Source organism: Dermacentor silvarum, chromosome 1, assembly GCF_013339745.2.
Source record: "Dermacentor silvarum isolate Dsil-2018 chromosome 1, BIME_Dsil_1.4, whole genome shotgun sequence".
NCBI classification, from domain to species: domain Eukaryota; kingdom Metazoa; phylum Arthropoda; class Arachnida; order Ixodida; family Ixodidae; genus Dermacentor; species Dermacentor silvarum.
In genome coordinates, this window is record NC_051154.1 from 53,313,886 (window position 1) to 53,439,718 (window position 125,833).

Sequence of the window (125,833 nt, forward strand, 5' to 3'; positions counted from 1 at the left end):
TCTTTTTTTCCGCCTCAGAGCCATGTTGAAAGTCCTCTGCGCAGCCGCAGTCGCCGGCGGCGGCGGCGGCGCGCGCCCGGCCTGAAAGCTTCAACGTGGACTTTCTAGGTGCGCCACCGTCGACTTGGCTTTCGCAAGCAAAAAGTAAAGAAAAATCAAGCGCTTTAGGAGAGGAGGCGGCGGAGGAAAGAGTAGATGGCGGTACGTTTTTTATATAGGGACTTTACCTGTAACCGCTGTCGTAACACGCGACCGCGCAGCCTGTAAAGATGGCGGCAGCTGCCATGCCGAGATAATGGCGCGAGCGGAGAAGCCGGAGGGCAGTGCGCGTGCATAATGGTGACTAGACGACCGGGCATGGTCCTTGTTTGGGCTATGCAAATAAAGTGACTGCTGATTTCCAAGTATTGTAAGTTTTATTGAAATCAAAAGCAACAACTGCACCATCAACAGCAGAAATCTTTTTAGCTATGCTAACAAATATTTCATACTGCCGCTTTAACTTTGGTGTTGTCATGCACAAATCTCATGACAACACTTTACCCATCAATATGTCAATGCCCTAAAAATGTTCAAAATGCCTCCCTTCCACAGCAACGCAAAGCATAAACCGCTCTCGCGTCGAGTCTATAACTCTGCGCAGTACAATTGAAATTTGGAGTCGGATATCTCGGAGCACGAACACGCTAGAATAATTCTTCCGGCTGATACTGTGTAGAAACACGGCTGCCTCTAAGTTTTCAGTACAAACATACCCACTTACTGCAGTCGACAAAAAATAATTGTTCAATTTTAGTTAATTGGGCTGCGCACAGAGATAATTATCATCTCACTTTGTGCCCCCCTGGCCACATAACTTATTTGCACAGGTGGTATTCGCGTGCCTACCAGTGCCTAATTTTAAGAAAACCATAAAGCTTAGTTTTGAACAACCTGTATTATCAGGCACAGCCGCCAAGCACATGGCTGTATTGGGTAACGTCCTTTTCCTATAAGCTCGGATAAACCGATACCTGGCTTAACTATAGGGCTTCTTCCTCTTTCTGGAGTTTTACGTGCAAAAAACAGTTCTGATTATGAGGCACGCCGCAGTGGAAGACTTCGGATTAACTTTGACCACCTGGGGTTCTTTAACGTGCACTACAACGCAAGCACACGGGCGTTTTTGCATTTCGCCTACATCGAAATGCGGCCGCCGCGGCCGGGATGCGATCGCGCGATCTCGTGCTCAGCAGCGCAACGCCTGAACTGACTGAGCCACCACGGCGGGCTACAGGTGTTGCTCTAGTCGTATAAAACGTGGATTTATCGTGAGCGGAAACGGTGAATTTCGGTAAATGATAAAGGCTATCATCATCATCATCATTGACAAAAGCTGACCCCCCCCTCAGAAAAAACCTGGATCCGCCCCTGGTGCCACTATTGTATCAAGTACGTTGTTATGAAGCATATCAAGATTTAATCCTACGAGAGGACACAGATGCTGCGTCTGTAAATACCAGTACTAAACAATACCCACGGCCGGAAAAGCCTGGCTCTCTGAGCGATGCAATATGCTCTAGTATGTTGTGTGTGTGGATGGGATGAAAGGTATCGCATTCTTCAATTTTATGGGTTTTTTTTCTTTTTTTCTTCCCTGTTGCGGTGGCTCAGTCAGCTAAGGCGTTGCGCTGCCGAGCACGAGATCGCGGGATCGAATCCCGGCCGCGGCGGCCGCATTTCGATGGAGGCGAAATGCAAAAACGCTTGTGTGCTTGCGGTGTAGTGTACGTTAAAGAACCTTAGGTGGTCAAAATTAATCCGGGTCCTTCCACTACGGCGTGCCTCATAATCAGAACTGGTTTTGGCACATAAAACCCCAGAAAGAAGAATTTTATGTTTGATCATGCACAGGTGATGACAAAAAGTTTTCAAAAACAATTTGAAAAATATTCAGGTTTGGAATAGTGACTATTTGATGACAAGGACAATATTCGATTGATTATTTGAGTTTCATTAATGGTCTAGATGAAATTAGTAGTGGTGAGTGAAATTTCAAATATTCACAAACCCCTACTGATTTCATCTAGACCGTTGTGTCATCACAGATGACAGCAGCTGTGAGGTCCATTTACACTACTGCAAGATCATGTGATAATCATCTAGGATGCAGCATCAACATTTCAGCAGCCACATAATAGTAGACCTTCATCTCCATGTTTAGGCAAAGAACAGCAGTTTTTACCATAGGAACATAAGGAAATGGTTACTTTGCTCACATACATGGAGATGCTGCTTTTGGCATCTAACCATTGTATTTATTCCTTTCAGCGTCACTGACGTACCGGTACATTTCCACGTTTCTGTCCCGCCATGTTCTCATTGTCAGATAGCAATGCGAGGACCACACCAAAAGAGCATTTGCCATTATCCGTGTTTTTTTTTTTTTTTTTTAAATTTCTGAACAACTAAAAGTACCGTTGTGTTCTTTATACAATATCCACGGAAAAAAACAGACTGAAAAGGTTAAACAATTTTTTTTTCATAACATACTGGTCAGCAATAGGAACAGACTTGGAAAAGCAGTTATGTACCTAAGCTGTCTCTGAGTCTCAGGAGGATACATCACTTTGCTAACCAGCAAAATTCAATGTTAGTGCTTTAGAACACAAGACAGTAATTTTATTCTGATTTTGAAATTACAAATGTTTATCAACGTTACTCAACAAAACTGTCTTAATTTAACATCACATTTGCTTCGAACAAGCAAGTGCATTTTTGCACCTAGTTCTAAGCTATCTGCAAATGGTCAGAGAATTCTGTACACTGTTTCACGTTCAACAAAAAAAGCTTGTACAAAATGTGCAGCTAAATTTCAGGCACACAATATGCTGGATGTCGTACAACTTGTACACAGCTCTTATTAAAATTTGAGCAAATGGTTGCTGTAAAACTGAACATCCAAAACTAAACAAGATATACATATACAAAAAAAACATTATGCCACAGTACATCTCAGTGGAGCTAATACAGTCAGTCAAAAATGTTTTTTACCAGGCAAACAGGCAAAAAGGATTTAACGTTCGCAGAGGTGTCACTTTATAGGTAACCATAAAAGCACTTATTGGTAACCATAGAAGCATCAATCTAGCATACCATACATCTAAAATGCACACTGTAACTGTACACACCATGCCATACAACATTTCTTGTACTGAAGCAAACAATAAGGAAGCCTACAATGGCCAGGTGACTTTTCTTCCCTTCTTCTTTATGCCAAATCTATCAATTAATGACAGCTAAAAAAGAAATTGCAGTAAACTAGTGAATGGCAAACCTGTTGAAACAAGAAAAGAGCTTTAAAATAGAGAGCTGCAGTGAACAAATGCAGTACAAGATACACGTTGCTGACCCTTCAGCACAACCGAGAGTGTTAATATATAAATTCATTTGCTAAAATTTTTTCCAGCTGCATTACAACAAACAAATTTCAAATCTGCAGGCACTGAGTATAGAATAACCTGTCAGTTTCACACAGTGGCAGTATTTTCCATGCTCTGGAAAATAACTAGGTATAAAAGGTGCAAAAGTGCAATTACAAATACAAAGTGACAGTGAGAGCAGCTGCGCATGCTACAAGAATCATCGATTATAACACCAAAGTTTACAATGTTTGAAGTAACAGTTGCTATGCATAGTCTAAGCCCCTTAAATTAAAACTCTGTCAGTACGTGTACACCATTTTCCCAGTCTGAAGCATTACAATCGGAATGTATTCTGCAATTGCTATTAATTATATGAAATGATTAAGTTATATTAACTAATTTGACCACAACACTACAATGGCATAATGTCAATTACTAAAAAAAATAAAATGAAAAAATACATGTTAATCTAATGCTTTGAAATTTCATACAAAGACTGCTCTGTTTTTGAGGATTATAATTTGTGCATTTGCAAAATAACATTTGACACATTCATTTCTATAACCAAACCATCAATACAAGCAAGTAGGCTTTATAAATGCAACAATGAGTGTCACCAAGAACAACATTTAAGGCACTTATAAGAAATTTCAAATTGTGTGAAGCTATTCCTGACAACTGCAAACTTGTCCACATGATACTTTTCACAATTGATTGTTATTGTTCCATCACTGTGACATCATGTTAGAGTAAGTATCACATATCTCGTTTAAGGCACTAATAAGAAATTTCAAACCATTGGGACTACAGCTTATAACTGAGACTGAAAACTTACCCACATCATATTTTCCACAATTCCTGCTCTTGACTCTCATTACCAGTGAATGCCAAATCAAAAGATACTAAGTAAATCAATGACTAGCTTATAAACTAATATCAACATACATACACTAAACAAGTAACAACCTCAGCAACATTAAAAAGTGCCTGCGTACATTCCTAGTGGAAAGCATTCAGAACAACTTTAACAAAGCACTTCAACATTTTTCATATTATCAAGCGTAATACTTAAAAAATCAGTGTGATCATTTCCAGGTACAGAGATGTATTAAATGCAGCAACATAAAGAGCTCTTATAGACAACTAGATAATCTCAAATGCAATAACCTTGCACTATTGAACTTAAAAATACTCGACTACAATATCATTAGAACTATTGGCGAGGATATGCAACAAAGCCTGGTAAAAATCACCAAATCATAGCCATTCATACAACGGCCAAAGATACCAGAAAATAAACTGTCTGTACCTATTATAGTATAGCCGCCAATTAAACATATGTTTGTAACAGCAACGTGGAGGCAAATTAGCAACAGGTAAAGCAACATAACTTTCATATATACACAGAAAAAGAACAGAACTGCTAGAAAACAGTTTACACATGTAAATATAGCTGCTGCCTAACATATAAAACGAATATATCTTCATAAAACCAGTGGCAAGAAAGGGGTGCACTGTCGCTCAGCAGATAAGGTGGAACATGGTGCCTCTAGGTTTGAATCAGTTTCTCTGTACGTATCTGAAAATAGCATGCCTGAAAAGAAAGACATGTAGCACATTAGTGAATGAACGTGTACAAAGCAAACAACGTAATAAGAAATTAATAGTTGATGCAATGTACATTCAAGCATAACAAGTTTCTTTACATTCTAACTTATCCAGTTCTTTAACTTATTCCTTAACACTAAAATGTGTCAATTTTTTATGCTTTTATGTTCTACATTTTTTCTTTTCAAGACGTATTTATTAGTGAACGGATTTCCGTGATATATTATATTGTATCCTTATTATTGGTGTTTTGAATGGAAGCTGAGATAATTGCTCAGAGAGTTTTGAGAATTATTATGTGAAACTACAAAGAAGCATGAATGAAAGTAATAATTTGGTCTTTTTAGTATAAGTACTGAGAGTAAAAAAAAAAAAAAAAAACATACACAAAATATGATCCTTTCTCTTAGTTCCCAAGTTAGAACATGCAAGAAAAAAGATATTACGCAGATTTGGTGGCATGAACATTACCCATAACCCGTTGTGGTGGCTTAGCAGATATGGTATTGTGCTGCTAAGCACAAGGTAGCACAAGGTCGCAGGATCAAATTCAGGCCATGGCGGCCGCATTTCGATGTGGGTGAAATGCAAAAATGCCCGTGCCTCGTGCAATGGAGGAAAGTTAAAGATGCCCTGGTGGTCAAAATTAATCTGGAGTCCTCCACTACGGGCATCCCTCATCATGAAATCGTGGTTTTGGCACGTAAAACCCCGGCATTCAATTCAACATTACCCATATTCAGTGGCATAGCCAGATATTTATTTCGGGAGGGGTTCTCCACCAGCCATTGCTGGCTCATATTCAGGTGTCAGCCACAGTTAGTCTAACCACACGTACACACTAGGCTACACATCTGCGACAGTCAGCGCGCATCTGACTGTGGAAGAAGCGACTTGTACTATTTTTAGACAAAAGTTTCTGACAGCCAAACCACTTCACACATTACAGTTTTTCTCTCCTCTCTCGGGATCAGTGCCAATTTTCAGATGCGTATTACCAGGGGAGACGCATGAGTGCTACCCAGACCTGTACAAGTAAGATATCAGTGTACGTGCGAGGTAGGTGGATGGAGGTGAGGGCCTGTGAACAAAAATGGGGAGCCCTACAAATTTCTGGAATCTCGGTGTATTCACAATTGCCCATGGCCACAATGGCCTATCCTGCATGCTAGCTGACATGCACTCATGCTGTGCACTGCACGTCAATATCTCTCGAGTAAATTGCGCCAACAGGCACTATTGTAAATACTGTAGATATACCAAATAGTCCCTCGTTTCTTTTTCCGGCTCTATGGCTTTTCCTTTTTCCTTTTTGTTGCAGCCTTCTTGCTGGCTCTTCATGTATTCATCTCCCGAGTAAATTACATTAACAGGCGCCATTGTAAATACTGTGGATATACCAAATAGTCCCTCTTTTCTTTTTCCGGTTCTACGGGTTTTTGTACCCTTTTTCCTTTTTGCTGCAGCCCTCTTGCTGGCTGTTCATGTGTCAGCCATCACCGTACCAGAATTCTCTTCCATTATTCCTTCCAACAACCACAAATAATAGTCGCTTTTTGCACAATCAGACGCGAGTTAATGCAAACATGTAGTATGTCACACCTTTCACCCATCTGTTCTTGTCGTGATGGTGAAGACGTTTCGTGTTTTGGTGAAGGGGGATCACCTCTATGGCTTATTACCTATGACTACTCTCCGCCAATTCGGGACCGCCACTGACCTCCGACTCGCTTTCACATTCAACCTTCCCTATTGTTCATGTCTTCCTAATGTCTCTCCTGACAGCCTGCCTCCTGAAAATTTCTGTCCTGTGGAGAGAAAAAGGGAGGGGTTGATCCCCCCAAGCCCATCCTCTGCCACTGCTCATAGCTATGCTCATGTTACACGGGAAAGCTGTGGTTTCGCAAATGTGAAAACAGCTAAGTGCCTATAGAGCAGGGAGCATTTCTGTTTACTCATCTAATGTAAGCAGCAAGCATCTTGTTCCTTTTTTCGCGCACTCTTTAGGTTCTCGAAGCAATATGTTTCAGTTTGGGGAGCACGCACAAACCTCCCCTTACTTGATTATTGAGTTCGATCAGCCCTTCTGTGCAAGCAAGCTGGTCTAGAAGTGTGCCTTGAACTGGTGCTGAAGCCTTCACATGCTTTGTACAGTACTTGTACAGCACTGTAGAGTAATGTACAGTACTGCACAGCATTGTATAGTAATCAATAAGGGAATTTGTACGGGCGGTGTTCAAAATGTAAGTGATTACATTGCCAAAAAATGTTAATTTTTGGTTTTTACGAACCAAAATCCCAATTTGATTATGAGGCATGCCGTAGTGGGGGACTCTGGATTCATTTTAACCATTTGGGTTCTTTGACATACACCCAATGCACGGAACACGGGTGTTACATGAGTGTCACCGTGCCGGGAATATCAGGTACAGTAGCACAAAAGTTGCTGAATGTGCGTGCTATATCTTTAGGATTTGTAAGTAAGCAGTCCTTTTGCTTAATTATCGTTATTGTACTCCTAGTAGGATTATTGTTGAGAAACGTATTTATAGTATTTGCTATTGTTTTTGAAAATTGCTTCGAGTTCTAATTATTTGATTTTCATAGTAAGTTTGCTTTTTTAAGCAGAAATGTCAGTAAATTGCAGCACGTTTTGTACCAAAGTTTAAGAGACTAGTTAAACAGCCAATTTTTACATTTACGATACAGGTTTTCTTTCTCACACATGCTCTTCAACAATCCTGGCGTAACAATCCTGACACTTTATCTGCCTGTACTGGCATAAATTTCGAAGTAATCTTATTTTCCTAAACAGACAAGGTAATAAGGCTCTGTTAACATGCATAATTGTTGGAAATTTGTGTCATTTAGACCACAACATTCGGTTGGAAATTATCAATTTGCAAAGTCACAAGGCCATCTGAAGCTGGAAGGATGACGTTGAGAAAAATCCATGTACCAACCATCACTCCCATGCTGGCTGAACCGCCATGCTTGCAGCTCCCGTATAGACACTATCAGCGCCACAGTTCCCTCTAGTAATTTTTACAGGAAACTCGATGGTCCGCTGTCTTGAAGCTCTGAACCACCAAATGCCAACCTTGCCACTAAGAGGGACACCATAGCTCTTTGCCCTCAGCTCCCCAACACCCTCACTCCTGTTCACATTCATCTCCGCCGCTTTTTGGAAAACCAAACAACACAACTCTCGAAATGAAGCTGCACTGACAAGGTGTACTTCAAATCCTCTGCTGACCCCTGCTCCCAGATGTAACCTAAATTGTGGGGAGTTGGCTGTCTGCATAATTATTTGTTCTTGTTTACTTTTTCTTAGTATTTATAGTTATGTCCCTCTGTTTTTCACTTACATACTCCCATTTTCTTTATAACCTAGCTTTTATTGTAACTTTACTCTTCCCTGTTTATTCTATTACCGTGTATCTTTCGCACAGTCGTGGGAAAGTTCGAGTGTCCACTGGAAAGTGACAGTAATCGACGTACATGGCCCTTCTTTTCCTGCCCCTTTCTACTCTTCTAAATACAATAAATTACATGTTCTTGTTGAGAGTGTGCCTGTTACAGCTCTCATCAATACTGGAGCTTAAGTATGAGTAATGCACTCGGACTTCCAAAGCAACCCACAAAAAGTTCTGAAACCTGCTGAATTACTTGCCATATGAGTAGCCAACAGAAACACAACAACCATGATGAGTATGCGTAATGTCTGCATGTGTAACCATCAACTGTTGCTTAGCATCAGTTCTCTTCACAGTCCTCGCCCAGTGTACTCATGAAGTCACTCTTGGCTTTCTCAACAGTTCAATCTGTACTTGTTTACTGTTCAACCAATGTTATTCACCTCGAGCTTCTCCAGTGGCCTCCCGACAATTTCACAGACCAGTACCGCCTCCGTAGCGCAAAAGTTCAGCAGTTGCACAACAATCGAGGGCTGTCCGATAAGTACTTAGCCTTCAAAAGAAAAACGAAAATTTTGGAATGGTGTCGATTTATTTCTCAACATAGTCCCCTTTTGGGGGACTATGTTGCGGGGATAACTTCTTCATTCGACTCAAATTTTTGTCTGGCGAGTGACTTTTTCAAGTTGGGAAACAAGAAGAAATCACTCGGGGGCCAAATCTGGAGAATACACTGGATGGGGCACCACTTCGTAGCCCAGTTCGACCAACTTGGCCGTGGCGACGGCGCAGATGTGAGCTGGCGCGTTGTCATGGTGGAGAGCACCTTTTTCTTCACCAAATGTAGCCGTTTTTTTCGCAATTCGGCGTCGAATCGGCCCAGTAATTCGGCGTAGTAGGGTCCTGTCACCGTTTTGCCCTTCTCAAGGTAGTCGACGAAGATAACACCTTGAGAATCCCAGAAAATGGTGGCCATCACCTCTCCGGCCGATGCGACAGTCTTCGCCTTCTTCGGAGCAGGTTCTCAGGGTGCAGTCCACTGTTTCGACTGTTTTTTGGTCTCTGGTGTGTACCAGTGAATCCATGTTTCGTCGACGGTCACAAAACGACGCAGGAACTCCTTCGGATTACGCTTAAACAGCTTCAAACACTGCTCTGAAGTGGTCCCACGGACGCGCTTGTTGTCTGGAGTGAGCAAACGCAGCACCCATCGCGCCGACAGCTTTCTCATGCCCAAAATTTCATGCAGGATATCACCCACGCGGTCTTTTGAGATGCTTACTGTCTCAGCTATCTCGTGCACCTTCAGTCGGCGGTCTGCCAATACGAGGTCGTGGATTTTTGCCACGTTATCGGCCGTGGTAGCCGTTTGCGGGGCCCCTGGGCGAGGCTCATCAAAAACCGACATGCGACCACTTTTAAACTCGTTGAACCAATTTTTGACGGTTGCCATCGAAGGAGAAGACTCACCGTAGACGGCATACAGTTGCTCTTTGATTTCGCTGCGCGATTTCCCTTCCAAAAACAAGAATCGAATCACCGACCGATATTGCTCTTTTTCCATTTTTTTAACGGACACCCGAAAAATCACTTGCTTCCTCTTCCTCAAGCGGCCAAAAACAAAACCGCGAGCCCGATTCGACTGGAACTTTGCATGTGTCCCTCTAAGAGAGCGTACTCAACGTCAGTATATGTCTCATGCGATAGTGTCGCGCTCTCGCGGTAAGGCTAAGTACTTATCGGACCGCCCTCGTATATACAAGCCAAGTGGAAAAGTGGAAGCAAAAGACTATCACATTGGAATAGAAGGAAACTATTGTAAAGGTTGTCGCATGAGGTACTAAGAACATTTTACTGTTGTTTTATTAAATTTCATTACATACGTGGCCGTCTAGTACTTGAGCGCACTGCAAAGCAGTCTTTTTCTTTGCATATTTAAAGTTGTGCACCCCACAGGACATATATTGCTGTAAATGGATGTAATGAAGTAATGGATATAACAAACCAATTTCGGCTCCCCCTTCAACTTTGTCATAACGAGGTGTGAGTGCAATGGTTTGTTTAAAAAAAAAAAACACTCAGTTTTACACATTTAAGTCGACATCACCTAGATAAAAAGCATTTCACATAGCACAATATAGAAATAAGATCATCATAAGTAACATATGTTGCATACCTTGACAGTGGTGAACATTATGCCAAGCTCGCCGTTCTGAAAGTGGCGCTCCATGAGATCATCCACGAAATGAATTTCTGAACCAAGATTGCGAATTCGCGCTCGAACTACAACATACTGGAATACTGGAAACAGGTCATCCATGTTCCAAAGAAAGTCACCTAGGCCCTTTTGAACTTCCTGTTAAAAAGAAACAGAAAATTTTTTCTAAAAATCACTAAGCAGTATTAAATTCTATGCAGGAAGTAAATAAAAGGGGAAATTTTCTCAATGATAAAAAAAAAATACTATAAGAACTCCAATCTCGGAATACATTTTGAGGCTGTGAAGAGTATTGGAACATTATGCTTGTCAGTGTTTTTATCCCATTTCACTAGACGTGTTGTCACTAGGGTTGTTACCATTTGATAATACATACTATTACACACAAGTGTCACGTGCCAGTTGCATGTTCACTAACTATAGTGGAATCTCGATGATACGATCACGGCTAATACGAATTTCCGGATGATAGGAATTTTTCTGCGGTCCCGGCCGAGCCCCATTACTTTGCAACGTGCTAGAGAATGGTTGTTACGAATTAATTTTCGACCCGCGTCGGTTGATACGAATAAACGCCGCCCCACCGACGGCCGCGAAAGAGAACAGCGCGCAGTCACGCGCTTTCTCCTTTTCTCTTTTGGTGCAGAGGCGCGGACGCGGCGCCGGACAGCGCGGAGGCCGCGACTGGGTGCGAAGAGTTTGCCGCGGTGGCACTTTTCTTGCTTTTGCGCTTTTCCCCACGCAGGCGTGGGGAAGTGCGGTCTATCGCTTCAACGAAAACTGAGTGGCTGAGCGGCGTAAGCACAGCGCATACAAAGGTCAGAGCCACGTGGAGATCGCTTTCAAGATACGATGCGCGCGACAACCCCGACAGCCGGCACAGGCGCAAAGTACAAGAACGCATTTGTTGGAAGAGTAGAAGCCCCCCCCCCCCCCTCCCCCCTTCCCTCCCTCCTGCGCTGCCTTCCCGCTTTGCTCCTTTCGCGTGGGAGATTGCGTCGCCAGTTACCCTTGCGCCCGGTTGCAAGATACGCATTTGGTGCCCCATAGCACAGCGTCGCCCCCCCCCCCTCCCTCCCTCCCTCCCTCCCTCCCTCCCTCCCTCCCTCCCTCCCATACCCCGCCGGCCTTTCGCGCGACGGAAGCAGGGCCGGGCTCGACTGGCGCGCCCGGCTGTGACGGAAGTCGCGTTTGCTCTCCGCTGTGCGTTCGCTCTCCGTGCGTGAAGGCAAAAAAAGGCGGGCTTTCACTCGCACATACGGCGCGCAGCGACGATTTTATCGCCCTTGGACTCATGCTCCATGTCTCATGCTCCTCCTCTGCATCGCCCTCGTTGATCTCCTCTCCCATTGGTGGGCGCACCTCGTTGAGAAGCGTGCTCGCTACCGCCCTTGTCGGCGAGATTTTCCAGTGGAAGCCGCATTATAACCGGTATTTCGTCTCACGCGGCTGCACTGTAAGCGGTATGTGTATACATGGAGTTCTATGGGAGGGTAAACGGGAGTCGGAAAAGGCCGCGTTGTAGCCAGTTCTCCTCTATAAACAGTTACGTTATAAGTAATCTATACTGTAAATGCTTTTTATGTGCATGTGCCTGAGTGAGTTTACCTCCGACTCTTTAATTTAGCTAGTTTTAATTGTGTTTCGATGATACGAATTTCGGCTAATACGAATATTTTTCGTGACCCCGTGCGATTCGTATCATCGAGATTCCACTGTAATTCACACGACACAAGTGCAGGCGGAATCTGGCTGGGATAATAATGATAGAGTGCTAACAATGATGGAGCCATGTGTTGGTTGCCATGTAACCTATTGTAAATTTGTTCAACATAATTTTTTGCATGAAAGAACTTTGGATCAAGCTAAACTATTTTTAAAACTAAATAAACTATGACAACCAACAATACCATACAAGAAAAAAATAAGGCGGTATAACTTGTGCAACCTAGCATAATCACAACCCGAATTTCAGCAAAACAAAGTTTGAGACGTGGTGCCTGGCAAAAGTGTTTTTCCAGCAAAGAGGCATTCTCCAGTTCTTTTAAAACTTTTATTTTTTTGCAGCCCCAGTGAACCCACCTTGCTGCCTCCACACATGGTCCAAACAACAGCTGCCATGTTGGTGCTGGCAGTGCTGAATATGTGATCACTTACAATTAAACTTACAATTAACACTGTTGCATTAGAACTTCTGAACTTAGATTTAACAATTGATTATAGGCATACTCAGTAGCGCACCAACGGGGGGGGGGATTCGGGGGTTGTAACCTCCCCTGAGGCCGACTTAACCCCCCCTTTTGTTTAACCGCTTTTCTTTCCTTACGCATTTGAGTGCTGCAACTAAGATGTAAGACGTGCAATCGTCTGCACACTCGCAAAAAGCGCATTTTTTTGACAATTTCCCGTGAAGAAATCGAAATTAGTGCTGTTTAGATGCTATTGGCAAACTGTCAACCCCCCCCTGGCAGAGATCCTGGGTGCGCTACTGGGTATACTGGCTCTCCTTATATGCTCTGCCTGCATAATGCTTTAAGTTTCAAGCAGGAATGTTAGGCTGTCTACAACAATTCTAAAATTTATTCTAACGCAAAGAATAGCGCAGGGATAGGACAACGAAAAGAATGAATGAAAAATTTTCACTACTCGAATGACTATTTTATGTTATGTTATGGCAATACTGTATACCTACAACTGAAATTTCTCCAGCATGTTTGCCCATCATACATTTTGTTACTATTTTATTCCTATCATACATTGTTCCCAGCAATTTTCTTAAGGCTATGGCTGACCTTGTGCGCATAACTTTTCTTGAAGCTCTCAGTCCTTAGGCATTTTGCTGGAAGAGCTGGAATGCACCTTTTTATTTCCTGTGTCAAACAAGCTGGGCATGTTATGTAGGAAAGTGAGTCGGACCAAGCCAAGAAGCGACGTTTGCAGCATGAGGCACATTTCACAACTCGTCGGCTGTGCAGTTGGTGTTGTGGACGACATCCCGCTGTTCTGCAGCCACAACTAAGTAGGACAAACAGACCGATGCCTCAACAATTGTCTTGGGTAACATGCACAGATTCTCAACACGACAAAGGGGAGCAACCTAGCCACTACAGCTTCATGCAGTTTTACACCAAATTTTGAGCCCAGTGTAGAATTCTTCGGCGATACAAAAACCAAAGGATGTGTGAAATTTTTGACGCGTAAGAAGGCCCCACATACATTATAGAACACCATTGCTTAAAGGGATACAGACACAAAAGTTGGCGGGTGGTTTTTTGCGTCGGAACAAAAGTTGAACAGTTGAAAATGACGAACACAACAAGCTGCTTTGAAAAAAGGAACTGAGAAACCTTTTTTTTTTTTTTTTGCGATTTTCTGTTGCACCTTGCCTCCAAGTGGCCGCTGGCAGAAGCTGAAATTTGACGTCATAACACCCACCTGCGGCCAAGGTCGGCCACAGCTGTCGCAGTGTTTCCAGAGGTTCGGTCCCTTGCAGCGTTTGTTTAACCCCTTTCGGCGATCTTCGCATGTGGTCCGTCTGAAACACTATCCCCGTCGGCGCTCCACCCAGGTGGTGCATCTTACATGACGCTTCCCGCGGTCGTCGCTCTGTATTGACGCGTTCGTCGTGGCGGAAGGAAATGCCCAGACATTGCTGTTATAACAGCATCGTCGGTCGTGACACGCCGTCGCACACGTTTCCCAGAGACAAGAAGGTACGTAAACTTTGGATACCCGCCTATTAGAGAGCTTTAGCTTGTCCGGTAATCGGGTAAACGCGGGCGTTGCGGCGTCCTTGTGGAACCGTAAATGTGAGTCTCCTGTATGGTGCAGCCACCTGGTGGCGCAGAGTTCAAACAGACAAAAACAGCTAATATTGCCGTAACCAAGTGTATTCTACTTCGCTGCTGGTGTAAATCTTCGGCAGCAACACGCTTACGCCTCTGCCGAAAATTTACACCAGGAAATGACCAATAATTCTTGCATAAATGTCTGGTGTAGAGCGAAATCTTCGTGCTACGGTTCACGAAAACCTGACCGGTACTTCCACGGCCGCCTGCTCTTCTTCGTCGCTTGACGCGGAAGGCTCGTAACCGTAAGCGGTAATATTTCTTGCCAAGTTGGAATGGTCTTTGTCTTTAGACGTGTACTCATCGCTAGTAGATGCACCAGAACTCGAATCCATGCTCGCGATGGCAGCGTCGGCGTGCTTCGAATGACTGCGGCCGGCCGGCTGGCTATCCGACGAGGGTGTCGTGACGTCACGCCTTCCAACTCCCGCGGGTCGGGCGGCGAGGCGCGCGCTCACAAAAACGCCAAAAATAAAGCCATCGGCTCAAAAATGAGCTAAGTGACTACTTCTTTACAGTGTAAATCACACACTGAAGATTGATTTTCAGCATTTTCGTAAAATTTTCAGATATTGTGTCCGTATCCCTTTAATCTGCTTGGCAAGGAGTTGCAGCATTTACATAGTTTGGTCGTCTGACCAGATGACAAAACTGTGCACTCTGACTACCATTTTACTTTGTTACATTGCCTCTCAGTGTCATACTTAACCGAATTTGATTGTAGGTGCATCTTTACCCAATACATATGTTTGTCTTTTCAAATAAAGGTAGTTTTTAGTTTGTGCTCGTGTTGTCCAGTCCAATATTTCCTGTATTTTTGGGCTGTCCCCAAGTATTCTGGTAGATATGTGTCAACAAGCTCAGTTTACAACCCTTCTGTTTTTGTACTGATTATGAAAAAAAAAATATTTATTTATCAAATCTGTGGACACATTGTCAATGCAATGTTTGTAGAGCATATTTAAAATCATCACTTTCAGTTCTTTGCGAAGCTTTGCTGTTTGCGTAGCTCTTTTTTTAAGCTTAAAATAAAGCCGCTGTGGTGTATAAGCCGCGGGTTGCAGCAGCTTTTGTAATGTTTATTTTTTTTTAACATGGAAAAAAAGAATTATATACAGTCGAACGCCTCTAAAGCAAATTGAACTGTACAACAATAGATTGATTATGCCCAGGTGGAATTCCCATCTTTCATATGTATTCTGAACACCTCTACAACAGAGACCACTGCAAACGAATTTTCCTGTACAATGAAGGAATTTATGCGTCCCCAATGGTTCATTCATAGCTTTACAACAAATGCCATGTAATGGTGCCATCACTGCCCTCCGAAGGTGTTACCATGGTGCGCTCTGCGCTAGGTATAGCACTAACAACAGTGCTAGCGACACACTCAACAAGCGTGCCTATATCAGAAGTAGTCCTGCAGCATTGCTCCAGGAATCACTGAAGTACAGTGCAGACCACTTATAACGTAACCGCTTTTGGCGTGGAACCGGTTATAGCGTGGGTTTTTTTGACCACCGATATATCTTACATAGAACTCAATGTCTAGGCGGACCGTTTATTGCGTAGGCGCGCGAAGCAGAATACCGGTTATAGCGCGGTTCTTTTAAGCGTGCGACCATAAAATCGGTGCACGGAGCACGGCCTTTTCTAGGAGGCGTTGAGCACAGCCCGCACGGCCACACGGTTGCTGGGCGCGCACACGCGGAGGAGTGGGAGCGTGGGCGCGCGCTTGGAAACCAGCGGCGAAAAGCGAAACAAAACGTCGCAGTTTCCCCCAAAAGAAGCATCAATTGCGATAGAAAATTTACTAGTAGAGTATGCGGAGTAAGGATAGTAGTTTTATCGCCTGCATAAACTTGGACACATCCGCTTACTGACTGAATTAACAAACGTGGTGTCCGCGCACACAAGCAAACTTGAATAGATCGCACTTGATGACCGCAGACAAGCACTGTAAAAACGTTGGCGTGAGCAAACGCGGCAGGAGCAGCGACCGAAGGTTCGTCTGCTCTACCGCTTCAACAGAAACTGAGCGGCGAAAGTACAGTGCATACAAAGTTCAGAGCCGCAAGGAGATCGCTTTCAAGATTTGGTGCGCGCGAGCCGTGCAAAGTACAAGTACGCAGTGGCTTGCCGAGTAAAAGCCGCGCCCGCTCTCTCCCGCGCTGCCTTCGTGCTTTCCTCCTTTCGTGTGGAAGATTGAGTCGCCAATTCCCCTTGCGCCGGTCGCAAGGTACGCATTGAGTGCCGCAGCTAAACGTCACCTCCCCTCCCTCCCTGCCTCGAATCCCCCCACGGCCTTCCGCACGATGAGAGTCGTCGCGTTTGCTCTCCGTCGTAAGTTCACTCTCCGTGAAAGCATGCGTCCCTCGCGCGCTTTTACTCGCACATACAGCATACGGCAACAGCAGCATACAGCATTTTTTTTGTTTTTTTTTCCAGGAATGGAAGCATGGGCGCGCGCGTGGGGACCAGCGGCAAAAAGCGAAACAAAAAGGAGGAGAAGGGCGGGAGATTTTGGAGGAAGGAGGGCCTGTGTTTTCATCACTATAGCAGCGTCCAATCAGGGTGCATGGAGTGCGGGGTAGATCGGTAGCACACTCCATTTTTTTCTTTTTCGATTTTTTTCTCAGCAGTGGGAGCGTGAGCGTGCACGTGGAGACCAGTCTCCAGACGAAAATAATAGCGTTATTCTGCTGATGCCGCACTTGTCAGGAGAAGTTGGTTTCTGTGCTGTGTTGCGATTGTGTTGCATGTGTGTGCGGGTAGAATATGTAATAAATTGTGTTTGAAAGGTGGGTTGCCCATTTGGCATAAGTAAAAGCCGAAAAAAAGCATGCTTTGGTTATAACGCGGTACCGCTTATAGCGCGAATTTTTACAACTCCCGCGACTTACGTTATAAGTGGTCTACACTGTAGTACGCTGCATGTTGTAACGCCTCAGCGAGTGCAAGTGCTAATGAATACGTCGCAGCTGATGACCACGCTAAAAACCACGTGATGATGTAATCTTATATGACGACCGACGATGTCTTCAAGGACATCTAAGGTGGAAGGGATGCATATGCCAACAAAAGCAACGGTGATGAAGATCCTGTAAACGAACCAAAAATTCTGATGGCAAGGGAGGTGACAGCCGCATTGGACGATCTGCAGCTTTATTTTGCATAGCTCCTGTGTTTTGCAGCGGAGTACGTTATGAACCTCAGTATCATAAGGTTGGTTGCAGTTGCACATTCTCTCAGATTCATGTTAAATAAAGGTTGATCTCTTCTACAAAACCATAATCTAATCCAGGAAATGCATGTTGTCACTTGCCTTGTTGATTTCTTCGAATGTCTGTCGAATTGCCTGAAGCTTGTCAAATGCCGTAAATGCAGTGCTGAAATAATAACAGGAAAGATGTAGGCACACAAGTTCAACTCTTCCTATCATCATTCACTGAAAACATAGAAATCATGAGCTGCTGTACATAGCATAAGAATTCTCTCATGGGTGCAATCACTTGAGCTTGTATTATAGCTAGTACCATCACCTCTGCATGCATGTGCTACGAAAAATTAAATTTACATTCACAAAAAAGCATCACACAAATAGGCCTTTCTTGGAATTATTCTTCCTCACAAGAGCAACAAACAAAGCAAAACTAGGCATTCCTGAACATTCAATCTATTTATTAGTGCCAGTGGCTGTCAATAGAATTTTCTCTTGAGCATAAAACAGTTGCCACTGAAAGTTCATGTTTCTTGTTTAACATAGGCATCCTGAAACAGATACTTAGTTCTGATCATTTCCGTTAGTGGTGGTGTGAAAAGCACCAAATTGCAGAAGTCCAGTCTTCACACTGATTCTATCTTGTTTTCACCGCTTAAACTTCCTTCCTTCAGTTTGTGTTGTGGGGAGCACATGCCACCACCTTCTCCCGCGGGCGCTCGCCGTCGCTTGCGCACGTAGCGCACTCGGCGGGAGCCGGGCGGACATCTCCCTCTGCGCGCGCAGCGCGTGCAGCGGGAGCCAGGCAGACACGGCAGAGATGCACTTTGCCCTCTCCCTGGTTCTCGCTCGCCTCTCGCGACGAGAGTGCCCGCGCGGGAAGAGGGAAAGTATCCGAGGGGCGAGGAGGACATTCCCCTCGCGAAAAGGTAAAAGGTATAAAAGAGCGCGACCGAGAGACCCCCGGGGCTCTCTGACCTCGCTACATCTACCTGCCCAAACGGATATACCCGCTGCAACCCGTGAGTGACCTCGTTTGCGTGACTACCACACGCGACGAGGCAAGCCTATTTTATTACTTATTATACAGAGCGGACTTCCCTCTGAAAGTGTGTTTTATTGCCCACAGCAATAAACGTTGTTGAGTTGACTCGCTTGTTGCCTTATTCACCCGAACCCTATGTAGCTGCGATTATATGCGCTACTGGGTTGGGGAAGATCCCCACAGTGTTGAGGGCCTGAGTCCTTGATATAAAATATGCCAAGATAGTGTTTCTATATTACACAGTTTGAGTTCCCTCTCTTTCTTTTCAACAGGAGGCACAGTGACAAAGGAAAATAACAACAACATTATTCATTTTGAGCCCCTGTTTAAGGTTTCAGATAAGAAAACAGTGCATGTAACTAGTTCTTCTAGATCTTGTTCTAGTTCTTATTGTGCTGATCCTGACTGGTCAAGCCATTAGCGGGACTGAGTAAATATACAGCAAGAGTTTGTATAAAAACTGCACATTTCAGAAAAAGTACGCCTGGTAAAATAGCCAAGCTCAGCTGACTAGAACATCAGGCTATTAAGTGGAGGAAGCGGAAAAGAGGCAGAAGTAAATATTAGGAGGTCGCCCGCTGCCATCGCTCTCCTTCAGAGCTGCCCTTGAGTACAGGCTTTGCAGCACCAAATGCCGATATTTTAATTATGCCCCAAAAGCTTTCCAGCCAGAGGGTAGTATTAAAGCTTAGAATACATTAGGGCTAATCAACTAATATTTTAAATAACTGGATGAATGACAACACAATAAGCAATGAGAAAATTTAAACAGATTATTAAGCATCTGGTAATTTAGCTGATTTTTCTTCGATTTCTAAGGAAGCTAGGGAGACTTCATAATTTATTCCTGACTGCAAGTCCTTCATTCAATTCCCATTCCCCACACATGACAAAAGCCAGGGCTGGTGGTCATAACATATCCTAAATAAATACGAACATTATGAAAAAAAATTCACTTGCCTGATCTGCTGCAGGGCTTCAATGGCATTTGTGAAGCATTCATCTTTGATGCTTGACACACGCTGAAGCTGGATATAAGAGAAAATAACTATTAAGTTCTGCATCACACTGCACCGCATGGATACAATGCAGTCTTTCAAGGAATTCAGATACTTACATTTCTTTCCACTGTGAAAATGTTGTCCCGAAACTTCAAGCACGTGAACTTTCTATAAGGACAAAGACAGGACAAAATATCAGTGCACTAGTGTTAACTAGCAATTCAGACCTATGATTAAAGCAAACGAACAATAACAGAATACCAAATCAGTTTAATGCATCATTATGGTACAGTGACATATCACATGCTTTGTGAAGCTGACTTCACAATACAGCAGATTCCTTTATTATAAATTATATTTTCTGAATTCCCTGATCTGTAGAGAATGGAGTCTTCGAACTAGCATCAAATCATTTGGACTAAAGACCGTTTTCAGAAGGCAAGATCCTTGAACCATGGCTGTGAGTATCACTGCTGCAGAAAGCCAACAAGGGCTTTGCTGCTGAGCTCCAGTACTACAGTCAACAGGTCTCTGTGATGTGTTGACTTCCCTGTCTTTCTTTGCTTCTTTCTCCATCTCTCTCCCTCTCTCTCTCATGAAATGAGTATATTTCCAAGTCGCCTCTTGTTCATATTAAGGCGAGTTTAAAGAGGCACTGTCTAGGTACACATGATTGTTGGTAAAGCCAGTTTATATTTCTTACAAACTTCTACAAAGCTGTGCAGCAGCTTAACAACACAATTGCTAGAATTTAGAACAGTGAACAGACTAACATCCTGAGAGCAAATCATTGGACAACTGTCACAACCTCTCTTACACAGCTTTCACTATTATAATGAGCCTGAGTGCAGCTCCTAAAGTGCTACACTTTGTCACTTGCTTCATCACTACAGTAAGCAGCACATAAACATCATCACTCGTACATCAGCGCAGACACTACACTGGCCTAGCCCATATCAGTCTTCACATTTGCAGAAGAGCTACAGCGAGCTTCCTGCCAGTGGTGCTAGACAATTTCAACAAGTACATGGCACTGTTATGCACTAATAACAACTAGTGGAGTGTGCAGGATTTCCGGCTTTACAGCAGATAATATTATCCCAGAGAGGAAAGTACAGATGTTTTAACTTATTCTTGAATATGCGCCATGTAATAATTTTATTCTATTGAGAGGAGCATTTCAAAAAAGGGATCTGTGCAATGACTTTATTTTTCATTTCTCAAAAATATAAAGACAGAATGTACCGCAAAGAATTAATTGCCCTGTGTGAGTTTTTTGCCTGGATGACAGCCCAATGCTGCCTTTGCCATGGCCCTCTAATAAGATTGGCCAGTGGTGCTTTCTGTTTTTGTTTTACTGGATCACTGTACGTATAAACAGCTTTACTCTTTGTCACATATGCCAAATCGGGCATTAGGAAGACTGTAAGCTACCTATTACTTTCTGCCTATTTTTCAAGCCTTCCTTCAGCATGCACATTATCCTGCAAGTATTCAAGCTGGTGGAAAGTTGCTGCTTGCTTTTTCTGTACTAGTAAAGCTTACAAGTTTAAGGCACAAAAGTGAGGCTGTTGTGAGAGGAATAAAGCACCGAGAATGAAGACTTTTGTTTAGATTTGCTGTGTGCACCTGAGCTACACTTGAGCAGAGCAACTGTTTCAGAAATAGGCATCACAAGCATTAAAGGGACCCTGAAACGATTTTGACGTTTGTGCATAAACATGCTCAGTCGGTAGGGTAGGTCCTTCTGATCATTAAGAGACAGCTTTAGGCGCTCTGCATAAAGCGTGTAATTTATTAAAACGTTTTAAAATTTGCATCGCTACCAATTGCAGTGGCGCCACTGCCACGTTTTCAGCCACCCCTTCCAACGCTAAATAGTATGGGCGAGTGATGTCACTCGGGGGAGTGATCTGATTGACTACCCATGTTAATACATCGGAAATGATTTAATATGCCACTGCATTAGGCTTGCCTGTAACAACATATGTATGCATAGTAATTTGTGTACCCTTAAATATAAGCACACAAATACAATAAATCCAGACGTCTCTTCCAATAAATGGCCCACTTCAGCCTGCGAATGTGGATCGTCTGCTGCAGCTCTCGCAATGGCAGCTGATGGGATATGCAGAGGGGTTCTCACATGAAAATAGGAGAAGCAATGTCTTCCTTGGCAGCAGGAACATGAATGGTACCAGCGTGGTACCACGAGCGTATCTTACGCGAGTAATATATAGACACTCGTAAACGTACATATATGTTTTGATGCTATCAGGTGATTATCAAACCGAACACCGAAATCCATCATCGAAACAATACCGGAATAATCCATCTCTTTTCGCTTCATGTAGCATTAAAAAAAAGAAGAAAAAGAGAGAGCCAGTGAACATTGTGCATAGTGCCGCTGCATCTCAATCTGCCATGCACACTTTGGCTTTACATTTCGCTCCATTATAGCCCAGGCTTAACGATAAAAACTGCGTAGGAAAAAGATACAGGAACACAGGCAATTAAAATCAACCGGAAGTAGACAACACTTGCATCACTGCTTAAAAGAGGCAGGGTGTAGCGATCGCCATACAGTGTAAAAGTTCAGGGGGAACGCCACAGCTTGAGGGAAGCGTACCTGTGTTATTATAGTGCACCGACATGAAATTCTTGTGTGAACGCATTCGTTGAGAGATACCCTCTGTGTCCTGGCATGCAACAAAAACCGTTTCAGGGAGAATTTGAGGAGACCCTGTGAAATGATTTTGATGGTTGTGTACAAGCAAACTCCTTTGATGTCCGTGTGAACATTAGGGGGAAATATATGTGCCCTATGTAAACCTAGCTAATTTAAAAATAGCTTTCACAGTCTGCCTACCGAAATGACGCCTCTCCACAGATTTTATCCTGCTCCTGCCCTTTCTAAACTAATGCTAATGTTGCATTTTCAGCTGAGAATATGGAGCATTCGCTACAGATACTGTCTGAATTTGTGCATTTGTGCAAGTGTACACTTGGCCACAAAATAGTCCAAGGCGCGCGAGTGCGTGGCGAAACGGCCTTCCTCGCCTTCTGGCTGCTCACCCCTGGTTTCGAGACCGACGCATGCGCGTCCCTCCGTGACTGCAAGCGTGCCTGTTTCCATGCTTCCTCCTTGTGCGGCGGCGATATCGGAGTGTAGCCGTGAGGCGCCCCTCTTGCGATTGGCGCTATCGCGGCTTCGACGGGCAAAAACTATATGAACCATGAGCTGGCGTGTGCCGCTGCCGCTGCTTTTTGTTGAGTCATGAACGCGGCATGCATATCGCCCATTCCCGAACGCAACGTCATGTTTTTTCTGCGCTGGGCCTTTTCGTGGCCAATGTTCGCTCTTTATTTCTTTTTACGAATGGGGCGTTCTCCCAAAGAAGAGCCTGGCAGAAAAGGGGCGCTATAGAAAGAGACAGGCAAGATGAAAATAAACTTATTTTCGTTATGTCAGCTAAGTTTTGCCCGTCGAAGCGGCCACAGTGGCCAATCGCGAGAGGGGCACCTCGCGGCTACACTCAGATGTCGCCTGCACGCAAGGAGGAAGCTTGGAAACACGCACACTTGCAGTCACGGAGGGACACACATGCGCGCAACCGTCGGTCTTGACACCAGGGGTAAGCTGGGGGTGAGCAGCCAGAAGGAGAGGAGGGCTGTTTCGCCATGCGCTCGTGCGCCACACAATATTTTGTGGTCGAGTGTACATGGCAGGAAGGGAAGTAAACTGTTTATTCAAAAAAGCTTGGCCCTGTAGAAGACCTGTAGGGCTGCATGGAGGAAGAAGAGAGGTGAGACAGAATGTGACAACCGCCAAATTTTAAGCCCTGCAATGCAAATCATGGTTGTTTTTGTTCCACGTTTGCTTACCATAGGGCTTGACAATGTTTCAGTGGCAGTGAAAGTGCCAAGATCAGAGTATTTAATATTTTTATTTTGGTCCAGAAATAAGTTTCCACGCTAATAACAGTCTCCAACACGAACAATTTTTGGCAGCAGATGTGACGCAGAAGGCACGTGACCCATATATTTTATGGTGTTCGTTCCGATTGATTGGGCATGAAGACCATATTGTACACGTAAATGCTGTTCATGTAGTCACAGCCTTATGAACAAAGAAGTCTTGAACACTTTTTAGGGCTACAAAGAGGTCTTAGCTGTGTAAAAAAAAAATTAAAGAACGGTTACAATTGGCGCTAGGTGCGCGCTGTCTAACGGTTTGCACACAGCATGCCCTTCACCTTGTACCACGTGGGGCTCGCTGAGGATTCAGGGGCTACCCACGGTGTGTCATTGTATGGGAAGATCCATAGTCTCTCACTTGATTGTAGGATATTGCGTTAAAATTCCACCATAATGAGATTTTAGCCTGCCTGTAAACATACTATGGCATACTGAATACTGCTATGCTGAAGACACTGACATGCACAGCAGCACTAGTGGTGCCATCTTGTGACAATGATGCCACCTAGAGTGCAGGAAACTGATTTCAATGGCCGAATGTTGTCTATCTGCTGGTGTAAGAACATCAGCAGCAACAATAGTGGATACTAAGTATTGTTCTTTTTTTCCCTTTCTGCAAGAACAATGATACCACATAAATATTTCTCAGGCGTTTTGGTAAAATAAAGTATCACAAGATGTCGCCACCATCACTCTGCTAAAGAGCGGTTAGAGTAGTGTAGTGCACGTGACGATTGCAAGCATAGTAACCCCGTCTGTCAAAAAAACATTGCTGCAGGTTGTCATGGGAAGGCCACAATGGGAAGACATTTTTGACTACAGCTGAATGTAAACTGCGTCTTGACTGGAAACAGCATAAGTCCTCGCTGGGTAAAAGAAATGTGAAAGAGTATGCCTCTTTTTTTCGTTAGCTTTTATTTTGAATTTATACTGTTTGATTGCGTCAATTTTAGCAATTATTTTCGCATTTGCCCCGGGACCATGCAAACAAGCAATGCAATGTGGTGCAACACTTGGCTATAAACGTAACATAACATAACACACAGGGGACTTCTTTGCATGAACTTGTGCCGACATTCTTTAGGAAATAATTATGTGCAGTGATACGTAAGTGATACCTCCTGGCGCATGCCTGGTCCTTATATGTACCTGCCATACTACGACTTGCCATGGTGCTTTTATTTTCATGAACACTGGTGAACCAGAACTTGTCTCTTTGCACTACAGGTGTGTGCAGCAAGTGCACATTGTATAAGATGTGAGCGCTGAACTTCCCTGTGAGGCCAGCATTGCCACAGTAATGAAAAAAGCTATATCAGAAAAATACATGGGAAAACACTCAGTTCCAACTAACCAGAACTAGGCAACACTTGAGTCACCAGATGATGTAGTGCCCAAGAAGGCAGTACACAGACACAGCAACCTGGAATACAAGTTCAAGGCAAACGCCAGGGCTTGACGGGAGACTAATTTTTTACCACGTGTAGCTCTTTTATACGTAGTGTGCAGTAACGAAATTTCAGTGAGAATTCTTTGTGGCATGAGAAATATATGACAAAGGTTGCTTCAGGGATCCTTTAACTTCATGGCCCACCAAGCAGGCAGTCACCTTTGTAGTGTACTCTAATTACACAATGTTACTTTTACATTCAGGGCCTTAGCACTACTTTGAACACCGGCTTCTGCAACTGATACGACCAAAGGCACATACTCATCCACTCCAAGGAAGGTCATCAAGGCCAAGTCAGACTGCTTGTTCCATTTCAGCAGGCGTTCCCAGTAATGCCGATCTTCTTGTTCATTGTTGAGAGCATACAGCGTTGAAAGTGATGGGTACAGTCGAGGCAGAAGGACTGGCTGAATGAGTGTGTTGGGTGTGATGCACTCTCTGGAAAGTACAATAAACACAAGTTTGTGAGCCCAATTTCAAGTGCTTTATGTACCTAGAACATGTAAATTTTACATGTAAACTATCAAGTGCCATTTACAAAACCAAGAAAGTGAAGAAGTTAAGTTACTTTTATACTATTACAGTATAGACCACTTATAACGTAATCGCTTATAGTGCAGGACCAGATATAGTGCGGTCTTTTCAGACTCCCGTTAATTTTCCCATAGCACTCCATGTATACACGTATCGCTTATAGTGCAGTTGCAGGAAATGAAATACCAGTTACAGTGCGGCTGCCTGGGAGTACGGAAGTCAGCGGAGATGGCGAACGCTCCTCTCAAACGGGCGCCCCAAGGAGTGCTCGAGGAAGAAAGAGAGACCAAGTGGAGGAGAAGGGCATGTGGTGCGAACGAACAGCCAGTGAGGCTGAAACCGGAATCTTGAGTGCGAGTCGTGAAATATCACGGCGCGCATAGCGAGCGAGGGCCACGAAACTGCCAACACCGGCCAACACTCGCTTCATGATAACAGCAGTAAGTGATAATGGCAGTAAGCGGGCGGCGCCAACATGGCACGGCGAAGGGCGCACGCGGAGACCGTGGAATGTGAAGGAGGAAGGCGGCAGGGAAGCGGATTTCGCCTCGGCAACTCCGCCGCTTCGATGGCTCCCCTCGCCCTCCCTCGTAGCTCCCTCACTTTCGAGTGTCACCGTGCGCGCCCGCTGCCGTGCAGGCGTCGCCGCTCCAGCCGGCCCGGTGCCAGCTCCCCGAAGTTTCGTTTTCTGCCGTTATCGGGAAGCGGGCATTTGCCAGCGTGGGCAGTTTCGTTGGCCGGCCTGGGACAGCGCCGCTGCTTCCCTTTGAGCCGTAGCCGCAGCCTGCAAGGTCAACACGTGACTAGAAAGTAGAGGAAGCATAAAGGGGAAACAAGGGTTCACTGCCATTTTCTACGCGTGGCTACGGTAGCGTAGCTGAGACGTCGGAATGTACACGCATCTTCCGGCGCAACACAGAATCGGCGACCTTGCCAGTTGAGCGAGGGTGAAATTTCCGTTCGTTCTTTTTTTTTGTTTTCTTTTGTTCGCGCGCGACATTGAGGGCTCTCTCCTAAGCTTTTACCCTATGGCAGTGCCGGAGCAATGCTGGTCGGAGGCGCAGCCGCGTGATTTGGTTCGAATTAACGAGATTCGACTGTAAATTGAATGCAAACGTTCTAGCCGTATTGAGAAATGGCATTCCTCGACTGTCACATACGCGTGGTGGCTCGGTGCACATGTTCTGCATATGTGCGGGCCTTGAAAATTGCTGCTTTGGTTATAGTGTGGTACCGCTTATAGTGCGGATATTCGCGACTCCGGCGACTTACGTTATAAGCGGTCTACACTGTACTTTTATAACAATAACATTTCTCAAGCTTGCCAAAAGGCTATTTTCACTACAGTATGGCTGGCTTTTGTTCAAGTGAAATCAATTGGGTTTTCTCTTATTTTAAGGGGCAGAAGAATTCCAACAACCAACCATCAGACATCTACATATAACTGGGCTACTTGAGTTGCTGTATTTAAGTGACTATTTGGCCGTAATTTCGCATTTTACAAAGACAGCTGAGCATGGGTGTATCAACCTTCAAAGGGATTATAAAATGGCTTAATATATCAATAATTAAGAACACAGAATACACAGATGCGGCATTGAGTTGAAACCCCACACTTATCTAGTAATCCTGTATGTTCTCAGAAGACCAAGCCTTTCAAAATAGGTCATCCAGGGCTACAAACCACACAGTTTTTTTTAGCCACAGAAATGTCGCGGTGTATGTTTAGCCACTGCGTTATCACAGCATATCATTAACATTGCAAGGTGTGGTGGCAGCATGTTGTGAGTCCAAGTGAGGGTATCAGTACCAAAAGGTTGCACTGCATGTACAGCCTTCTTTACGTGCACAGTTTGGTGCAGCACACATACAGTGGAGCAAGCAGTCCTGCATGTGGTTTTACATCATGTGCACTCGCATGCAGTGGCATAAATATGAATGCTGGCCTACTAAGCATACTAGGGGAGTGGAATGCCTGTGCTACCATTGCCACAAAGCACAATATTAAACACATGATGTAACACGCAAGTTAACCCACCCAGCACCATCAGAGAAATCGTCTGGGCATTCCAAGTCCGTTAAGGAGGTCAGAACCAGGGGCTTATCTGCTTGAGGCAGGTCAGGGAAAAGAATTCTGCAATTTGAACAGAGACCATCACAGAATGAAGTAGGATTATGACTCACACAAGAAAAAAGTATGTGGTGCACCAATAAAAGCAATAATTTCAGTAAAAGCAAATACATTCAGTTACCTGACTAACTCGTACAGCCTTTGGCAGAATGACCTGACCTCTTCCACAGCATGTACGAGAAGCCGAGGATGGACACCAATGCCACAGTATGTCAGTCTGCCCACAAGGATAACAAAAGAAACTTGCATCACCAAGAAACAAATTCAAATGAGAAGATAAATAGTGTAGTGTAATCATAACTAAATAATGCAAGCAAGACAATGTAAAAAAAAAAAAAAAACACGGAAGATAACAGAGTGCACCCTCACCTGAACACACCCACCAAACCATCTAAAAGATAGCCCAAAGGATGATGGACACAGTCAAATGCACTGGTAAGGTAGTCCTTGATTTCAACATAACGCTCCACTGTCAATGACCCATACTTTTTGCTGGTCTGAGGAATGCGCTCAAGGTAGTCTAGGTTTTCTTCGCAGCAGGATTTTGCTCTGTAATTTAAATAGCAATGCCATTTTTTTTCACATTTTAGGAGCTCAGTAGAATATTCAGTGTCATCACGAAACAATTTTTCACATATGGCACTGGTGAAATAATGCATTACTCTAATCAAAATGCCTCTTAATACTCACAAATTATAAATTCATGAATTAGACACTTTTTTTCTTAGTTGCGATAATAGACTGCTTACAATAATTCAATGACTCATTTTAATGCCCCACAGTAATGTAGGGGCTACAAGAGACACTATGAACAAGGGCTCATAATTAATTTTTACAGCATTGAATTCCTTAATGTTCACTTAAATTAACTATAGGACGATTTTTACATTCCACCCCCATCAGAATGTGGCTGCTGCAGGCAGGAATCCAGCCCACAACATCATATCTACCAGCAGAACACAAAAGCAGCTGAGCTACCAGGGATAGCATAGTAATTGAAGCTCGTGTTTTTTTTTTTTTTTTTAATTTTGTCCCCGACATTTTTAATCAATGACACTGTATCAAATATACCTCTATCCCATTTCATTATTTTGGTTCAGAAACAGCTGTAGATAGCATTACTTATTAAGAAAATTTATTAGGCAGATATCACGCTCTAAAAGAAACTCTAAAGAACGCTCCCAAAAATCCCCAAAAATCAAATAAAAAAACGAGAGTAAAAGATTTCATGACTGCACTAGGCTATTTCATGAGTACTGATTTGCAACAGTTTTATACCAGCCTATCACACAGCATCAAATGTGAGCCTTTTAAAAAATTCTGTGATGAAAATATAGACTCCATGCAAATCGCATTAGTCTATTAGCTTAGCCATACTATTTGGTGGCCAGGTGCAGCTGGACACACACACACACACACAGAGCCGACTTCCATTAACTTGAGCTTGATGGGACCGACAAAAATGGTCGGATAATCTGGTGGAGCGAGTTACATAAGACATAAAAAAAAACACTTCAACACACCTCTGCTTCATTTGGCAGCGTTTACCCTATTCTAACATGCCACAAAATCCACAAAATCTAACGTGCACCAAGCACTCAATTCTTATGGGTTCAAATTAGAAAACTAATGTAGAAAGGCCATTAAAGCTCATCATGATATTAGAGCTCCTAAGCAAAATAGAAATCTAACGCATACTTGATATGTTAACCAGTAAAATGTATGATGCCCCCGACCTTGGTAATCAGAAAAAAAAATGATACCAACAAAGTTTACCTTCACAAATGCAAATTTACTCAGACTAAATGTCCATCATCGTCATTCTCAGACACTTTATCTCTGGCTATGGACCACAACATGTCGTCCTCCATACAATGAATCTCCAACAAGCGCAAACAGAACAGTGGCCCAAGCCTAGGCTAATCACTTCGCTAGTTCATCCTACAAAATATGCAATTCTAGGGAATGCCGAAAACATGTGAAGCGACTTTGTTGCCACTAGCTCGGCATGTAAACTAACTTATCTTTTGAATGAGCTTTTGTAATCAAAGAAAGACTGAAAGTGGCACATTATCACTCACATCCTGCGCGAGAGCTTGTTCTGTTCCCATCTTATGATAACAATGGTGATAACACTGGCTCTAACAGTAGGCATGGACGAGTTTTTGTTTTTGAAACTGATAGCACCACACAGGCAGCTTTCAAACCAACTTTTTTTAAGGGGCATGTAAGAATCAGGGAAGTACAATAATAATTTGCTGTGAGCTGCCATCTTCACTTGAAAATCTTCCTATGGCAGGCTGAAAATAGGCGTTTCTGGTGGGACACAACATGTCTTTGATGCATTCACTGTCCCACAGTGCCACCAAGACAGACATTGCAGCCACTTGGGTCACCATTTGGGTCAGTGCATTCATGCCAACAAGTCAAGCTTGATTGGCATGAAAAACACGAAAAACATGAAAAACTCCTGAAACAGCTTTCTGTTGCTCATCAAGTACCACATAAATGTGTTTTTCCGAGAGTGAAAGAAGCCCATGAATACAGGTAAAGTGCGGCAGTTTTGCGTGTATTAGCGGGCTTCTTTCTAGCTCGGAAAAACACTTTTATGTAACATGTATTGAGCAATAGAAGCTGTATCGGGAGTTTTTTATGCTGCTCTACAATTTTCTCATTGTCACTTTTCATCTAATTATAATGTTTGAGAAGTTGATTAAGACTAATTATGTAATAAAGCAGAATGCAAAAAATAATCTGAGTATCTCCAAGCGACGGCAAACAACATTACCTTGGTTTTGTCCAGCTATGTGGTATTTGCTCATTTTTAAATCTTGGTGCATGATAGTTGGGACATCTATATACAGGGTGTTTCAGCAAACATTTTCAAAAAATTTTTTAAATTGCCTGTAGCACAATTCTAGTCCATGAGCTGTTCTACTCGAAGAGGCAGACATTACCTCACAAGAAATTGAAATGCATGGTGTACTAAGTAATGAAAATTCACTAATGCAGTTATTAACTGATAACCTTATGGCCCATATTGCAATTTACAAATTCTAGCCGTGGAGTTCGCAAGGCGATCGGATCCACTTGGAACGAATTCTCAGGATGACACCACTTTCGAGATATTAATTCCCGAACTTTGTGGAGAAATTCATTGGAGTTCCAGTTACTTTCTTAACAAAACGTCATTTTATGGAATGAAGCACAAAAGTAACTAGAATGCCAATGCATTTTTCCGCAAAGTTCGGGAATTATCCCGAAACTGGCGTCATCTTGAGAATTCGAAGTGGATCCGCCTTGCGAACTCTACGGCTAGAATTTGTAAATTGCAATATGTGCCATAAGGTAATTAGTTAAAAATTTAAATAGTACATTCTTGTTAATTAGTCGATAATACATTTCAATTTTTCGTGGAAGTAATGTCTGATTCTTCAAATAGACCAGCTCATGGACTAGAATCATGCTATCTGCCACAGGCAATTAAACAAAAATTTTTGAAAGTGTTTGCTGAAACACCCTGTATATATCTCTATCTATATAAAGGGTGTCTGTATACATTTATAATGGCCGCCTCTTCGGGTTCTATATTGTGCTATCTTGCTATCTTGGCATGCCAAAGGCAATTTAAAAAAATTTTTTTGAAAGTGTTCGCTGAAACAGCTGGTATATATATATGAACGAGAAAAAAGGAAGCCGAGGGGCCCGATGCTTTTTAGTCATATCATAATATAATTGCTTGTTGGCTTCTTATGACATCGCAGACAATATGTATGACACAGTGTAAACTGCTGGCAGTAAGCTGCCAATGTTGCATGTGGGATTTGAACTTCATTTTGATGGTGTATGACTGGCACCAGAATGTGAATCTGGTGAAGATGAAGCACACCACGACTATCAAAAAAATTTCAAGTAGATGCTACTGCACCGAAGATCAAGCAAAAGTCTATTAATATGCTTTCTGTGTTCCTGGCACCATAAAAGGCAATGAACTTATGCCTTACATTTAAATTTATTGCCTTTTTTTTTACCTGTGTGATTATTCAAACATTTTTACAGTCCCCTAACTGTGCCTGAAAAATCAGTTGGCTGCTGCACTCAGAACTTGTTATCCTTGTAAAACCATACTAAGGGAAGACACCAGTGCTATGAAATAACTGCTCATCATAGCTCTGTAATTTTAGTTGGGTTAGGTTCAGTTAGGTTCTTTAAAGGAACACTAAAGGCAAGTATTAAGTCAAGATAAAGTGATAGATTAGTGCTGGAGAATCTCTAAGGCATCAATATTATTGCGAGCCTTAGTAATCGAGAAATTGACATAAATGCAGGACACTATTAGACACTCCTCCGAGACATTAAAGTACTTGATCAATGACGAAGGCACTCATTTAAATTCTGTCACTAGTACTCAACCATTCGTTATAAAAACATAATTCTATAGCATTATAGCACAAAAGAAAACACTACTTGTATAGTTCTATTTCATTTTTAGAAAAAAGAACTACTTGACATTACCTTTGACAACGATGCACGCAGTTGAAAGTTTCATTTTCGCACGACTCTGCGCCGATCACGCTTTCACGTTTCCTTAGTTTCGTTATCGCATAGCGCTATGCTGGTTTTGCGCGAAACTCACACAAACTGCAAGTAGCACAGAATTCCACTTCCATGTAATGTTGGAAGATGCCCGAACAGTCCATGCCACTTGACCAAAAGCAGCTGCAGCGGCGAATCCACCGCTCTGTTTTGGCTTGGTTTCTCCATGGACATGCATTTGCGTTTTGTGCACAAAACCGTACCGCCATCTGTCGTGCGTCGTTCTACTCACCGACGGCAGCAAAGGGCGGTGATGGCATGTGCTACATTACCACTCCCCAGTTGGGTGGCGGGGGAATTTAATTACGATAAAGGTATTCGGACCCTTTAGATGCAATTTTCTTGTAAACCAAGTCTTTTCATGGCGTGAAACAAGCATTGTGAGGTTTCTGGAATGGCACTTAAACAGTTTACATTGACTCAGTATTTGCTTTTAGTGTCCCTTTAACCACCGAGGATTCTCTAACCCTTAATGAACAATTGTTGTCTACAGGCAACATACAATAATTTTTTTTCTTGCCAAGTTTTGGTAATGAGTATGAAATTTCTGCCTAAATGTCTTCGACCAACACCGAGTGACAGGTAGCATGTATCATTTGTTGGTTTAAAGCAGGAACACAGGACGATAAAGTTTGGCATGCCACTCTCTTTCTTTTGAAAGCACAGTCGGGGGGACAGACCGATGTAAGATCTCCGGCGGCAGTGGTATCACACATGTGATGTAAAGCAAATGAAATGTACACTTATAGGTCACATAAGCTGAGAGCTGCCTGTACACATTCCAAACGAAGCCACAGGTGCCTAGGGGTGAAGACCACTGTCAAGTTTTTTGACTGGTGTTTCCCCCCTACTGCTAAAAAAGTTTCAGCAAAGTCTTCTTTTTAGTTGATTATGCTTATTTTCCATGTTTTTTCCACATTTAGATAAGAAATATGTTTTTTTTTTTCAGGTATTTATACGTCTCATCCTTAAAGGGTTATAGTGCACCCAATGCATAGTACACAGGTGTTCTTGCACTCCACCTCCATCGGAGTGCAGCTGCTGCCACAGAAGGGAGCGCACCTGTGACCTCGAGTTCAGCAGCACAATGTCAAAGCTGCAGAGTTACCACGCAAGTTCATCCATGATTGATGTACCAGAAATAAAGGAAATAGATTTCCCACTTTTTGTTTTCACACCTTGTCACATCTCGGGCCGGTTCACATACTCTGTTATTAGCATACGAGTACAAAATTGAGTGAAAGGCTGCACACAGTTTTGCAGCACAAAAGCATGCTACGAGTTCAAAAACATACAAACAAAAAAGAGAAAAAGTTACGCAACCACAGACAGACGTTAAATAAATGTTCTCATACTGCTTTTTCATGTGGCCCTGCCTTTTTCTGTTGCTGATGGCAATAGCAATCGCGTCCCATGCGTGTTTATTGTCTTGAGTGTCGGAGACCCCCTGAATTCCAAGCATGTCTCGGCAATGGTCAAAGATGTCCCTCCATTTGTCGGACGCTGGTACACTCATTGATGGAGATCCACTGCTAATTAAAAGAAAAGAAAAAAATGCTTTGTCTTTCATTTTTTTTTGTCCACACAGCCTATGCTGCTAATGCAAACAACAATAAAGCAGTACACTCCTGAGGTTTGAGGCAGAATTTGATACTTTTGTTGCCTCACACAGGCAGCTGCAATTAAACTGCAGTAAGAACTCAATAAGCACTGCATTAAAGGAACACTAAAGGGAAAAATTATTTCAGCTGTATTAGTAAGCTATCCTACTACAATTCCAAAAATTCACTCATGCCATGAGAGGAGGCTTGGTAAGTCAGCAAAGGCGCAATAATGAAAGATGGTCGGCGATGCCACCATGAAGTTCCCGCACCAGCTGGCCATATTGTCATGGATTTTGACGGCATCTGATCGAGCCTAGTTAACGTTTTATCAGTAAAGATGGACTACATTGAATTCTAAAGGAGCTAAAGACAGAAAATTTTGCAAATTTCAAGTGCTTTTACTGAGCAGCAATGGCCCACATATAAAAAATATACATTGAAATATGTTACATCACACCAACAAACCAGTGCTGGTGTTTTGGCACAAAATTAAAAATATAGAACTTTGACCTTCATTTTCTCTTCTTATAATCAACCTCCTTCGGTGAAATTAATGAAAGTAGAGTTTTGAAAGAAGATTTGATCAGTATAAACTGATTTATAGATTATCCTTGGTATCCCTTCCAGACATATTAACTTCACTTTACTAATGTCAAGTTTCTGATTGTGTGCATCGTGGTCCTAGAAGTGACACACAAGCATCTGTCCTTATTAGCATTTTTAGCACTTACAATAGCATGCATAGTTACTCCAAGGTCAATTCAGCTACTTACTGTGCTGAGGTAAAAGAAATGAGACTGATATAAAGATGATGGTAGTACACATATACAATCACACTCATACAAAAAAATAATAAAATAAAAAAAGGCAGCCCAACATTCATGCGATCCAAAGCATGGCCAAAATGCTCACTTGTCCCGATGAATGAGCGAATCAACATCAGAAGTGCTTTGCTCATCAGCAACTGCCTTTTGATATATGCCTGATATCTTGATGCCTTCACTCCACACGCCACAAAAGCTGCCTTGGATAGTGTCCCCATTTGACAAACTCAGGACACCCTGAACAAAGTGAAATAGGAAACAAAACACATGATGCAGTCTTGGAAACTACAACACTTTTTGTAAGCTCACAAAATATCATAAAGGAACCTACTCTGCCATTTAATGAGCCACCAGCACCAAGTTCTCCTTTGAAGACAGTGTTGTCCTGAAACATCATAGTGCCGTAACCCTGCAAATAATAAAAGTGATGCATGATACCGTACAGTAAGGTCTCGCCAAAAAAGGCCCTTAAATTAACAAAATTAACAGCATTGTAAAGCATTTAAAACATGAAGACACAGTGTGCAATGAACTCTTCCATATCACTTCATCATTTCATTTTCTTTGCTTTCTTGGAATACACAAGTAAAAAAAGTATTTCCCAATCAATTTTGCATTCGTCTTAAATAGACCTTTTTGTTATTTGTGCTCACATAATTTCATCAGGTATTCATGTGCAGATGTAAACAAAAGTTGAGGTATACGGTTGGCATGGTGAATGCATCACTGTGCCAGCCATCAGCTCTGCATCTTGTAAAGGCTCCACTGGGTGAACTTCATTCTTTGTGGACAAAGGAATGCTCAGAAACAAGTAAACAGTAAAAGGTCTGAACTTCTGTGAGCTGTAAATAAAAGCCTAACCTTTATAGCCTACCATCCCCTCATCCACATAATTTAATTTGTATAGAAACTTGTTCGCTATCACCTACTTGCAAAGATAACTCCCATGTTAGCGGGAGAAAAAGAAAACCTTTTGCACATGTTTATTAATCTATTCTGCACTCAACAAAAGTTACTGTAACCTCTGTATTTATTGTATTTGCATTGGAGGTCTTGAAAGAGCTGTATGTTAGCAAACGGAGTCCTGCTATAACCATTTAAAGGGTTCTGGGTAAGACATTATATACAGAGTGTCCCAGCTAAATGTAGCCAATGTTTTAAAAACGACGGAGTGTGCTAGGAGGCTCAAACCAACTCAGTGGTGTTGAGGATCGCGTGTCCTAGTCTGCAGTATTTTTTTAGTTTTGCAAAGTCCATTAATTGGTATAAACTAATTGTCTAACTTTTTAAATATTGGCTTAACCAAGGAAGTGCCAATACGAAAGTTGTAGATCACATTTAAATATGACCGACTGAAGTGTTTGCAACTAAGTACCATTGATGGAGCTTCTTGTAATTGCCTTTAAAGAAAACGTGCAAAATACAAAAACAAGTGCGTGATAGCGCCACTATTTCAGCGCCCCCAAATGACCGACCAGTAAAGGACATTGTTTGCATGCTTTTTTCGAGACTCACTCGCGTGCCGTCGCAATTGGGCGCACAGAGCGAGTGGCGATGATGAAGGTGTGTCGCGCATCGAGGTGACGTGGCATAAACATATAATTCGCTCCACTTGTGGAATGAAGCCCGAACACGCAAGGCAAGAAAAAAAATATAAATAAATAAAACAAAATAAATAAATAAAGAAGTTTGGGCTTGAGTAAATGCTGAGGGCAGAACTCTTTAATCAGGAGGAAAATGCAACTGTCATGTTCTTCTATTCATTCGCGATCCTACCTTACTAGCGAGAGTTGCTGGCAGCCACCGGAAACACCAAGCCCATCCTGGAACTGTTGCACAGATATGCGGATTTAGTTTCTTGATTGGTCGTCTGGGAGCGCTGAAATAATGGTGCTATGCCGCGCTTGTTTTTGTATTTTGCGGGCTTTCTTTAAAGGCAATTACATGAAGCTCCATCAATGGTACTTAGTTGCAAACACTTCAGTCGGCCATCTTTAAATAGGATCTACAACTTTTGTATTGGCACTTTCTTGGTTAAGCCAATATTTAAAAAGTTAGGCAATCAGTTTATACTAATTAATTGACTTTGCAAAACAAAACAAAAAAATACCATGGACTAGGACACGCGATCGTCAACACCACTGAGTTGGTTTGAGCCTCCTAGCAAACTCTGTCATTTTTAAAACATTGGATAGCTTTAGCTGGGACACCCTGTATATGTAAGAAACAAGAACAATTGATTGATTTATTATAGTAGACTTCATTGTCCAATGCCATGACAGATGTGAACTAAAAATTTTGCAACAAAAAGACATATCAAGCATTGTTTGCATCACCTTACAGCAGCTGCATTTATGATCACAAGGAGGTGCTTTTAACATCCTTTGAGATTAGCAAACTTGTAATATGCTGTAAATCTTGCGAGGATTTCAGCTCGCACTGTGGCCTTGTAGTAGTTACACTTCATGGACAGAAGTGGGTGGTTTATTCAGCATAATTTGGATAGTTATGTACACAGAATTATAACCAGAGAAGTTGAACTACATAATTATTTTTGATATATCTGCTAAAATGTGATTCAGAGTATTCTGTAAATGTCAGTCAAGAGAAGTTTTGTAGAAAACTAATAAGTTAAACAATTACTAACGTATGTAAATATCACAATAAAAATGACAAATTAATGTAAAATATCCAGTTAGAAGTGTGACATTCTTGACATAAAAATTTCACTCTTTCCCCCTCTCTACTAGTACGTGTAAATTGTACACATATATGCAGTTTTAAATGCAATAGTGGTTATTCATACCACTGGATGAGTCTAGCCTGCGGAGTGAACTCAAAAGAATAAATGAGAATTCTGTCCACTACAAAAGGCTGGTGTAAAGATTACTGTTGCAGGAGCCAGGTTTGAACTGCAGAACCCCAGCTTCCAAGTAGCACGTTTAGATGACTAAGGCACATGGTCCTAGACAAAGGAACAAAAGCCTAAGGGGCCTATGTGGAAAGAACAGCACATCCAAAAGCATGCGAGACACATGGCACACCTCATCCCTATGCCATCAAACGCACACCTTGCCAGATATAAATGAATCTATTAGTAAAAAACTGCACCAGGGATTGTAAAATTCATCCTGGATGCAGTTTTCACACAAGCACGCATGCGTGCTTGCGTGAGTCCCATCCCCATACACATTATAAGCAGAGGTTACTTACACTGAGATTGTTGTTCACAAAGTTGCCCTCATAATAGATGTCATCGAGGGTAACCATGATTCCGTTGCCATGGCGACAATCATCCTGCCACATACCCATGTATTTCTCGCCTGCATAAAGTCATCTCAGTATAGCAGAATGATAAAGACCTTTTCCAAAGCAGTGGTTTCAATTGCAACCACTGCTTCCACACACTTGGTCAAAAATTATGCGTTTAACTGGTGGCTCTTACTTAATCCAAACATTTCGCACACAGCTGCTCTATGTTCACAATAGCATCCTTCCTTGCTCACTCACACTCACCACAATGAATACCTAGTCTCTGCAGGCCTTTGGGGAGGCAGACACACACACACATGTAAGAGCCTTACATCACAGAGACACTTTCTACCCTTAATGTCATAGCACCCTAAGGCTATAAATAACTATCTGTGAACATACACCCAAAATTTTCCGATTGAATTAAATATTAAGATAGTTAGGAAAAAAAAAAGAAGATACAAACGTCATAGTGAATATTTTTTTTTGTTTAGTGCTCTATTAAAAAATAGAGGAAAATAAAGGTGCAGGAAGAAAGAAGTTGAAATCCTATGTGCGTTCTTCAATGTAAATAATGCTGCTTGCAAATTCACTCAAAAGAACACCTCACACATGCGTAACACTTTTTCACACTTCTGTTACCAACTATAGTGATAGGCTTTGTCTACTACACACCACACAATAAAAGTGCATAAGCTTAAAGTGTATAAGCTTAGACCAAATATATGATTATATTGACTGTACCGTCAAAGTTATTATAAATAAACAGCACTGCAAAACAAGAGAGTGATTGCACACTAATGCAATACTGAAAATGACAGCTTACATTGTAACCACAACACCACACATCAAATCATCAACTTAATAGCACAAACAAGTTGAGCTCCATCAACAAAACAAAAGAAAAACTTCACATAAATCATGGTAATAAATAGGCATCCTTAAAATGAAGCAGCCTTGGTTAGGTCAGTGCAAGTTATCCTTGACAAACACTGCAGCAGATTCTTGTTCAATTACCACTCCCCATGTTCAGGAACAATTTCTCCAGCAGCAGGTAATAATATTCCACACATAATGGAGATTTCAGGAAAAGTGAAGTGCATCTAACAAGTTTGGTTTAACAGTGCACAGCTGAAGCAGTCAGTAGACGGCCGTCACATCCATGACATGCTCTAATAAGTATAATAACATCATTAATATAGCCATAACTGAATATTCATTAAACAAACCAAATATCAAATTCCAGAATTTAATTTTTTGATAATTAAAAGCATTAAATTTTTTATTGAAATTTTGAATATTTGCACATCCATACATAAAACACAATTTGAAGACAAAAATAGAAACTGCGACACCCTGGAATCCAAACTTAGCTTGTACCTGCATCGAAACCAGCAGGCAATGGCATAACAGAGATTTGCAGTGCAAATATTCCCGCTTTGCATGTCATAAACCACAAAGTGACAGCAGCGTTACATACATTCTAATGGGGAATATGCTGACGTAATCCCTACTTCAGTCAAGAACTTTTCTTACATCCCCCTACATATATTAACCCTTTGCAGTCATGCAGCCATTTTGCAGTTGTTCCAGTCAGGAACTATTGTTCATGTTTTGAATGAGACAGAGAAAGAGCACTAGTGTGAACAAGTGCGTGGTGATCTATTTCAGAAAACTTTAATTTATGAAGATTTCGTACAGGGGTACAGCCTCCAGCCAGCATCATGTTGGTGATAACCATAGAAACCATTTTACATAGGGTCTTTCATCATCACTTTCTTTTTTAAGTGCGCTCATGCAAGGACATTAGAGGCAGAATGTTTTCCTTCTTGGCACTAAAATCATCTTCAACTTCACTGACCCGCTGCAGTAGCCTAATGACTATAGCAATGTGCTGCTCACCTCGAGGTCGTGAGTTTGATCTAAGCTGTGGCAGCCGTATTTTGATGGAAGCGAAATGCAAAAGTGCACATGTACGCAGATTTAGGTGTATGTTGAAGAACACCAGGTGGTCAAAGTTCCCTTTAATTAAATTGTCTCCAACCAGGCAGATATCTGCCAAATGTTTGCCTTTAATCCACTACTGCATGCCTCATAATTAGATCGTGGTTTGGCATGCCAAACCCGAGAATGAATTTTTTTTTAGATTTATTAAACTAATCTAAGTTTTTTCTGTAAAACGTATGCACAGAAAATTTTGCCATCCACACATGGTGTTCCGTGCCACGAAAAGCGCATACAAATTCCTTCGAGGCCGCTAAAAAGCAACACCCTCACATGCAGACACAGTTTATGCAATTTATGATAAAGCTTACAACAGATGCCACAAAAAACAAACAAAAGGCAGTGCACACAAGCATGCGCATGTGTCAGGCACTAGCTACCTAACATCCAACTGGAAATTATATTTTCCCGTGTATATGGTAGCGGTAGGGCAAGAAGGGGGGGGGGGGGGGGGAGTCGACACAGGACTGCCCAAAGGTGGTTAATAGACTGCACTCTCCCAACATAAAGATGACAGGTGTAAGAGCAGCACAGCAGCTCTTACACCTTTTTATTTTCCAAGAAAATAAGAAGAAGGTGAGTATTTCTCAAGCAACCATAAGCTACTTCGAAAGGACTAATCAATGGAAAAATCTCAAATTACCATTTGTAGACAGCTGAGGAAAAGGATGGGTTCTATAAGAGAATACAGTATAGACCACTTATAACGTAACCGTTTATAGTGCAGAGCTGGCTACAACGCGGCTTTTTCCAACTCCCATTTACCCTCCCATAGAACTCCATGTATATGCATGCCGCTTACAGTGCAGTCGCGCGAGACGAAATACCGGTTATAATGCGGCTTCCACGGGAAAATCTGGCTGACAAGGGCGGAAGCGAGCACGCTTCTCAACAAGGTGCGTGCTGCTGGCTGGCGTATGCATTATTCAATGCAATCAAACTGTCATTAATTTGGACTTAATTGGCTGCACATCGGTTAATTCGGACTACTTTCGGAGCTCGGAGCGCCACAAATGTGCGACTAAAAGAGCAAGAACAGCGCTAGCGTCCAGCCGAAACGAAGCAGCGGAGTCCGCATCGCCACAGCCATCAGTTGAAATCGTACGTGAATAACAGCAACGCCGGAATGCTTCGAGCCTATTTGTGTTTTTAAAGCCTGTATTCTTGCGTTTACCGCCGCGCACAACACCACGTGGGCCGCGGGCTTTCGTAACTGCGTAGTCGTCATCCACGATCGTGTCGATAGCGGCCGCGGTTTTCTCCGCAGCGCTTGCGGCGAACAGTAGTTTCGTTTTTACTCGGTACGCACGTCGGCCGCCTGCCTAAAAAACTGCGTAGTCGCCATCAATGATCGCATAGATAGCGACCGCGGTTTCGATGGCCAGTTGCAGCGACCTGGATGACTCGGTGCGTGCGTCGGGCACGTGCCTTCAGCACCACAAAGTCGCCGTTCATAATCGCGTCGATAGCGGTCACAGTTTTTTCCACAGTGGTTGTGGCAAACAGTTGTTTCGTTTTGACTCGGTGCAAAGCTGTCGAGCTTGAAGAGCACCGGCTACATCGCGATTATATTTTCGCCAGCTCACTGGAGAAAACGTAATTGCGATGTGCGCGCGATAGTACAAAGGGTGTCTACATGCTTGGTCTACATGTTTTGCATATGTACAGGGCTTGAAAATCGTTGTTTTGGTTATAGTGCGGTACCGCTTATAGTGCAGATATTTGCGACTCCGGCGACTTACGTTATAAGCGGTCTACACTGTACTACTGTATTCAGTGCCTTTGTGGTGCAAAGGAGCCACATTTGTTGTCTTCACTGCACGGCAACTCCAAACTTCCAGCTGCTTTATTTTTATTTTTTTAAATAAAAAAATCTGGAACAGCATTCATAGCTCCTTGGAATTTCATGCAATTAATGGTTTGAGTGCTAATACCCCGATGTGATGGCACCAAAGCCAATACCACAAATGGTAAATTACAATGTTGGCAGCACAGCCAGAGAGTAAGCAAAAGTTTCTGTTTGGATTTTCATCCTCTCAATGTGATAACATGCAACCTTTGGCCATGATTACAACTAAGTGGTCTACACGCTGCGCTCATTAAAAAAATCCTAATCACATAATGACCATTTAAAGGAACACATACATACCTTCCTTTTCATTGTCAAGTACTCCATAACCATGGCGCTTGTTCTGCAGCCACTGGCCAATGTATATGCTCGAAGAAGACAGAAACCTGCCTTCCTTGAGGATGCCATGACCATCTCTCAAACCATCTTTGAAGAATCCCTCATAGAGGTTACCATTGGGGTACCTGAAAAAAAAAAAAAAGGCAATGGTTCACAGTGGTACATTCTCCCACTTTCTTCCCTTTTTCCTTCTTTACTATGATTATGCATGAATGTATAATACAATTCCCCCATGTAAAACATTAGGCACGCTGATTCTTCTGTTTCCCTTAGCTCCTGTGACTGTTGGCTCCCACTGTAGTTATTTGAGCTAATGAATCATATATCTATATATTATTTAAAGAATTACCAAAAACAATTGTTTCTGGCTACTAAACATGTCTACAAAGAACAATTACAGCATATTATCTTGATACTTGTATCAGAATAGCTTTAAGCTTAATTTCCAATTCAATCCAAAAATTTGTACAATGTAGTCCCTGTGGTTTCCATTCAAGTGATGGAAGATGAAAGGTGAGATGAAGGTCTTTTATAACAGAGCAATACAGCGGAAGCACTCAAGGCACACCAAAAAACAAGAAACAGACAAACCTGGCACTCCCGAGCCCATGAAGCTTTCCATTCTTCCAGGTGCCCCGAAATACTGTGTCACCTCCACTTCCAGGAACAATGTATTCACCTTCACCATGCTGCAAGTTATTCTTGAACCGGCCCGTGTACTTTCGACCATCAGGCCATGTAAGTTTTCCACTAAAAGTCAAGCCCACATAACATACCAGATAAGAAAAGTGGGAGCCTTACTTATCTAATATAACACAACAAGAGGTCAATCCGACACAATCCATATACCCTATACAAGAGCAATCAATCAACTTTGAGGGCCAACAAAAAATAAATTATGTACCAACAAAAAAACCTCTAATCCTTTCTATTATGATTGAGGACAATGATTAAGCTATTTATGCCAGAACTGTCTTGATGCATTCCCAGCTGTTGTGTTTTCAACTGGTTATGTTGCACTTGTGTTATACCAGCATAAATACCAAAGAAGCTTTGCGTCTTGCTTAAGATCCCCATCCCAATCTCATACTTATTTTTCGGGGTCCCATAAAAAACTTAAAAGGTGTTCTACTGTGATTGTAATGAAACTACAACGCCACTAAAAGCACTAAAATATTCAGAAGAAAAGCCTTAACATTAAAATCCTAACACAAGGAAATGAAGTCAAGAACAGCTTTAACGAGATACTGTTCTTGTAGAACTCTCTCTGCATTTTTTCAGTGGAGAATATATAGGTACTTGTAGCACAGAAAATACAAGCTAAACTTATTTTATTGGATTCCACACCAACATAATGTCCCCAATGACATCGCTGTGATCTCTTGCATTTCACAGTACTTCCACATATTTGGGCCTCTAAAGTACACAAAAGTTTCGACGTTCACTTTAGTGGTGGTGGTGGTGAAAACATTTACAGTAAAACCTCGATAATTCGAACTCGGTTAATTCGAAATTTCGGTTAATTCGAAGAATTTGAGCGGTCCCGTCATTCTCAATGCAAATTCTACCGGATAATTTGAATGGCCCGCGCGGCTCTATTCGGATAATTCGAAGTTTCCGGCTAGTAGCAACGTGCGGCGGTTAGGTTAGGGCGCTCCGTACAGTCGCCAACCGATTTTCCGAGCTCATGGGGACTGAAAAATAGTCCGGAAAACTCGTTCGGCCGAAAAAAAAAAAAGTCATTAGTGCGGCTTTAAAAAAAAAAAATCTTTAATAATGCCCTGCCTCATACTACGCTTGGAGAGGATCGACTTGCTTGGATTTGCGCAGCAATGACGTCGTCTCCGTGTACAGTCAACACGAACACCACCGCGTTGGCGATCTCCGCCAACGGAGTTGGCCATGGAGATCCAAGAAACGAGCTTCGCACCGCATAGCTCTCGCGAAGGTACAGGAGGTAGCGCCGATCACTGAGACATGGGTCTCCGAGACACCTGCTCGGTGTACACGCCACGTTCAAAATAGCAACCGAAACTTGAGAGAAAAAAAAAAAAAAAAAAAAAAAAAAAGAAAACTCACTGAAATAACACGCGTGGTGTCAGCGCGCACGAGCGAGCGCGGCCGCCGCAGCCCACAGCGAGCGAAGGTTCGTGCGGTCTATCGCTGCGAGCGGCGAGAGCACAGCCCATACGAAAGGTCAGAGCCGTCTGGAGATCGCTTTCAAGATACGCTGCGCGCGAGAAACCGCTCCGGCGCTAAGTACCCGGTTGAGTAGAAATCGCCCCCCCTCCCCTATGGCCTTTCGCACGAGGGAGGAAGTCGCCTCCGCCGTGCGTTCGCTCTCCATGAAAGCGCGCGTCCCCCGCGCGCTGTCACTCGCACATACGGCGCGCGCGCGGCGATGATTTTATCGCCCTTGGACTTTGTATGGATCCTCAGGGCGGCGACGCCGACGGCGAAAATCCGCTTGAAGTGTCCATATAATTGCTGTCGCAAAAAAAAAAAAAAAAAAAAAAAATCCCACAATAAATGGTTACAACGATGGCATGGCCTCCGAGACTGGAGGATTGCGCGAGCTCTCTATTGATAGCGCGCGTTCTAATCTTGGAGGCTATACAGCGAGTCACAGGAATTCTAGCCAGCGAAAAATCCAACATGGCGGCCTCCAAGATTGGGTAGCGCGGCTAGGAAAGAGCGATTTAGTCCGCAAAATCGAACTTTGGAGTCTCAATTCGTCCGAAAAATTAGGTGCGAAAATGCATGAACTCAATGGGAACCCTGATGGTGAATTTTTGAAGTCCGGAATATCCAGCAAGTCCAAACTTTTGAAGTCAAGCACCACCACGCCCGCTTTCGCGGCAGTTATCGATTCCGTGAACATCGTCCGCAACTTTGTTGAGTGCAGTGCGGGTGATATTTGTATGCTACGTTTTTTGAGCCAGCTGGAGAGCATGGCACTAGGGGCGGCGAACCAGCGCGCCAAGTAATCCCGCATCGGTGATTACTTTGAGTAATTTTTCTCGGACATGGAAAATAAAGGTGATTTCTTTTTGCGGCAAGTTCTTGCTTGTTTTCTTTTTTTTTATTCATTTCGGTTAATTCGAAAATCCGCTTAATTCGAAGAATTTTCGCGGTCCGGCGACCTTCGAATTATCGAGGTTTTACTGTATTAGGCTATGGAGGGACAGGAGGTATGCTTGGACCAGCCCATAAGGGACTTTACAGATACTAGGTGGAGGTCCCTAGTTGGGGACCCCAGTGGCGGTAGCCGCCGCCCAGGCGCGCCCGACTAGGGCTTGTTGAGCCTGCAAGTTGTGGCAGCCGAGCAGGGTCGCCTCCCTGTCCTCCCGGGCTGGGTGATCACAAAGGCCCCTTTTAACTGTCAAAAGCAGCACATTTTTATTGATCATCATCATCAGCCTATATTTATGTCCACTGCACGACAAAGGCCTCTCCCTGCGATCTCCAATTACCCCTGTCTTGCACTAGCTGATTAAAATTTGCGCCTACAAATTTCCTAACTTCATCACCCCACCTAGTTTTTTCGCATCCTCGACTGCGCTTCGCTTTTCTTGGTCCACCGGTTATCCATCCTTCACATTACATAGCCTGCCCAGCTCCATTTTTTCCTCTTAATGTCAACCAGAATATTGGCTATCCCCGTTTGCTCTCTGATCCACACCGCTCTCTTCCCGTCTCTTAACGTTAGGCCTAACATTTTTCGTTCCATCGCTTTTTGCGGTCCTTAACTTGTTCTCGGGATGCTTTGTTAACCTCCAAGTTTCTGCCCCATATCTTAGCACCGGTAGAATGCAATGATTGTACACTTTTCTTTTCAACGACAGTGGTAAGCTCCCAGTCAGGATTTGGTGATGCCTACCGTATGCACACCAACCCAATTTTATTCTTCGGTAAATTTCCTTATCATGATCAGGGTCCCCTGTGAGTAATTGACCTAGATAAACGTAGTCCTTTACAGACTCTAAGGCTGACTGGCGATTCTGAATTCTTGTTCCCTTGCCAGGCTATTGAACATTATCTTTGTCTTCTGCATATTAATCTTAAACCCCACTCTTACCCTTTCTTGGTTAAGGGGGGACGTGGCTTTGAAAATCAACTTCCTGATTTCTTCATGGATTTTGATGAAAATTGGCACAAATGTTTAGAATGTCTCCCTGATACTTCCATGAAAGTTTCAGAGTGATACCTTGAGAACATTTTATTGAGCAGAATTTTTCTCTCTTGAACTTTCTGGAGAGCCTGGGGAGCTTAAAAAACATGATGGAAGGCTCGTTGAGTATTGACTGCATAGCTCAATGCGTGCTGAAGGTCGTGACAGTCTTACTTTTTTTTCAAGTTACCTTCGCACCAAGCACACTTTCAGGGTGAACGAATAGCCACGCCATAAATTTATACAAAGTGAACATAAAAATGCGAGACTGTCTCGACCTGCACAGTAGTCCAAGAAACGTGACAAAAAAAACAGAATCGAAATAGGCTAAACGGTAACGAAGAAATCAGCTCCAGAAACTGAGCAGAAAGGCGAAAAAACAGTTTTGAGAAAACGGCTCTCAAAGTTGCACCTTCTCTTCAGTTCTCTAAAATGCACCAAAGTTGTAATCTTTGATGTTTTTTGTTATGTGGGGCTTCTTGGACATGTGGCCTCTGGTCTGCTGAGCCTTCGTTCTGCCTTTTTCATGTTTGTATGGCATTCTTTACTGCTGCTCTACAAGGAGCATGGTGCCTGGGTTTCAAACCAAGTGAGGTGCAGAAGTATGTGGGCATAAATATACAGTAGTTCTAGCGTTGTATCTGCAGACTGCCTCATTGATAGCAGCCTCTAGTGCAGTCAGTGAGGCATTGTTTTCTTTTGGTAGAATCGACCATGCTACTGAATGAAGGCTCTCAGCAGCCTTCTGAATCATCTTCCATTGACAATGGCTGTGGATGTTAGGAGAGCCACTGATAGAGAGGCAGCAATGCAGCTGCTAGGTGCTTTCCAGTCTGTACTTTTGTATCATGCCTCACTTCTGCAGCCAGGTGTCTGTGCCAGCCCAAGTGGCCTAGTGAACAGAGCTCATGATGGGGTTCTCTTTATAAAGGGGCGGGATGATAGGTATTGTTCTCTTTATGAAGGGGTGGTATATGATAGGTATTGTTACACGAGATATCGTGGCATTACGATAATAGAGTCGGCGCGCGATGTGCTAAGTCGCAGGTCCGAGGTGCCGATGTGCGAAATGCCTGGTCGCGGGTCCGCGGAATAGACGCTCGACGAGCTCAGTCGCGCAGTCCGAGGTGCCGATGCGCGAAATGCCTGGTCGCGGGTCCGAACGCTCGGTAAGCTCAATCGCGCAGTCCGAGGTGCCGACGCGCGAAATGTCTAGACGCGGGTCCGAGGAATAGACGCTCGAGGTGTCGACACTCCATGAGCGATGTGCCGACACGCGAAATGCCTAGCCGCGGGCTTGAGGAGTTGACGCTCGAGGTGCCGACGCGCGAAGTGCGTAGCCGCGGGTCCGAGGAGTCGACCTTTGTTGAGCGATGTGCCGACGCGCGAAATGCGTAGCCGCGGGCTTGAGGAGTCGACGCTCGATTTGCTTAGTCGCGCAGTCGGAGGCGCCAACGCACGAAATGCTTAGGCAAGGATCCGAGAAGTCCGCGCGCGATGTGCTTCATCGCCGAGTCGGAGACGCCTACGCGCGAAAGGCCTAGCCGCGTGTCCGAGCATTCCGTGCCCGAAGCTCGGTCGCGAAGTTCGCGTCACCGATGCTCGGAATGCTTAGCCGCGAGTCTGAGACGTCCACAAAAGCGGGATCGGCCACGCTACTGCGATGTCCGCGTAGCGCCCGCTTTAACACTCGTCGAGATTACGGAAACTGTCCGGCGCTCGCGAGGAGACCGCAACAAGCGGAGCAGACGACGCCATCACGGAGCGAGCACCGGACCAATGGCGAACCGCGCTGGGGTCACGTGGCGGGCGCGGCCAATCGGTGGCTCCGGCACGACCTTCAATCATTTACTTTTTGTGTGCGTGTTTTGGCGCTGAGCCGTGCTCCCTCAAGGGCTGCAGAAGATAGCGTCAACCTTTCCCTTTCCCTCAAGAACCACTTATCATCATGTTTCTGTATGGAGGAGATAGCTGAAGCGGCAGATTTGAAGACGGAGAAATGCGCTTTCCAACGAGACCAAGATGGCGGCGCTCGGCTGCGCCGTTCCGGAGATATCGTGGCTTGAAAAACGCCGTTCTTTCGCGATTTCCGCGCAATTTTTCGGCACCTTGGCTGATACAACAATTTTTTTAGAGCACTTCTACTTGGTTTTCAGTGATGATATTTCGGAATCAGATAGAATAAGAGTTACAGAAACTGAAAATGTGATTTTCAAAAAATCGATTTTTTTGCCATTTTTCGCGATGCGAAAGCCGCGTCCCCCCTTAAGGTCCTCAGTCATTTGATGTAATTCGAACTCATTGTTGCTGAATAGGACAATGTCATCTGCAAACCGAACGTTGCTGAGACATTCGCCGTTGATCCTCACTCCTAAGACTACTTTTCTTGTGGAGAACCAAGATAGCTGCGGAATCTTTGTAGATATTTGTGAGGATATTCACGTATGCTTCCTGTACTCCTTGATTACGCATTACCTCTATGACTTCTGGTATCTCTGCTGAATCTAATGCCTTTTCATAATCTATGAAAGCCATATAGAGAGGTTGATTATACTCTGCAGATTTCTCGATTACTGATTGATGACATGGATATTATCCATTGCAGAGCATCCCTTCCTGAAGCCAGCCTGTGCTCTTGGTTGACTGAAGTCAAGTGTTGCCCTGATTCTACTGGAAATTACCTTGGTGAATATTTTATACAATACTGAAAGCAAACTAATGGGTCTATAATTCTTCAATTCTTTAACGTCTCCCTTCTTATGGATTAGTATAATGTTGGCATTCTTCCAGCTCTCTGGTACACTTGAAGTCGTGAGGCATTGCGTATAAAGGGCCGCAAGTTTTTCAAGTATGATATCTCCTTCATCCTTGATTAAATCGACTGTTATTCCATCTTCTCCAGGAGCTTTTCCCTTGGTCATGTCTTTCAAGGCCCTTCTAACTTCATCGCTAGTTATAGAAAGGGCCTTTGTATCCTGTTCATCACTAGTTCGAATGAAAGTATCTTGGCTGCTCTAGGTACTGTACAGCTCAGTACAGAATTCTTCCGCTGCTTTTACTATGTCATCGAAATTGCTGATGATATTACGCTGCTTAACTTTCAGTGAATATATTTCGTTTCAGTGCATTATGTCACTTTCATGTTTTATCGTTTCTTTATTAGGTCCTTTGTTACTTAGGAGAGTTTACCTACTGGCTGCCTTGGTGCCTTACCTCCCACTTCAATTGCTGCTTCTGAGATCAGCCTAGTTACGGTTTCATTCATTACCTCTATGTTGTCTTCATCTTCCTGTTCTAAAGCTGCATATTTGTTTGCAAGCACCAGCCTGAATTGGTCTGCTTTAACCCTTACTACGTCTAGGTTGGCTTGTTTTTTGTTGACTAATATTACTCTTTCTAACTTCAAATTGAGAGAAATACTAGACCTCACTAACCTATGGTCACTGCACTTTACCCTACCTAACACTTCTACATCCTGCACTATACTGGGATTGGCAGAGAGTTTGAAATCTATTTCATTCCTTGTTTCTCGATTAGGGCTTTTCCAGGTCCACTTCCTGTTGCTGCACTTCCTGGAACCTCATTATTCGGAGCCTATTCCTTTCCACGAATTCCACTAACATCTCTCCTCTAGCGTTCCTAGAATCGATGCCGTAGTTGCCAATTGCTAGGTCACCACACTGCTTTTTCCCCACTTTTGCATTGAAGTCGCCCATGACTACAGTATACTGAGTTTGCACCTTTTTCATTGCTAATTCAACATCTTCATAAAATTGTTTTATTACTTCATCATCGTGACTGGAGGTTGGGGCGTAGGCTTGTACTACCTTCATTCCATACCTCCTATTCAGCTTTATTACGACGACTGCTACCCTCTCATTAATGCTGTAGAATTCATCAATGTTGCCCACTATGTCCTTATGGACTAGAAGTCCTACCCCGAATTCTCTCTTATCTGGAAGACCTCTGTAGCAGAGGACGTGGCCATTAGTCAGCAGTGTATAAGCCTCACCAGTTCTTCTAACCTCACTAAGGCCAATAATATCCCAGGCAATGCCTGATAATTCCTCATGTAGCCCTGCTAAGCTAGCCTCATTCGATAGGGTGCGCGTGTTCACTGTTGCCAGATTCAGTTTCCATTGGCAGCCTGTCCGGACCCAGAGATTCTTAGCACCCTCTGCCGCGTCGCAGGTCTGACCGCCGCCTTGGTCAGGTGCTCCGCAGCCGCTGAGGACTGAGAGCATGGGTTAATTGTAGGAGTCATGAGGGAGGTAGTGGCCGAATACTGCACCAGGGGGGGCAATTCCTGTTCTGGTGAGGGAGTGTGAAGTTTAGTGGGCCTTCCATTTAGTTGCACCTGGACTAGTATAGTCCCACTAGATCTCAGCAATATTTTTTTTATTTTGCCGGTGTCAGGCGCCACTCTATGCCTGAAAATGTAGTGGACTGGAGGAGGATTTAAACTTACGACTTTCAGATAAGAAAAACGGGTGTTCTACCTCTGCTCCTTGCCACCACGTCATTTTTATTCATGACCATGCAAAACACTGAAATGCAAATAGCAAAGATATTGAGAAGCTTGCACCTCAGACTTCGATTATGAGCACAGGCCTGCAATGGTGACCCAAAGAATAGAGCTAATTTCAATGACTGGCAGTAATTTATTTCACAGCCATATTTGCTAGGAAAGCATTTTCATAATAACGAAAGATGCCTTCTCAAGTTCACTGCCAGCTTGATTTCTTTTTGAGACTCCACAAAATGATAAGTTTGGGGTTACGGTCACACACCGTCACTCAAGTAGCACCACTAGCAAGCAATAAGGATGAGCCGAGTATAGCAGACCAGGATGTCTTTGTATCCAAAGTCTGCGACTACTACAAACTTATGCCTGCACTCATTTCAGAGACTAAAAGCTTGTGCATAGATAATGCTTAATGTTTTGTCAAAAACAAAAAAAAAAGTGATTGGAAAAGCTACCTGAAGTTTTTTAACATGCATTGAATACTTCATACATTTTGCCATCATCAAAATGTAGCTCCTGCGACTATTAGATGAGCCTCAGCAGCTAATTTGTCAATATAATACTTTTTTTCAATGATGATCACATTTTAAAAAAGAAGAGAGGAGGTTTCCTTTGGAATTTATAAGTACATACCTATGAACAACTTCCAAGGCATTATATGCTTGCGTACACAAAGGGCTCAAAGTCAAACCGCACTTCCATGAATTCATGCAAATAATACTCCACCAACTTTCAACATTTGACAAAAATGGCAAATCATACTTAAAAACAAATTTAACCAAGAGTTCGTTCTTCAATCTTAAGTGAAAATCAACCATTAAAATCTTCAATCGAGTATCTTGTACACGGAGGTCTCACAGCCTAAATCATTTAACGTTTAAACTTAAAACCAACACGCAATAGCACAGTTTTTTTTTTCCTTCAACAATACTAGAACATTGGAATGCTCTCCCTGGAAATGTTCGTTGATTGTCATTGACTCGTTTTTTTTTTTTTTTGTCTGCACAATACGTTATCTTCTCCTTACTCCTCCAATGACCCCAGCAAGGCTGGTGTATGTGAAACTAAATAAATAAATAAATAAATAAATAAATGAATGAATTTGTCACATAAGGCAGAGAGCGCTTCGTATGTTTTGTTCACCACATGGTAAACAACACAAATGTGAGAAATGTGCATGGCTAAAAGATCTAGCTCTTTAGGCATGTATCTTCAGACAACATACAGATGGCATTATAAAAGCATAAAAAAAAGCATTTTGATTAGATATTTCTTCACAAAAAGGACACTCACAACCCATGCAATTGTCCTTTGAGCCAGGAACCCTTGTAAGTGGCATCCTTGTAGACAGGCAACTTGGTGAAGACATAGCTAGCGTGGCGGATCATAGGAGGAGTGAGTCTTTTGTCCAAGTGGCCACTCTTCAAGCTCTGGACAGGGTTATCTCGTTTGTCACTATTCAGCAAGTTTCGAATTGCTTGGTTTAGGCAGCAGACCCATTCCGTCTGCAAAATAGGTCATGTCCCACAAAATAGTGGCTCAATTATTGCAGTACAAATATGAGGTCTGTGCTGTGATGCATTACACTTCAACACAAAGATGATGTATTAATGTGAATTTAAGCCCCTTCTCACCTTCCTCACAAATAAAAAAAATTCCGAGGTTGTACATGACAAACCCACGATCTGATTATGAGGCACGCAGTAGTGGATTAATTTTGACCACATGGGGTTCTTTACTGTGCACCTAAATCTAAGTACATCAGCGTTCTTGCATTTTGCCAGAATGGAAATGCAGCCGTCGTGGCCGGGATCGAACTCCCGACCTCGAGCTCAGCAGCACATTGCTATGGCCACTAAGCTATTGTGGTGGGTTCTTATAAATCAGAGACCGGTGAACTAAAGAATCAAGCTTGGAATCAGTGAATACTTGAACTCAGTAACATGCCTCCTTTCGTTCTGAAATAATATTACAAAAAGTGGGGAACATTACTCAGAGTAGGCAGGTGCTTAGATCTGCTTTTAATGTGATACTCTCAAAAGCACAAGAGCATGCTACGTTTGAAATACTGAAGGGAGTTATACAGAAGAATTTATAGTTATCAAAAGTAAACAAGCTCCACAAAGACAAATTGAATTCAACAGAACTTGAACATGCTGGCTAAAAAGCACAGAACAAAGAAAACTTTCGTCAAAGCTTTTCACAAGGAGCACTATGTTACGTACAGATAATCAAATTTTTAATGTTTGAAGAAATAATGTAACAAGCAACACAAGTAAAGGATTTTATCATCAATTGCACTAATTAATGTGAGAAATCTAAAGGATTGCTTATTAGTTTACATTCTAAAAAAAAAAAAAAAAAATCAAGAACTCTGAAAACTTGCCTTTTCAGAGGGTGCAGGGCAATTGAAGGCAAGTGTTTCTTCAGGTGTAGTGATAGCAAAAACAGTCCTGATAAAAAGAGCAGGTATAATTAAGACCTTATTGTTACTCATGCAAACAGAAAACTTCAAACAAGTCAGAGCCCGGGATACAAATAATTTAACATTAAGCTTCATATATACAACGCGCTCTATTCAATAGGATCAAGATTTAAAAAATAAAAAAATAGCATGTCCAGCAAGAGTGAAACTAGCACATTGTTGTGAAAGCCATTTTAAATACACCTCATATGCAAGAGAGACCTCCCTAATCTTTATGAAGCACGCACACAATCCAATTTTAATTTTAAATAAAAAAACAAGCACAGTAGAGTTGTTAGGTTAAAAACGTATGAAACACAAGAAAGGAGGCTCTCATGTTTACTTTCGTATACAGCGAGTCTACATCATGTAAATAAAAATACCTTGCATAGCCCTCACAAAGCACAAAATTTGGCTCTATTATAAAAGAAAGAAAATGAGCAAAAAACGATTTTTCAGTCACCCCCCAAAGCTGTTCTAACAGCTTTACACACTCTTGACTTCATAGTGCCAGCACTTACTCAGATTTTGTGTCTGCTTCCACCCAGGCCAGTTCTAAGCTGTAGTTTTGAAAGCCACCAAACTGAAGCAAAATGAAAAAGTATAATAAAGGAAATAAAAAAAATATCAACTAGCTGTGTACTATACAGCTAATGATAGAACATATGGTTTGTAAACAACCTCATCAGTTAAATGTGTCCTACAAGTCAGCATCATCAGAACAAAGGCAAGTGCACATTTTTTAAGACTTGCTTCAAATCAAACTTTGGAAAAGTATGAAATGTAGAAAAAAATTCAACAAAAGAGATAACCACACAAGGAATTATTTGCTTTAGCTTAAAGTAGTGGACAAACTATATCATATGTTGGATTTTCGGTTTTCTGAGCCAAACTGCTCAGTAAGCTGCTGCAGCATCATTCCTGACAGTTAGCCTGGCACAACAGCTTCTTGGTTAACACCCCTGCCATACCTTCTTTGTCCCTCTCTCTTTTGAACATTTACTACTGTGTTATTCGCACCATGTAACCTACCCTTTGTCTAAAAAACTTGCATATTCCATACACATCAACCAGTATGCCACAAAATGTGCATGCATGCAGATGTGAGAAAGGTTACAGTATACAAAGGTCACAGCGGCCACTGCCCCTGTGAGTACTTACCTTTGTCGGAATATGATGAGATCTGCAGTTTCTGTGCAGTTTTGCGCAAATTAACAACAAGGGTGATGGAATTTTTCACTAAACAAAGGCATGTTCATAGTCTTAGCATTTTTTTATTGCTTTCTAGATTCATTCAGAAATTTCACATTCGTATAGTTCAGGCATTTTCTTGTGGTACAGTGAAATCCGAATGAAAAAATTTTACTCTATCAATCAAATGTCCTAATGATGGCACTTTGATATAGGCTCATTGTGCTTGTATACTTTTCTACAGGGTTTTCAAAGGACTATTCTTATTATTTAATGTAAACAATAATAAAAAAAATCTGGTTTCACTATAAGTGGTCTTCATTGTGGAATGCTTGTCATTGCTATAACTCATGTTCCTCTTTCACTCCTGGCTTGATGACCTTATCAAGAAAATTATGGGGAGAACCACGTATCAAATGTATGCCCAAAGCCACTACGCATTATATTTTTTATCAGCATTACTCGCATTTTACAGCTGCAGCAGCAGACCTAGATAGACATAGACCCCCAACACTTTCAGCTTCAAGCATGCTCTGCTTGCGTATCTCAGTCCCCACCAGTCGTTAACCTTTGGGGGTCACTGCCAAACATGTACAGCGGCAGGAATGAATCCCAGATGGTCACGACTGTATGTATATGGTAGTGAACAAACAATTTAACAAATGTGCCTAACGTTGTTTTGAAGGTGCTGAAACCTTCCGCGACTTCAAAAAGTTTTTATTGTGCTGCCAATCCTCAGCTTCTGTGAAAGCGTACTTTTTGCTTTGCTTTATGGTGTCTGCTATTGTAGTAGTTTGGGAGTACAGTTAAACCTGCTTATAACGAACCTCCATATAACGAATTCCTTGATATAACGAAGTTTTTCTATTCCCCGCCGTTACTCCATAGAAGCACATGTGTTTGAGACCTCTACGTAAAGAAGTGGCAGCGGGAGACCCCCCTCGAAATAACAATTTTCCCCGCCGACAACCTAGAGATTTTGCCCCAAATTTTGTCATTTTTGTGCAAGCAGCAACCGAAAGCACCTTCTCCGCCGCGACGGAATGCGAAGCAGCGGCGTCGCGCTTGGCGCGCTCGAATTTACGGCGACTGTGAGGCGAGAGCGAGCGCACGTGTAGGTGCGTGAGAGTGTGTGCGAGGCGGGCCTGCATCCCTCGGCCTGACGATCTTGCCGCCGCGGGCGTGACCTTTCCCCCTCCCTTCATTCAAACCTGATACCGCTGCTTGCTGCAGCTGGCCTAGCCCGCCAAGCCGGCACTCTCCTTTTCCAGTTGATGTTGCCGAAGGAAAAAAAAACATTTTTTTTCAACGCACTGACAGCACCACTCTTTGGTTACTGCACAAGTCTCTGCGCTTCACTTCACTAACCTGACACTAGATGACACTATACGACGCTACGACGCCATAGTGTCGCTCGCTCTTCGTTTCAGACGCCGCGCGCGTGTGCGAAACGACACACGTCCACGTATCAAGTACCTGGTGTGACATTCCAAGGATGAGTGCTTCGACGAAAACGGAAAACGGGTGCGCGTTACAATCGAGGGCGCGTTAGAATCGAGTAAATATGGTAAGCGTTTCTTTTTGGAATTTTTGTGCGGAACCTGCATATAACGAAATCCTCTTTATAACAAAGTATTTCGGTAATTTGTCAATTTCGTTATATCCAGGTTTAACTGTATATTTCCACTTCACCTAGCTTACTGCCGCATGCTCTCACCCATGCTTGCACAATTTATATTTAGCATTCTCGCACATGTTGTTTTCAGTTAAGGGCATTGAGAAAAATGATTTTTGTCTCCTTTCTTATCACTCAAAGCACCACCGTGAGATGCTTGCCCGCATGGCTCTCCTGCAGGTGTGCAATTACAGTATAGACCACTTATAACGTAACCGCTTATAGAGCAGGACCGGATATAGTGCGTTCTTTTCAGACTCCCGTTAATTTTCCCATAGCACTCCATGTATACACGTATCGCTTATAGTGCAGTTGCGGGAAACGAAATACCGGTTACAGTGCGGCTGCCTGGGAGTACGGAAGTCAGCGGAGACAGCGAACGCTCCCCTCAAAGGGGCGCCCCAAGGAGTGCTCGAGGAAGAAAGAGAGAAGAAGTGGAGGAGAAGGGCACGTGGTGCGAACGAACAGCCAGTGAGGCTGAAACCTGTGGGGATGCGCGACTCTCACGCGTCCCCTGATGTTGTTTTCCCCGCATGTCTCCTGTAGTCCGGCTTCTCTGCGTGGCTAAGCCCTGTGGTGGTTGCGGCGCGTTGCGAGAGATGGCGCTAGTGTCGCGATGCTGCGCTAGTGTCGCAATGCTGGCGCCACCGAACGGCGGGGTCACTTGGGAGAAAAAAGTCGGAGGCGCTCTCTTTTTGGCTGGGGATCGGCGACCAACACGCACGAACGCTTCGCGCGTGCGCCGGCCCGCTTCGCGCGACCATCGCGCGAGGCTTAGAGCGGGACACCGGTATGGACGAACACGGATCGTTCGAGCGCGCCACCGTTCGCGTGACTGTACATGTGAACGACTACGCGATGGTGTCATAGCATGGGGCGAACGTATTCGCTCGCTATCGGGTCGCGGTGAGTCGGACTTCCTTGATTTGTCGTGCGCCCGTGTCAATGTTCTATTGGTTGTAATTCGGCTAGTATGTATTAGTGTATGAAAGGTGCAATAAATGCCCTTTTGATTGTTTGCACTACTATGTGTCGTTCCTTTGTCCCAAGAGCACATGTGAGACCCCACATCTGGCTGCCCAACGTGGACCTCTTGGGGCATTGGACGATAATTTTAACAGCTTTGCTCGGTTCGAGATGTTTCAACTGAAGCGTAGTCCTAGCGTGGATTTTGATCGCTAGTGTCGGCGGTGTGCTTTCTTGAGCGAGGCGACGGTTGCTGTAGCGTGTTTGAACTTTTCAACATGCTAAGCCTTTTCGCGAGTGTTTTGAAGTACACTCGTCGGTACGAGAGCCACGTGGTCTGCATCCTGGGAGAGCGAGGCCTGGCGCATGCGGAGCATTGGCAAGCCTGAAGCGAGTGAGTACGGAAGCCTCGTGGGTGGTCCGAATTTCTTATGTAAAAAGCTTCTTCTATATCTTTGACTTCGGAAGTCGAGGCTCAGGGAGCCGGGTGGCCGCGGGCCACGGGTGCCGCTACGGGCTGACTGGTATTGCGGCCTGGCACCGGGCGCTCCGACACCATCTGGGACGGTGGGCGCCGTCAACTCGGATGCTGTGTGCACCGAGCGGAGTAGGACCACCTCACAGAGCTAACGTCTCCTCGCGGCTGCCTGTTCTTGTGCCCATTTTGGGTGTTTTTTTTTTTTTTTTGGCTGCCGGTTGTTGTCAAAGTAGCGACGCATTAGGCCTAAGGCTTAACAAAGCCGCCTGTCGCCCGTTGAGGGACACAACCTCGTGGACCGTGGTGTTGAGATGTCGCACATTGCTTCCCTCATTAGTTCGCCTCGCACGAATTGAAATTACTCGTTCGACTCAGGAAAGCAAGCTTTGTTCACGTGAACTTAGCATCTGAAATGCAACCCGAAATTTTTGCTAGCCGAATTGAACATCGTACCACGTGGGCGATGCGTATGCCGAATTCCTCTCCCTTGCACTACTTTAGTGTTTGTCGAGTGCGTTGAGTGTACGCAGCGTGAGCGGAGTCACCCCTGGTTTGCTGTCACCTGCACATCGTCAGCGCTGCTGCCCCGGACTACAATCGAGCTACCCCAGGCTTTGGAGATGCCTGTGGTCAATTCAGCGCAGCGACTTCGGCGGCCGCAAATGTCCGGCTCGCAACCCTCGGCGGCTGGGAAAAGAGCCGGCAGTCACCAATGGCTACTGCGGCTCTCGTCAGCAGGGCGCGAGCGACGCTTGCTCGTGCCGACTTCTGCGTCGCCGTTTCCGGAGTCCTGGGCTGGAGTCGTGCCATCGAATCTGCAGACATGGTGCTGTGACCAACGGACGCCAGCGGTGAACCCCAGAGTCAATGTCGGCTCGCACGTTGTGGATAACGCGTGGACATTTACTCGGCGGCGCCACTGTCGCATGTACTAACTTTTGTTCGCGACGCGCGCGTTGATAGGCCTTGTGACATGTTTCGCCGGCGTATGTGTGGTGATTTAAGGTTGGGGGGATATGGGGATGCGCGACTCTCACGCGTCCCCTGATGTTGTTTTCCCCGCATGTCTCCTGTAGTCCGGCTTCTCCGCGTGGCTAAGCCCTGCGGTGGTTGCGGCGCGTTGCGAGAGATGGCGCTAGTGTCGCGATGCTGCGCTAGTGTCGCGATGCTGGCGCCACCGAACGGCGGGGTCACTTGGGAGAAAAAGGTCGGAGGCGCTCTCTTTTTGGCTGGGGATCGGCGACCAACACGCACGAACGCTTCGCGCGTGCGCCGGCCCGCTTCGCGCGACCGTCGCGCGAGGCTTAGAGCGGGACACCGGTATGGACGAACACGGATCGTTCGAGCGCGCCACCGTTCGCGTGACTGTACACGTGAACGACTACGCGATGGTGTCATAGCATGGGGCGAACGTATTCGCTCGCTATCGGGTCGCGGTGAGTCGGACTTCCTTGATTTGTCGCGCGCCCATGTGAATGTTCTATTGGTTGTAATTCGGCTAGTATGTATTAGTGTATGAAAGGTGCAATAAATGCCCTTTTGATTGTTTGCACTACTATGTGTCGTTCCTTTGTCCCAAGAGCACATGTGAGACCCCACAAACCAGAACCTTGAGTGCTAAAAAATATCACGGCGCGCATAGCGAGCGAGGGCCACGAAACTGCCAATGCCGGCCAACGCTCGCTTCACGATAACGGCAGTAAACAAAACTTCAGGGAGGGAATGGGCGGCGCCGGCTCAGCACGGAGAAGGGCGCACGCGGAGACCGTGGAATGTGAGGGAGGAGGGCGGCAGGGAAGCGGACTTCGCTTCGGCAACTCCGCCGCTTCGGTGGCTCCCCTCGCCCTCTTAGCTCCCTCATTTTCGACTGTCACCGTGCGTGCCCGCAGGCACCGCCGCTCCAGCCGGCCGGGCGCCAGTTTCCCGAAGTTTCGTTTTCTGCCGTTATCGGGAAGCGGGCGTTTGCCGGCGTGGGCAGTTTCGTTGGCCTGCCTGGGACAGCGCCGCTGCTTTCCTCTGCGCCGTAGCAGCAGCGTGCAAGGTCAACACGTACGTGACTAGAAAGTAGAGGAAGCACAAAGGAGAAAGAAGGGTTCACTGCCATTTTCTAGGCGTGGCTACGGTAGCGTGGCTGAGACGTCGGCACGTACACGCATGTTCCGGCGCAACGCAGAATCAGCGACCTTGCCATTTGAGAGAGGGTGAAATATCCGCCGTGTTTTTGTTTCTTTCTTTTTTTGTTTTGTTCGCGTGCGACATTGAGCCTTGAGGGGTCTCTCCTAAGCTTTTACTCTATGGCGGTGCCGGAGCAATGCCGGTCGGAGGAGCTGCCACGTGATTTGGTTCGAGTTAACGAGATTCGACTGTAAATTGAATGCAAACGTTCTAGCCGCATTGTTCGACTGTCGCATACGGTGGTGGCTCGGTACACGTTTTACATGTGTGCGGGCCTTGAAAATTGTTGCTTTGGTTATAGTGCAGTACCGCTTATAGTGCGGATATTCGCGACTCCGGCGACTTACGTTATAAGCGGTCTACACTGTACTATGTTTACAGGCAGGCACTCGCAAACTACAGGAAATACTGCAGCGTGTGCGTCTCTTTTAGCGAGGTGCGCAAGGACTCATATAATCTCGTCTAGCGATCTAACATTTAATTACTGCAAATATGTCACTCCCTTCGCTTTTCTGATGGGTGCACACCACTGCGCTTTCTTGCAGGTGCTCACCTGTTAACCCAAACACTTGTGGCTCAATCAGTTGAGCCCCAGTCTTTAGATTCATGAATTCTCTGGAATAATCCCACCCTGGCATTGTAGTGGCACTGCTACCGGCCACAACCATGGAGAATGAGGATGATAAAGACAGCCTCGCGCAAAGAACAACAGCTAGCTGGCGGCCGAGGACAAGCGATACACCGGGCCACTGATGCTTCTGTAATAAATGTGGCTGTGGTTGCATTTACTGGCGAACTACACATATGGTTACCCGAACATGGACTACCATGGCAACCGCACCTTAGGCTCCCAATGAAGACAACTTGTGGAAGGCGCTGTCACCTATCCCGCCTTTCTACGAGAGCAACCCAGTGGTCTAAATCCTTCAGCTGTAGGCCCACGACATCCTCCTCTGGGTCAGCTCACAGTGAGACAAGTACCACCTGGCTATCAAGCTTCTGTCCATCAGTCTGCGAAAAGAATTGCCGGAACCTGGTGACCGGCCATATAATGAGCTCGAGAAACTTTTCTCGTCGCCAGATATGGCCGGCCCGTCAAGCCAGAAGAGACGCCATCGCCCACAACACTGGACTCCTAGTAACGCACGACCTCGCACGGAATTAAGATCTCTGTACTGCAAACACATTTTACCATCCCAAAGCATTGCTTCTGAAATGACGGTTCTTCTGTTCCATCCCCATCACACACGCAGTTCAACCCACCGCTTCACTAGTTCGAGCATCATGACATCACGGGCTGGTTTGTCAGGCTGGAGGCAGCCCTAGCTCAGAACCTCATCACCATAAAGCACTTCAAGTTTAAGGTTCTGCTGTGTGCACTCCTGCTTGATGTGGCCATCGACCTGCCTTTCTCGTTGCTAAGCGAAACGCCGGTACAATGATCTCAAGGCTGCAGTCCTGGCCCACTTCAGTGTCCAGCATACGGTCTCGTGCCTGCCACCCTTGCCATCAACTGCCTCAACTCACTCTGGCCTAGACTTCTCCACATTCCCAGATTGCTGTGCTTCTGCCGACACCTCCGCATAACAACCAAGACGTGCAGCCATCTCACCCCGACACGCATAAAAATGCCACCGTGGCCCCGGTACCGGTTATTCTTTTCGACTGGGAGGCCGTCATGCCCAGCGCCCATGACCAAAAACATGGCGCCATACCTGTGCCCCTGCACACGGAAATGCACATCACTTCACCGTGTGCAAAGTCAGAGGTGTTGATCACTCATTCCAACAACACGCTGGACAGTCACTAGATGTTGATCACAGCTGACCGACCCCCCGTCTGACCCATGAGCCTCTACCAAAGCTTCGAAGCAACCTCCTGATGCAACCATGGAGGATACCAAGCACCTAGTGAGAACGAGTGACCACCACGTGACGGCTGCGCTAGTGACTATGTTAAACCATGTGTGCCATTACCCTTTCTTGTCGCCAATGATGTTCCAATGCCCATCCCACGAATATCATCATGATACTTGGCCAATACAATGCAGCTCAACAGCCTCGTTGTGCGTGATGCCAGCGCACCTCTGACAATGACAAAAGGGAAACGAAGAAAGCCTACTGCATGTCATCTGTTCAAACAAATACGCCGTGCGTCCCCACACAGTACTCTCAAATTTACACCTGTGCACCGTCAGTTTCGCAGCCTTTCACAACCACCACCCAATCCAATGCTGTGAAAAGTTCCCTTATGTAGAACACCTGGGCACCCCACCACACGGTCTGAAATTGCTACGATAATGCCTGTTGCCACCTCCCAGCACCTGTGCTACCTCCCAGCTTCATCACTACCGCTTCTAAATGACAACAACGCTGCAGACCTCACCTGGCGTGCAGCAGTCAGTGTCAACTATGTGAACCTCCTATTGCGCGCAGGAGCCAGTTTACCTAGGGCAGCTTTCCCAACCACGAAGCCAGTGCAAAGGTGTCCTTGTCGGCATCGACACAGTCATTGAGAGCTCAATGACAAGCACTGACTGAGATAAGCAGTCCATGGAGACATCTTTCACATGACCAGCACGCTGCCCTTAGGCCCCAGCATTCCTCTTCCTCACGACTGCTGGACTTCCCAGCCTGGCTCTCTCTTCAATCGCCCTGAACTTTGAAGCCATAATGTGCACGCTATTTTCGTGTTTTCATGCACTATGTGAATATGGTACAACGCAAACTTTGTATATACTACTCTTATCTGTAGCACCACTGTAAATACATTTGAATAACACACTGTGTGCCAGGCGGAGGGCACCTGCAGGAGCACTACTATTGGCTGCAACTATGGAGGATGAAGAAAACGAAGACAGCCTCGCCGAGAGAACAACAGCTAACCGGTGGCCAAGAAGAAGAAACACACCGGATCACTTCGTTGCTGACGCTTTCTTAAAAAGACACTAAAGGAAAATATTAAGTCAAGCTAGATTGAAAGATTAAGCTTCTGTAATAACGAATTCGTCATTCGTAATAAAAATCAAGCTTTCATGAGCGACAAAATGACGAAAATAGAAAATCGAAGTGGCGCCATCTGTTTTCCACTATGATAGCTCTCATCTGTGACACCCAACGTTTATCGATACTTCTTTAGTTTACGAACTCCTTGCTTTGCCTATGGGTAGCAGGCGGCCCGATGTCGTTCTCACCACTGCAGTGCTGCGGTCCACCTTTGGGCCAAGTGTGCAAGCATCGTCTGATACTGTGTGATGGTGAGGTGTGTCCAAACCGTGTGATGCGGATAAACACCTCACCTTGCCGTGACATAAGGCAGTTGAAATGGGGCTTTTGTAGTCGCGTAGTTACACACAACTATCGTCAATTGCTGCATAAACGACTGCGCACTATACGCGTTACATCCTCGCTACCCTCGGACAGAACGACTTGATTGTAGTTCAAGAGTTCCAAGCTCGCATATTTTTCATGTACTTCTGTTTACAAATGTCCTAGACAAACGCAGCATTTTGCCAACTTACATGCACACTTATAAGCAGCTATTTTCTGTTCAAAACACAACATTGAGTTAAAGGGAGGCATGCCCACTCACGCCGAAGTGTTACCCTGTTTTGACGTCAGCTAGCTATATAAAAGCACTGAAGTTCTGCTTCTTAATGTTGAAATTTGAAGGCTGGTACATGTGCCAGATCTGCTTGGTGCACTCATTTGTCATAGAATACTTTAAAAGTTAGCCCTATGATCTGAATGTGCTTCAAATATTTTAGACCTCATGTAGATACCCTTATTGCACCAGCTACATGTTCGGCAGCTAGCTCTTAGTTCAATAATATTACAAAAGTCACGTTGAAAAAAAAAATGCATCCCAACTTTACCATTAGCGTAAAAGTTAAAAAGCACGCAGAGTGGAAAATATGTCACCTTTATTAAACAAAGCGCTCATCACGAGCACACAATAGTCAGCGTTCTCCCCAAGTATATCATTAATGTTTGGTCATTTCATGCTCCCGCTGTGCTTTAATTGTACCCTCAATTTCCTGGTATTTCATTCATGTGAAAAGTGCATGACGTGCTACAAAATGGAAAAGATCTCGAATTCGATGACTTCGAATTTCAGGGAAACGAGAGTGCAACACTCGACGTGACCATGTCTTTTTTTGGCTTGTTTGTGTGTGTATGTGTGTGCACGTGCGTGCATGTGTGCGTGTGTGTGTTTGAGCTGAAGACATACGTCCAAAGGAAGGTGCGACTCTTGGGGAGGTTTTCCAGACAGGGCGCAACGGGACTCTACTACTTGATCGTGTGCAAGCTGGATCCCTTTACCTAGGAGATCTTTGATTTTTTTTGTGGAAGCAAAAGCAGACTGGAACGACTGCAAGCAAGGAATTGTGCACATCTTTATGTATGCCCACACACCGTGTTCACTTTCGACAACCTCGCCGCTTACGGCATATGTGACGTGTGACATGTGAATTGATTTTGTCACCTTCCTGGAACTGTACATCAAAAACCTTGCATGTGAGGTATCCATTGTGAACCCAAGTAGAGCCCCAGATTGATTCACACAAGCAGAACACCTGCAGCCGCCAAGCAGTATGCTTCGTATATAGAGCTAAATAAAGAGCTTACAAGAGCCGTAACAGAGGCATAAGGGGAGGTCACATGGAGATGATGTCAAATCCTCCACTTTGGCAAGGGCGGGTCAAATAGAAGAACAGCAGCGGGACTCTCAGCAGCGATTTTCAACGCAACAATGTGCTATATTGGCCAACAGAAAATGATGACAGACTTCTAGACAAATATTCTGTCGACTTACCTCGACTTAAGGGACACTGAAACGATTTTGTACAAACGTACCGAGTCATTAAGGTAGGTGCTTCTGATCATTAAATGACACATTTAAGTGCTCCACGTAAGATGGGTAATCAGTTATAAGGGTTTAAAGAAGTGCATCGCTACCAATCACAGCGACGCCGCTCCCCTGAGTTTTCAGCCGCCCCGTTGCCATCTAAGTAGCACGCAAGCTATTTGAACGGCTACCCATGTTGCATCATCAATAAATTTTCCTCCTTTTTGGTGAACAAATGTTATTCGCAATAGTTGGAATGTTGTCACTACAATTTATCACTACACTCAAGCACTTCCGGCACACAGCAAGGGTCGTCTGCTTGTGTTCCGGTGCTCCATTACGTTACAATGTGCCACTGTGACGGGACACCACATGTATTCTGTAATTACTGCAGTCTCCTGTTACAGTATAAGCACCGATATGCTTAATGAGCGTACTGGTAGGCCTTCAGAGCTGTTTTCGATGTGCCTGTGGCGATTTGAGCCCTATGGAGCGGTAAAAGGCATGCATTCATTTTTTCGAACTGCCCGATTTTTTGGACATTTTCACAGTCCATAGAGAGTCAGAAAAAAACAAAAAAAACATCGACTGTATTTTCCTTTAGCGTCCCTTTAATAAATGTGGCTGCAATCAACTTAACTAGCGCGAACCCCACAGAATAAACACCTTTTATTGAATACTTATCTGCCGCCTATTTAGGGTTTGAAACACAAATGCTAGCTGCTGATAAATTCATACTATAACAGCCATTACTGTTGACACACTTACATGTGAGTGAACAAACTTGTCATGAAACAACACAAAATGATGTGTTGCAAAGCGGCCAGCTGAGACAAGCTGCAATGGGTACGTTTTACTGTCACGCAACATTCGGCATTCTGGCAGCCTGTATATGTCCTGAAAGAGAAGAAAAGAATGTTGGAGGAAGAAAATGTTGCATTTAAAAAGGCTGAATGCGCTTTCTGCAATGCTCCTTTTTGCCACATTCGGTGTCTAGAGCGACCATAAATCTGCAGCTGAAATTCTGTGTTGTTCATATTACTTGCCAACATGCTGCTCTCCAGACAGTGGAGGGGGGGTCCTGCCATTTTACTACCGTACTAGCGCCATCTGCCGAGTATGCGGTAACTTACGCGTAGGGTGTTCTGGATGTGACCGTATGCCCCAGTGTGGACGTGCCCTTAAAGTGCCTTAATGTACAGTCAACCACAAAAGTTTACGGGATGCGGTTTTCTCTGCAAATGTGAATTACAGCACTGTTAAGGCGATGCACTTTTAATTTAATGAATCACTGTGTCGGTGGTGAAGGTTAATACATGCTGGAAAATTTAATTTGAGGCTGTGTCACCACGCTTCGCGGGAATTCAGCTTCTTGGCAGATCTTGTGTCCCGTAAACTTTGGCGGTTGATGGTACTTATTCATTAGATACACATAAATTGAAATTCATTGTGTCCGCTGTCACACAGAACTTAAAATGCCACCACACTGCCCCACCCATTTCATATCACTAACCTTTTCCTTAAAAGAATGACATAAAAGATGTCTCCTAAAAAGTAAAGCTATGCACCGTGCAACATACATAACCTTAAATGTGCCTTCTCCCCACATGTGTAAAATGTATGAAATGATTATTGCACTAAGTTCACAAAACATGTAACAAGAACTCGCGACAAGTAGGGACCGAACAGAAAGCAAATAGATAAAAATGAAAGGTAATTTATGGCATACTCAATGCAAGAAAGAAAGGACAGGTCCTCATTTCATGCTGCTGTAATTCACGATGCATATACAGGGTGTTTCAGCGAACACTTTCAAAAATTCTTGAAGGTTGCCTGTGGCAGATAGCACAATTCTAGTTCATGAGCTGGTCTACTCGAAGAGGCGGACATCACTTGCACAAGAAACTGTAATGCATAATCAAATAATTAACAGAAATTCACTAATTAAGTTTTTAACTAATTACCTGATGGCCCATATTGCAATTTAAAAATTGTAGCCATGGAGTTCGCAAAGCGGATCCACTTGGAACGAATTCTCGGGATGACACCAGTTTCGAGATATTAATTCCCGAACTTTGCGGAGAAATGCACTGGCATTCCAGTTAGGTTCTTAACAAAACGTCGCTTTCTGCATTGAAGCACAAAATTAACTGGAACGCCAATGCATTTCTCCGCAAAGTTCTGGAATTAATATCTCGTAACTGGTGTCATCCTGAGAATTAATTCTAAGTGGATCCATCTTGCGAACTCCACTGCTACAATTTTTAAATTGCAATAAGGCCATCAGGTAATTAGTTAAAAACTTAATTAGTGAATTTCTGTTAATTATTCGATTATGCATTTCAGTTTCTTGTGCAAGTGATATCCGCCTCTTCAAGTAGACCAGCTCATTAACTAGAATTAGGCTATGTGCCACAGGCAACCTTAAATAAATTTTGAAAGTGTTCCCTGAAACACCCTGTATATACCAACTAGCCCAGTTTTCCCACCTATTGTAATTATAGCACTTGTTTCATGTAAAGCTCATCGCTATACCCCATAGCTCAAGCGTTTCTAGGAGCATAGACACAGTCCTCAACCAGCAATTTACTTTGTTTTGCTAGTCAAGAGTCTAACTTTGAAGCATAAGCAACAATATGCAATCTCAATTAAAACGCACCATGTCCCATGACAAGCCCAATGTTTAAAACATTGTATGTAACAGGATGAATCTGCACATTAGCGTGGTTCAAACAGCCGCCATAAATGTGGGAAAGTGGATAAGGAGGGTGGCATGCCATAAGTGTCATGAAAGCCATATTACCACAAGCATATGAATTCTTTTCTGCCTTCTTTTTACATTGCATTAAATCTTATATTATGCATTTACTTTGCTTTCTTTTCTTTATTTCTTTCTTTTTTTTTGAGAACTGAGGCAATAAAAGCATCACCAATGAGAAGGAATGCTTACTGCTAGCTTCTGGCTCACAGAGTCCCAAAATGATTTTGTTGCCTCTGCCAATTTCATTTCTTTAGTTGACATATCATACAAGGCAAGCCAGTCATTTAAGCAGGACTGCAGGCTACTCCAAAGCTTTGTCTGCAAGTAGAAAAATACTTATGTTGAAAAAAACAAGCACACATTAATTTTCCACTAAAGACATGATTTTTGGGTGAAACAGCACTTCTGAATGGGAGATGAGGAGACTATATTACAAGCACTGGTCCCGTTCAAAAGCACTATTACCCAAATTAGCACACGGTTGACATTGTCAATGCCAGACACACCACAACTCCATATTCCAAGCTTTTTTTGTTGCACTGTCTTGAATTGATATGTATGACATAAAGCATTTTTAAAGCTTTGGATTTTCAATGAAAGGTGAGTTTAGTTTAGTTACATACACAGCATGTATTTGTTGATAATCAACAAATATATAATTTACACAGAATATGAATAAAGTTGAATCTCGTTGATACGATCTTCACGGAAACCAAGAAATAAAGCCTTGTCGGAGATTAGCAGAAGACGAAAAAAAAGAATGGATTGTGGGCTGCTGCCTCCGCGCCTGGCGCCAAGAAGTGCGCGCAACGTTATCATCATCATGAAAGCGTTTGTGTGTTCGTCTCTCGCCATTAAAGGCTTCTTTGAGTGTATCGTGGCTCCGTGACATCGAAAAGGCGTTCCTGCAAGCAGAGATACGAAACGAGGACCGTGACCTGTTCAGATTTCTATGGTTTGACAAAAGTCCTGCTGTTCCTTTCAAGGAAGAAGTGGTCGAGGTTTGGCGTATGACCAGAGTACCCTTTGGATCCACAGCAAGTTCCTTCGTGCTTACGGCTACTATACAGCATCACTTGAAGACACAAGTTCATCCAAAGAAAAGGGCCGTAGCACAGCTACTTCTGAAATCCTTTTACGTCGATGACCTGTTATTCGGAGCGAATGACTTAGAAGCAGCGCCGACTCTTTACAAGTGCACGAAAGAGCTGATGGATGATGCTGGTATGCTTTCAAGGAAATGGAGCTCAAGCTGTAGGCAACTAGAACGACTGTTCGACTCCAATGATGTTCTTACCCCTCTAGCCTATGAGAACGCTGGACATCAAGAGAGAGTGCTAGGGATGGGTTGGTCCAAAGCAACAGATGCCTTCATCTACAACCCGGAGAACATCTTTACTTTCTTGGAGAAGGCGAAGGACACTAAGCGTTTTGTGCTCCAGACACTATCGAGGATATACGACCCATTAGAATTTCTCGCACCATACGTAGTGCGAGGGAAAATGCTGTTTCAGCAGTTATGGGTTTGGAAGGTTGACTGGGACGAAGCTCTTCCTGATCACATTGCGGAAAAATGGCACGACTGGAGAAATGAGTCGATCCATTTGTCAAAAGTCAACGTTCCCCGTCACCTCATGAGTGGAGTTGCAGAACCGCGTGACCTTCAGCTACACGTTTTCGTCGACGCAAGCACAAAAGCGTACGGAGCTTGTGCATACCTTCGTGTAGAAGATGTGAATGGGAGGGTGGCTAGCACTCTGATTGTCGCCAAGTCAAGGATAGCCCCACTGAAAGCTCTATCCTTGCCACTAGAGCTAATGGGTGCGTTAACAGGAAGCAGGCTGTTAAAATATATAGTGGAAAGCTGCGGAGATCTCATGCCAAGAGCGCAATGTTTTCTTTGGACTGACGCAACCATAGTGCTTGGCTGGTTACAGCGAGCGCCTTTGACTTTAGACGTCTTTGTGAAGAACCGGATCACAGAAATTCTGTCTATTACTTCGGAATGTAGCTGCTGGCATTGTCCAGGAGAAACCAATCCTGCTGAACTGGCTACCTTAGATGCACTGGCTACCGAGGAACACTGGTGGCAAGGACCAGCTTGGCTGAGTAAGGACCCGGAAAAATGGCCAGCTGTGAAGCATTCACAGCCCCAAATCAACGACATCCTAAGGATACCAGCGACAAAACCAACGACGCTTCACTCTACAGGAAACGCAGAAGAACTTTCAACTATTATTACTGAGGTTGAAGCGGCGCTCAATTCACGACCTCTAACGTATTCTAATACTCAAGCAGGCGAGCCAGTAGCCCTCACGCCAGCGCATTTCCTAGTGGGCCAGCAACTTACGACATTACCAGAAGGAAAGACATTGTCAGAACTAGTAGCCAGCCACGATCGCAACGACTATCAGCGCCGTTTTCAACATCGACAAAAAATTATGAATGACTTCTGGAAGCGATGGAAACATGAATATTTGCTGCGACTACCATCGGCTCATCGCTCACCCACGCATCACTCAAGAAATTTAAAGGTTGGCGACATCGTAACAGTCGACATTCCCAACACGCCCAAGTTATTCTGGCCTCTAGCCCGGGTTCAAGAGGTGTACCCAGGCACCGACAGATTTGTGCGTGCCTGTTTAATCCGATTACAGGGAGGCAAAGTCTTCAAGAGGCCAGTGCAGAAGCTACATCGTCTAGCACTAGATGTCACCACATTTGAGGCCCCGGAGGATGTCGGAGATTAGCAGACGACGAAGAAAAAGAATGGATTGTGGGCTGCTGCCTCCGCGCCTGGTGCCAAAAAGTGTGCACACCGTTATCATCATCATGAAACCTTTTGTGTTTGTCTCTCGCCATTAAAGGCTTCGTTGAGTGGATCGCGGCTCCGTCTTTTCTGGCGACGCGACCGAGTGGCCGGCGTTCCGCAACAAGCCTATCATCTGAAAATCGTATCATTAACGTATTATCCAACCAAATCATATTATCTGGAAAAGAAAAAAAAAGTATCATTCCCAAAAACGGATCATGCAGAATTATATCAATGAGGTTCCACTGTATATACAAGTACATTAATATCATGGCCAACCTGAGGCTTTACATACTGCCATTACTGAAATGCAAAATATTTACAAATAAAACAAATTACAAAAGGAGAGACACAAAGTAATCAAACAAACTAGCTGTTCTTCTGCAGGAATTTTCGCATACTGACATCAGGCAAGTAATTTTTCTATGACTAAGTACATGCCTTCTTGGCATTCATGGCATTCTTTTTTTCCAAGATTGCTGCACTCACTTTAATGTAACTATTAGAACTTCACAGTGTTAACACTTTTCAGGCAGTGGCAAAAGATACCAACATATTATGGTATGGTATTATGGTGCTGCATAGGAACAATAGTTTTCTACTCTTTCAAATATTACACAATGTGTACGAGCCTCATTGGCCAACTCCAAATATAGCTTCACTTTGGCTAAATTGCTTCTAAATGGGTAGTATATTCTTTTGAAGGAAGCTAAGCAATGCTTCTGGGCTGGCAACTGTCTAATTACTTTATTAACATCTTTTAAATAGCACCTTAGCAGACAATGCTGACAACTGGTGGTTAGCAGATAAAATGCCAATACCAGAACATAGCTTCTGAGATTTTCAGTGGGCTGCAGGCACTTTCCAATCTCAGAGGTCATGCACAGGTGCCGTGTGCATTCTGGGTTATGTGTTATTTTTGCCAAGCATAAATGGCGGCATTTTACTTAGTTACAGTATCAAAACTGTCTATTTCTGTAAGCTTTTTATGACACATCCCCTCATAGCTCAAAAGTAAAATTTTGCATGGAGGCTTCTATGTATACACAATATGAAGCTAGCCTTTTTAAGTGGTTCAAAATTTACATGTGCTTGGCCTTTAAGGAACATCAGAATCGGGAAATGTTGTAAGACTGCATGTTCATTTAGGTCAAGGATTTGTGACTACACAAAAAACAACACCATAGACGCACACACTATCATGCCTTACATACATGACTTCTAACTGTGAAAGCATTTAGCGAAATACAGTAGAACCCCGCTGATACGTTTTTCACGGGACCATAAAAAAAAACGTAAGAGCCGAGAAACACAAGAGCTGGGAAACAGGAAAAATTGAGAAATGGGAGTAGTGTTAAACTGCACACAATATTATTTTAATTCTTAAGTGTGAAAAAAAGTCATAGTTTTGCCTGACAGCCAAAGTACTGATTGCGATAGAAAATTAGTAGACAGCTGTACAAAGTAAGAATAGTAGTTTTATCGTGCGTATAAACTTGTAAACATTCGCTTATTAACTATATTAACAAGCATGGTGTCAGTGCCCACAGGCAAACATGAACACATCACACTCGATGAGCGCAGACACGTGCTGTCAAACGCTGGCGTGAAGAATTTAAACGCCGCTGCAGAAGCGAGGGAAGTGACCTTCGTGCTGTTGTCTATCACTTCAACGCAAACTGAGCGCCGAGAACACACAGCACGCACAAAGCTACAAGCCACCGACGCACCTACACTACGTAGACTCTGCCCTTAACGCAGATCGCTTTCAAGATACAGCCCGCGCGACCGCGCGCCGCCGCGCAGTACGCAGCTGATGCCAGAGCACAATGCTGCCCGCTATCCCTCCCCCCTTGTTCCCTCGCCGGTTCGTCGAGCGCAACGGATGAAGGCGCGCTTCCTCCCTGCTTTTCTTTCTTTCGCCCGCGAGATTTAGACGCAGTCGTCGGCTCCCCTAGCACGCGTTTCAATCGCACATACAGCATACGGCGCGTGGCGACGGCATTATGGCCCTTGGACTTTATACGGAACATCTATGAGCCAAAACCAATTTTAGGGCCACAACGCGTCATAAACACCATCTCTTGATAGCAAATACAGATCTTAAGGGCCATACTTTTGGTGGCGAAAACCGAAAATACGTCATAAGTGTCGCCCTAGCACTTTGGGCGGCCAATGCCATCGTCAAGCAACCAAGCCAAGCGACATGAAAAGTAAAAATGCCAGCTCGGGCCGGCGCGGGGTGGCAGTTTGCAACGTATGATGTGGGAACGGTCCCAAAGTTGCGACGTAACAGCGGGGTTACCAATGCATTGAGTTCTATGGGAGCTGTGCCGGGACCGGCCGAAAACAACGTAACAGCCGGGAAAACGCAGCACCCGGGAACATAACAGCGGGGTTCTACTGTATATCAGAGTTTAAAATTTTTTTTTTTCGCTTCATCACAGTACACCGTAGCACTATGGAGCATTATGGCACTAAGGTCAGGCCACGGAGAAAGAATTATTTAGGAGGCGCAACTCGGCTCCTTCCCGCGTCGTCAAAATGCCACACAGGAGCACGGTGGCAGAAGCCGTGACAGCGCCCCCTACCAAACGCCGGACGCTGACGTATGGTCATGTGACGGTTTGTCGAAGCGATGCAGCGGATCCGTGACGTGGCGAGCGCGCTCTTTCGTCTGCTCGCGCGTGGCTGCTTGATGCCAGTGCGTCACGTTGGCTACGATTGCAGATCGTCTGATTTTTCAAGTGCGCTAGTTTCTTGGTCTTACTGCCACATAAAAAGCATGTGATCCTAAATATTAATCTGGAAAAAAATATGCATACCAAAACAGCCTACAGGTCTTTTATCCCTTGAGTGCAACCCGCGCTGGCGCAAAACTTTTTGGGTGGTATCCGACAACCCAGCGCAAGTAGCCAGTAGCAGACGACGCCGGGCACTGTCGGAGACCGCGGCAATGGAGGAAGGTACTTTTTTTTTTCCATCACCGCGGCCACGCATGCACCACTCCAACCGCGAGGGACAACAATAGTTCCTTGCGGTGCCACAAGGGGTGCTGCGCCAACGTGCGCGCAATAGCACGTGTGAAGCTACACATCTCCTCCTCACCCAACGTGACATTATCACGACAAGTGCTCACGCTGGCGCCGGCCCATAGTTTCACCTCCTGTTATACTTTTTCCGTGGATCAGGCATCCACTTCTAGAATTCTTAGAAAGTGCTCAGCTTGTGCGTTGTCACTGGTATTCTAGTTGATGTAGTATACTTGAGTACATAACTCAGCTTATATGTATAGGCATCCACTATTCTATCCACTATTATATATTCAATGTGCAGTCTTTGTCAGTTTTATGCACTTTTTAACAGTGTGCAAGTATACTCAATGTGCAGTCTTTGTCAGTTTTATACACTTTTTTAACAGTGCTCTCAAACTGAAGATAACACCAATTATTATTAAGCCTGTTTCATCAAAACTAATTCAATATACGCAGCAAGCAACTGCTGAAAATTTATGTATAACTAGGCAACTTAATAAGTCAGACAGCTGAATTGCAAAGGTAACCAATGGGCTTGACACTTGCTAGGTATCTAAATTAAACCCAAATGATAACCATTAGGCCCTAGCTAAAAATTGCCAGTTGTCTGTCTAGTAAGCCAATGTGGGAAAAAAATATTGAAAAAAAAGGGGAATTGAGAATTCAAAAGCCACCTATAGTTAGGGTTCCACATTTTCAGATTAATAAGATAAAATAAAAAAAGCTCACCATTAAAAAATTTACAATTCAGATTTATATATATATAAAAAAAAACAGAATTTCAGGTTGCTCAGTTGTAATCCCGTGACCATGTCCTCACTATCTTCGCGGAAAAATGTGTGAGAAGTTAAAAGTATTCCTTATGACAACAAACTCCTCACACAAACAGTCCATCAAACAGATGTTCCAAAATAAAAATTCAACCTGCTCTCAGTAATTAGGTAACAAGAAGCAGAGTCTACTCTTTTGCATGATGTGTACCATCTCCTTGATGTGCACCTGCAGGTGTTGTTAAGTTGATGGAACGGCACACCTGCCACAGTCATTGCATGGACATCAACTGTATACTTGACATTTTAGATGAGGAGAAACGCTGTGAAGTCATTCACAGCTACCAAGGAAACTATGCTACTGCTGCAGAAAAGTGGAGCAGTGGAGCTGCAACAAATTCCTCACAACTTGCAGTACACCAGTGAGTCATTATAGTATGGCGCTCAGATCTTGAATACAAACATGAAGAGGGAATTGCCAGCAGCATTTGACACACTGGTCGTTTCCTGCTACTATACCACTGGGGGCATGACACTACTGCTACTTGGCGATAAGTTCTCAGAATATCGGGTGAATGCGGTTGAAAAAGCCGTTATGCCCCTAGTTCTCTGGAGGATGCACGCCCGAGAATGGCCCGTCATTTCACATAATGTGCTAGATCTACTGGCTTTTCCTGTATCCAGTGTGAACATTAAAAGGCCCTTCTCAGTGGTTCATTCCATAAATCAGAAAGATTGCACCGCAATGACCAATTCCAAAATTGTTAAATATGTACACTAAGTTGTAACTGCAATAAACCCTTCTGCTTTTGTGAATGTTGACTGTAAATAAAAAACATTCCTGCAGCTATATTTCCATTGTTCTTTGTTTCTTTCCAGTCAAGCTTGCTCCCCCCCAGAGGTATCAGTGAAATTAAAAAGTGATTAGCAATTAAAAAATCCCCCAAACTTAATTTCATTGTGCCAAAAAAGAAAGCTTCAATAAACTCCAAACTATGCAGAAAAAATTAACTCCGATAAGCACCGTCTGATTTTAGCCACAAGTAAACTGCGGAACTACAGAACCCTACCTAGAGCTTACAAGCTTTCTTAATTCCTCACTTAGGTCGCTGAATGGGCATTCAATCCACAAGCACTGCGATGAAAACGCCAGCTGTAAGGCACACACACTAATTGAGAGTCAACAGGCACTTAGGGAAATGCAAAACAATGTTTCTCTATGTGACTGGAATAAAAAAAAAAAAAAACGCGACAGAAGTGCAAAGTATATTGTTCAGTGCATAGTACCTAGCAACGTTACTAGAACCAACTCAGTTTCGCAGCTCCACATATTGGCCAGCGCAAGAATGTGGCCCATGCGGTGGTTGCACGAACTAACAGCTCTGCGGTCGAGTCCGGCTACCGGTCGGCCGCGTCGGCTGCTGCTGCAGCAGCGCGGCAGTTGTGTATTGCACACGCGTTCGCTCGTCTACGTCGATTTATTGCTCCACTAAAAAGCTATACTGCCTTCGTAATTAGAGTTCATGGTTTTCACCATGAGTGACAGCTTCGCAAGCGCTGCAGTACGAATCCTAAGGGCGATGTGTACGCTTCGATTTCAACGGCTATGCCATACTGCGAAGCTACTCCGACATCGATTGTGACCATCGATATACCGCCAGATAAGGCAGTACATAATCGATTATGCTGGAGGGAGATAAAAGCAGGACAGCTGATGAGGGAAGAAGAAAAAAAAAAAAAAAAAGAAAACTACCATAGTGTGAAAAAGCCTTTAACAATAAATGTTTATTTGGCAATCTGCAAATGGAGAGTTCCCTTCCATCCTATACAAGGGCGTCCCAACTATCATGCACCAATATTTAAAAATATGCAAATGCCACGAAGCTGGACAAAACGAAGGTAATTTTCTCTGCTGTCCCTGCAGATACTCAGATTATTTTTTGCATTCTGCCTTAATACACAATTAGTCTCAATTAATTAATCAACTTATCAAATATTCTAACTAGATGAAATGTGTCAATGAGAAGATTGTAGAGCAACATAAAAAAATCCCGATACAGCTTTCTGTTGCTCAATACGTGCTACATAAGTGTTTTTCCGAGCGTTAAAGAAGCCCGCAAATACACGCAAAATTTCCGTGCCACTGGCCGCTCAAGGCACTTTGCGTATATTCACGGCCTTTTTCACGCCCAAAAAAACACTTTTATGTAGCCCGTATTGAGCAACAGCAAGCTGTATCGGGAGTTTTTCATGTTGCTCTACAATTTTCTGATTTACTCTTTTAATCCAATTATACTTGAGAAGTTGATAAATTATTTAAGACTAATTATGTAATTAGGCAGAACGTAAAAAATTATCTGAGTATCTCCAAGCGATGGCAAACATTACCTTGGTTCGGTCCAGCTATCTGGCATTTACATGTTTTTAAATCTTGGTGCATGATAGTTGAGACACCTCGTATAAGCCATGCATTTCCTTGGAGAAAGTTAGTTGTATTGTGCGCTGGCCCACCCCCAAATTTCAAGTTGGCCCACCCCAAAATTTCAAGATGGCCCACACCCAAATTTAAGTTGGCCCACATCCAAATTTCAAGTTGGCCCAGCATCAAATTTAGGTTGCCCCCACCCACCCCCAAAAAAATTCAGTTGGCCCACACCCAAATGTCAAGTTAGCCCACCCCCACATTTTAAGTTGGCCCATTCTCAAATTTCAGTTGGCCACCCACAAATTTCAGTAGCCCATGGCAAATTTCAATTGGTCCACGCCCAAATTTAAGTTGGCCCACTCCCAAATTTCATTTGAAACACACCTACTATAAGCTTCCCCATGCATTTTCTATGGAGCCCTGTGTATCCCGATGAGTATTCCCTCGGATCATTTTTTAAAATTGTTCCTTATATCTTATAAAGGTACCAATCATCTACATTTACAGTGGTGCCACTGACGAACTGAGATTTGAAGCAATTTTTGGTGCAGCAAAATCTTAATTTTGGAGCAGTTTGGAGCATCCAGATACAGATTTCGGAGTGCTTTGGAGCTAATAAATGCCAGCTGATGGACACGTCCTAAGCTATTTCAAACACTTATAATAGACAAGCGTTATTCCAGAAAGTACTCGCTTGCTGTAAAACAATGTTGCTCTGCCTCTAAATACGTGAGTTTCCCTTTAATTTAAATGAAGACAACAAACCTGTTCACACAGTGTGCTGTAATTAGTTTATTTCAAGTTGAGTGCAGCTGCTCAGATGTAGCCTTTTACATCGTATGATTTTTTTCATTGACAGCTAACACTTTGTTATGTTTTCAGCAAGGCTCTAGCATCAGTCAGAAACACCTGGTCAGGCTCAATGTCATCAATGCTTTTCTAAACCAGGCCAGCCTTGATGAGCTCCTCGTAACGCTCAGTCATTGCTTCAGACGAGACCAGGTACTTTTCAATGGTCTGTTATTCCTCGTAAAGCTGAAGCCTCTGTTCAGTAACTGGCTGATTCACAACTGGCGTCGACCGATTATTTCGACACCAGTAATTCAAACAAGCTCGATTATTCGGACTACTTTGAGGCACCGTTACTGGCCCATAAATTTAAAGTATAAGTACGACCAAAATTTCGGACACCTTAAGGTACGTCATTCTACTTATATAATTCGGACTCTGCCTGCCCGACTGCGTGCTAATTTGACTGCCGAGTTGAGCAGAAATAGCAATATTTTGGCGTTGATACGTCACTGGCATCGCCCCAGCATGGTTCAGCATGGTGGTCGGCCATGTTGCTGACACCTGCTGGATACCGAAATTAGCAAGCCTAGTTAATGCAGCACCGACCGCGCCCACACCGTCGCGCTAGCGAACTCCGGCAAGCCATTCGGAGGTGCATTTGGGTTGGCTCCGCGCGTCCAGCGTTTATTCATTGACGTGTTAACTAGCGACACGGTCGCGGCGACTTAAGTTGTTCAAGCGGCGCCGACTACACCCTCGATGTCTCTGCCGACGAGGACAGCAACTGCTTAAAAAAAAAAAAAAAAAAAACGCCTTCATTGGGCTATGCTAGCGCAGTCAATTTGTAGTGATGCATTCCGCTCGATTCTATATGCCGCCCTTATCATCCACCGTTCTCTACTGGCTGATACCATATAATGCAGGCGGAGCGCCGCTCTTACGCCACTGACAAAGCACAAGGAGTGGCAGTGAAAAAGGCATCGCTACAAAATAGCAGTCCTGTTGCCAAAGGTTGAAGATTCGGTGCATGCATTAATGGTACTTTCGTCTATTTGTGGCGACAGCATAACAATGGCAGAGATACGGACTGACCAGATCGTAGGCAAGCGTACGTTGACAAACTTCGGCTTTATTTTTGGACGATCCCTTTCCGGGATACTTTCACTTTCATGACATTTTGTGCGACTAGCACTGGACACGTCGACGAATGATAGCGTTCCTGGCACACTACGAAGTATGCCGACGCTGACGCTAGTGAGGCGAAATCCCGCGAAAGTGAACGTATCCCTGAAAGTGGTCAACCGAGAATAATGTCTTTTTTTAGCCACTGGCGGAATAAATTCAGTTCTTTTCTGGTGAATTTGGATATTTCCGACTCCCAATTATTTGGACTTTTAGGCGGTCCCCATCGAGCCCGAATTATCGGTCGCCGACGTCTGCAGGCCACTGCGGCCACACACCTAATGCGCAGTCGCTAATTTTACCACACTTCGGTGCAAAATCATGTATTTTTATCTGGATGGCGCAGGAAATCTCGTATGGCACAATCTGGCACATTTGGCACAGGAGTGGCAGCACTGCATTTATATTACTATAATCCATCTATATCTACAATTATCTAGGTCAATTACTCACAGGGGACCCTAATCATGAGAAAGAAATTTATAGAAGAATAAAATTGGGCTGGAGTGCATACGGCAGGCATTACCAAATCCTGACTGGGAGATTACCACTGTAGTTGAAAAGAAAAGTATACAATCGTTGCATTCTACTGGTGCTAACACATGGGGCAGAAACTTGGAGGTTAACAAAGAAGCTCGAGAACAAGTTAAGGACTGCACAAAGATCGATGGAACGAAAAATGTCAGGCCTAACGTTAAGAGACAGGAAGAGAGCGGTGTGGATCAGAGAACAAACGGGGATAGCCAATATTCTAGTTGACATTAAGTGGAATAAGTGGAGCTGGGCAGGCCATGTAATGCATAGGATGGATAACCGGTGGACCATTAGGGTTAGAGAATGGATACCAAGAGAAGGGAAGCGCAGTCGAGGACGGCAGAAAACTAGGTGGAGTGATGAAGTTAGGAATTTCGCAGGCGAAAGTTGGAATCAGCTAGCGCAAGACAGGGGCAATTAGAGATCGCAGGGAGAGGCTTTCGTCCTGCAGTGGACATAAGTATAGGCTGATGATATTGATGATGATTGATTATATAAACATTTTAAGTTTGCAAATTAGGCATTTTTGTGCAGCTAAAAGGCATTACACTTTTTGCGTGACAGACTTGTGGTACTTGCCAAAGAATGTTTACGCAATAAAAGTAGCGCTTAGCTGACGACTTGTGGCCATTTGTTCAACCCGGTGCAAAACATGTCAGCATATCGCATGCTCGACAGAAGCCAGGCTTCACACCTCCGCAGACCAGTGTGAGCTTCCAACACTGAAACCTCTGAACGAACTTCTGAAGGACGCAACAGAAGCACAGCAGTAAAACACATGTTTTCAGCGGAGCTGTGAAAGTGAGTTGGGTCTATTAACGTTGGTACCTAGGCAGCCCAGCGGCAAGCACAGGTGATGGCATGATAGGCTTACATGTCTGTGAGCTTGCTTTGTTACTGCTCACTTCAATAGAGGGGTAAGTGCTTACTATGCTACTGCATGACTATGAAAAACCTCTTAGATCGAATAGTCATTCAGTCCTTTTTATTATACAGGGTGTCCCACATAACTTAAGCCACACTTTAAAAATATGCAAATGCCACCTAGCTGGACAGAACCAAGGTAATGTTGTTTGCCGTCACTTGAAGATACTCAGATTATTTTTTGCATTCCGTATAATTATATAATTAGCCTTCATTAATTAATCAACTTCTCAAATATTATAATCAGATGAAAAGTGTCAATGATAAAATTGTAGAGCAACATGAAAAACTCATGATATAGCTTTATGTTGCTTAATACATGCTACATAAAAGTGTTTTTCCGAGCGTGAAAGAAGCCCGTGAATACGCGCAAAGTGCCTTGAGCAGCCAGTCGCACAGCAATTTTGCAGTGTATTCACGGGCTTCTTTCACACTCAGAAGAACACTTTTATGTAGCACGTATTGAGCAACGGAAAGCTATATCAGGTGTTTTTCATGTTGCTCTAGCGACACATGTCATGTTGCCCAAGCGACGACAAACAACATTTCCTTGGTTTTGTCCAGCTACGTGGCATTTGCATATTTTTAAAGTTTGGCTAAAGTTAGGTGGGACACCCGGTATGTGTGTGTGTAGATATATATATATCATGCTACATCATATGTTTACTTGTTGAAAAATAACCCCATACCAGATGAAAAATAAGCCTGACTTACGTGTTGGTCCATACTGGCAAGCAGTCTACTCAAAAGCCGCGTGTACTCGCCAATTCTTTTCAATGGAAGACAGAATAGCTGCAGCAGAATAGTCTGTGAGCTGAGCTGACTTGTGTCACCAACAATGTCCTTTGCGAAATGGCTGAGAGCATTTGGAGAAAACCTACAAAACAAATGTTCAGAGCTATAAGGATACAATCTGTAGGGTGCAACTTGTTGTACTACATAGAATATGATTCCATATGACAGCATTCCAAGCCAATGCTGACAAGTTACGTCTCAAAGTCTCACAAAACCAAGTAACTACCATGACAATTGACTATAATCTTGTCACTCCACCATCATGATTCTGGCCAACAAAACATGACAGAAAGCAATCATATAAAGCAAAGAGACACTGAAGCCGGAGAAAACATAGGGGGAAGCAACTGTTATTTTTAACTGAAATGTAGAGATAATACGGAATGGAGGAATGAAAGTAGACGAAAAGACAACTTGCCACAGGTGGGAGCTGCACCCACATCTTCCACTTTACGAGTGCAGTGCTTTACATTCAGCTACTGCGGCAGCCATCCTCTCATCTGCTTTATTGGGTATGTGTGTATATGTACTAGATCTAGCCTTGGGTGTTTTAGCCAGCACCAGTCACAGCCATGACAGCCCCTATGCTCTGTCTGGCTTCATAGTCTGTTTGCTTCATGAGTTGTAACTAACGAAAAATCGAGCCCCTTGGTTCTACCCTAAATTTTTTTTTCTCACAACAAAAAGCAGATATGAAAAAATGCTAATCTACAACACCACCACCTCATCAATGATGAGATTTCTCTGCTTTTGCTTCTGCACACTTATTTGTGACATTAAAAAAAAATTCACACACTAGCTATTGTGTTTACTTTCATGTAAGAGTAAGGAAAAAAGTGGTGAGGGTTTTTGATTGTTAGAGGATAGGGCAATCAGCCTTTCAAGTGGAACTGTTAGCACCCTGGTGCATGTACAGGAATAATATTTGGCTCAGATGTTCATGAATGCATTGTTTCTCAACAAATCAAACTTATTTATTGCCATGCTGGATCAAAATGTGTTGTAAAGCCTCTTTAGAGAGAATAAAAAGGAAAAATAATAATAAAGCAGTGCTACTGAAAGTAATCATATTATCAACTTCCCAATACTAATTGTAGTAATTCTAGTCCATGCACAGTCCAATATAGTTACTAGAAAGAAATTTCTACAGGTGAGAGAGTTTTTAATATGTAAGAAAGGGCACGGAAATATATGCTCCACCCTAATGTGCTGCCACTGGCCTAGAATTAATTAAAATATGAAAATTTAAGACCATTTACTGACTTCCCAGTCTAACTGCTATATGAAATTAACTGTACACGTGCATTAATTGTAAACTCTATATGTATTTGAAGAGGCCATCCATGCCAAATATGCCATGTTCAACAACAGCTACGTTAGGCTGCAACCCCTGTTGAAAATACTGTTATCACAAAGATTATGTTTAACATTATTGGTAGGTTGATAAACATAAGTTTGTTACTTTTTGTAAAGAGACCATTACTAAAAAATGCATTACAAAAAGTTCAAAAGAGCCCATAAATACAGCAACAATGAAACAATGCATGATTTTCAGCACATTCGGTGTAAAGTTGATGCACACATGCTTCAGAAAACAATAAATAATGTCAGTGGAACATGCACCCTTGTAATACATGTCATAAACTAACCTTACAAGAGAAACATTTTTCTCGGCATGCCCATCACACTGTGCTGAGCCTGCCAAAGGCTGTGCACTACAACAATTGCTTTTGTTTTTGCTGCTGCTGATTGTACGCTCATGAGCAAAGTAAAAAAAATTCACCACCCCAACCTTATTTTTTTAAATGCAAGTGCATGCCATTTGACTGCACTATTGTCTCATAATGCTTACTGTGCAATCCTGCGCTTCTGCTCCTAGATAACACGCTAAAGAACAAACTACATCTTCGCTAACTGGGAAGAAAATAATGCTCAAAATGACATGTGGGGATCAATTACTTGGGTACATCTAGGAGCAATATTGGGTACATGTAGGAGCAAAAATTAAAGGAGTACATCAAAGTACTGTCATGTGGCATGGTTTTCCTGCATTAGAGTACATACATATTTGTGTACCTACATACATGCATATGTACACCTAAGCCATGTTGTGTCTAAACAAAAGGTAGACTAGCATGGGCTTATTTGTGTTCCGAAATCATGGCTAGCCTAAATGTGTCCTCACTCATTAGGCTTTTGGCAGATGATTATGTACTATACCGATCGTTAAATCCTGCAGTCTAACCCACTATTAGCAATGTACACTATTAGTAGTGTACGGCATGGTTAATGACACTCAATTATTCTAAAACAAAGTTTGTGTCCTTAACTAATCATAACGCTCGCTGACCAACAACTTATGTTTTGAACAACACTGATATTTATACTTTATACAAGTAACTTGAAATCCACTTTCAATCTGACTTAACATGAAATTATTGCATCAATGTCCACTTTTGCCTCAGCTAACCGCTCACTCGGCCTTGTCAAACATTCTCTGAAACATGTGCCTCCCTAGATATGCAAGCTTGTATACCTTACAACTGTTCGTCCAAAAACAGAATATGCTTCTGCCATTTGGTATGCAGATGTTACCTAATTCATAATATTGAACCCCTGCATAACCATGCTGTGTGCTTTTTTTTTTTTTTATTACATCATTCAAGCATAGTAGCACTAAGAAGTCATGCTCACTTAGAAAGCTTATCATATCTTAAAATTGCTCATCTGTCGCTCTTTCACAAACTTTACTATCAGGAAGGAAGGAGGGAGGGAGGGAGGAAGAAAGAAAAAAAATAAAGGATCAGGGATGCCACACATTTATTTGTGTTCGCAGGAATAAAAGCTAAATGTGTGTTTGCAACTTTCACACAAAAGTTACTCAAAATCAGCAGCAAAATGAGACCTGACCCATGCATAGCATAAACATAACCACGTGCATCACATGCAACCAGCACAACAAAATGCTGCTTTCGGTGTGACTATGAGGTATGCGACATGTAATAATGATATATTACAAAATAAAAACTTACAAAGGAGATTCCAGCTCTCTGAATTTAGCACTGCAGAAAACAGTCATTCCAAGTTAGAAGTATCATACATAGGCTTATGTGCACAGTACTGAATCTAGACAACAGCATTACTCCAATGCATTTTTGCTTAGACATGCATTGCCAGAAAAACTGATTCATGCATGTCCCATGAAGGTTTCACAATTATTCAAGAGGAGAGCTTTTAACATGGAATATTAGTACCACTGACACCAATAAAAAAAAGTAGGCACAACATTGTTGAATGACCTACACACTCATCAGAGCTGTGATCTGGGTGAGCTGGTATATATTCTTCAGAATTAAACCAGTCAAAAGACGAAGAACAGAGAAGAGACGTGGCACACACGACTCATGTATGCCAGTTGTTGTGTGTGCCACATCTCTCCTCTGTTCTTCGTCTTTTGACTGGTTTAATTCACACTCATTAGCCTGCAGCAGCTAGAAGCATGAAGTTTGATGGATGTATTTCTGGACTGTGCTCATTACATGAGGTAGGTACTCAGTAAGTGATGAAGTGTTTCCAAATTTTCATGGCCAGAAAGATGCCATAATGAATTTTTGAGAGAAATTCAGAATGACTGCTGCCACCACATGACCTGATAAAACTTTTAAAGTTCTTTCTGTTATGTGCCACAATCTGTCACCACCGAATAAGCAATTACAGGATCCACAGAAAATATTTCCACTGTATGAAATTCCTACAACCAAAAACGAATAAATCGCTAGACTGAGACATGCTTTGAAAACAATTCCCCCCCCCCATCTCCCAAAATTCATATTCATTCCAGCAGCACCATTCAGACTAGTATAGCTGAAAAATGGCTATCAAATGTTGTTCATATCTTGATATACAATTTGAGTAAATCCAGCACAATTGCATAATGACTGCAACTATTAAAAGCATATGTCAAGATATAAACAAGGTGCACCTTAAAATGAGGACAGCCCTGGCTAAAATGGGACAGTTTGTCAGCCTGCACTAACATAAATGAACTAATTTGGCTGTAGCCATCTTGTTGCCTTGACTGAGCAGCATGTAGCATGGCGAGCACACGAGGAGGTATGAATTATATGTGCCATTGAAGACTTGCACTATCTACATTTAGGGCTACATCAAATGCCATGTGAACGATCATGCCAATAAACAGATATGCAAAACTGATAACACTAATTCAGAATGAAAGGTTAGAGTAAGGTAACTACCAAGGACATTAAGGTCCACTGCCATGGTCTGGAATGGTGCTAGTTTACTCCCCCAAAGCTCATTAATACACGCACATACACAAATGCCAAAGACAGGCACAGGAGTCAACAGCCATCAGCAAAACTCAATTAGTATATGGGTGTGGATCCCACTACTGGTGGGTGGACTTTGCTTCTACTTTCACTCCCTTCCCCTTTTTATGCAAATATGAAAAAAAAGAACTCCTGTCCCTTTTTGCCATAAATATGCTTCTGTTGCAACAATTATGTAACAAAAACATGCTCCTCAACAATTAAAAACATTTCATCTATGCTCTCCTTTTTTTCAGTGACTGTTAGCTTCATCATTATGCACAAGTGATGCAATTTGATCTGTACTTACTAAAAACACTGACAAAGTTGGCTGAAACCGTAAATACAAAATATGCTGAGACACAAAAGTGGTGTACCTAATAAAACTGCAAATGTTTAATGTGCTTACATATCTGGTTGCCACTAAAACAAGTTGCACAGAGTAGCAAAAGCAAAGGGCTTCAGCCATTTTTTACAAGCTTAAAGTAATGATGTGTTCACTCACACCAGCATTCTGGACAGTGATGCAAAGCCTCCAACAGCCAAAAAATCAGTGACTGCCTTAGTGTAAGACCAAAAGGCATCAATCCAGGTGTCTTTCTTCTCCAATATTGAGAGGGCACCAGAAAAGTGGCCACTTTGCAAAAGCAAGGTCAAGTCATAAGCATTTGCAGATAGGAGTGAGACAAGCATTTCTGTTGTGCTTATAACACTCTTCAGTGGCTTGCAAGCATAATCTGGAATGTCAGCAATTATGCTGCCTGAAAGAGGACAAGGAGCAAAGGGTTACAAGTGTACAATTATTCAGTGAAATGCAAGACAGACCGCCACCACTGCTACTAATATCAGGTAATTAATCTTAGCTAAAGAAAGTGATCAAGCCAAGGGTTATTTTACTTTATACCATGAACCAACCAGCCCAGCAACAAGTCTTGTTGAGTCTTATTGATCACTGGCTCTATTGAAGTACTGTTGCATGACCACTCGCCAAATTCAGTTTAAGCATCCTCAGTCTCATCTTTCCGCTTATAGTGTATTTTAATGATCTATGCTATGCAGAGGTGTTACTGTTTAGAACAAATAAGTAGCCAGCCATGTATATTGCAACCTATCAGAGAGAAATGATCTATTAAAGGGAGCTCTTAGCAGTTCAGTCCTGTCTGCTTGCAACAAACTCTTATTGCAAACAAAGGCAGCATAAAAGCCAAATCTTGTATATGTGCAATGGAATTGTGTCTCAAATATAGCAAGCACCTGTGGACTAACAACACCAACAACTCACAAAAGTGAACTGTTATTTCTCTCTCTCTCACATCGTATTCAACACTGGCCTTGATATGCCCAATTTCCACTTTATGTTTCCCTATAATACATTCACGTGCCAATTAGCACAGTGTGAACAGCCCATTGATTTAGGCTTTGTTCCAGTGAAATATACACAGAGAAATTAACATAAAGTGCGCAAATATGTGATTCACAGTTTCAAGTTCTGCCTTTTCATTCTTTGTGAGTGATTCATCATAGTCACACTTCTATTGTCCTCCCATGCACTACTTCCTGCTGAAGTTTAAGTCAAAGTGCTTCGTAACTGAACACCTTTAGCCCCACAGTGCAATGCGAGATGCAAAAACATGGCAAAGTCTAGGCCACGTTAATCACAAAGCGGGAGAAAAAGCATGCAAAGGCCACCCCTGTAACCACTTAACTCTGTGTACAAAAAACTGCGGTTACCGTATAAACTGGAATATAGGTCAACCTCTGATCTTTACTTGGCCAGACGACGACTCGCAATGTCCTATAAGACCACTATATAAGCCGAGGGGTAACTTTAGCAGCTTTCTTTTAAGAAAAGTATCTCTACCTATATTCCGGTTTACAGACAAACCTCGATATAACGAAGTTGTACTTGCGGCAAAAAACGTCATTAAATCGCGAATTTTGTTAATGCAAGGTTTAAAAATTTTTAGCAGTAAAAAAATTTCACAATTTCTCACATTTCTGGTGTATAGTACCTTGTCAGTGAGCACTAATAAACAAATTGCAAGAAGGTCGGGCCATAATAGCACGGTTATGAGTGCCAGCGCGTGCAGTGCACATTGTGGCAAAACCAATGCATTTGCGTGGCTCATGGCGTCTGAGATTTGCGTGTGTTGTGTGGCGCATCGTCGTAAATCTTGGGACGCCATGGCTGATTGCACTTAGTGCCCACAGCCGTCATCAGATGGCACCCATAATTTAATAATGTAAGTGTAAAAGGTACGGATATTCGTCCCAAGAAAAAATTGGCAGTTTTGCCCAAAGGGCGAAGCACTGACTGAGACAGCAAAGTATAGCGTTGCGCTTGAACGTCTCGGACAGCGTTCTAACTATACGCGGGTCCAACTAAAATGGACGCGACATACGTGGGTGCGCCAAGATTTCTGGCACCCTTAAAAGCTTCAACATGCCATGTAGGGCCTGTAATGACCTCGTACAGGCGCTACTACGCTGCCTGTAAAGAACCGTAGTATTAAATTGCATCATTTTCAGTTTTGAGCACTGATATTGTTTTGCACATTTAATACTTAATAATCTGCGAAGATTCAAGATAAAAGGCATGCACTGGGAATATTATGTTTCATGACATTTGTTTGTGGGCTGCCATTCTCAAAATTCTGAGAAATAATTTAGTCAAGAACGCAAGACCTGGTATGAGCAACATTAGTGACTGAATAGTGTAGCAATTAACCCGCATATATGGCATAGATAAGCATGTAACATACTTATGCCTAAATATGTGCGGAGCCTCATGGCGACAAGGCCAGCACCAGCAACGATGATGGCAAAAATTTGCTTGGTGTGTCCATATAAATGCTACCAGAATAAAAAAAATGTTGCAGTTTCACCAGAAAGGTGGAGCATTGATAGCGATAGCAATGAGACCACTACACAAAGTAAAGTTCATAGTTTTATAAGTGTCATGCGCACTCAGGCAACATGGACAGATCTCACTCGATGACGACGAACACTTGCTGCCATAACGTGAGCGAACGTTTAGCACCGTGTCTCACAAACTTGAAATATCGCTAACACTAGACACGTGGGAACACAATGCGCACCAAGGCACAATCTCAGCTCACCCTACCTTTGCACATGCTGCAGACTAACCCGAAGATAAGGCGCATGGCCCGCGTACGGACAGCTATGCGCAGTCACAGCCCATATCAATTACTCACACAAGACTGATGCAAAATAGAAAACACATACCGTCTTTCATAAGGTGGAGAAAAACCTTGTTTTGAACTACACAAAGGTTGCTGAGGCAACGTCGTTCTGATGCTCCAAACTCATAAAGTGCTTGAACTTCATCTGTTTCTTTCAGATTAATCAGGCAACCAGAAGAAGGTCCACCAGCAAAAACGCTAGTAATAAGGCCACCCTAAAACAAAATATGAATAAGTAACATTCGTAACAAAGGACACATACTGAGAACCAGCATGCTACAAATCCACATAATTCATGCAAAGCCAATAGTGTCATTACACAAGATAAGGTAAGGTGACGAGAGTTCACTTCAGAAGGATCTCCCTTTCGTAAAACTATGTTCAAGCTTATTGCAGTTTCCACTCCAACTGCAGAGGAAGTTTGAACCTAAAAATCTTGGCATGTTCTGAAATGCATGACAGAGCCCACCACATACAGTCAAGCTATTACAACAAATGCAATTTCCAAATTTAATTTCTTATAGTCCACATTTTTGTTATATCTGGACACCCAAGAAAGCATCCATTGACATCATGAAAAAATTTATTTTGTCAGCAGGAAGTCATGAAAAGATCCTTGAGCATGCATTTAAAGTAGAGCACTGCACGGGCCGATTTTTGCGGCCCGGGCCCGGCCCGGGCCCGTTTTCACATTGGGCGGCCCGCCCGAGCCCGATCAAAACTTTTATGGCGAGACCCGGGCCCGGCCCGGGCCCGGAAATAATCTACGTTACCCGCCCGGCCCGGCCCGCCACCCCTTTACCTTAAGCCCGAGCCCGGCCCGAGCCCGACTCGAAACCGGCCCGAACCCGGCCCGAGACCGAAAAATACATGTTTTTCAGAGTTGAGAAGCCCGAGAATAACTCGCAGAAAGCCCGAGCCCGGCCCGGGCCCGCGTCAAAAAACCCGAGCCCGGCCCGGGCCCGAGTCAAAAAGCACACGCCGTGCCCGAGCCCGTGAAAAAACTCCTCTACCCGGCCCGGCCTTTCGGGTAAGCCCGAGCCCGTGCAGTGCTCTAATTTAAAGCCAATGATGTTAAAATTCTTTTAACTTTAATCTTGGCTGTAACATTGGAGTTTCCGAGACACATGCGCCCGATGTTAACTGTTTCAACAGCTATGCATGGGCTGTCGTAGAATATTATAGGAGAGATCAGGCACTGAAATTGACTGTATCCCATTCCTTTTGACGCACTCTCAATGTTTTCACTGTTGGTCCGACACGACACCACTGGTGATAACCTTGTTACAACTGTGGTTCGAGCAGGCCCTTATCACCAATGGCAGTGGGGCCATAATGACACCAAGGCAATGGCAGAGCTGCTGCTGCTGCTGCTGCTGCTGCTGCTAGTGATATAAAGAAGCTTCATCCTTCTCCCAAATGTAAGTGCACAGAGATGGCACTAAATGGCCCCTCTCAAAATGATGCTTATTTGTCATTACTCTTCTTATGCCAATGCAATGAAGCGACCTTTCAAAAGTGGGCAGGGATGCAGACATGCCATAAGGCCTGCTAAAGGGTATACAGTCGAACACCTCTGAACGAACACTTTTATAGCGAAATGACCTGTATCACGAAGGACTGATGAAGTCCCAGTCGAATTCCTATATTTCATATGTATTGTGAACGCCTTTACAACGAAGAAAACTACAATAAATTTGCCTGTACAATGAAGAAATTTAGGCGTCCTCAATGGCTGATTTGGTGCTTTAGTTAAAACAAATTGTGGCTTTACAGCAGGGCCACCACTGTCCTCCACAGGCGTCAACAAGGTGTGCTCTGCCCTAGCACTAACAGCAGCCCTAGCGACACAACTGAAGAGCGTGCCGATGCCATTAGTCCTGCTCCACTGCTCCAGGAATCGCTCAACTCATACATTGCTTGGTTCAGCGCATCAGCGGGTGCAACGACTGACAGATACATCACAGTTGATGATGACGTGATGATGTAAAACTGACAACCGACGATGTCTTTAAAGCCAGATAGGGCGCAAGGGACACAAATGTCAATGAAGGCAACAATGATGAAGCTAATGTATACGAATGAAGGTTTTTGACGTAAGCGTAGGCGATCACGGCATTCGAAAATCTGCAGCTCCTGCATTTTGCCGCTAAGCATGCTGTGAACTTCGGTGCAATAAAGTTGGCTGCAGTCAAAGTGTGCACAAAAAAGTTTAGCGACTTGAAATAAGTCGATTTTGCTCTTGAAATCACATAAATAAAGGCTTTCTTTTATGCAATGTGCTTAGGCTGCTTTAGTGTGAGCAGTAACATGTGAGACCTTTACAATGAAGTGACCTGTATAACGAAGAACTTTGAAGGTCCCGAGCACTTCGTTACAAAGGTGCTCAGCTGTGATGCGGATGTTGTTTTCACCCAAAATTTCAGAAAATTCAAAAGCTAAATTGGTTGATAAATGGCTGAGGCAATAATAGTTTTCTCCCCTATATGCACTGAATATAGAAAATTTGTTTTGTTAAAGCTGCATTGAAACTGCATTCAAAAAACATAAATAAGAATGGGTGATCAAAAGCTTTGTTATAACCACCACTCTCAAGAAGAATGGAAAACACACACAGGCACACACACTTGACAGCTTACAATGCTAATAAAATGTATGTGTGGTTTCTTTTCTCATATCGAAGTCTTTTCATATATATGTACTAACAATGTTTCCACTATGAGAGAGGTTAGAGGCACTGAAAGTAAATAAATTTCAATTTACCGAAATTGTATATGCAGTTGAAAACTTTATTAAATAGGGAATTTTGGTAGATTGAGGTTTCCATGTTTCAGTTGTGTGAATGCGACAGTCCTTCTGGCACATGTGTTGTGAAGAACTTAAAGCAGGGGTTCACTAGAGACCTTCATGGTGGTTTCACAGCTGGAATGCTCAGACTAGTATTTTGTGAAATCATGACTAACCATAGATGTGTATGCACTGAAAGGGACACTGAAGAGCACCTCAAAGTCACTTTATACTGGTAAAATATTCTCTTAAAACTCCATTCTTGTTTATTTGGCAGTAAAAACTAGTAGAGAAAATGAAGGCCAGAGTTCTCTTTGTTTTATATTATGCTGTAACCTCAGCAACGGTATGCAAGTGTGACGTCACAAATTTTGTCATATTTGGGCCATTTTCACGCAAGAAACTACTCAAAACTTGCTAGCTACAGTCTTTGGTTTCTTTAGAATGCAATGTACACTTTCTTTACTAAAGAACAATTTACTAGACTCGAATAGACACTTTCAAAATGCACATCACAGCGAGCTGGTGCAGAAACTTCAGGCGATAGCCCCCCTTCTATCTTTCATTTTTTCATCTTTTCTGGTTTACTAAGCCTCGTCTCAAATAAAGGTTGGCCATGTTGATATTGCAGGTGCAGCTAATACAGCTTAGCATACTATTCTCTTTTAGTGTCCCTGCTAGAGTGGCATCACCAAAGCAGCAGAACAGTGGCACAAGCTTCAGGCTTACAATATTTCTGGTGAAGCACAGTGTCTTTTATCTCAAAGGCCATCGCTTGCATTGTATTGGAGCAGGCGGTGATAACACCGGACCACGAGGAGGTCACTTTATGCACAGAAAAGTGCTGCATGCATGGCCATGAAGAAAGTGGAAATTCTACAACTGCCATACTGGTCACTACTTGTCAAAAACTGCAACTGGATTGATACAAAGTGCTTTAGGTATAAAACTGACTGCTTTCCTTTGTGAAAACTTTAGGACTACATATAGGCAGTGACAAAAGAATGCAGAAGCTATTCCCTCAAAAGTGCGTTGTGCCAGCTCTTCGTCCATCTGCAGTAAAAAAAAAAAAAAAAAAAAAAAAAAACTCCCAGAGAATAAGGCAAGAAGGCATAGCTGTGCCTCAGTAGTAAACAACAAGTTTGCCAAGGTCAAGCCTGCCCCAACAGGAAGGACAGTAACTGGAAGTACAGGTGCTAAGAAAGCTTGTTGCAAAAAAAAAAAAAAAAAAGCATGCACAAAAGGACGTGTTTTTGGGCTAGTTGGTTCTTCATCATCAAGTAATAGACAGCGCCAGAATATACACGGGACCAAACGACGAGTAACGAGACAGACACAGGGCGCACTAACAACTGAAGGTTTATTCACAAAAAGCGCAGAATATGTATACTGGCTGAACATGAATAAACACAAAAAAGGAAACTGTCCCTTGCATCACATGGCCAAGCCTACTGCGCGCGAAATGGGGATCTAGTAAGGAATCTGATATCCTTATCCGAGAGTATGACGGAGGGCATGCTAACACAGGACTCATCCAGCTTTTTTATTTCCAGGGCTTCAACAATCTCCCTTGTTAGTCTGTCTGCTGATTTGAACATGATGCTGGTATTTTCCATTAAAGCAGCGCAGCCGCAGTCCCTACAATGAATGCCTAGATGTCCTGATATTGTCTTTGTTGTGTTGTACTTATGTTCTTTCAATCTCTCATTTAGGCACCTTCCCGTTTGGCCTATGTAAGATGCACCGCAATTCAAAGGAATTGAATAGACCACGTTTTTCGCGCAGTGCACAGGCTTATCTCGATGATTCGTTGTACATACAGATGCCTTGCTTCCTTCATTAACCGCTCTGCACATTTTTGCGAGCTTTTCCGGTGCGGTAAAAACAACTTTTACTCCTGCCCTTTCCGCTACTTTCTTCAGGTTATGCGAAATAGAATGTATGTAGGGAATGGCGGACACATTCTTCGTGCCTTGTTGTGCTCCCGCATGGTTGGCGTTATTGCCTTGCTTCTTGAGTCTGAGCATCTTTTCTGCAACTCATCGCTGTTGCCTACTGCCGTGGAAGACAGTTCGGATTTTGCATAAGACACAAGGTCCTTCCGCCCGAAGTCGTGCATCTCTTCGGCTACGTTACGCCTTCGACAGGACACGGAAGCAGAGTCTGTAAGATTTTGCGTTCAGAATGGCTACGGCAAGCTCGCCTCTACAAGGACCACCTTCAGGCATCCCTTCAGCTGAGTTCAACGAAGGAGCGTGCTGGGAACGAGTGGCGAGAGTGGATCCGTGTGGTGAATTCTGCCACTGAAGCCCTGTGGCAGCAAGTGCTGCCTTGGCTTCGAGGTCTTCTGCCAAAGAAGACACCTGTAAGTGGAAACCCTGTTCACTTGTTAGGCGATGCTTCCATTCCGGCGTCGGTGCAGCAAGTCTTAAGCTGTGGACCGAAGTTCGCCGTTGAACCCCAGAAGAATAATCCGGAGCTCCTTGCGATAGTCAAGAAACTGTCTAGACGTGTGCCCGAAGCAGAGCAAGACCGATGTGCAGCCGAAGGTGTAGATGTGCTGATTCGCTGTGGATCCTCAAAAAGAAACTTTCCAGTGCGTAAGACTGTAACTTACCTGAAAGAACATTCACTATCTCTACTACCAGCGGATAAGGAAGGCGGTTTTGTGGTGATGCCCAAGTCGATGTACTTGTCAAAGGCATCCGACGCATTAGCTTCAACGTTTAAGCAGTGCGCGAATGTATCTCTGCCGAAGATTAGAGCCAAAGCCTTAAATCTGTGTAAAAGGCTAAATCTCATCAAGCTGTCCAGTGCTATCAGTGCTAATAAGGCACTAAGTCTTGACGTGTTTTTTTCAGCTAAGACCCATAAACCTGAATGCCCTCTGCGCGTAATTGTATCGGAAAACCGAGCATGGCAAAAATCCTTATCCTTGTACTTGAAGCAGCAGTTAGACAAATTGTTGATAAATGACCCGTTCAAAGTAAGAAATTCTGAAGATGTAGTATGCTTCCTTGCAAGAAATGAAATCTTGCAGATGAGTGCTTTTTCAATAGACATCAAAGATCTGTATTATTCGATACCACAAAATGCCCTTCTAACTACCGTAGCAGACTGCATAGACAGCTACGGGGTGGTGGCCTTCCAAAATGCTGCAGGTATAGCCGTAAGCTCGTTCTTGGAGCTGCTAAGTACATACCTTGGCTCTACTCATGTTGAATGGAAGGGAGACACTTTTTTACAGAAGGACGGCATCTGCATTGGATCTTGCATTGCTCCCGTTCTGAGTGACATCTTTTTAGCGAAATTAGACAGGCTGTTGCAACAGTGCCTATCAGCCATGCATGTACTACGTGTGTTTAGATTTGTTGATGATTTTTTAGTGGTCTTAGAGTGTGACGAAGAAGACCTGCAAAAGCAGTCTTCCGAGATAATTTCAGTCTTTAGTGAGTGCCTAGCACCTTTAGTAATAACCTACGAGCTTCCAGTTGACTGTCATTTACGTTTTCTTGATTTAGGGCTGCATTTCTCATCCAAACATGTCTGCTGGGAGTTCCAGCCTAGAGCAAAGAAACCAATTTTGATGTTTCACTCTTCTCATTCAAAGCTCGTAAAGCGCGGTATAGTTCACTCATCCTTTGACAATGCCCTAAAGAAATCATGCGTTCATCGCATGAGAAGAAGTTTCGACGAGCAAGTACGTCGCCTAACTGAAGCGGGGTATCCGCGAACATTGCTCTCTGCAGTTGCAGAAAAGATGCTCAGACTCAAGAAGCAAGGCAATAACGCCAACCATGCGGGAGCACAACAAGGCACGAAGAATGTGTCCGCCATTCCCTACATACATTCTATTTCACATAACCTGAAGAAAGTAGCGGAAAGGGCAGGAGTAAAAGTTGTTTTTACCGCACCGGAAAAGCTCGCAAAAATGTGCAGAGCGGTTAATGAAGGAAGCAAGGCATCTGTATGTACAACGAATCATCGAGATAAGCCTGTGCACTGCGCGAAAAACGTGGTCTATTCAATTCCTTTGAATTGCGGTGCATCTTACATAGGCCAAACGGGAAGGTGCCTAAATGAGAGATTGAAAGAACATAAGTACAACACAACAAAGACAATATCAGGACATCTAGGCATTCATTGTAGGGACTCCGGCTGCGCTGCTTTAATGGAAAATACCAGCATCATGTTCAAATCAGCAGACAGACTAACAAGGGAGATTGTTGAAGCCCTGGAAATAAAAAAGCTGGATGAGTCCTGTGTTAGCATGCCCTCCGTCATACTCTCGGATAAGGATATCAGATTCCTTACTAGATCCCCATTTCGCGCGCAGTAGGCTTGGCCATGTGATGCAAGTGACAGTTTCCTTTTTTGTGTTTATTCATGTTCAGCCAGTATACATATTCTGCGCTTTTTGTGAATAAACCTTCAGTTGTTAGTGCGCCCTGTGTCTGTCTCGTTACTCGTCGTTTGGTCCCGTGTATATTCTGGCGCTGTCTATTACTTGATCATGCACAAAACTTCAAGAGCCACTGCAGTGGCAAGTGCAGATGGTGCATGTCGGGACAGCACAGGCACTTCAATGAGATTAGACTACACAAAAAAACTTACAGCCCGTTTTTTGAGTGTAACACAAATGTTTTTTCCCAATCTCAAACTCTCCGAATCGCTTGGGTGTCAAAAGGTCTTGCTTCCTCCATGATATTTCAGCATAAGGGATGTTTTATAGCGTTTTCGTTTAAACTACTACGCTCCTTTGCGATGCTCGAGTGTTCGTTGGCTTTGTAAGCATACACTAGCTCAGCCGGGCATGCAGCAACACGGTGAGCAAGGCACTGCTGCCGTCAGCGTGATGTGGCATAAATTCTACGATACTATGAGTGCAATCGGTTGATTTTGCCAGCCATGATGTGTGGCGGGCAACACCACCTGGTGGTGTTACAGGAAACCGAGCTTTGCGTCATGTTATTAAACACCTCTCTCATTGGTGAAAACACATTGCGTGCAATTCCACGAACGGAAGCACCTTCTGGCACCTCTCTTGCTGTGGACGGCACCAACTGCGTGAAACTGAGCAATCAGCTAAGAAAAAGAAATGCTTAAAGATACTCTGCATTACACAGTGGTAAGCTCAGAGCCTCAAAAGTGGCACAGTCCGCACTTAGCAGCACTGTTCCCCTCTAGGATAATGGTGAATTCACAGAGGGGAACAGTGATGAGATGATGTAGTAATGAGGGAACACAAACCCACACATGCAGACACAAGGACGTGGCAAACAAGCAATGATGACTTGCTGGCATATGAGAAGCTAACACGTGCACACGCAAGGCAGAGGGAATGAGAGATGATTGCCTGGCACATAAAGTCGAGGTGCATTTACCACTGCATTATTCACCTGTCAATGATTATACTTATCCTTAACACCATCAAAGAAAGCAGTCTTCAATATCACAATTACAGTGTATATCGCTTATAATGTAAGTCGCCAGAGTCGTGAATATCCACCCTATAAACGGTACCGCGCTATAACCAAAACAATGATTTTCCATGATTGCACATATTATGAAAACATGTAGACCAAGCAGCAACACGTATCCGAGAATCAAAGCATGCGACCAGGAGTTATGCATCCGTTCAAATTTACGACTGTTGAAAGGTTAATGTACAAGTACCTGCAGTCTTCGCATGAAGCAGACAAAGTAATAATAATTTTTTAAAAACAACAGCGACCGAAATTTGAGGCACAGTACAGTGTCTCATCCATTTTCTCGGACTGATTGGCATATGCACGGTGTCGAAAACATGGCGACCGCAGACCAAGCTGCGGCCATTCGAGTGTTGCCCGTGCCCTCCCCTTTCGTTATGAAGGTGGTTTCTCCACTTTCCATGAGACGTACAGTCATTGTAACACATTTCATTGACTTGGCACCAACTACAACTACGGTCGCCGACGAGGCGCGCTCATTAGGCCTAGCCGGTGGGGGTGTCAGACGGCATGCCATTGCAGGAAGCTCACCCCTGATGTGTTCATACCCGTGGATGATTACATAGAGATTATGCATGCGTTCCCGTGCATGGGCTGAACCGACAGCAACGCATACGAAGTGGAGTTTGGTTCATCGGGCGATCAGCCGCGGCAACTACTATGACTGCCTACCAAGTTTGTATGTGCACAAACTGGTATGAACGGCGGAAGTTCACAAGTGCACATAAAGCCTAATAGCTCCAAACTAAATTTGCAGAACACTGCTTAAGCTGACAGTGTCACACGCACGATATCTGCACTTCATGACGTGCGTTGCGACGGGCACACAGAAATTGAAGCTGCATTCAGTGCAAAGCACACTGCTGATAAGCAGCCGTGCAAAAGGCTTCTCTGCCGTATAGGCAAACACCACGCGCCCGTATCGCACTGCCGTTTTTTTCGTTCGTTTGTTCACTCCACGTCTCATGCTCCTCCTCTGTATTGCTCTCATTGCTCTCCTCTCCCATTGGCGGGCGCACCTCGTCGAGAAGCATGCTCGCTACCACGCTTGTCAACAGGATTTTCCCGAAAATGCCGCATTATAACCGGTATTTCGTCTCGTGCGCCTGCACTGTAAGTGGTATGCGTATACATGGAGTTCTACGGGAGGGTAAACAGGAGTCAGAAAAGGCCGCATTGCAACCAGTTCTGCACTATAAACGGTTACGTTATAAGTGGTCTACGCTGTATAAGGCTTAAAGCCCAGTAGCGGTGTACCTCACATTACAAAATGCTGTCAGCAAGTTAATGTCAACATGAGTGTTAACACAAGAAACGCTCATTCAATGCTTTTCTTCTAAAGCTTGCACATGAGTAACGCCATAGCCACTCAACCATTCCAGCAGGTAACTATTTGGAAATGCACATACTAATTAGGCAAGCTAAATTTACAATGTTGCCACATGGCGTACTTTAAACCTTGTGAAATGATGTGCATACTAAGTGGTGTTTTCCCTGACTGCTCCACATGTTATCTATGATGTTTTAGTTCCATATTTAATGTTTCTTTCCGATAGAAATAATTGATATGGCAAATCATTTCTGCAGAAACCCTCAATAAAGCAGAAATACGCAGAAATAACGAAAAAAGTACTTTTCTGCTGTACTTTCCAATGCTTTCTACTTATGTGTGGCCAAACTGATTCAATATCAGGCAAGTATAGTTGTCCGTCTCCCATCAAGAACGTTTTCAGAAGGATTCAGCTGTTTTGTTATACAAATGCAAACATTTTCATTCTAATTAAAATTGTCTGAGTACAACAATCAGACTACAAAAGAGAGTGCTAAGCATAATAGGAGGTAAGTGTGTGAATTCTAATCACACTATATTTCAAGAAAAACGTATATTATCAGTTTTGGCACTTCATAATTATAACGTTGCCCTTTTTGTCAACAAAACAAAACGCACCAGCTTTCCCTCTCCTCTACTCTTTTCACCCTATTATCGCGTAACCCTAGACACGCATCAAACGGCAATTTTAATTTGCCTACATGCTGTAATTTATATGGAAAACAGCTAATTGAATTTCATGGGACAAAAATTTGAAATGAACTACTTCAAGAAGTTAAAGTAGCACGAAACTTTAGATATAGTGTAAAAATATTTTATTTGCAATATCAAGATTTGTAAATCCTTTTCATTTGCTGTCATCAGTGTATTCTAGTTATTTTTCCTGTTATATGTTGTAATGATGCGATTATGGGCATGCCTTGTTATATTCCTTTTTTCATGACTTGTAGACATATATATGAATGCACTGTTAACCTGTTCAACGTATTCTTCACTGGACCGACCACTAGCCAATGTAGGCTATCGGTCCAGATAGTTTGTAAGCATCTTTTGTGATTTATCAATAAATTGAATGAATGAATGAACCCTACACAGGACACCACTTCTTTAGGAACTACTTGAAAAGCCTACTAAGTGTTCAAAAACTAATAAAAATGCTCTATTCATATAGAATTTAGTTAAGAAACACTGTGTACACTCCTAAATTATGTAACTTCTAGAACGGCTGCACTTGCCCTACTTCTGGCTGTTCATTTGACTGGCTTCGTTTTTTGTTTTTTTCCAAACTATGGCCCTACAACAGGGCAAAATCAGTTAGGGCATATCAAATATAAAAGTATCCAATAACGCTAAAGTATTAACAGTGCCTGTTTAAAACATAATGACAAGAAACACCTTTTTCAATGCTGCCACTGGAAAGACTTTCTTGGACTTCTGGCATCCATATGGTGAGCTCACACACCTAAAAAAAGAAGTCAACATATATGCACCATAAACATACCATTCACATTTAAACTAAAACTAAACAATGTGCGAGCACATACACTACACAAGAAAACTATGCAGATCCTACACACTGTGGCAATCAATGTTATGTGGAGCATTCGCAGATAGCTAGCTATCTAGCGCTGTTTGGGGTTCTGCAAAGTGTTACCAGAAGGTACAACATGTCCGTGTAAGACGATTTATTGCACGTGCGACTTGAGTGCATGTGCAATGGCGACAACGGTGGTGGTGATGATAGTATGACAGCTATGGTGATAAAGCATAGACCGCTTACAGCGTAAGTCGCCGGAGTCGCTATTATCCGCACTATAAGTAGTACTGCCACTATAACCAAAACATTTTATGTAATGTTTTAATGGCTGCACATGTGCAAAACAAGTAGACAGAGCAGCCACACATATCTGAGAATTCAAGCATGTGTCCGGGATGTTTTCATCAGTTTAAATTTACGAACATTGAAAAAAGGTTCATGTCTGAGAACTCGCGGTTTTCATATGAAGCCAACAAAGTAACAAAGAAAAACAAAAAGAATACGTAGAGGAAAGTAAGTCATCAACTAAATTTTCAGACGCACTTACTTATTCGAAATTACCCGCAGCACCGCCACCAACTCCATAGAGCTAATATAGAACGGTGACAAATTTTGGACGCTGTGCAGTGTCTCATTCAATTTCTCAGACTGATCCACGTACTGCAATCTGCGGTGTCGAGAACATGGCAACCACGGATCAAGTTGCTGCCATTCAAGAGTTACCAGTGCCATCTGTGCCCTTTTTCATTGTCAAAGTGGTTCTTCCGCTTTCCAAGTGCCACACAGCTACTGCTTCACGTTTCATTGACTTGGCACCAAACTGCAACTTTGGTCAGCTACTCCCGACAAGGCGTACTGTAGCTGGCAGCAGTGCTGGGCAGGATGCCGTCGCAGGAAGGTCGCCCATCATATGCTCGTACCCATAGAAAATTGGGCATGTGACATGCGATAAATGCAACGACACCATAGATCTAAGTCATATGCTCTGGCGTTGCTCCGCGTTACGTAGGGACAAGGACAACACTGAAGAGCGGTGGGACGTAGCTCTACTTAGTTTCACATTAGATGAACAGCTATGGGCAGTCCAACGGGCCCGCGAAGCGGCCGATAGGCTAGGCCTTTCGGTCCCAACGTGGAGCGGCCCGCTTCGGGCTAGGAAACTAGCGCGACCCAATGGACCAAAATAAAGTTTTTCCATCCATCCATCCATCACGCAAACGGGCTGAACTGACAGCAGCACGTATGAAGTGGAGTTTGGTTTCTTGGGCGATCAGCTGCGGAAACTACTGCGAACACCTACCAAGTTTGTATGTGCGCATACAGGTAGGAATGGCAGAAGCTCGCATGGGAGCATAAAGCCTAACAGCCCCAAACTAAATTTGCTAAAAAGGTCACAAGCACAATATCTGCACTTCACGACAATGCACATTGCGACGGGCGCACACAAACTGAAGTGCCAAAGACCCAAAGAGTGAGAATGTGCACGCGTTCAATGCAGAGGACCCCCCAACCTCGGCTAGGCGGTGCTACTGCACACCCTTGAGAAGCATCCGCAATGTTAAAGTGTCTTTTTTGTGGTTGTGTAGCCGCGCCAGTGCCTGTTGTCGTTACAGCAGCGCACACACTTGTCTCTCGTTGCTTGCAGCGCTCAATCATGGTGCTGCACATGCTGTCTCTCTATCTTGTTGCTCGTGGCGCTCGCACTACGCATGCTCTCTCTTTCGTTGCTTGCAGCGCTCATGCTATTTGCTCCTCTCTTGTTGTACATGACGCTCAGTGGCACTGCACATGATCTCTTTGCTCGTGGTACTCGCAGTGTGTGTGCTCTTTCTCTCGTTGTTCGCGGCACTCGAGCTGCATTTGCTCCTCTCTCGTCAGTTTGCTCCTCAGTCGCACTGCGCGTGCTCTCTTTGCTCGTGGCGCTCGCACTGCATGTGCTCTTTCTTTGCCCGTGGCCCTCGCACTGTGCGTGCTCTCTTGTTCATTGCTAGTGGCTCTCGCGCAGTTCATCCATTCTCTCACTGCTCATGGCACTCACGCTTGTGTGCTCTCTCTCTCATCACTTAGTAGGTGAACGGCATATTTAAATTGTGATAAATGATCTTTGTTTTGGAGACGGCTACGAGAAATTATTAGTGGAATCGTCTGCAAAGGTTTGCAAAGATTAAACTAAGTGCATTACGATAAACAGTGCACAATTGCCAATTGTGTTACAGTTGTCGTTCTGTCATGTGGCCGCCTCATAGGCTCGCAGACGACGGGTAGAATTTCCGAAAAATACCCATGATATTTGCCCTTTAAATTGCTGGCAAGACATGCTATATCTTTTACTGCATTTCCGCACTGCCCACTTAACCACGACAATGTTTCTCAGCAGTTGCTATTGCAGCGCGCTTCTTCCCAAAAGGGGCCAGAATTGAGTAAACACGCCCGCGTGCACGAAGCTTACTATACTTTATCGCTCTGTATGTAAGGGCCACTTGATTTATCACAAGACATGTATGAAAAGAAGGCACGCGAGCATAAAAATGCACGATTTGACTCTGTGTACTGCGCGGCGCTTGTCTTATCGGTGAATTCCTCTGAAATCAGCAGTTTCATGGGCTGGTTTCATGTTTTCGAGGCTGTTGTGGCACTGAACAACACAAAAATACTGTGTACCAAGCTTATGGGATGACGAGGCCACGCTTGCCGAAGTGTAAGCCCACACCGGTAGCATGCACTCCAATGCAAACAAACGGGCGTGCGGTTGCTCTGATGGGAAAGGAGGAAACCGGCAACGTTGGAATCTGTTGGCTAGGGGAGCAATCGGCGTTGGTATCATGGGCGAAGAGGTTGTGTTGTCTATAAGTGACCGAGCAAAGGCTTCTCCGTCACCTAGGCAAGCCCCGCGTACCTGCATCGCGCTGCCGTCTCCTCCTCCTGCAAATCATCCTTACTGCTCTCCTCTCCCATCGGGCGGCGCACCTCGTTGAGAAGTGCGCTCACTACTGCACTTGCGTGTGGGATTGCCCCGCGAAAACCACATTATAACCAGTATTTTGTACCACACGACTGCACTATAAACGGTATGCATATACATGGAGTTCTACGGGAGAATAAACAGGAGTCAGAAAAGGCCACGTTATAGCCAGTTCTGCATTATAAGCAGTTACGTTATAAGTGGTCTAAGCTGTAGCAGGGTATGTTCACATAAGAACAAACCGCATGGTTCGATGGCTATCTAATGCTTTTAAATAAATTTTTATGAAATAAGAAAGTGTCTGATGAAAGAAATCCAGCTTGGCTTTGTGAAATTCAACATAGCTTTTCTGCAAAAAATGGTACCTTACTGAAAGTGAAAAGCTGCTTTGTTGAGATTAGCAAATTTGAAAGCTTATATCACACATACGTTTTATCAACACTCGGATAACTAGCCGGCTGCTTGTTATTCATGTGTTACTGAAAAAAATATATATGCATCTTATACATCTGTCATCTATACTAAGACCAAACATAAAACGTCTAAAAATATGATTTAGATTTCATATACAGTATTTACTTACAATACATAGGTTGAGATATAAGGTTATTTTCTAACCTAAACCAAATGATGCAACATGTTTTTGCTGTTTTTGAATTACGAGTGCTGGACAGGAATTTAGGCAAATTTTGATGAAAATTGGCAATGAATGTTTTATTTTCTTAAATGGTGCTAAAAAAATACCAACATTCACAGCTCAAAAATTTCACTCGATTTTAGGTGTTTATTTACAAATAGCTGCTGAGCCTACAGTTAGAAACTTTTTTGATAATAAGCATAGTTATTTGAGGAAACACCAAAACTTCGACAATTGTGTTGCACAACTCATAGTTCGTACAGCTCGTTTGGCTGAAAATTCAAGGACAATTCAAGGTTTTCAAGGATGCCAAAGGCCAAAATTCAAAGAGGGAGGAAAAAACCTTATTCGTACACATACACTGAAAAATATTGAAATCTCCTTTCTTTTTAGCTGCAATTTCTCCTTTCTTCTTAGCTGCAATTTCTTGCAGCTGAACAGCTTCTCAGTTGGACACTTGCGTCAAGCTCTTCAGGTCACTTTTCTAAGTTGACTTTCCCATTGTAATGACTTCAATTGCTTACTCGCATGACGGTTAGAAGTGTCTGACTTCAGCCAAATTAAGATACTCGTTGTGATAAAGCCACGTGGCTGAAAATTAATTTCCGCAAGGCATTTCAAGACCCTGGCCCTTGAAAATGAAGCCGCGATGACTGTGGTGTGAAACAACTAGTGAAATGCCAAAATGGTAGCATAGCTTAGTCGCTTGATCTGGATTTATCTAGCTCCATTATGGCAACGGTGATTTAAACAAGCCCGTCAGTGGCTGTGGAAACGCCACATTGCAATTGCTTAGCAACAGGAAAATATCACTTTCAGAAGAAAATATCTAGGATTGTTTCCCCAGAGACGTGTCCATGGCATAGCCCCTATGCAGAGTTTGTTACTTTGAATATTCAAATGTCACAGTTTTCAAAAAATTCAAGGAGCATTAAGGGCCCTTAACATATTCAAGGGTTTTCAAGGATTTCAAGGTGTACGAACCCTGGTAAGTGCTCTACTAAGCCACTCAATCTCACCTAATTAAAACAAGCTTTCTCCTGGAGCCAACTTTGCCACATTGTTTCTATTTTGTTTTGTGCCACGAAGAGCTGAGCTTCTGTGTGCATTTAGACAAAGTGATGTTCAATTACCATAATGAACTTTACTCGATAGCAAAAGTTAAGTCTTGTAACATAGGCCTTCAAATTTGCTTAATTTGCTTTTCTCAACAAAGCAATTTTTTACTTTCAGTGATGTACCATTATTTTGTAGAAAAGCTACGGGGCATTTCACAAAACCGAGGTGGATTCCTTTCATCAGACACATTTCCTTACCGCGTAAAAACATGTTTGCAAAAATAAAAAGTTGTCAATAGACCACCCAGTTTGTTCTTATCTGAGCATTCCCAATGCGATGACTGATCTCTTGTATTCCATTGAAGCAATATTACGACCTGCGCCGATCACGAAAGTAGTGCAGTGGATAAACTTGGTAAATCGTAAAGGCGGTACAATGTTACATAGCATCTCAAAGCATTAGCTGTCACAAGGGAAAGGTGGCGATACTAGCACACTCTTGCTATTACAATCAAATTGTTGCTATGCCACATGATGCACGCACCAACTCTCTCGAAGCATTAGCTTGCAGGGAAGGAGAGTGATAAGGTTGCTATTCCCTTGTGCCATGCATGTGTCTGTGGCCTAACGGGTAGAGCATCATGCTAGAGCATTGGGGGACCCTGGTTCGAACCTCACTATTAGACACACAATTTTCTTTACTAAAGAGTCACCACATGAGGCACGGCAGGAACCTATCTACAACAATGTGCCTGGCATGAGAGAAAGAATGCTTTGAATTAAAAAGCCAAGAAACTTCTGCAGCCTCTAGGCTTACAGCAACTTCTATATAATTCATGCATTGCTTTTATGAATTCAACAGACAATGAAGCCAAGAAAGGCTTAGAGGAAATTAACAATTTTTTCTAGCGAACCGAATAATTGATATAGATGAGGATTTAATTTGTAGTAAACTAAATATCCTTAATAAAGGAGAAGGCGAGTGGAAGGAAAGACTACACAGTTGCCACGGGGTGCCAAACGCACAACTTCTGCATGACAGATGCAGCATTCTATCAAAGAAAGTGGACAGAGGGACGATCATCACGGCCGCTCAATTGATAGAGTATTGCATGCACCATGCAAAGGCAACAAACTTGTTTTTTTCGTCCACTTTCTTTACTAAGAAAGAGGAAAGAAAGTTTATCACAAATTTAATGATTAGTCCAATATCAAGAGAAACAGTTGATTTCCTCCATACTTTCCTCAACTTCTTTGTCTGTTGGTTTAATATATGGCAGTGGCTTTAAAAACTGATTCCCTTGGTTACTCTCAACCTTCTTGCTATATACACTGCCATTGCTTTTTGTAAATATTCATTAAGGCCAGACGAAACGTACGCTTGCAAACGCGCACAAGCTCGCATCTACATGCCTTGCGCCTGCCACGCCTCGCGAGAAATGGCGGTCTGCATCGTACAAATAATACGCGCTCACTTCGCTTCTTCATATTCTTCCATTGTGGCTCCAATCATAGATGCTTTGAGTTTCGTACTTTGTTATTGACAGTGCATCAAAGCATATTAAACGTTATTGTTTTGCTTTTAGAGTTGTTACAATAAGTGCAGAAAGGAAAGACTGAGCCCTTTCTCGCATGACATAAGTCAGTCTCACTGAGAATCGATTGTACCATGCCCTAGCTTTGTAAACAGCTATGGCGTGGCACACTCAGGCGCACCAACGTGAGGCAGCCTGAGCGCCGATATCAGCGAGGAGCTGATCTCCATGCTCATGCAGAGTTTCGACGCACACAAGCTGTGCTGCACCGTCTGCGCAAGCGTATGTTTGGTCTGGGTTTATGTCTCAATTTTAATGCTCCCTACTGTCTAATTATGCACGACAAAAGAACCATTATAATAAAAAAGCACTAGAAACAAAAAAGGTAGTAAAATTACAATGACTGATCATAAACTCACTGATTACAAAACAGAAAAACAGTGTGTTCTGGTAATATTTCTTAGAAACTTAAAACTCATACATATTTTCCTTCAGCTTGCTGTTTGTCGAAAAGAATGCTTTATTAAACTTACTGATGTTGTCCACAACTGTACATCACAGGATAAGACCCACCACAATCAGCCAGAAATAAAGAGTGGCTTTGACCAGCTGCAATGTCAAAAACCAGGTCATTTCTGGGCATCTAAAAAAATAGAGAGCAATGACCAGTTATTTCTTCAATGTAACATATACACTGTCCTCATAATCTCATTATACCTTTACAAAGTATAATAATAATAACATATTCATAAACAGAAAAGCTTTTTGCTTTTCGGGTATCCAAAATTTATGGAATGTGCCTGCCCAGCCATTTTGGCAGCAGCCATAAAAAGATACCTAAAAGGACCAACAACTTGTTACACAAAATTACAGTTCATATAAAACAAAGTCACACAATTACACAACATCTATGCTATGCTGAGCTATGTTTGGCGCTACAGACTACAGTTTTTGTCACAATAAGCTTCCTGAAGTGTGACAACTTATGTAAAAATAATGCAGATGCAGGGGACTTTAAGCTTACTGAGATCAAAAAAATTTGACAGCAACAGCCAAAGATCAGTATGCATTGCAGTCTCTCCATTAGACTCATGGTGTTTAGCGAGACAGATGAAACTAAATGATCTTAAGCTTCTAGCTTTGTATGCAAGCTGTAATAGTTGAAGGTGTCAAGCACATGCCAAAGTTATGTACTCTGAAGAGTATCCAAGCAACTGTAAGGACAAACTCCCAAAGCTACTGCAGACAGAGTCTGTCCCAAAACTTCCCGGAATTTTTTTTTTTTATAAATCATTTACTCAATATCAGTTTACAATCTTTTCAGAGCTTTTCAATGTATTACCCCCCTGCTTCGATGCACCGTTGCCAACGTTTCACCCAATCATTGAAGGCGCCCTGGAAGCCGTCAACGGGAACCTCTTTCAGTGAGGTCATCTCAGCTGCTTGTACCATATCCACTGTCCCATGCCGAGTTCTTTTCAGGGTTATTTTGATTCTTGGGGACAAAAAGAAGTCCGGTGGTGCCTGATCGGGGCTGTACGGCAGCTGGGGCAGTTTTGCCACACCCATTTTGGCCAGCAACTCGGAGACAACAAGCGCGGTGTGGCTTGACGCGTTGTCATGGTGCAAGATCCAATTGTCGCCAATTTCTTTTCGGATGTGTCGAACCCTGTTGTGCAACGTTTGAGCACTTCACAGTAAAACTCCTTGTTGACTGTTTGTCCCTGTGCCACAAAATCACTGTGAACCACACCTTTTCTGTCCAAAAACACAATTAGCATTGCCTTGACTCGCGATTTGCTCATCCTTGCTTTTTTCGGGCGAGGAGACTCTGTGGTGTGCCACTCGCTGCTCTGACGCTTTGATTCGGAATCGTACTCAAAAATCCACATCTCATCCCCTGCGATCACTCTGTCTAAAAATTCTGGGTCCGTTTCGTAGCGATCATGCAATTCCTGGCACTTCAACCAACGCTCTTCGTTCATCTCACTCGTCAGGACTTTTGGCAGCATTTTTGCTCAGACTTTCCTCATTTGAAGATCCTCCATTAAAATACGATGAACGATTGTTTTGGGTATTCCACACTCCTCTGCGATCATCCGAACACTTAATCAGCAGTCCTTGTCCAAAACTTGATGCACTTTTTGCACAGAGTCGTCCGTTTCTCATGTCGACGGGCATCCCGAGCGGTCGTCGTTGTTGACGGACTCCTGACCTTCCCGGAACCTTTTGTGCCACATGAAAGTTTGGCTTTGTTTCATCACGTCATCACCATAGGCTTTTCAAAGCATTTCGAGCGTCCCCGCCCCATTTTTACCCAGTTTCACACAAAACTTGATTACGTAACACTACCCAAAAAACTGGTCCATTTTTTTTCTCAGTGAGCGTGCAGTAGAGACCTGCCTCAACAACTGCCCACAGGCAACTGAGACCGGTCTCGTTTCGAAGCTTAGATCCCCTACTAACTTTTCCACCTGAAGCCCCGCCAGGCGGCATTGCCGACTACAAAAAAATCATTCCGGGAAGTTTTGGGACAGACCCAAGATAGCATACTGTCTTTAGAAGGTGATTGTTCAGCACATACACCTGCAGTCTTGAAACATATTATTCCAATATTAAATTCTGAATACTCCTAAGCAAGATGTACCTGAGCCACTACTATGAGAATATCAATTTGTCTTTGTCTGACAACATTCTCTCTGTCCAGTTGCATCAACATCAACAGACATCAGCACTCTCTGACCATAGCCTTAGACCTAGCAAGTTGACAGACAAAACCAAAGCTTGATGAAATTCTGTGATGGAACTTCATGGTGTATGAGCTTTAAGAAGTTTCTTTCAATTATGTGCAATGAATTTAGAAGAAAAAAAAGAAAGGAAAGCTGTATGCATATATTTTTCTACTTTTAGCTACAAGAGCAAAAGAAAAAATGCAGATTAACCAAAAGAACCCAGGCCATTTCGTGCACCAACAGACTTAAGCAGTTCATTGACAATTTTGTTTTCAAGAGTTAAAATATGGCCAAAACTATAGTCATTCTCCCTACTTCCCAAATATATATATATATATATATATATATATATATATATATATATATATACATATATATATACGAAGTTTGTACCATTAGCCCTTAACCCTACCCAAAAGCCTTACATGCACAGGCATATATTCTTTTTCACAGGATGCACGCAATCTCATACTTGACTTCCACCAAAAACAGCACATGCATGCAGTACAGTTAGTTAAAATGGAGAAATGGGAGCATATCAAGTTATCAAATACTTGTCTTGGAAAGGCCTACAGCCAACAGACATCCCTCAGGCTGAAAGGCAGCCTGAGGACAGCATGCCCCATTCGGAAGCTTGAAAAGTCAAATGCAGCAAGGCATACGTACAAGCTAGCTGTTTGACTTATCGTGGCAAAGAACATTGAGATGATGGGACAACAGCTTACATAGTCTTTAAGCTGTTGTCCTGCTTTTGTACTGTTTATTTTTCATGACAAAGAAGCGAGCTGCTTTATTTGAGCAAGAAATGGAAAGCCTCCAAGATGACCTTCATTCTGATGAGCCTGCCAAAGGCAGCTATGCAAGAAGATACCCACAGCGCGCATAACGTGTTGACACATATTACCACCCAGATAGTTGCTGAGGTTGTACGCCATTGCTTTTGAAAACATTGCTCAGACTATTTTTGCATAAAAAACTTAAAATTGCCCAACTATACCAGTTCACTAGCACGCCCTCATGATAGATGCAGCGTCAAAATTTAAAAAAAAATTATGTTGACCCCTTGTCCGATTGTGATATCATTCACACTGTGACCTGGTCCTCATTTGTTTCAAGGGCCAAATTTCCATTTTTCCTTTCCTGGGACTGAACATCAAGTTGTGCTGGACAAAATGTGTGGGAGACAAGATTAAAAAACTACATTAGTTGATTTATTCCAACCACATAATACCGAGTTGAACTGCGAACGTGTGGGATAATGCGCAAATAGTGAACAGCCAAGTATTTTTTTTTTTTTTTTCAAGCAGGTCCATTACACACACTCCATCAAGAACTGGGTGCAGAAATTGATATGTTGTAATGCTACAATGCTATTCTGATAACTTGAAAGAGCCATTACACACTAGCATTAGTAGTGCTCCTTTATATGGTATATTTTATCTGAATTTATTTAGTTGTGAGCACAAGTAAAAACCACCATGACAAAAGCTGACAAGCATTTTGTATGGGAGAAAAAAGTGGCACATTTTCCACTGTTCATACAGGCCATTTTCATTGAGGGGAACTTTACATGACCATGTTGCCTACTTCTACCTCCTCATGGCTACCTGTAATACAGCCTGTATACACTAGTACTACTGCGCTCAGTATTAGCTACAAAGCACGAGCGTTGTAGCTCATACTGAGTGTGATAGTACACTATACAAGCAGCATATGCGTGTTTTACATGTTTTTTTTGTTTTGTTTTGTTTAGTAAGCACCCTTTATACCAGCATCCTCTCTCAGGGCTGCCCATTATCACAACAATTGAAAACAGCTGCTTCATGGAAAGTCTCAAAGGCTATGCTTCTCATATCTGACGCTATGATGTGTGCATGAGGCTAATAAATGGATAATCTATTATTGGTAAATGTGGCTATGACAAATTCAAATCCCTAGCTTCACCAACGTCATAAAAACATACAGCTGGCATGGAAACGTGCTCATGTATTTTCAGTGAGCAAATATAGGAGGAAATGGGCTAGGGCTGTCCCTGTGTCCTTACTCTAGTAAAAGAAATAAATCTTGCTCAACAGAGTCAGCATTTATCATTGTAGTGGCTTAAAGAAAGATGAAATAATTAACAAAACATAGTGGAAAAGCAAGAGGAAGTAAACAACTTCTGTAACCGTACAGCCTTGCAGAGTTATAAGATATATATATATATATATATATATATATATATATATATATATATATATATATATATATATACATTCTAACGAGTTACAGAAATATAGCTGCACAGCAAAGTTCAATCGTGGTAGTTGCTAAATTTCACCATTGCTGTGCAGTGAAGTTGCCATGAAAAATAGGATCGATATGTCTCGCTGTCCATCAAAGAGTTTCACTAAATATAATACAGCAGAAAATATATTTCTTAGACTATCTAGAACGAGAAACTTTACCCTGTGAGCATTGCAATTATTCATTATGATTTGTTCACAAGGATGCAGCACCAATAAGGCACATGCAGGCATACAAGCATCTGCATGCAGGAAACAATGGTCTACAGTGGTTATTCAAAACTTACAGCAACCAGTTTAGGAGTGGAAATGCATTTGGCAGCAGGGTTGTGACCAAGCTGTGAAACATCATTCAAGCCCCAACTGAACACGCTGAAGCTGCAGGTGAGAGCCAGTGAGTGACCATGGCCAGCGCTCACTTTCAACACGCCAGAGTCATTCAGGTGCTTCATCAGGCAGGGCTGCATTCTGAAGAATGTGAAGGTGCACTCAGAGACCATCTCTAAGTGCCCTGGCAACCCCACAAGTCACAGGTACTACACCTTAGTGAACAATGACACAAATGGTCACAATGCAAAATGCATCCAATTAGTTGATATAACAGTATAGTGGGCAATAACTGCAGCAGTTTGGATAAGTACACAACACTGGGTTGGTACAGGTTGCGTGTTTCAGGTTAACTCTACTGAGCAAACTAAGTAAAAAATAAGGCAAATAAAAATGAGCAAAACACCAGAAATCAAAACCTACACCACTAGAAAGCAGCAACTTGGTCCTTTTTTTTAAATTATCAACTTGTTTGAGAAAGTGCATATCGGTTTGAAAACAAAAGCTATGATATCCCAAGAAATTGAAAGCATCATTAACAAGAAGTTCTTACGAGCTCATTAAATTTAAGAGATAACATATTAACATGATCATTTTTTTAACATTGAGCTCTATTATGATAATAAATACATACGAGGGTCAGTCAAATGAAAACTGCAAATATGTAACAAAAAGTGAGAGATGGCACCAGTAGCCTGTACGTTGGCAGACATGTTCCTAACAGTGCGCCGGATGTTCAAGTAGGTGGCAGCATTGCGCAGGTGCAGAAACACCGGCACAGGAACAGTATAAAAATGGTCGCCCCACTAGCAACTTGCACCAGGGAAGAACAGCATTTTGTTATTCGGTTTCTGCATAGTGAAGGTGTAAAGCCTATCGAAATTCATTGCAGAATGAAAGTCCAGTATAGTGATGTGTGTGTGTCACAGCGGCAAGTCTACGAATAGAGTCACAAATTCGCAAACGGTGTGACGTCCATGGCCAACGCTCCTCGTCCGGGTTGCGACTTTCCAATTGCTAGTAGGTACAGCGGGGTGTGGCACTACGGGTCACGTGACTTCCGCTTAACACGTGTTGTCATGGCAATCGTGGAGCTCCTAGGCGCTTAGGGACATAATCGCTTAGGGACTTTTGAGGCACTGGTCTGCACAGCCACGCGGCAGCTGCTAGTTACTGAGTGTGGCTCCCTTATCTCCGGGACCGGGCGCAGCGACCTTGCCGAGCGCAGCTCCTACGTGCGTAGGGAGCGAATCGTTTAGGGCGCGTTGAATGTCGGGCGGTGTCTGGGCCACGCCGCCCGCGCTTTATTATTGTAGCGTTTGTTCTAGTGGCAGAAATCCTTGCAGTAGTGGTGGTGTGGCATGACGGCTTTTGATCTCGGTGAACTGTAGTGGTGTAAAGAAGCAGATTTACAAGGTGCAGGAGAGAAACAACAATATTCCTAAATAAACGCATCACTGTTTTGGTGACCCAAATATAATCTCACTATCAGGGAGGGAGCAGTCTACCTGACTGGAGCAGAATTTATTTATTTGGGGTGTTGCTACGCTGCGGTCGCTTCGCGTCGGGGCTCGGCACCGCAGCTTCTGCCGCGGCACCGGGGTACAAACGCGAGCAGTATTCGCTTGTTTACACCACCACAGTTCACCGAGATCAAAAGCCGTCATGCCACACCACCATTACTGCAAGGATTTCCGCCACTAGAACAAATGCTACAATAATAAAGCACGGCCGGCGTGGGCCAGACAGTGCCAGACATTCAACACGCCTAAACGATTCGCTCCCTACGCACGTAGGAGCTGCGCTCGGCAAGGTCGCTGCGCCCGGTCCCAGAGATAAAAGAGCCACGCTCAGCAGAGACCAGTGCCTCAAAAGTCCCTAAGCGATTATGTCCCTAGGCACCTAGGAGCTCCACGATTGCCATGACAACACGTGTTAAGCGGAAGTCTCCGCTGTACCTACTAGCAATTGTAAAGTCGCGTCCAGGTCAGGGACACCCCATTGTCACTCCATAAAACATGCAGCCGTTGAAGCCATTGTGATGGAAAACCGCCAAGTCATGTTGGATGACACTGCAGCAAGTGTAAACATCAGTCATTGTTCAGCATACCACATTTTGCATATGTGTTCGGATTTCGCAGCAAAGTGTCTGCAAGGTGGGTGACCCAGTAGCTGACTCCTGAATTGAAACAGTGACATGTTGATGGGTATGAACAACTTCTGCAGCTCGTTGAACAAGAAGGCGATACCTTCCTTGCAAGAGTCGTCACCAGGGATGAAACATGGTTTCACTACCACCAACCAGAAACGAAGAAATGGTGCCATTTCTCATCACCCAAATCAAAGAAGTTCCGAACACAGCCATCACAGGGAACATGCTGACCCTCTTTTGGGACAAAAAGGCATATTCTTGGAGCACTACACATCGAGGGACCACTATCACTAGTGAATCATACTCTGACTTATTAAAAAATTATCTTCGGCCTGCACTCAAATCGAAACACGATGGATAGCTGTCTGCAAGTGTTCTGTTGCAACAGTTGTGACAATACCAGACCTGAAGTTTGAGTGTCTCCCACATCCACAATACTCACCAGACCTTGCCCCGAGCAACTTCCATATGTTTGGACCACTGAAAGAAGCCCTAAGCGGCAAGAAGTTTCGTTCTGGTGAAGCAGTACGTCAGGCAGACACTGCACGAGTGGTTGCTCACGCTTCCAAACGAATTATTTTCTACGGGAATACAGGCACATTGTAAGTGCTGGCAAACTTGCACTGAGCGTTGGGGAGATTAAGTCGAAAAGTAATACAGCTGTGTGCAACGTGTGTACAATAATAATTTTTAAGTACATTTGCGTTTCTTATTTCACTGACCCTTGTAAATAAATAAGTATTTATATATATATATATATATACATACATATACGGGGTGATCATTTATAGGCTGTACAGAACATAAAAATGAAGTTTTGGAGCTTTACGTACCAAAACCCCAATATGATTATGAGGCACGCCGTAGTGGGGGGACTCCGGATTAATTTTGACCGCTTGGGGTTCTTTGACATGCACCTAATGCACAGTACACGGGTGTTTTTCATTTCGCCCACATCGAAATGCAGCCACTGTGGCCAGGATTCGATCCCGCGCACTCGGGCTTAGCAGCGCTATGATAGAGAGACTACGCCACCACGGCGGGTTACAGAATATTTAAAAATTGCCTGTAGCAGATTGTCTAATTCTAGTCCTTGAGCTGGATAATTCAAAGAGGCGGACATTACTTGCACGAGAAATGAAAACACATAATCAACTGACAAAAATTCACACATTAACTTCTTAATTAATTACATTACAGCACATAATGCAATTTACGAATCGCAGCTGATGAGTTTGCAAGGCATACCCATATGGAACAAATTTTGAGGATGGCACAGGTTTAGAGATATGCACTATCAAACTCACGGTAAAAATGCACTGCTGTTTCAATTACCTTTTAAACAAAATGCTCATTTATGCATTGAAGCACAAAAGTAACTGGAATGCCCATGTATTTTGTCGCACACTTTCGCAACAAATATCTCGAAACTGATGTCATCCTGAAAATCCATTATAAGTGGATACGCCTTGCAAGCTTCCTGGCTGCAATACGTAAATTGCAATATGAGCCATAAAGTAGCTAATTAAGATGTTACTTAGTTGAATATGTGTTTCATTTTCTCGTGCAACTAATCCCCCCCCCCCCTCTTTGAATAATCTAACTCAAGGACTAGAATTACACTATCTGCCACAGGCTATTTTTAAAAATTCTTGTCAGGTCTAAATATGATCACGCGGTGTGTGTGTGTGTGTGTGTGTATCTATACATATACCGTATACACTCGACTAAGGGCCGCACTCGTGTAAGGGCCGCTCCCCCCAACTTGGCAGTCCAAATTTTGAAAAAAAAAATATATATATATCGCCAACAAACGGACAGCGTCGTCGCGTACGGTGCATTTTGCAGGATTTTAAACGCGTGGCGTGCGGTGTCCACGGACATTATTGTAAAGAGTTTTAAGGTCACAGGATTTCCAATGCCATGGACGGCACTGAGGACGATTGGATACATGAACGTGCGGATGACCCGAGCAGCGGCGACGAGCCGAGCCCGAGCAGCGATACCGATGAAGACATCTAGCGAGGATCTCCGCAGCTAGACACGAGATATCCCATCGTTAGGTATATATGGCACGATTAAATAGGTTTTTCCATACGTGGATCGAAAATTGAACAAAAATTTCACACTTCCGTGGAAGGGCCTCACCCCATCAAAATCGCGGAAAAAAAGTGCGGCCCTAACACGAGTGTATACGGTGTGTATATATATATATATATATATATATATATATATATATATATATATATATATATATATCGTAATGAAGAAGTGCCGGTTAGCCAGGTGCATCTCCGGTGTATGAAATACGACGAAGAAGTGCCGTTCAGTCAGGCGCATCAACAGCGCTTTTACGCACGGGGCTGGTCCTGACTGCTCACAGGGTTCTGACTGCTGCACCAAGTTCGACTTCTCAATCTTTGCGTATCCTGTCAATAAACACCTTGACATTTGGTGGAAAGTGCTGGGTATGAATCGAATCCATCAATGCTGGAAAAGCAGAACCCTTCAACCATCTCGGCTCATGCCGGACGATCCCGCCCAGCCTTCTCGAACCATGCCTGACTGACCGGCACTTCTTCTTCGTTGCAATATATATATATACATATGCGCATTGGTCTGAGGATAATTTTTTATCCACATAGAAAAGGAAATATTTTATGTGACGTTCTTAAAAGGGTGCTAGTACAACTCAGTTACAAAAGCAAAGTATAGAGTGAGAATATCCCAATGCTTGAACTAATTTATTCATTAAACAGGTACAGTAATACCTCATCAGCAATGAATTCACATCAATGAATTATCACTTTACTTAAAGGAGCACTGACAAAATTTGAGAAGTTTGTGTTGTCCAATTTTTCTATATAAATAGGTATCACTGGCGACAATTGTATTTTAATACCAAGTTTCAAGACCATGTGGGTGGCCAACTTCAAACTGTAGCACCTTGTGATATTCATATCAACTAGATGCACTCTGTGGCCCCTAGCCTACTGTGACATTCTACGAGGACTGCTGTCGTTACCAATCTGTATGCTCACACTTCTGGCGCACAACAGGAAAAGACGCAACTTTTTTGGTGGGCTGCTTGCCTGCCTTTTTTCTAGCTCCATCATTTTTCCATGTGTGCAATTCAAGAATAGATTAGAAATAGATTCGAGCTTACAAAAATTGATCGGCCTCACTTGACAGCGGCTATGAGGACAACCATGATTCAGACAGTGACAATATGGTGCAGCACATGTGTGACTAGCAGACGATTTCTGCAACTGACAACTGAGCTATCACAGTCCTTCATGTCACTGGTTTGTGAGCTCTAGTAATGAGCTGCATGGTCACGTGATTATCATCTACCATTGCTGCTGTATGATGCTTTAATCTATTCCCCTTTTGCCACTAATTAATTTTTATATTATATTTATGTCAAAGTACCCCTAAAGGCTCCCTTGCAAGGGTATTACATCAGAAAGGGGGGCGGGGGGATATTACATGAAGTATAGTTATAGCAATGAATAGTTAAAACACAGGCAAAGCACAGACACAATGAGTACAAATAAAATTGCATGGTAAACTATATGGTAACATTATCAAACGTGGGCAGTAGTTATTTAGAGGTCAATGAGGGAAATCACAGTAAAATACAATTCAATTCCACAAATTAAGTTCAATATTCACAATCAAAAACAGAACATCAAAAACAGATGCAGCGACAATGAACAATACAAATGTCGACTCTCCTGCAGACGACCATATAAAAAAGGAAAAAAGCATTTGAAGCAGAGTAAGGACTGGTCCCAATTAACCATGTTATTGTTAATTATTCATCACATTGGGGCGTTATTGGCTTCATTTTAAGATTATCAGGCACAAAACCAATCATCAAAGCATGAATGTTGAGAAACAAAGTGGTTATGTCGGCACTCTTTTAAGCTGCTAAATAAAGAAAAAATTATGGGGTTTTATGTCTCAAAGCTACACCTGGGCAATGAAGAGATGCTGCAATGGTGGGCTCCAGATTCATTTTGACTTTGCAGACGTTTCAGTATGACAAAGAGTATACACACGATATGCCACCAAACAGATATTGCTTATTGAGAGAAGCCCCCTTCAACGTGATGACACACACTTGTGATGACATAGAAGATAGTGCATTTTCCAGCTTTGGAAGTTACTTTTGTGCACTATTTTTCTTAAAAATAAGGATTCTTAAAACACTGTCCTGTTTTTCTAGCACTGTTTAACCATTAAAGAATTCTTCAGCAGCAGATAGGAAATACAGCACACTGCTTCTTAGCTCTAGTTACAATTATGCAGCCTCTTTTGCTGTTTTCTATCGAAATACAATATTGGCATAAATTGCAACTACTATCCCCCCCCCCCCCCCCCCCCCTGTAGAGGTTCTCTATTTTTCCATATAAACTGCATTGGTTTTTGAGGCCCACATTGTCAAGAGAGAGAGCCAAATCTGCTCAATATGATTTTTGGTTTCCAACACTACTACAAATGCATGAGGCACATTCTTTTATTCTCAGTAGTGGCAATTTTTTGGCATATTGAAGTAGGTTGTCCAAGCATAACGCTGCACTTATGCAATATTTTTAGACAGATGCTATTGTTCAGACCACATCTCTCACCAACCACACAGTATATAGTACAACATTACCATAAGCTTTATTTCTAGTGGCCCGACTACTAAGCGAAAGCTTGTCATAAGGCATAGCATCAGATGCAATGCTTGATGTAAAGATGCAAGTAGAGCTCTCCAGAAATTCGCAAGGTAGCAGGGGTATCAAGAAAAGAATATTTTTCATTGCATAACTGCAGCAGAATCCTTTGTAGTAATGTGGATGACAGATTTTTCAAGCTTCAACATTACAGCCTCTTTAAAATGGTACACATGCCAGGCCAGCAAACAGGCATTACTTTAATTATCAGCACTAAGGGTCAGTGTAATGGAGATTGCGCAATACTAGAAGCATCTTATCATACGATGAGACAACCGCTCAGCCTTGAAATAAATATGTTAATCAGCATGGTTTCACTTGTGCTGAGCCCCACTTCATGAAATGTCAGAGACAACAATCCCAAAATACAGGGAATCGCACTTTTCACCTACCGTTGAACCTTGACATAACAAACGCCAATACAACGAATTAGTATTGGATATAATGATGACAATGAAAAAGCTATTTGCCACCAATAATCAGCATGTAACAAATATATGCTTATAACGAATATCAAATATAACAAAGGTATTGTTGTATCAAAAGTGACTTCATTATAATCAGGATTGATTGTACTCATTCAAAACTGAGAGCTTCATGAAAACTTTGAACAACTTCGGTACATTTCAGAAAACAAGTCCAACTTCAAACCTGCTGTAAATGATATTCTAGATGCAGACAAACTGCTACATAAATCCAGACGAGGGGAAAATTTTAGGAAAGTAGCAATAACATAAAAGACATTTTAGTTCTTGTTGCCATCAGGGCTCAACAACTGCCAAGCTTCTTTTGAAGTATTGAAATACTAGTCAATCATAATAACAATCATAAAAACACAAAACTGCTTGCTTGACACAGGCAAATTTACTGTGTACCTAGATTCATAGCTTAATGTGTGGTAAATCAACATATAAGTGAAAAAGTGTTACCTGTCAAGGTCATCACCATGTCCAAGCTGACCATAGGCTCCCTTGCCCCAGCTCCAAACTTGAGTGATCATGCTCTGCTTGGGCAACTGCAGTTCTCTGACATCAGAAGATCGTGAGGAGCTTTTATGTCGCTCTAAATGGCCTTCTGTTTTTTTGGAATGGCCTGTATCTGGAATCTGATCAGACTCAACCAACTCAAATGATTCAGCAGAGCCACTACGAGATCCTGCTGTGCTAACCTGAGGTGCAAACGAGACAAAATTTAAGTGGTCGACAAAAAGTGAAGTGACACGAGAAAACATGTTTTTGACAGCAACTGACGAGGTACTTGAAGAAATTTCTTTGCTAGGTTCACTGACTGAGTCCTCTGCCAGAGACTTTCGTGTTTTAGACTGTGGCTTGTGACCAAGCTGTCTGTCAAGGAACTCCATGGCATGTTCAGGGTTGAGGATGGATGAAGTCCGCTTTGAAGGCACAGATGCTGACCTCAAACGCTGCATAGAAACTTGTCCTCTTCTCAATTCTATCCCTTCAAATTCATCCTGAGCAGCTTCCTGGGCCTTGCTAGCATCTGTTTCTTGCTGCTTAATTTCACCGGATGCAGCAGTTTCCTTAGCATTATTCGTGATGTCAACATTTGCAGGTGGTTCAGAAAGTAGCAAAGTCTGAGCCTTACCATCATGGTGGCCATTATTATTCGGACAAGGTAATTCTTGCACTTGCAGGCCAGTGTTGAGTAAATGGTCTTGACACGCACTTGACGAACCTTGCAAAGTTATTGAGTCACACCCTTCTACCAAACCCTGATTTTCTGTGATAGCTACTACACCAGCATCTGCAATTTTCTCTGTTACTTGAAGCGTTTCAGTCTCACCTTCTGTAGAGACAGGTTTTGAGACCATGCAAGGCAAACCAAGTGGGCAGGTGGACGATTTTACCACACAACTACTGCATGTGACAGGATTGTCGTCAGTGACGGGTGGGATGTTTTCTGTCACTGCCAAACTATGCGTTGCACCACATGCCACTGACAGGACCTTTTTTTCCTTCAGGAAGTCGATTCTCTTTGGTAGACTCTTTGTAGCTGCATTGAGCCCAAGCTGGGGGCCCGTACCCCAAGCGAACACTTTATGGTTATTTGTTAATGCCAATGTATGAACAGGTCCACATGAAACACTGATCATAAGTGCATGAGCAGTAACTGTGCAACCACAAACTTTGCACTTGCCAAGTTCTTCTTCGACTTCAACTTTTTTGGGGCTAAGAACATTGTCCTCAAGAAACCCACATTGTCCATGGTTATTGAGTCCCCACATATAGACAAAGCCATCAATTGTCAGAGCTGCACTGTGGTTTGGTCCGCATGCTATGTCCTTTGCAGTATGTTTCACTCCAGTAACATGGTATGGTACTGTTGAATATTCAACAGTGTTTCCAGTGCCAAGCTGCCCAAAATTATTTTTCCCGAAGGCGAATACTGCGCCATTATCAGTAAGAAAAAGGCAGTGGTGTGTGCCAAAACTAAGGGATGTCACGGTATATTTGCCGATGGATATGGATGACAGGGGACTATTGCATGTCCACAGTACACCTTGTACCTCGGGCGATTTGTCTTCATCAGGTGTTCTGCAAACAGAAATCGCCAAAGGTTACTTCTGCTAAATATGCTCACAATGCTTCTGTCATTACAGTGGAAAACACATGACAGTGCTGAATTTACGAAAAGAAGTATAGGCAGCTGCCCACATAAATCGCCACAAAAATACTTATTTGGAGAAAACATATATACAGCAGACCCACGGTTACAGCGTTTTCCTAAACACGGGTCACAGGTGAGCAAATACCAAGCACTCCGCTATCTGTGGGTCAATACCCTACACCGCTGATACATCGATTCGTAACGAGCGTATGTCATTAAAGACGACGTAAGCTTGTGGCCATATAGAATTATGAGTCTAGTATTCTCTTTGCTTGCCAACAAAGGTGACTCCAGATAGAGGTTATAATTTCAAATTAAATGAAACAGTTCTGTTCTATGGTTGCAAACGAAACCAATTAAGACAAAACTCGGACAAGGTAAACACGAAAGCGATCCACAATCGTCATGCGTAGCAGGGCAGCGCAACTGTCAAATAGTTGATGAACTATAAGCACGCGCGACGTAACTACTTTTTTTCCTTTCTTTCTGTACAAGCGAAGCCAACAGCATTCAAACTAGAAAGCGTACTCACTCTTCGATCACACCCATGATTTGCTATGTTTAATCTGCCCGTTTGTTATCCATTGAATTCCGCGTAGTCCACAAGCTGCCTCCTCAAATGGCTGCATCACAAACAAAGCATAAACGAATGTCAACGCATTGTGAATATGCGCAGTTCTTGATCATTTCACTTCAACACTCGCAAACACCAAGAGCTACGTTACCAAACTGTCGTACACATGATAAAAACGAAACTTGGACGACCTGGACCCAGTGTTGCCTGAGTTGATACTTTATATTGGCTACACGTGTGCCAGTTTTCTACTTGTTTCGGGTTAAGTGCTTCTGCATTTTCACAACGCAGCGAAAGTTTAGTAATACGTGCTATCTGCGGGAATTTCACAACATAGAAAGCTTTAGAAAATGATGTGTGTGTGTGTGTGTGTGTGTGTGTGTGTGTGTGTGTGTGTGTGTGTGTGTGTGTGTGTGTGTGTGTGTGTGTGTGTGTGTGTGTGTGTGTGTGTGTGTGTGTGTGTGTGTGTGTGTGTGTGTGTGTGTGCGTGTGTGTGTGTGTGTGCGCGCGTATGACACACACACACAGGGTCCTGCATATTTCGGTTAGCGTGTTCGAAAAAAAAAAATGCGCTTACCGCTGCACTGTTCTTGCTGAAATTTTGCTAAAGGATCGCATTTTGGAGTCTACGTCGTTCAGTGTAACACTCACCAGAGTTAATGGCCAGTTTTTTTTTTTTTTTTAACTGCAAATTTGCCTACACTTATGGGGATGCCAGCTGCTGCTCGGCGCTTTAGCGCGCTGTGCCACGATTCCCGCGGCGAAGGAAGGAATACTTTTCAAATGTTCGCACGCACCGGCACGCTACGCATCTTTGAGGCCACGCCCGTACTTCATGGGCGCGCCACTAGATGGCACAGCGTGCACAGAGGAGAAACAAAGACGACCATGGAGATTTACAAGAATAGGAAGAAATCAGACTACGCAATCCTTTTTAGTTCATGTAAGCGCATGCGCAGTCTACACTGCTTCACACATATAAACTGATTCACATTGTCTTCTGCATTAGCAAGCAAAAAGTAACAGACTTGACAACCACTGCGACCTCATAATGGTTCGGAAAGCAAACCGGTCTCTTACCCTCTTGTGATTGGTCAGAATGATGCTTGCATCAGCAAAAGTGTGATTCTGACCATTCATGTGAGGGCAAGCGAACGGTTCACTTTCCAAACCATTACAACATTGCTCCCCTGAACACTAACAGCCAATGTACTACTGCACTCAGTATGAGCTACAATGTGAAAGCGTGCGTGTGGCAAAGCGGCAGTGGCGCACCGACGGGTGGGGGGGGGGACTCGGGGGTTGTAACCCCCCCCCCCCTGAGGCCGACTTAACCCACCGCCTTTTGTTTAACCCCTTTTCTTTCCTTACGCATTTGAGTGCTGCAACTAAGATGTACGACGCGCAATCGTCCGCACACTTGCAAAAAGCGAATTTTTTTTGACAATTTCCCGTGAAGAAATTGAAATTAGTGCTGTTTAGATGGTATTGGCAAACTGTCAACCCCCCCCCTGGCAGAGATCCTGGGTGCGCTACTGCAAAGCGGTGACACATTGTAGCTCATACTGAGTGCAATAATACCAGTTTCCTTTCAGAAACAAATCTAGATAAACGACAGCTAAATACATTGCGGATGCACAGCTCATGAAGACAACTTCGCTATGCTTATAACACAGCATGCGAAGTCTGAAACAGCCAGTCCGTATAATGATAATTTTTCTGTTTTCTGGAAGCTAAAGCCACCTTCCTTTGTGACACACGGTTGCACCAGCACTTCACTGCCGTCTTCGCAACAAACCTTTCTGGTGTCATCATATACATATACCGACAGCATCCCCACCTATTTCATGTAGGTGGGGGGAGCTACACTTTTTCTGCATGAAGTAAAAAAAAAATGTTAACTTCCTACAGTAGCTACTTATATATCCAGTGTAGGTAAAAATTAAAGATAGCTCTACCATTATCTGGGTTGTATTTAATTGCAGTCTTCAATGTTCTTTAACAGCTACTAGTAGAACATTGGACGACTCGTTCACATGAGTAGGTTAAGCGCACAAAGCAAAACATACGTTTTCATCAATAAAATGATATGCCGACGATTGCGTCCTCTATAAAAAACTAGCCTAACCCTCTGATAAGCAGAAACTTCAAGATCTTAACTATTTGTCCTCATGGTGCAATAAATGAATGATGAAGCTAAACATCAAGAAGTGCAAAAGAATGCGAATATCTCGATAGGGCCACACTATTAGCAGCGCATACTTTTTTTATGGTATCGTACTAGATCCTGTGACCTCTTACAAGTACCTCATCAGTTGCGACCTTTCCTGGTGCACGCATGTTGACTATGTTACTAACAACACAAACCGCATGCTGGGTTACTTATGACGTAATTTTTCCCAATCACCTTCGTCAGTAAAACTACATCTATATAAAATGCTTGTCTGCCCTAAATTAGATTACGCATGCTCGATCTGGGACCTCAAAAACACTTCACTTTCAGCAACTATTGAATCCGTCCAGAATCGTGCAGCTCGTTTCATTCTATCAAATTACTCTCGGCATGCCAGCATATCATCAATGAAAGCAACACTTGCCTTATCTGAACTACCTATCTTTGTGCCCTAAATGCTTTCACCTCTCGTTGTTCCACAAAATCTATCATTATAATCAGATTCTAAAAGACGTTCTTTTTTCCGCTCTCGTCTATGTATCATCGCATTCAGACCATAACTACAAAGTTGGTGTGCCATCTTGCCAGACTAATACCTACAGCGAATCTTTCATTTTGAAGACTAGCAAAAAATGGAACCATCTTTCTGCTTTCATCACCGACACCGACAGCTTCAAGACTGCCTTTAATGAAGCCTTTTGTTAATATGTTTTCTTTATTTATTATAACTGTATTTTTTTTTCTCTTTTACTATGCAAACATTTTTTACCACTCCTTCCTGTAATGCCCTTAGGCCTTGAAAGTATACTAAATAAATAAATAAATACGTGAACTTCACTCGATCGACAACCTCAAGCACTCGTGGTCACAACGCTGGCGTGTTGAGGAGCACCGGCAGCAGGAAGTGCGCATGCTTATCACAAAGCAAACGTTCCCCGCTGCCACTCCATTCACCATTTCAACAGTGCTGCGCCTCCAAAACTCAGCACATTGTGTGACTTCCAACACTGGGTGCGTGGGAAACAGCTCACATGAAGCCCTCACATGCTCGTCCTGGCACCTGCAACAGATCACGGGAGCTCTAAAATTTCCACCTGCGACATCAGTGCCGAGAGCAATACCCTTACAGACAGATTCAAACATAGACGGTTGCATATGTCCTGTCTCGTCAGAGCGACCGCCCGCCCATATAAGCGTTGTCGTGCGTGCTGTTGCAGATTGCGGTTTCAAGGCCGTTCATGCTGAAAAATGCGACCGCATCATCTCACAAGCCTGGTACACAGTGCTGCTGTTTTACTAAATTCAACAACAGCCTCGAGAACACGAAAAGCAGACACCAGCCCTTCAAATTCTACAGATTTCCAAGCATGGACAAGCACGGAACTATCCACAGAGTCAAAACATGTATTCTTCTTTTTTTACATGTCTTTTTTTCATCTGTGTCACATGGTATTTAGAGTGGCCCTTACGTATGCAGTAAGCAAACTTGCTACATTGGCACCTTTTACAATAAAACTGATTCCAGGATGAGCTGGTGGAAGACATGAGTCGAGATTATATGCACAATGTGGTCTTTTCTAAATGACGGAAGTGCATGTATTGATGGTAATGGAAAGGACAAGATCATAGGTATTTTTCAGGATTTGTATCTGAGGTCTGCAAGCTCTTCGAGGTGGTCGCATTACATAGGAATGACAGCAGTAGAATAAACAATTGGCAATTGTGCACATTTTGGGCGCAATTTTTCATTAGGCAACAAAAGCAAAGTCGGGAGTATCCCTACTTAATTTCTGCTTTTTTAAACACGTGCAATGTAAAAACGCACAACAGAAATTGTGCTAATGTAGTTGCTGTGCTCGCCCAGACTTATTAGGATGTGTGGCTGTTGTGTGTAAAGCCTTTGAAATTGGTTATACAAAACATTGCGCCCATGTTCCTGCAGGTAACAAGCATAGAAAAGAAGTGATCGCTTGTGCATGCACCTACCAAATTAATAAACGGCACTCGGCCCATCAGGAATGTCATTAGTGTGGTTCACATTGGAAAGAAATAAACTGCACTTGTCTGTAACACATTTGTAAGCATTCTTGTTTATGGATTGCACTCAATTAGGCATTTGATACTATATACTACAGTTAGGACCTCAATTGATACCTTCCTGTTTGTTATGTTTTCATGGCTCTTATGCTCTAAAGCACCAGTCACAATAGCTTTCCATGTAGTCATAAGTATTAGGTTCCCATTTGTTATGTTTCTTTTTCCAGTTGCTACATTAAAAATGTGATAATGCACCACTGAGATGGCATCCCAGTGAAAACGCTTCATCCGTTGGACATTCTAATCACATCCCAATATCCATGCACAGCGTCAGAGAGAAATGGGACATCGTTTGGGCGTCCATTTTCGGATAGCTTACCAAGGATGTCTCAAGGATACTGCCTCTGGGACTTCTTTATGACCACGAGGTAAATAGTTGTCCCCACCCAGAGGCTTGGTCTTTTAGTTTCCTCGTGAGAAAAATGTATTTT

The 125,833-nt window shown here is 43.3% G+C and overlaps 1 protein-coding gene across 7 annotated transcripts; it reads right to left on the reverse strand.

Annotated features, from left to right (window-relative positions):
* Positions 1 to 1,392: 1,392 nt before the first annotated feature.
* Positions 1,393 to 121,303, reverse strand: LOC119463320 (alsin). 7 transcript variants are annotated; one of them, XM_049668122.1, is made up of 29 exons: positions 121,091 to 121,303; positions 118,860 to 120,485; positions 111,015 to 111,195; positions 106,244 to 106,353; positions 99,377 to 99,443; positions 88,419 to 88,590; positions 85,678 to 85,933; positions 83,877 to 83,906; positions 80,764 to 80,926; positions 67,765 to 67,893; positions 65,583 to 65,711; positions 54,003 to 54,064; positions 53,404 to 53,470; positions 52,311 to 52,522; positions 42,913 to 43,071; positions 42,283 to 42,446; positions 38,091 to 38,200; positions 35,209 to 35,286; positions 34,966 to 35,114; positions 33,805 to 33,978; positions 28,223 to 28,402; positions 27,975 to 28,070; positions 27,761 to 27,856; positions 25,450 to 25,626; positions 19,877 to 19,928; positions 19,720 to 19,787; positions 17,820 to 17,883; positions 10,605 to 10,784; positions 1,393 to 4,998 (listed from the first exon to the last, which is right to left on the reverse strand). In XM_049668122.1, exons 1-29 carry the CDS (start codon positions 121,105 to 121,107, stop codon positions 4,954 to 4,956), a joined length of 5,013 nt encoding a protein of 1,670 aa, XP_049524079.1. In that variant the 5' UTR covers positions 121,108 to 121,303; the 3' UTR covers positions 1,393 to 4,953. The 7 variants fall into 7 exon arrangements, with proteins under 7 accessions (XP_049524079.1, XP_049524084.1, XP_049524090.1 ...); XM_049668127.1 differs by having other exon boundaries at positions 33,826 to 33,981; XM_037724126.2 differs by having other exon boundaries at positions 1,394 to 4,998; positions 33,805 to 33,981.
* Between the last annotated feature and the right edge of the window lie 4,530 nt (positions 121,304 to 125,833).

Excerpts from the sequence above, each read along its gene's own strand:
- LOC119463320 (XM_037724126.2), bottom strand. Across the intron at positions 67,894-80,763 it reads TTGCCAGTATGGACCAACAC|ACAAAGCTTTGGAGTAGCCT; the intron begins GTAAGTCAGGCT and ends TTCTACTTGCAG. Across the intron at positions 54,065-65,582 it reads ACAAGTTTGTTCACTCACAT|TTTGGTGGCTTTCAAAACTA; the intron begins GTAAGTGTGTCA and ends ATTTTGCTTCAG.